The sequence below is a fragment of the Rattus rattus genome, chromosome 17, assembly GCF_011064425.1.
Source record: "Rattus rattus isolate New Zealand chromosome 17, Rrattus_CSIRO_v1, whole genome shotgun sequence".
In the NCBI taxonomy this organism is placed as follows: domain Eukaryota; kingdom Metazoa; phylum Chordata; class Mammalia; order Rodentia; family Muridae; genus Rattus; species Rattus rattus.
The window spans coordinates 5,571,278-5,715,456 of NC_046170.1; the positions used below are offsets into that span (position 1 = coordinate 5,571,278).

At 37.9% G+C, this 144,179-nt stretch overlaps 1 pseudogene; it reads right to left on the reverse strand.

The window, feature by feature from the left end:
- Positions 1 to 10,464: 10,464 nt before the first annotated feature.
- Positions 10,465 to 86,110, reverse strand: LOC116886593 (annotated as a pseudogene).
- Between the last annotated feature and the right edge of the window lie 58,069 nt (positions 86,111 to 144,179).

Consider the following 144,179-nt stretch of genomic DNA (forward strand, 5'->3'; position numbering starts at 1 on the left):
ATCAGTAATAGCATATTTAAATGAACAGTATCATTAAGTCTGAATTGTTAGAACCAGAGCACTGCAGCTTAATAGATTGTACCTTCTTCAACAAGGGTTTCCACATTGATCACAGTGTGTGGATGTGTGCAGGTGTGTGTGTGCGCATGCTCCAATGTGTGATGTGTGCATGTGTGTTAACCATAGGATACTCTCAGAAGTTCCAACACTTCTCTCCTCATGATTCTTCAGTAGAATTTTTGTATTATTGTCTTTATGCTCTGCTTATATTTAATACAAAAGCAAGTTCATAAAAGCAGTCAGCATATGCTCCTGTAGCAAGAGTGCACATCATAAAATTTTATACATTAACATATTTCAATTAAATCCCACGTAAAATTTCCAGTTCAATCTGGTTTTATATTTCTGAAACATGTTATGGGACAAGTAATGCTTTCAACCAGCAACAGGCTTGCTTTCAGTGTAAGATCATCAGTCGTAATATCAGACCCTTGGAGAATGTAATGAATACTTTAATGTTTCTGAAAAAAAGGTGCTGTATGTTTTTATTGACTGCGTTCAATCTGTCTTTCCAGGTTGTTCTTATTCATGCAAAAACAAGGAAAAGGAGGAGGAGGAAAGGGGAGAGGAACAGGAGGAGGAAGAGTAGGGAGACGTTCAAGAAAAGTCTTTAATAAAGTCAATCAGTCCAGAAAATCCTTTTGACCTGTCTATCCAGATCATTCTGTGTTCTTAAAAATAATTTGATCATGGCTCCAGGCCAGTTCACACAAAGCCCAGGGACCTGTCTTAAGCGCCTTGGCACAGATGCTGACAAAAATGCCAAACTGTGCCTGATGCTTGCCTCTGGCCTGCAAGTGTCAATTGCTTTAATTTCATGACACTTGATCTCATTTAATGCTCTCAGTACTGCTCCGAGGAAGCTACATATTTCATGCATGCAGCTGTAGCTTATCAGGGCAAAAGCAGTGAAAGTAGGGGAATCTGGATCCAGGCCTCTAACGACACAGTTTTCTCTGCTTTGTGTCATGATGAGAATGGCCTTTAGGCAGAGGCCAGGCACCATTCTGGTTCTCTTTACTTGCTGCAGAGAATTTTAGATAACCCGATTTTGTGTCACCGCTCATCCAAAGAAGACGGGCAACTTATTAAGTGCTTCATACAGAAGGCACTCTGGTGCCCTGAATGTCGTGAACACTTTTCTGAATTACTGGTTGACTTTTAAAGATACATTAAGGTAATCAGCAGAAGACCTCCTGCCTGCTAGTAAAAGCTTTTTAAAAACAAAGTGTGTTTCCTCGAACTTTGAGTTAAAAACTGTAAAATGATAATAATCTGAGGCAAGCTGCAGCTCGGCTCTGTAGAAGTTGATACCAAAGTAGAGGAAAAGAGTCTTGGATCTCCTGCTCTGTCTTCTCAGGTCTTATCCCTGTTCTCCTTCCTCCAGATCCCATTTAATAACCCAAGTGCATATAGTCCCCCTCTGCTCTGTACTCAGCCCTGGAGATCTTCCTATTTGAGGGAGTTCCCTTTCTTTATTATGAACTTTTCATATGAAACATTCTACATTGATATTCACATCTTTACAAACCAAGTTTCTCTAGTTCTTCTATTTACAACACAGAGTCAAAACGTTCAAACCACTGCTCATTCCACACTTGCATTTAGAAGTATAGTGTAAGTTGGCCAAGCTCATATGGGAAATTCTGCAAGAAGCAATACTTGGGACTATAGGTATTGATCATTGGTACAGCCCGTGCCTATCCACTGGGAGGCCGATAAAACAAACAAGTGGAAAAGGCCTGAGCTACAAAGACAAGACTTGTATTGACTAGTTTAATTCTCAATTATACCTTCCCTGCTCCTGGTTCTTGTTTTGTTTGTTTTTCAGATGTCTTTACTTTGAAATCAAAAGAATATTCTAAATAACTGAATGATTACAGTCTTTTTCATGAAGAAGCAGGAAAGCCCCTTCCCTTTACAGCACAAATTACTTTTGCAGTATCTGCCACACATCTCTGAAACTTTGAGATTAAGCAATGGGTATTAGACAGAGTTAATGTGGACTAGGACTTGACACATACTTCAACAATTCATAATACACAGCCATACTGCATGTGCACGCATGCGCATGCACACACATACACACTCACAGACGAGAGAGAGAGAGAGAGAGAGAGAGAGAGAGAGAGAGAGAGAGAGAGAGAGAGAGAAGGAAGGTAGGAAGGTGAGGAGGAGGTAGAGGACGGTTGGAAGCCTGGCCAGCGTCCCATGAGGTGGAGCAAGGACCAGGCAATAAATCATTCCAAATCAAAAATCTTGATCCCATTTTCCCTATAAACATCCAAAGATTGGTGCTATTAAATTGCTTTACTAAAATGAATTAACTAACTGATGAGAGATCTGAATATCTTATAAATATTCCTTGTGAATACTAGGGAAACTATTCAATTTTCCTAAATGTATGTCCAATAAGTGCAAATATTGTATACCATCTGCATTAAATGTATCATTTGTGTTCAGACTCACAAATAAGTGTATTTCCTGGGTAATGGTTAAATTCTGAGGGTATGTTCATGGCAGTTAATGTGAGTGTCTGATGTATTGAATTTGGGATGTGAGAAGAGATGAAGCACAGATAATTTGAATGTTCTTATCTGGACAAATAGGATGCTTATTATCAGTGAGGGAACAATGGCTATAGGGGAAGCAGATTGAAATAAAATTTAACAGTCCTTTATAGGATATATTGATTTTACAATTTTTCATTGGATGGTCACGTGATAATTATCAGTAAGAAATTGAGAATGTGAATCTAGAAGTTAGAGGATAGATATTTCCTGATGAGGAAAAGAGCGGAGAGTATTAGGTATATTTGAAATTTCAAAGCATGAAATAATTTAAGTTCATTCAAAGAGTTAGATCAGATAAAGAAGACCAACATTTGATCATTGAGCATTTCAACATTACAAAATTAAGAGCAAACGAACAATTATCAAAGACAGAGCCGGGAACAACCTGAAAGGACACTTGGTTGACTTGTGCTGAACCTGGCAAGGTGGTGCACTCCCTTGACCTCAGAACTCTGGAGGGTGAAATATAAGGGTCCTGTTGTCAACAAAGGGTCACCAAGCAACCAACTAGCCAATCAACCAGCCAAATTAAAGAGCAGCATTTGGTGTTGTGGGAGTCCCAACAATGAAAGCTCACCAATGGGAGAGTACCAGTTATGAATATTGCTGCTGAGAGTGGAGAGGCATTAAAAATAGAAAACTTGAGTTTCTATAGGATTCAGTAAGCAAGGTCCTCATTAGTTATCAGTGTTGGAAGAATACAGAGAATCACAGAGGAGGGAATGGGGAGAGAATAAAAGATAAAAGTCCTATAGCTACTTAAGCATAAAGTAATAAGCACTTATTTTAGAAGATGTCAAATGTTTACCATTACTTTGCTTAAGATGCATAATTAGCTTAACTTTGAGTAAACTGTAACGCATCTTGAAGAAAAGCATGGGTGAAGGAGAATATATATTACATCCTATATTTTAAATATTGCTTATGCTATAAATATGTGCTTGTATATAAATATATTTATATAATTATATATTCAAAGTATTCTAAATATAATATTTTAAATGTTTTAACTGACATTCAATATTTATCTGGAAAATATTTTAATGCAAGTAGACAAAGTAAATTTAAAAAAATTAATTATCAGCCTAACACTGAATATTATTGCCAGTTTCTATAAACTGAATAAAATAGGATTATATATGATGTATGACATGAATGCTGTAGGCTGCAATCATGTTCTTTTGGAAAACAAGTGATAGTTGTTATTCATAAAGTTCTATAGCATGAATCAGTTTGCAGTACTCTGACAAGTTTCAAACCAAATCAAGTAAAAAGTTGGTTATGCCTTTAACTACATAGCTTGCTATCCCTGGGGTACTCAGTGAGATTACCTACATGGAAAGGTCATAGATTGGAAAGTGTTCTTTCTAAAGCTTGTCCAGGTAACAAAGATAAAGTTTACCAGGTTTCTTGATCTTTCTGATGACACCACGATCATAATTCAGGAAGTATCTGCTTTGAGTAGTAAGAAAGACTATATAATGGACAAATGATCCTATTGAAAATGTAAACATGGAGGCTCATCCTATCATGCCTGCAGATCTGCTTTTAACTAAGTCAGAGACAAAAGAGGTGGGGGTTTTGACTGACATTTGCTTATCGATGGTGCCATGGAGAGGCACCATGTGCATCACAGACTATGGTTCAAGAGGAATCTGAATAGGTGAAGTTTTCAAGTCAAGAGTTATATCATTGTAATTGCTACAAAGTCCCAGCCACAAAACACTCACATTTTAATTTTAATCTAAATTATTTTCCTTCAAGTATAGTAAGCAATGATGATAATGTAAAAATACAGGAGAGAATTAATTCAGACGTAAGCAAAGCAAAGTGTTTACTTGTCTCTTCTGAAAAGAAGATAACTAATTATAACAATTAAATAGTTATAATGAATGCTAAAGTGGCCTCTTGGGAATGAAGGAATCTGAAACTCGGACCAACAAAGCAATGTTCTTCCCCCTTTCTACATCGTTTCTATTTGTATTTGTTTCTTGGAACTGGCATTAGCCTCCTTTTTTAGGAAAAGGAATAGATAGTTGTTTACCTGTAGTCAGACTCTTCAGAGAGAGACTGGCCCAGGATTACACAGCTGCTCCCTCCCTGAGAATCTCAGTCACATTTTACTAAAATTCCTGCTCTCCTGAATTGTTTATATGCATCCAGGAAAAAAATGGAAAATGCTGATCCGAGTCCTACAGGGTTGGTTTTACTTTTCTCTTTTGAAAGATTATAATTTAATTGCAACATTTCCTCCTTCCTTTTTCTCCTTCCAAAACTTTCCACATGTCCCTTCTCGCTCTCCTTCAAATCCTACTGTTTTTTCCACTGATTGCTATTGCACACATATATGTATTGTAAGTCCCTAAATATAACCTGTTGGGTCCCCATAATGTTATTTTTAATGCATGTTTTCAGTAGTGACCATTTAACATTGGAGAAACTATTGCATCTTCTTCCCTGGGGAGGACCACCTCTCCTGTTTGTAGCCTTCCTTACTTGTCTGTAAATTTTGTGTAGGGTTGAGACCTCGTGAGATTTTTCCCCATTTAGTTTGGCCTGGTTATAGTCTTCATCCTCACTCAACTTACATTTGAGTGGTCATGTTGATGAGACTCCATGGGCATAGCTTCTGATGTTGCTAGGGGACATCAGTCCTTGAAAAAACATAGTTATTAAAGGAAAATAATCTATCATCACTAATTTTAAAGGCAGCATAGTTCCTAATAACAATCTATAAATATTTGTCCTTATACCCACAAGGTATTTTAAGTGAGTCCACAATAGTGGTAGCTTCTGGGTGTTGAAGTTTGCAACACATTTTCTCTAAAGAGGATTATGTCTACCACTTTCTTTGGTGTAGAAAATTGCTTTTATTTTTTAAATAAAAGGTAAAATGGCATGTATACTAAAGAACTAATATAAAAGTAAACTGATGATGAACTGTTAGCAAATGTTTTATTATATATTGTTATATTTATGTTTAGTATTATGGTTTGATTTCTATAGTATTGTTTCTCCTCTAAGGACTTGATCAGGACTCCTGATTATGCCATCTTGTTGATGGGTGGCTCTTTGGGTGAAAGAACAATGATGGTGTAATATAGTAGGTATTGATTATCACCTAAAACTCCCATGTGCTATCCTTTAATTGATTCGTGTCTTAAAATTAATTGTTTTTATAGATAATAATAAAATATAAATAATATGATTTGATATAAAATTTACACATTAAATCTACAAAGATTATGACTGACTTGGATCTGCTTTGTAGACATCTTGTTCTTTTTCCAAGTTCTTTTCACTTTTGATACATTTTTCTACAATGAAAAAAAATCTGTGTCTAAGAGCAAATATGATTGTAGCTTAATTTGTATTAAGTTATGGTAAAAAAAAAGACAGAAAAACATTGGTTTTTTACCATAATGAAAGCACAAGAACTGCAGCTCAAGAAAGGGCAAAAGTCGGGGGAGAAATTATATAATGCTCTGTATAAATGATAAACCTTAATATTAAAATAAAAGATATTTTAGGCCATCCATTATTTAAAATAATGCTATGAGGAGCTTCGTGTCTGTGTTGGGTTCACGGTATAGAGCCTCATGGTCATAAGTGCGTACTCAGCAGAAACGTGCAAGTAAACAGTGCTATCAACTGTGCCAGGCGTGTAGGAGAAACTGAGTTAAAGAGTACAGGATGTTTTGGAAAGCTTCCAATGCCACCGTGGGCGTCATTTCTCAAAATAGTTTCTACAGAGTTAAAACAGTATCATAGTTATGTATTTCATTCACATAAATTTCAATAAAAAGCCCATTTGCTATATGGTGACAGAAAGTGACCTCTGAAGGAGAGTGAGACAGAAAAAGGGCCAGAGAAAATTCTAGAAGAGGTGCTTAAGATTACTGTGTGTACATTTTTCAACCCCTACAGTACCACCTGTAATATTATAGCTGTGAATATATATATATACATACATACATATACATATAGACATATAGACATATATACACATATACATACATAGTATATATGTGTATACTTTCCATTGACATGGAATTACAAAGCAATTACACATAAACTTAGAGAGCAATAATACAAATGTTTTGCAGAAGAAATCACAAGACATCCATTTACAGAAATAAAATATTTGTAACTTTTTTGTCTCCAAGCAAGAGACAATGGTAACTTTCAGCTACTTCCCATTACGGTAGAGTAGTTTTCTCCTCTAGTGGAAAGCCAGATGCTGAAATAGTCTCAGAGCACATAACAATACAGACACAGAACAGGGCACATAGCAATACAGACACAGAACAGGGCACATAGCAATACAGACACAGAACAGGGCACATAGCAATACAGACACAGAACAGGGCACATAGCAATACAGACACAGAACAGGGCACATAACAATACAGACACAGAACAGGGCACATAACAATACAGACACAGAACAGGGCACATAACAATACAGACACAGAACAGGGCACATAACAATAGACACAGAACAGGGCACATAACAATACAGACACAGAACAGGGCACATAACAATACAGACACAGAACAGGGCACATAACAATACAGACACAGAACAGGGCACATAACAATAGACACAGAACAGGGCACATAACAATAGACACAGAACAGGGCACATCACAATACAGACACAGAACAGGGCACATAACAATACAGACACAGAACAGGGCACATAACAATACAGACACAGAACAGGCAGAGTCTCCTTTGCATGAGTCTGAATACCCCTGTCAGCAGAGGGAGCCTCTTTCTATGGAGTGATTCATGAACCTAGGCTCCTTTCCCTGTGTGTCTGTCCCCACTGCAGATATAACATACATTTTGCACATAGAGAATGGCTTAAAACAGCAAATAAGATAGACATTATCTTTTAAAATGCCTAGAGTGGAGATGGGACACATTCATTCTTACAAATGACAAATACCCTTACAAAGGACAATGTGTTCAAGGTAACCATTAGCCTTTTATTATTTTATAATTTATTCAAATATGTCTCTTTTCTTCACGTTTATGTTATTCCTTTACATTGTAATTCTTTAATTTCATTTTATGACTTTTCACCGAGAATCATACTTTGATCTGTGGAACATAAGTACCTTTATGCTTGTGTGTGTCAGTGTGTGTTAGAGTGTGGAGGCACACATGTGCGTGAATGTAGGAGGATCAGTAGACAAAATACAGTGTCACCCTCAGGAATGGTGTCCACCTCCTTTCAAGCAGATCTCTCATTGGGGTGGAGCCTACCAATGGAGTGAGGCTGTCTGCTCAATGGACCACAGGGATTCTCCTGTCTCGGCTTTCCCAGCATGGGGATTACAGATGTCTGCCATACACTTGGTATGTTTATGTGTGTTTTAACAACTTTATTTATGCCAGCCTTTTCTCCTGAACATAATTACCAACTGTTAATTTATCTGAGCCTAGGATTCTCAGAAACATGCAAAGGAAGTCAACTTCCCTCTTTGATGAGCCTCCATTTTTTTTCTCCTAGATTCTGATTGGGAATCAATAATTGCCTTGCCAAACAAGGCAGAAAATTCTATAAAGGAAAATAAAATAGTTTAACGTACTTATCTGTGGGCCTATCTGATTTTCATTAATCTTTTGAATTTAACATTGATGTTAAATGAGGTCAAATAGGCCTTTGGCTTAAATATTGAACAAGCTTAGCTTTATGCTTCAAAGTGTTACCTTTAGGGTAGAGGACAACTTGTATCAAAAAAAAATTCCAATAACAAAGAAAAAGTTTTTCCTTTTTTTTCCATGAAAGTATCAACTCTTATGAGATAAAACCCCTACAGCGAAAATTAACAATGCTTCATGCTTGATCAAAATTTACTCCAGTGTAAATTATCTTCTAGAAGCCGTGGATATTTTCTTGAGATTCCTCTTGCATTTTTCCTTTTATTGGAAATGGGTTTTATTCCCCCCCTCACATAGTGTGCTGTGATTATGGTTTCCCTCCCTCAAACCTCCCCGGTTTTCCTTACCTCCTCTCCCATTTGGATACACTTTCTTCCTGTCTCTTATTAGAAAACAGGCTTCGAAGGGCTACTAATATAATCAACAGAATCAATGTGATATGATATGATATGGTATGATGAGAATTGTCAAAAACTAACTCATCGGAACTGGACAAACAGAAAGGACGAAAGGAGACCATGAAAAGGCACAAGAACCAGAGGTCTACATGTCTCCACATTCAGGAACCCCCATGCCAATATTAAAATGGAAGCCATAGAGTATACTAAAAAAAAAGAGCGCTGCAGAGCCTTATCAGCCATGTGCTCTCGGCCTCAGTCTCTGAGTTCATGTGCACGGATCTTGTTGATTGAGGTCCTTGTTTTCTTGATGTTCTCCATTACCTCTTGATCTAACACTCTCTCCTCCTCCTCCTGTTCCTGAGGAAAGTGGTTCTTGAGGAAAATGGTTTAATGGAGATTTTCCTCTTCTTCTTGTTCTAAGGCCTCTTACTTTTTGCCCAGTGCCTGGCTATGGGTCTCTGAGTTGTTCCCATTTGCGATAGAAGGGAGGTTTTCTGATGACGGATGAGCAAGGCGCTGAGCTAAGAGTACAGTAGAATGTCATTAGAAATTGTTTTATCGCTTCATTTAATTTTACTTTTTTAGATCATTTAGATCACCTTCATGTATGTACATATTTTAGAAAGTTTATATTGTATTAGGGTTCAAACTACCCCCCAAATGGCCCTTAACTTTAGGTGCCTTTGCTCTTATTTCCTCTCTCAACTATCTCTCCCATCCAACTCCTACTCCAGTCCCACCCCTATTCAAATATAACTATTTGCTCTGTTTCCCTCATATTCTCTACCTAATCTCTGTGGTTGTACTGATTGTACCTTGGTCATCATTGAACTAATAGCTAATATCCACATATAAATGAGAACACACCACACTGGTCTTTCTGGGTCTGGGATACTTCACTCAGGATGCTTTTTGCTTCTTTGTTTGTTTGTTATACTTTTTTCTGATCTGGTCCATTTACCTGTGAATTTCATGAATTTGTTCATTTTTTTCTTTCAAAGAATTAATTTAAAATTAATGTATCCAATAGAATAAACTTCCCATTAATTTATGGGTGCCTTATAATACTCTAAGAATTACACAGGTATACAGTGATCCTAACTACTGAAAACTGTAACAGAAACACTGAATACAATTTCTACCTCTGTAAAGAGTGGAAGAGAAAATTTTCTTTTTCCATTTCATTTATTTTTGTTCCACCTTTTAAGAAGGACTGAAGCATCCACACTTTGGTTGTCCTTCTTCTTGAGCTTCATGTGGTCTGTGGATTTTACCTTGGGTAATTTGAGCTTTTGGGCTTATATCCACTTATCAGTGAGTACATACCATGTGTGTTTTTTTGTGATTGGGTTACGTCACTCAGAATTTGGGTTTTTTTGATGATTGAGTAGTACTCCATTGTATAAATGTATGACATTTTCTTTTTCTTTTTTTTGGGAAGTTTAATGCAAATAGCCAAACTTTTATTTAGTTATAGTATACAGTTATATTAGAATATAAACACATAATATGACATGTTATCATGGGTAGTCTTTTACATAATAAATGCATGGCTAATATTTTGTATAACAAAAGAAAAACTGAGCCTATACATTACCAGAACAAGGACAGGGAAACAATACACAGCATATAAATTATAACGGCAGTTACAATGGGACCCTCTGCCCTCCAACTCAAGTTTCCAATGTAAAGTGAGCACCATGCTAATACACTGGGCCCTTTGACAAGCAAAGATGTAGCGCTGCCTTGATCTCTTCTCAGTTCTTAACTGGAGTCGAGCCACCTATCATTGTTTTCTTCAGGTGATGGTAATTGGGCAAGATCTTCATCAAGAAATCCAGCTGTAGTGTCTAGGGCTGTGGCTGCTCCGTCTGAGCTGTAGACCACCACGTTCTCAGGGATGGCTCTAGAGGTGTTCAGGCTGCAGAAAGCACCAATGATGCAGCCACCGGTCAGGACGACATTCCTGCCTACATATGCTTTTGACTCAATGACATTATTGTGTCCCATTTTCATGGCTTGGGAATGACAGCCGACTTCAAACACCTTGGTGCCAATGATCATGGGTTAGGGTTCTGGATCTTCAGTGTCTGGGATGATGTTATCGGGAGGGACATTAATGATGAGGGCCTGCTCCTCTATTAGGTTTCCTTCATCAATAATTATTGGCCCGGCCTCTGCAATAATTTGTGCTTTAGGGTAGATCAACACCATCCTAGGACCTATGGTTACATTTCCTCTGATTTCACTTTCTACACACTACTGCTCCAGGAGTGATCTTCACACTCTTGAGTCTTCTCCGCCATTGTCAGGCCCGAGTCTCAGGAAGAGCCGAGATCGACCTTGCATATTTACTCTGTTGTCCAAGGATATCTAGGTTGTTTCCAATTTTGGTTATTATAAATAGATTAGCAATGACCATGACTGAGCAAGTGTCCATGTGGTAGCATGGAATCTTCTTTGACATGTGGCCAGGAATGGTGAAGCTGGATCTTGGAGGAGGTTGCTTCCCATCTTTCTGAGGATCTGTCATACTAATCTCCACAGTGGCTGTATAAGTTTACACCCACCAGCAATGGATGACAGTCCTTCTTTCTCACCCCTGCCAGCATGAGCTGTCACTTTTTCTGTTGATCTTAGCCATTCTGACAAGTGTGAGATGAATTCTCAAAGTAGTTTTGATTTGCATTTCCCTCATGATTAAGAGTGTTGAAACTACTTTTTTAAGTGTTTCTCTGGGCCATTTGACTCTCCTCTTTTGAGAATTCTCTATTTATATATGTATCCATTTTGTAATTAGGGTATATGTTTCCATGATACCTAGTGTTTTAAGTTCTTTATGTATTTTGGATGTTAGCTCTCTATTGGAGGAATAGTTGGTAAAAACCTTTTCCCATTCTGTAGGCTGCTGCTTTGTCGAATGTGCACAAGCTCTGTAGTATCATGAGGTCTCTGATTGTTGATCTTATGACCTGTGCTAAGGTGTTCTGTTCAGAGTTTTCCTGTGCCAGTAAGTTCCAGGCTATTCCCCAATTTGTCTTTTACCAACTTCAGTTTACCTGGTTTTATGTTGAGGTCTCTGGAGTTGAGTTTTCTGCAGAAGATAAATATGGATTCATGTTGATTTTTCCACATACAACCACCCAGGTTTTTTTCAGCCCCATTTGTTGATGATCCGATCCTATTCTAGTGCATATATCAGCTTCTTTATCAGAAATCATGTGTCCATAGGTGTGATTAACATATCAGGTTTAGTGCCAATAACTTTCAGTTACTATACTAATAGTGCAAGTTGAAATTCTAAATGGTGTTATCTCCAGCAGTTCTGTTTTTATTCAGACCTGTTTATTAATCCTGGGTTTTCTGTTTATCTCTATGAAGCTAAAAAATTATTCTATCAAGTTCTGTGAAGAAATGTGTGTGGATGTCGATGGAGATTTTATTGAATCTGTAGCCTGCTTTTCATAGGATGGCCATTTTTATTGTATTAATCTTGCCAATCCATGAACATGGGTGTTCTTGCCACGTTCTGATATCTTTTTCAATTTCTTTCTTGAAAGTCTTGACGTTTTATCGTAAAACACTTTCGTTTGCTTGGTTAGAGTTAACCTCAAGGTATGTAAATCATTGGAGGCTATTGTGCAGTGTTTAGTTTCTCTGATTTCTCTCTTGGCCCGTGTGTGATTTGTATATAGGAGGGCTACTGTGTTTTGAGTTTATATTGTATTCAGTTACTTTGCTGAAAGTTATCTATAGAAATTTCCTGGTAAATTTTTTTAGAGTCAATTATGTATACTATAATATTATCTACATGTACTGAAACTTTGACATCTTCCTTTTCTATTTCATTTGTTTTATTGTTCTATCTAAGACTTCCAGCACCATATTGAATAGGTATGCAGAGTGTGGACAACCTTTTCTTTGTTCCAAATTTTAGTAGAATTACATTGTATCTGTCTATTTAAGTTGATGTTGGCTATGGACTTCTTATAAACTGCCTTTATTATCTTCATACTAGGGTGTTGAATTTTTTCAAAGGCCGTTTCTGCTTCTAATAAGATGATCATAATTTTTTCAATTTGTTTTAAATGGAAGATTGAATTTATCGATTGACTTGTAGTGATCCTTCCTGCATTTTTGGAATGAAGCCTACTTGATCAGGGAGGAAAATCTTCCTGATGTGGTCTAAGATTTAATTTGAAAATATTTTATTTAGAAATTTTGCAACTATGTTCAAAAAGAAATTGGGTCTGTTATTCTCTTTGTTGGGTCCTTATGTAGTTTGGTAACTATGGCCCCATAAAATTAATTGGGCAATGTTTCTGCTGTTTAAACTTTCTGGAATTATTTGAAAAGTATTGCTGTAAATTCTTCTTTGAAAGTCTGATATAATTCTGCTCTACAACCATCTGGCCTGGGCTTTTTGTGGTTGAGAAAACTTTAAAGGCTGCCTTTTTTTTACCAGTGGTATAGGCATGTTTAAATCATTTATCTGATCTTCATTGACTTTGGGAAGAAGTACCTATCGATACAATTATTTCTTTTAGATTTTCCAATTTTGTGGAGTGCAGATCTTAAAAGTAAGTCCTAATTATTCTGTGGATTTTCTTAGTATCTGTTATTATGTCCACCCCTTTAATCTATAATTTTGTTAATTTAGATATTCTCTCAGTCTAATTTTTTCTTAAAAATGAACTCTTTGTTTTATTGCTTTGTGCAGCTTATCTTCTTTTTGTTTATTGATTTGAATCCCAAGTTCGATTATTTCTTGCTGTCTGCTCCTTTTTAGTGTGATTTCCTAAGAACTGGAAATTGTTCTACAGCTCTTTGGTAGATGGTAGAATTATTGGTGTGAGATTTCCCCAGGGTTTTTGTTTTTGGTTTTGGTTTTATTTAATGTAAGCTATGGACTTGCCTCTTAGAACCATTTTCATTGTGTCCCATAAGTTTAGTTATGTTGTGTATTGATTTTCATTCAAATTTATAAAGTCTTCAATTTCTTTCTTAATTTCTGTCTTGACCAATTTGTCATCCTAGTAGTGGATTATTCAGTTTCCATGAGTTTGTAAGCTTTATATTCTTTTTGTTGATATTGATCCAGTTTTAATCTGTGGTAGTCAGATATAGTTAATGGTTTATTTCAATTTTATTGTATCTGTTGGTAAGTTTCTTGTGTCCCAGTATATGATTAGTTTTGAAGAAAGTTTCTGAAAAGAAGGTATATCTTTTTGTGTTTGGAGTAAATGATATGTAAATATCTATTAGGTCCATTTGGTTTATAGCATCTGTTAGCTCCAGTTTGGCTACCTTGTATTTGTCTCGTTACCCTGTTTTTGTTGAGAATTGAGTATTTAAGTCTCCCACTATCAGTATTACTTTTATACAAGTTTGCTCTTGGTATACAGAATTGTCATATTCTCTTGGTGGATTTTTTTCTTTGATGAGTGTCCTCTCCTAGTTCTTTTGACTAGTTTTGGCCTTAAGTATATTTTGTCAAATATTGAATTTTCTGTACCAGATTGCTTCTTAAGTTCATTTGCTACGGATAACTTATTCCATCCTTTTACCCATATGTGATATCGATCCATGAAGTTAAAGAATATTTCTTGGATGGTATGCAGGTTTACATCAAATAAACACTCAGGAGAATTACATATAAAGTAATACATGACTAAAACCCTTAAGGTAGATTAATTTACCATCACACACTGCACTGTTTGATTTGTCAATGACAATCTCGTTTTTCATTTGTCCATTCCTTCACACTATGAAACAGTCATTTTAGGAGAACATGTAAGTTTGAGATGTCTGACTGGAACATGTGGCACAGTGAACTTCAGAGTTGGGAAGGAGCTAGGCAGACAGTGGCATTCTTTTTTATGTCACTAAGTGGACTGTTCGGAGATAGTTTCTACATGCATCTGAAGCTGCTCTGCTATGGTCATCTCATCAATGCCCCACTTAGTGTGTTCGTTCATGTCTTCTCAGACGAGATGATGTCTGCCTTCCTCCTGACACTCAGAAGAAACCACCTAAGTTTCATTTCACCTGAAGCTTTGCCTCAGGCTCCGTTTTCTGGGGAAAAAAATAACTGGGCTAAGTAGCTGGTCCTTGACTTTTTGAAAGATTTGAAATAATACTTTTCTTCTTCTAATGCATGTTACAGAATGCTTTAATGAATAGATCAGAGGGACTTAATTTTCTATTGAGTCAGAAGGAAATAGAATATGTTAAACTACAATTGAAGTTCAATTACTGATCTTCAACAGTGATCACCACCCAGGAAGATGAATTCAAAGGATAATAAGCTGATATCACTCCCTAGTGTTGGCAAAGGCATGTGTGACTATATTGCCTGTGACTCTGAAACATGACCTTTTTATGAATTCTCTCAATATATTTAGTACATTCATGAAGTATATATCATCTTTCGGGTCAAGGAGACATGGTCTCAAATATGAGACTTTCCAGTCTCTCTTAGTCTTAGGGGTCACTAACCTTTTCCAGTTCTTGATTACATCTACATTTTAATGAAGAGGACATCACTTTCTAACTGTATTGTTTTAGAGATTAAGTTAGACTCTGTCCAGAAAGACATTTTAACTAATTTCTAGATTTGTGGTAAGAAGGGACCCACTTTGTCTACATAGTGAGTCTGTTGTAAAATCATTTTTTTTCCAGAATCTGAGGCCATCCTTCTGTACTTGCATGTCTTATAATGCTGGTGGATGCCTAGTAGTGACTTTTTTCTGAGATAGTACATCATGACCAGAGCAATTTATGAAAGAAAGAATTTATTTGAGATTTACCAATCTAGAGAGTCAAAGTCCATGATAATCATGACAGAATATGACAACAGGCAAGAGGAAATGGCTCTGGAGGAGTAGCTAAGAGAATACATTTTAATCCACAAGTGTAGGGCATAGAGAGAGAACTATAATAGAGTGTGCCTTAGTCAGTGTTCTATTGTTGTGAAGAGACACCATAACTATGACAGTTCTTATAGAGGATCATAAGGGATTCGCTTACAGAGTCAGAGGTTTAACACACTTTTATCATTGCAGGACGCAGGACAGCACACCGGAAGACATAGTCCCGGAGAAGTGACTGAGAATTCTATATCTAAATCCGTAGGGAACAGGAAGAGAGTGATACTGAGCCTGGCTCAAGTGTTTGAAACTCTAAAGCTCCCTTCTCCAGCTGCCAGGGACACCTTTCCTTCCACGAGACCATACCTGCTCCAACAAAGGCACAATCTTAATCCTTGTGAACCGTCACAGCTCTCTAATGACCAAGAATTCAAATATATGAACCTATGAGGGGCATTCCTATTCAAACAAATACATGTCACTTCCTGGTCTGCCTAGACTTATAACCATGTCATAATGCAAGTTGGAATTTTAGCTGGGTGGGGTTTGCTCTGAGACCACCACTCCCCATATTCCATTCATTCCTGGCTGTTCTTTAAACTCTTTATCTCCTTGAACACTGGATTTAACACCTCCATACTTCCTGGTAATGCTTTTCTCCTCAAACTGTACGGTTTGTGTTTTTCCTTAGCTTACGTTTTGGTTTTTATATAGATTTGCAAAAGAGTGACCACTAGTAACCACATGGCAGAGTCTGCCTTGAAATCGTTTCTGCCAATGCCATTAAACTCTTCATTTTAGCCTCAGGTATGTTATTTAGATAAGGACAAAAAAAGCAGCCAAATTCTTTGCCAAAGGATCGCATGCATGGTCTCCAGGCTGCATACCTATGTTGTTCTCCTCTGAAATCTAGTGAGCTAGAGTCCCACATTCAAAGCTTTCTTAGCACCATTGCTTTCCATGCTCCTACTAAGTCAGCCCATGAGCCCTTTCTAAGTTGTGCACTCACTTACCTAATGCAAAAGATCTCAAGTAGTAACACTCCCTAATGACCACGCATTCAAATATATGATACTATGTTGTCCATTCCTATGCAAACCACCACAGATAGCATGGGGGTTTGAACTTCAAAGTCAGCCTCCACATCTCAGCCAATAATGTTACACCTCCTACAAAAAGTCCACCCTTCCTAATCTTTCTAAAACAATTCCGCCAACTGGGAACCAAGTCTTCAAATATATGAGCTTACAAGGTAGGGAGCATTCTGCTTTGAACCACCACACGTGAAAAGCCTACTCAAAACCATAGGTTCGTGCCGTAGTCCTTTTGGTACTGTCCACTCTCACCCTGGCAAGCACCCCATGACAATTTATAGCAAAGTCTGTCAGTCTTCTACATTGCCCTTTGTGTATCTTCTTTAAATTCATTCAACAAAAATAATAATGGTCTGGGAAGCCCAGGAAAATCTAGGATGAGTTCTTGGCCATATGAAGCATACAAAAGAGAAATGCATACCACTGTTAGTCAAAGTATCTCATCAATTTCTTTTCTCAATACATTTCACTTTAAAACTTTAAAGCTTGTCCTAGAGAGTTTTTGTTTGTTTGTTGGGTACATTTCATTGTCTTAAATTCTTCCTTCCTTCCTTCCTTCCTTCCTTCCTTCCTTCCTTCCTTCCTTCCTTCCTTCCTTCCTTTCTTTTTTTTTTCTCTTTCTTTCTAAAAGTAAGCAGTTAGCAACTAAAGACTGGCAAATAAACCAGTTCCTATTCCATTGCCTGTGATGATGCTAAAACATACAACATTTTACCTTTGACCATTTCCTAAGAACCTGTTTCTATTCTGGACACCTGTTCCATTTCTGCTATTCATAGTTGAGAATTGCATTTATTCTCTGGGGCTTTAGGGGAAATGGGAAATGATCAAATTCAACCTTTCACCTTCTTTATACTGGTTTACATAGGCCTTCTCAAAGCAGATTTTAAAACAGATTTCTCCAATTGTTCTAGTCTATATCACTAGTATTTTTCATAGAGCTCTGGGCATGAAATGTCAGCTGGTAATAAAGTTTTACTTTGCCTGGCTTCATCCTTCTGTATGCATCTCCCTAGAATTAAAAGAAGGAGAACTGGCCAAATGCCATCTCAATTTCATCTCACTTTATTATTTCCCAAAGAGCAAACTAGATAACATTTTAACTCCCAGTAAGGAAACTAATTTATGCAGATCTAAAACTGAATGCAAATGATTCAAGGCCACCAAATGAGAAAAGGTTTTAAAGGCAAATTTGAAATCCAGGTTTGAACATTATTTTTTCTTCTTTCATTTTTCTGTGTCAGATCTGGAATGCTTTCAGCCAGTGAACCCTTTCCCAATTCTTTATGGTCTTTTGTTGTCTTTCACTTGGTTTCATTCCATTGGTCAGGTTCAAGGTCACTGCTAGAGTTATTCTAGAGCACCTAAACTAATATGCTTATGTGTGGTCATTACTACCACCTTTCCATTTTTGATTGACTTCATTTCCTACTACCTTGTTTATGAGTTATTTTTCCTTGTGTTTTTGGCATGAATAAAATATTTTCATTGGGGCTGGACCTTACGTGTCCAAGGCTACTGCTTTAGAAACTTATTTTGGCAGGTAAAAACTTTTGGAAAAAAATTTTTTTGATGTTAAAGCCTGCTTTAAAGTTTTGTGGTATGTATTTGGAACACATTTCATTCTCTGGATAATTAATCCCTACTTCTAAGGTGTGATTTTTCTGAAGTCTTTACCAAATGATCTGGCTGATCACTGATGTTTGCATTCCCTGGCTAGTTATTTGAACACACTCGACTGCTGTGAGCTTTGAACACTGTGTTGTTGATGATGAGGAGGATAATGTTGTCAAACTACTCTATGGACTTTGATGCTAAGCTCCATGGAGTTTTATCTTGCACACAAACACTCCATAAAACTTTAAATAACAATCTATTGTCAATTTCTAAGTCTATATTTCTACACAACCCCTCCTTTCCAAACTGCTTTCTACTCATAGCTACTTAAGTCTCCCCAAATTCTGATGTACATCCACCATTTGTTTTTTCCTTTTCTGAGACTACAGAGATACAACATTCTGGGAAGAAATTAGAGTATTTATAAGATTCAAATAGCTTTTCTTTCTGCTTTTCGTAAATTATAGCACATATTACTGTATTAGCTGGTTTTGTTTAATTATGACCAAAATACCTGAGCATTTTAAAGATATATTTTAGCTTGTAGCTTTAGCCCATTATGGTTGGGAAGGTATATTGGGGCAGTTCACAATGGAAGAGCATGCTACAGAGCCTGTTCGTAATACTGTAGACCAGGAAACAGAGATGTGGAAATAAGTAGGCATAACGGCCTCAAGAACTCATCGGCGGTGATCTACTTCCACTCTCTAGGATTGGCTTCCACTCTCCTAGGATTGGTTTCCAGAACACCTGAGAATAGCTCCACAAACTGGCATCAGAATATTCAAAACATGAGCTTTTAGGGGACATTTCAAATTAACAGTTAGTCACTGTTCCCAAGCAAGAAAACAGCTTAAGTCTCCTGGAAGGACATTCTTTGAGGTCTCTAGCTGAAATACTTTCCACAGACACCTTTAGGGCTTAATTCCTCAATTTACTGAGACTACTAGGGTAAATGAGGTTATCAGAGACACATGATGACCTCTTCTCATGTCCTTGATTTTTTGCTCCTTTATCCTAATAATTTTTCCCTTTAGTACATTTTGCTACCTGATAATAAGTTATGCCTGTACACATTTACTTTTTTATTATTATTACTAGAGGATGGCGTATGTCAGAGGAAACAAGACTCCTCATGCACATAAGAAGTCACACAAGAATTATCTCTTAAAGGAATAAAAATTTTGAATGTACCTGTCATTATTTTTCTGTCAAGATTCTTTGTGGCTTACAGAATAAGACAGGAACAGAATAGGAATTCTTCTAGTCCAAATAACTTAAAACTGAAAACTTTGTACCCTCAATTTATTTTCTTATTGAATATTATATATGATTTTTTTTTATAAATGTAACAATGAAAGGAAGCCTTTTGGCTTTCTTCCTTTGCTGTTTGTTGGGTTTCTTGCTAAGTTCCCCTGGGAAGACTACTTAGAAAAGCTGTATATATGTGTACCGATGTATTTGTCAGAGTAGGTTAGAGTAATGGAATATCAACAAGCAACCCTCTGATCACAGTGGTTTAATATATGAGACTGATTTCTTCCCGAGGTTATGCATTTAGCATAGATCAGTAGGTGGGGGAGGTGCGCTTTCCCCCACATTCCACTCTGGGACTTGATCTTATTCTATCTGTCAGGGACTCAGTATGAAGCAGATGGCTTATTTAAATTACTGTAATTCAAGGAATGCTTCCCAAACTGCCTGTTCACTAGGGCATCAGCAGAGGGTAGGGAACCACAAATGATACTGAAACACTGGCTGAGATGTTGTCATCCTTCACCTGCTTCTCCTGGAGGAGGATGTTTTGAGGCTGAAGGTGGGAAAGGATGCTGAGAAATGAAGAATAGACTTCGCAGTACGTCTGCCTTAAAATGGTATACGTCCACTGAGCTCACAGTTTATTGGCTAGCGCTTGTCCTGTGGGCTGGGAATACATATTTCTAAGAACTCCTACAGTCTTATCCTATGCAAATGTAATGTATACTGGCATATCTAGTATTCAAGTAGCAGAGTGAACTCCCTTTCAGGACTGCTAGACTTATCACAGAAATGATGCTTTTGTTCAAATATGTTATCAACTTTGTGAACTTTTATCAGTTTTAAAAGTTAGGTGCCTTTAGCTGTCAAGTTATTATAATTTCTAATTTTGATCAGTATAATTTTTAAACTTTTGATTGGTGTCATAACTTATCCTGGCAGATAGGATTTGGGGAAATATTAATAATTAAACGTTCTAAATGAAAGATTTCATGAACCAACTTTCTTTATATGTGATCAAAGTGACAACTTGTTGACAGATGACTGTTACATGCCCTCCAATCTAGTGGAATGATTTTTTTTTTTAAGGACAGAGCATATCAAATCATTCAATGTCAAATTATAAGAGCTCACTATTTGATTTTTAATTCATTAGCATATTACCCTGGAAAACTATGAGCCACATATTCTTTTGTTTAAAGAAATGAAGATAATAAAAAATGTTTTAGTCAGAATCAGTTAACTTTCACAAACAACCCTAAAAGTTGTCCTTGTTTTGGCTTTTCTCCATTTGTTTCCTTTTCTGTTCACTCACAAAGTGCTAGGGGTTTCATCTTGTTCTTAGCACAGACTTCACAGGGTGACTGATAGGCTCAGCTTGTCATCACTCGGAATCAGAGACTCATGTCACACATTTATGTAATAGGCTGTTGGAAAGCAGGAACATTGAATATGGGATTACACACCAACTTTTATTGTTTCCACTTAAGAATAGTGTGCCTTACTTGTACTCAAATTCATCTTGCAACTTTCCAAGTATTGATATGTTTGACATCCTTGGAGCTTTTGAAACATGTCCCATGACATTTATATGGGCTTTCATTTTCCTGTGCACTATTGATGGAATCCATCCTTCACTCTACTACCTTCCATCTCTAGTTCCTTACCCTTCCAGAAAGACCAGAGGAAAGAACTCAAGATGTCTACATTATAATCACATGATTGGTTTTTCCTGTGGCCAGGGTCCACTCTCAAGCTATTTAGATTCTTACTTACCATACTGGGCAGTCATTAGCATAGATTACATATCAGAGAGTTGGTTTTGAATGACTAAAAGACAACGATTACCATTTAGGAGATCTCAAGGATGTTAGGAGTTCAGTGTCATAAACCAGCAACAACCACAAAACCACATTTCACCATTGCATCATACAAACTATTTTCATTTCTCTTCTCTTCTCCTTATGACAAGATGGTACTTGATTCATTTTTCAAATGACGGCATCCACTCTCGTGACTAACTGTTGACACCTCATCAAAAGTGTCTTTCAAACTAGTGAAGAATAAGAGCAATATTGATACCTTCATTTATTCTTTTCTCTTTTATTGATGCCTCTTTTTTTCTCAATATAGATTCATAGTCATAGCCTCTCTGAATTTTTCTCTAAGTGTTTGCTTTAGCACTGTGTGAAGGCAGGCTTGTTGGCATTGAATTTCCTCGGTGTTGTTTGAGAATGAATTTTCCCATCACTTTTGCAGTATAATTTGGCTGTATTAAGTCCAGGATAATAACTTTTATTTCAGCAGTAAATGTTTTATTCAATCATTCTTCAGTCTGCAGATGCTTATACTAGCTTGTTGGTTGTAATTCTTAACCCTCCTACTTTGTAGGTAGGATATTTTCCCTTTCCTGATGCTGTAAGATTTTTCTCTTAAGTTTTTGACTTCTGCAGACTGAATATATGTCTAGCTTGATTATATGTACCTATTCCCTCCTGTGAAAGACACATAAACACACACACACGCACACACATGCACGCATGCACACACACACGCACACCATAAGGATACCAAAGATGGGAAAACAATCATCATTAAAGTAAGAATTAACTACACAAATGTTGTCAGTATCGCACAAAGAATAAATTAAATAAGTGATAATGAGATGTTGAATATTCTAATGGAGAAAGAAAGAAAACTAACAAACAAATATAGTTGTCTCAGCTGGAAATTCCAAGAGAGGATACTGCAAATGGTTGAGAGGAAAGCATTGCAGAGAGAGAAGGATTTATGGACTCATCGTATTATCTGATGTAGTGAAGGGAAGAATTAGAGAGTGAGAAAAATAACAGCATGGTAAAAACTCTGAAAATTTAAAACTTATGGGACAACTTTAGGTATGATATAAATACACCAATAAGAATGAGGAAGGAGAGAAATAATGGAACATAAGACCTAATCTGTAATAGTATAATTTTGTAAAATATATGACAATTCATGGCAAACACTATACCAGTGATACAAGAAACATAGAGAACACCAAGCATGTGTGCATTATGTGTGTGTGTGTGTGTGTACATGTGTGTATGTGTAGGTGAGTGTAGAGACAAATGTGTGTGGCACTGGATAATAGGAAATGAGATCAAATAAATGCCCTTTGTGAGAGTCTTAATTTTTATGTGGTTGTTGTTTGAACATTTGCATTGCCCTGATGCTTACAGAACTCATGATTTCTAGTACCATTTTGCCTTCTATGCTAACTCTAAACTTCCTAACCTTTTCTGAGAGACTTCTGTGACTTTAAGATATATGTTTTATTAATTTTTTAAGAATTTCAGGTAATGCATTTTGATCATGTTAACCACTTGTTCCTCAATTTCTCTCAGAACCTTCGGTCTACTCTTACACAACTTTGGTTGTGAGGATTTGTTTTAAGCATGAAGTCTAATTTATGTTGGACAACTATTCTGAGGTGTGGGTCCTGTCCTGAACTGTTGTGAACTTACAAGGGGTCAAACCATTAAAAAAAAGATTGACTCTTCCTCTCCCAGCAGCTATGTAACGTCAATAATTTCCCAATAACACTAATAACTATTTGTCTACTGCATGTTCCATTCTGGATTTTTTCTGGCTTGAGCTTGTGCAGGTCTTACCCATGCTATCACATTGTTATGAGTTCATACATGCAACTGCCCTGATAAGTCTACACAACATTGTTCCCTTGTAGTCGTGCAACATCTCTCAATCTTAAAAAAAATCTTTCTGTCCTCTCCTCTTCGGAGATCTCTGAACCTTGAAAGGGGCAGGAATTGCAGTGTAGATGTCCCACGTGGGACTGAGCATTCCACAGGCTCTCCCATTGAACGGTTGTAGATGTCAGTGTTAAGTATTTCAACAGAAAAAAAGACGATTCCTTGGTGGCAGTTATGAGATGCAGTCATCTACAACAGTAAGACATAAAGACTGGTAGTTGGTTAACGGACTGATTTTGTTCAGCTCCTAGGACTGATGACATGTGTAAGCATGGGTTCTACTCCCTAATATCAGTAGCAGGTCTGTGTTTTGTCTTACGGGGTGGACCTTACCTCTAATCAGAAGGTAACTGATTTCTCCAATGGCATTCATGCAACTATTACACCAGTGGGCCTTGTCAGGCCAGATGTAATTTAGCTTGCAGAATTTACAGATGAGTGAGACAGGTAATTACATTGATCCTGCAGTAGTATGCATAAGACTATACAGCTATCATTAGAGATGAAGCTTTCTGGTGATTACCAGCTTGAGTTTTTTATATTCTGTGACTCATAGTATCTTTGAAAGTACTAAACCACTGCCCGAAGATTACACATGGACAGACCCATGGTTCCAGCTGCATATGGATGTAGAGGATGACTTGTTGGGCACCAATGGGAGGAGAAGCCCTTGATCCTGCCAAGGCTGGACAACCCCCCGCCCAGTGTAAGGGAATGTCAGGGCAGGGGGTGGATGGGGAGGGGAACACCCTTATAGAAGAAGGGGGGAGGAGAAGGGATAGGGAGCTTATGGATGGGAAACCGGGAAAGGTTATAACATTTGAAATGTAAATAAAAATATCCAATCAAAAATTTAAGAAAAGAAAGTAATGTTTTATCATCAAGCTCTGAGAGAGGAGTGTTAACCGAGAGTATTGTCAGTTGTCTATAATGTTTGGGTGTCAGTAGAGCCTCATTGGCCGATAACTCAAAAGGAAAGAACCTATTCCTGACACTGGAACTTTTATTTGCTAGCATGTGTTGTCTAGTTAGGGCATTTCCTGCCCTCCCCCCGTCATAGGTCTTTGTATATATTTTACAAAGTCTCTACAATGGTAATTTTATATATGAATTGTTTAAAAGATCTTTAAATGTTATTTATGTCTTCCTGAATTTGCTACTCCCATCTCATATCCTGTTTGGCCATTTCTGCTCCAAGTGTCTTACAATTTGGGCTAAAATCCGCAATACTGAAGCATTGATGACATGACAATCAGCTACCATGGAAGGAAACGAGGCTATGTAATAGTGAGTCTCAAACCGTGGGTCATGATCCCCTTTGGGGTTCAATGACCCTTTTACAGTAGTCTCCTCAGACCATCAGAGAACTTTTCATTACGATTCATAAAAGTAGCAAAATTAGAGTTATGAAGTAGCAGTAAAATAATTTTATGGTGGGTGTCATGTCAACATGAGGAACAAATTAGAATCACAACATTAGGAGTGTTGAGAACTAATAATCTTTCAAATAAACCTCATTGGTTCTTTGTCATGTGTCTGGGAATAAGTCTATCTCACATTGGTGTGATTTAGAAATGAGATATTCTTCACTCATTGAAGACTTGGTGCCCAGTCCAATCATTGGGAGGTAATCAGTGATTTGGCTATTCAGTGAATAATTCTAAATATAGTAATAATTTAATGGCATTATTGAAGGGTGATGGAAACTTCTGGGTGTGGAACCTAGTTGGAGACTTTTCTCCCCATATTTTCTTTATTCTAATACATCCACAGAAAAGTATAATAGCATGTAACATAAACAGCCAGATACTTCTAAAAATGAGTTTGGGTATCCTAATAATTTACTTTTGCTCTGTTTGTCCTATTAGTCAAGGTGAACAAAACAGATATCACAGCAGTTTGCTTTTTAATTAGTTAAAAGAATGGCAATTTTCCAACAAAGATCAGCATTGATATATCCAGCCTTAAATATATTTTTCTCTTTTCTTTTATTAGATATTTTCTTTTTTACATTTCAAATGTTATTTCCTTTCCTGGTATTCCCCCCAAAAGCTCCATATCTTATACTCCCTCCCCCTGCTTCTGTGAGGCTACTCCCAGACCCACCCACCCACCACCCCCCCCCCCCCCCCCCCCCCCCCCCCCCCCCCCCCCCCCCCCCCCCCCCCCCCCCCCCCCCCCCCCCCCCCCCCCCCCCCCCCCCCCCCCCCCCCCCCCCCCCCCCCCCCCCCCCCCCCCCCCCCCCCCCCCCCCCCCCCCCCCCCCCCCCCCCCCCCCCCCCCCCCCCCCCCCCCCCCCCCCCCCCCCCCCCCCCCCCCCCCCCCCCCCCCCCCCCCCCCCCCCCCCCCCCCCCCCCCCCCCCCCCCCCCCCCCCCCCCCCCCCCCCCCCCCCCCCCCCCCCCCCCCCCCCCCCCCCCCCCCCCCCCCCCCCCCCCCCCCCCCCCCCCCCCCCCCCCCCCCCCCCCCCCCCCCCCCCCCCCCCCCCCCCCCCCCCCCCCCCCCCCCCCCCCCCCCCCCCCCCCCCCCCCCCCCCCCCCCCCCCCCCCCCCCCCCCCCCCCCCCCCCCCCCCCCCCCCCCCCCCCCCCCCCCCCCCCCCCCCCCCCCCCCCCCCCCCCCCCCCCCCCCCCCCCCCCCCCCCCCCCCCCCTGCCTCCCTGCCATGGCATTCCCCTACACTGGGGCATCTAGCCTTCACAGAACCAAGGGCATCTCCTCTCATACATGCCCGAAAAGGTCATCCTCTGATACATATGCTGCTGGTGCCATGGGTCACTCCATGTGTACTCTTTGTCCCTGGAAGGTCTGCGGGGACAGGGGGAAGGGGTGTATGTATGGGGATGCCAGTTGTTGGTTGGTTGATGTTGTTTTTCCTATGGGGTTACAAACCCGTTCAGTTCCTTCACTCCTTTCTCTAATTCCTCCCATTTACTGAGGCGCAAGAAGTAGAAAGACCAAACTGTGAATGCTTCAGTCCTTAGACAGGGGAACAAAATACTCACAGGAAAAAATATGGAGGCAAAGTATGGAAATAGACTGAAGGAAAGGCTATCCTGAGATTGCCCCAGCTGGGGATCCATCCCATATACAAACACCAAACCCAGACACTATTGCAGATGCCAAATAGTGCATGCTGACAGGAGCCTGATATAGCTGTCTCCTGAGAGGCTCTGCCAGAGCTTGACAAATACAGGGCGAATGCTGCCCTTGGTTTTGCTTTATTTTTTTTTAATTTTCATTTATTGGATACTTTTTATTTACGTTTCAAATGTTATTTCCTTTTCCAGTTTCCAGTCCATAAGCTCCCTATCTCATCCCCCTCCCCTTCTTCCATAAGAGTATTCCCCCTCCCATCCACCCCGTCTTCCTGCCTCCCAACCCTGACATTTCCCTACACTGGGGGTTCCAGCACTGTCAGGACCAAAGGCTTCTCCAATTGATGCCCAACAAGGCCATCCTCTACTATGTATGCAGCTGGAGCCATGGGTCAGTCCATGTGTACTCTTTGGGTAGTGGTTTAGTCCCTGGGAACTCTGGTTGATTGGTATTGTTGTTCTTACGGTGTTGCACGTTGCAAGCCTTTTCAGTTCCCTCAATCCTTTCTCTAACTCCTCCAATGGGGACCCAATTCTCAGTTCAGTGGTTTGCTGCTAGCATTCGCTTCTGTATTTGTCACTCTCTGTCTGAGCCTCTCAGGAGACAGCTATATCAGGCTCCTGTCAGCATGCACTTCTTGGCTTCATCAATTTTGTCTAGGTTTGGTAGCTGTGTGTGTGTGTGTGTGTGTGTGTGTGTGTGTGTGTGTGTGTGTGTGTGTGTGTGTGTGTGTGTGGCTGGATCCCCAGGTGGGGCGGACTCTGAATGGCCATTCCTTCAGTCTCTGCTCTAAACTTTGTCTCCATATCTCCTCCTATGAATATTTTTGTTCTCCCTTTTAAGAAGGACTAAAGCATACACACTTTGATCTTCTTGAGCTTCACATGGTCTGTGGATTGATTGTATCTTGAGTAATTTGAGCTTTTGGGTTAATATCCACTTATCAGTGAGTGCATACCATGTGTGGTTTTTTTGTTTTTTGTTTTTGTTTTTGTTTTCGTGTGTGTGTGTGCGTGCATGTGTGTGTGTGTGTGTGTGTGTGTGTGTGTGAGAGAGAGAGAGAGAGGGAGAGAGAGAGAGAGAGAGAGAGGGTTATCTGGTTATCTCACTCAGGATGATTTTTCTAGTTTCATCCATTTGCCTATGAATTTCATGAAGTCATTGTTTTTGATAGCTGAGTAGTACCCCATTGTGTAGATGTACCACATTTTCTGTATCCATTCCTTTATTGAAGGGCATCTGGGTTCTTTCCAGCTTCTGGCTATTATGAATAAGGCTGCTATGAACATAGTGAAGCATGTGTCTTTGTTGTATGTTGGAGCATCTTTTGGGTACATGCCCAGGAGAGGTATAGCTGAGTCCTCAGGTAGTACAATGTCCAATTTTCTGAGGAACCTCCAGACTGATTTCCAGAGTGGTTGTACCAGTTTGCAATCCCACCAACAAGAGAGGAGTGTTCCTCTTTCTCTACATCCTTGCAAGCATCTGTTGTCACCTGAGTTTTTGATCTTAGCCATTTTGACTGGTGTGAGGTGGAATCTCAGGGTGTTTTTCATTTGCATTTCCCTGATGACTAAGGAAGTTGAACATTTCTATAGGTGCTTTTAGGTCATTTGATATTCCTCAACTGAGAATTCTTTGTTTAGCTCTGAACCCCATTTTAATAGGATTATTTGGCTCTCTGGAGTCTAACTTCTTGTGTTCTATATATATATATATATATATATATATATATATATATATATATATTGAATATTAGCTCTCCAGTGGATGTAGGATTGGTAAAGATCTTTTCCCAATCTGTTGGTTGCTGTTTTGTCCTAATGACAATGTCCTTTGCCTTACAGAAGTTTTGCAGTTTTATGAGGTCCCATTTATTGATTATTGATCTTAGAGCATAAGCCATTGGTGCTTTGTTCAGGAAATTTCCCCCAGGGCCCATGTGTTCGAGGCTCTTCCCCACTTTTTCTTCTATGAGTTTGAGTATTTCTGGTTTGATATGGAGGTCTTGGATCCACTTGGACTTAAGCTCTGTAGAGGGCGATAAGAATGGATAGATTTTCATTCTCCTACATGCAAGCCTCCAGTTGAACCAGCACTATTTGGTGAAAATGCTATCTTTTTGTACAGTGGATGGTTTTAGCTCCTTTATCAAATATCAAGCGATCATAGGTGTGTCATTTCTGCATCTTCAATTCTATTCTATTGATCTACCTGCCTGTCTCTGTACGAATATCATTCAGTTTTTATCACTATTGTTCTGTAATACAGCTTGAGGTCAGGGATGCTGATTTCCACCAGAAGTTCTTTTATCATTGAGGATAATCTTTTGAGATGATATGTTAGTAGTAGTGGAATATTTGAAACAGTGTTGCCATATAGACATGACATCATTACTACTTCATGAACTCAGAGTAGCTCTGCTTATTTGCACAGAACCATACAAAAACAACCTCATCAAAATACCTAATTAGATGGGGGAAGAGTGCTCTAGGTCCTACCCCTTACTGAGAATCTATGAGAGTTGGTAAGTGCTAGGAGAGTGGAGAATCATTCTGGTCTGGAGGATGTGTCCATTTTCCAGTAGCTAACCTCACACTAATGTATATATTGGCAACACCAATTGCGCTCAGTGGCTTAGTAAAAATAAATGATGCTGTAAAGGACAAGATGAAATGGTGCAGGGAGCAGGACATGGGAATTGGGGGACATAGATTATCATATTTCATTGTATAAATGTATGGTATTATCAATATAAAGTAAAATTACATCTAAAATATTTATTTATGGCATTTCCTATTAATCTATTAAGTACATTTTAACATTTGATAAACAACATAATGATAATGATCAATCTTACTGTGCACAACAATTTTTAAAGGTTATCCCAAAGTAGAACCTTAAAACATGTAGTGAGTAAATTATCAGCAAAAGATTACTTAAAGTATTCAGAACTCACTATACAATCTCAAATTCTCCAGTTCATCTCAAAATATTGATTAGTTGCATTGTTGATAACAAAACGTACTTTTAAAATCAAATTCCAGCTATGTGATTTCTTTGTCTGGAAACACCAAAATTGTCTGTTATTTTGATTTGATGCTATTTGACTCACATGCTTAATCAGAAAATCCCATGTTGCCTCCCAGAACTTAAGAGTTTTCCAGATTTACAGTCTCTATGCTGACACAGAAATTACAGACAGTTTTTACCACTTGCCTTATAAAAATTTGTTAAAGGCTCATCGAACTTGACTTGCATTTATCTCAATTGATCGATTGCACTCACACCCGCAATTTTCACATTTGTTACAATACACACTGAAAAGAAAAATAGCTGAGAGTATAAATTAGCTCATATTTGCTCTAACTGAAAACATGAAAGGGAGTACATTAAAGCTAATCATCCTTCTATTACCTTGTCATTGCTGCATTTTTACTGATATACGATGTGAAATGAAAAACAGAAGCAGCTTTGGGAGCACGGTGCTGATGGAGTGGAGGAGCGATTGGCACGTTTCTCCTGGTTGCTCCTCTGTCATTTGGACTGTGCAAATTGAGTACTCAAGCATGCACTTTAGGCTTTTGAAAAGGAATGGGAAAACTTGGGCTTTGTAAACTCCTGAAAAATAGAATGCATAAAGAGTTCATATGTTGAAGATTACCTTATTTTATGAAGACCACCTTCATTATCCTATAGGCACTGGCACGTTAGCTATTTAAATTTTTTACATAATCATCTCTAAACTAAACATGAAAAGTCAACCTCTAGGAAAAGTTATTGATAGAATCTTAACTAAAAAATGTTTGTTATAGTATCATCTTCATGAAAATATAGTATTCTGGTTATTTTTCTGTCAACTTGATACAAGTTTAAGTCAGTTATCTGAAAGAAGGTGATCTCAATTGAGCAATTAGCTCCATATGACTGGGCCACAGCTGAGCCTGCAGGACATTTTCTTAATTAGTTATTGGCTTGTAAAGGGCCCACGCCATTGTGGGTGCTGCCACCTATGGGCTGGTAGTCTAGGATGCTATGAGAAAGCAGGATGAGCATGGCAGGAGGATCAAGCCAGTAAATAGCATTCAGTACTTGACTTCAGGTTCCTGCCCTGTCTGAGTTCAGTTAATGCCCTGACTTCCATTAATGGACAGTGAGTCCAGATTATTAAACTAAATGAACCAGTTTCCAACCCAAGTTGCTTTTGGTCATGATGTTTCATCAGAGTAGTAATAACCCTAACTAAGACACGTCATAGTTTGAGTTTCACAAGAATTTGTGTAGAGTTGGAGATGGTAAAAAGGTCAAGCTGAATTTGCCACTTCACCTGGATTAAACATCTTTTGCATTTTGTTTTTAATTAGTTGTTAGTCATCTTTTGAATGCATGTATAACAATACATTTTTATGACAATTTGAAGTAGTAACTTCTGGCCACCCCAAATAAGTCGCCATCTATTGAACTGGGTCATTGTTTTTGTTAAATCTACAAGCTATTCATTATTCATTATACCTTCCAATAATTTGTATAAACTTGGAAGAAATGCCTACACTTGTGTCTATTGTCTCTCTATATTTTTACCCTGAGTGGATGGTGACTCTTGTATAAATAATCATTGTAAATCAATTCACTCCAAGGAAGATTTAATAACAGTGATGTATTGCACTTCAGATACAGAGCTCTTTTGTGGGTATTGGAGGAACCCCAAGCTTCTAGCACCAATTTATTTGTTTGCATCTCTGAAATCCTGGGATCCTCACTGCAACTAATGCTTCCCTTTCTTAGCTTCTTACAAAAACTACGCAAGAATTCTCTGCTTATATTTTAACCCAGCCACGTGGTGAATGATCTGCATGAAATCTCAGTCTCGCTTTTTTAAAAACAACTATGCCATGTTGTAGACTTTTCCAACTCTGTTTAGTTCTGCTGTGAGTGCAAGATGCAGTCTCTCATCCTTAGCTGTTACCTGCTGTGACAGCTTCTCTCTACACTTTCACAGGTAGATTGTTTTGAGGAGCAAGAAACTTCTCTAGATTGGCCTTACAGCTTTTAAATGAATTGCAATCCACACTGGACGAACCAATAGATGGGAGTTTTTTTCTTAATACCTGCTTTCTTTTGTTCCAGTGAAACAGAATAGATCTCACTTCATCGGTGCTCATATCCTTAGAAATCACTGCTGTTTTATCAGCTTTAAACTGAATTCTCTCTCCCCAATTATGAAATTTTGCCTGCCAAACAAATTATTCCATCACCTTCAAATTTAACTCCAGTAGTACATTCTAGGCAAGTCAGATTATTGGTCAAAATACTACATGAATGGCCCTTTTCCTGGTTCCTGAGAAAAATCTTATTTCTCTCTGAAACCTTATAACCCAGGACCCCACTGGCTGTATTTCTCCTGGTGATCTTGTGTTCCAAAAACCTACCAGGATGGACCATTAAGTTCTGCTTCTAGCAGTCAAGGGTTTGTCTAACACAGAGTTCAAATACCTCCATTTCTGATAACAAAAGAGTTGGAGTGAGAGCTCCATAGTTAGGTTTATGGTAGCCAGGACCCCACTTACTCAGTACCAATTTCTGTCCTAGTTTCATTTATGCTGTGATAAAATGCCCAGGAAAAGTGACTTAAGGGAGAAAGGTTTCATTTTAGCTCACAAATCTACGTTATAGTCCATTGTTACAGTGCAGTCAAGGTAATGAAAACCTAACCTCTAGTTATATCACATCTACAGTAAAGAACTGGGGGAAATAAATACATACACGCTTACTGCTCAGTTCTCTTTCCCTGTTCTTCAATTAAAGACCCAATCCCAGGTAACGATATTACCTGCCTTTAGGTTGGGTCTTCCCACATCAATTAACATAATCAAGGCATTCTTCCACAGACACACCTATAGGCGAACTTGATCTAGAAAATCTCTCACCAAGACTCTTTTCTCAGGTGATTCCAAATTTTACCAAGTAATAAACCAAAACTAACCATCTATGGCTATAATTAAAAAGGCATATAACCAAGAGCTCACATAAGGGAGGTTGTGGTCAAAATGTCAAATTGGAATTGGAATACATTTTGAATGCACAGTATACAAAATTTTTGCATGTCTGCCACAGGAAATGATATTTAACTTTAACCAGGAGTAGAAAAGCTAGTAATATATTTCATGTAAATATTTAAAATATATGTGGAAAAAGACAACCATACAATTATATTCTTACAAGCCTGTCTTCTATATGATATCATTATGACATAAATTTGCAGGCTCTGGTGTGGCGTTCAGGATTTCAAGCAATAATCTAAATCTTTTGCATATGCAAAGAGGGTAAAAATTTAAAATTTGCTTTCCAAAATGCAGTTTAGCATTCTTTTGCCACACCTGACATCATTTACAAGGCATGAGTTTTTCATATATGTGAACATTCATAGTATGCCTATGTAGCCATAGAATTATCAATGTGTTCCTATTAAGAAATTCCACATAGAATTTAGAAATGATTTACATTAAAAGTTCTTTTAGTTCCTCTCTTGGCTTTCTTGTTCTTTGTTTCAGCATACCGTGCTATAATTTCTGCCTCCCTTTGGGTCTCTAAACCTTTCATATATTATTAACCTTGGTATTCTAGCCATTTGTTGTGAAACATTATTATTTAAAAAGATATCTTTACTTCACAAAAAATCCCGATTTATTTCGGTTATAAATTCAATCAGGGATAAGAGAACGATGTTTCTATTCCATACTGTAGTTTCAGGCATTTTATTGTGGTGTCATGGTAGCAAGTGATCTAAAGGACCTGCTGTGGCTTGACTTACATGACAGGTGCCTTGGCAAAGTCGGACTAGCTATCAGCTACTCTGCTAACTTTCCTATCGATGTGTCATGGGAATACATATCAAAGAATTTGTATTTATGTTGTAAAACTATAAGCCTTCGGTAATGTGGTCATTTATAATGCATATATCAAATTTTAATCTCTCTCAATACACAATGCAATTTTGCTTTCTTTATTAAGAGTAGCAAATATCAGGATGAAGCAAGATGTTACTATTTATCTTAAGATTGTGAGAATCAGACCTTTTGCTTCTGTATTTTATACTTATTAGTATACATTGCCTCGGTTTCAGATAGGGAGAGAAAGCCCACATATACAAAGGAAGCCATTGTGTTCTTTCACTGTCTGGAACTACTGTGACTGGGAGTATAAAAACCAGTTTAGTCCCTAAGCCTTCTCAGAAGCAGGTTAGGGTTCTGTCAAAGCTTCTGTGTTCACTTTTTCTTTTTAAAGAAGGAGGAGGAAGAAGCACAGAGTTGCCCCTTCATTGCTTCTGGTGACTCGATCTAGAAGTGTACATTCTCTGTGTTTAGCCTTGAGGCATGAGAATTATGTATAATAGTGCCATAGAGATTTCCGTTGACTGGGTAAAGCAGAATGATGAAAGGGACAAGAGGTGACAAGGCCTATGCCTGAAATCCATAGTATCAATATATTTAGTCTGTAGCACTTTTAATATTTTCAAGTTTGGGGGTAAAAAGTGTATTCAAATATGAGGATGAGTTACAACTGCTTGTTTGAGGAGAAAGTTAAATAGCATGATCCTCATATATCCTACTATTAAAAAAGATAACTGTGTATATCTGACCAAACTGTTGGCTAGAGGAAAAGTACAGCATATGCATTTAAAATGAGATGAGACAGTTCGTGGCATCCCAGGGCTAGCCTGATACTGTGATTTGAATGTGGTGCCATCTCAGGCCGCCCTAGGATACCTTGCACACATCCTGGAATTATTCTTGCATTGGTTAACGTAGAGGGTTGCATAGAATGTGCACATATCTAAAGGCATAAACAATCAAAATAAAAACCAGACAACTCCCTCATGACATCTAAAAGCTTCCTTAATGACATCTAAAAGCGCTCTCTCTCTCTCTCTCTCTCTCTCTCTCTCTCTCTCTCTCTCCCTCTCTTTCTCATATATATGAGAAAAAACATATATATATATATATATATATATATATATATATATATATATATATATATATATATATATACATGTTTTTTTAATCAGGCCCAGAGAAGGGGATGGTCTTTCTTTAGAGTGGGTCTTCCCATCTCAACTTAATCAAGATTATCCTCTTACATAGGTCTAGAGGCTTATCTTCCAGGTAATTTTAAAGCCTATCCAGCCGATATTCCTCACCAACTTCCTCCCACTTTCAACTTTACACGTACACATACAAATTTTAAGCCATATCCTTCTAGCTTTTGTCACATGAACTGTTGGCCATGCTATAATGCAAACCATCATCAGCCCAACTTTAGAAGTCCTCATGGTCTTCTGCAATTTAAATGCTTTAAGAAATTCCATCAACATCTTACTTTTCCTATGAAATCCTACAAAATAAAATGAAGAAACTACAAATAAACCCAAAGAAAGACAAATCCTCATTTTCAAACGGATACCAAGAGTCTCTCCTGATTGTCTATCAGCCATAGCTGAATCGGCCTTAAAAGACAGGACTCCTGATAATTACTTTAGTTTACGTTTTAGCACATTGTGCCAGACATACCCTCATATTACCAACCTGTCCTTCGTATTCATTTTCAATTATATTTTTAAATATTTTATTATAATACAAAATATGTTTCATTGTTTTGAACGCTGCAATTCAGTTTCAACTGACATATTTGATAGTACTTAAAAAGTGTTCCCCAAGATGTCGCTTTGGATATTTGAATATTTATTTTGATACCAGACCTCTTTTTTCTTCATTAAAAATTATGAAGTCTGCAAGTAAATAGTGAATGAATCTAGAAACAATCACCCTAAATGAGGTAATCCGAACCACAAAAGACAAATATGTCTTGCTTTCCCTTCTAGGCGGGTGCTCACTTTTAAACTTTAAAGATGTGTGTTCCAGCCAGAATAACCACAGAAGTCAGGTAGTGGGTTAAGGACTAAGGAGGAGGGGATCTCCCAAGGGGAGGGAAATAGAGAACAGTGCTAAGAAAAGGTGAGGGAGAAACTAAGTTAGGAGACAAAGAGGATTAAATGGGAAGGATGAATGTGAAGGCGGAGGTAAGGACAGAACATAGGGGGCAGTGATGGGAGGGAAGGCTTAGGAGGAACATCCTACAAATAAAAGCTTCAGTGTCAGGAATGGGTTGCATTTTGTTGAATCGTTAGCTAAAGTGGTCCCATAAACCTCCCAAAAAATATGCTACTAGTTGCCCTCTACAACCTGACAGGAAGATTGCTGAAGCTACCACTTATGTATGTCATTGAACACGGGAGAATCAGTCTGGTTCCAAGTTAGACGTTTCACTCCTATTGACCACCACTCATGGTGCTGGATGGTAATTTGTGTGATATTGGAGGAGAAACTCACAATAGAAACCTGCCTGCAAGATAATCTGGTATAATAGTGGCACAAATGTTATGGGAGTAAACAACCACTATTTTTATAAATTGGATGTAAGTGCCCCTCCATCAGATAACATCCAAATTAAACATTACAAAAGTGACCAGGAACCTGGGACTAGATAGGTCATGAACCCTATGGGAAAACTTATAGCTATTTTTCCGAAAGATAAAAATAAAAAATCAACATAAATGCTTTTTTAAGGAAATATAGCTGTATTCATGGGATTTCAATATTGTCATTTCTATGACTCATCACCAGGTTTTCTGTTTGTAAATGCTTGTCTTTCCATATCTGTCTAAAACATGAATGTCATGGATCCCTCATTGCCTAAAAGCAAGCTAACAGTTTGTCTCATTGCTAGCATTGTCTTACTGTTAAATGGTTATAATAAAGACCTGGCAGTTAATAGCTGGGGCAGGATGTAAGGGGGCACAATTTCTGGGTAGGTAGAGAGACAGGAAAAACACTAGCAGAGGTGAGCGATCCAAAGCAGACACAAAAGGCAACAGAAGGGAGGCCAGAACAGAACAGGGAGGTAAAGAGAAGGCCACATGGTGGGGTCAAAAGCCAGAAATTCAGAGTAAATTAGAAGCTAGCCGAGAGACTTCCCCAGCAACAGGCCTAAAGTTTAAACTATATAAAACTCTCCACCATTTTACTAGTGAACAGCTAGTGGTATCTGAGAAACCCCTCAGTACAGCCCTCACTAGAGAAACTTCTTCTTGCAGTAGAAAGTAATGAACAAAAGATCTACAACTGGACACTGTGCAGAGAGTGAGACTTTCTAACTCAGATATAAATAGGACATCTTTATCAAAACCCTCCACTCAAGGTCAGAAATCTATGTAGAAGAGGAGGCAGAGAGATTGTAAGAGCAGATGTTGTAGACTACTCCCAGGAAACAAGGCTGATATGTATATATAATATATATGTGTGTGTGTGTATGTATATATATATATATATGATGTACATATATATCATAGATATATACATAGATAGATACATATACATTCATACATACATACATACATACATACATACATACATACATACATACATACATACATAGAAATCATGATGGACATCATGCACAAGACCTGCACAAGTTCAAACCAGAAAATATTTCAGCACTGACCAGAGGAAAATCAGCCTCCTTCATTAAAGAGTCATGAGTATATCAACCACACTTCCATTCAGGACCCATGGCCAGCAATCGTTGGTCAACAAGAAATAGTCTCTCTGTTTTCTTGTTTGCATTTGTTTTGTCCTGATTTTGGGGGAGGAAAGGGGTAAAATGAAGATGAAGTCGTTGGGTAGGGAGGTAGGGAAGATCTGGAAGGAGTTGGAAGGGAAAAATGTTGAAATGTATTGTATGTTAAAATGTTTATTAAAAACCTATCCATTAAATATATAAATTTATATTTTGGTTTGGGGGTGCCCAACTTTCAGATTCATCTACTTTCCTCAATGCAAATCCACACATCTCTCTCATCTTGGCATTAGTTATGTTCTCGAAATATTTAACTAACATGTAAAGGGGTTTTAACAGGAGTCAGCTTATCTCTGAAGTTCCCAAAATGTGGAATTAAAATATCCTGTTACAAAACTAGGAAGTCCTTTCGATGAGAAAGCAGCCTCTTGGCTGTAAAGAAAGCCTGTACCGGATCAGTTCAGTCAAGGATATAGACGATGCCTGATTATTTTTGAAGCAGGCAGAAGTTTTAAGGCTCATGTGAATCATCTAATTTAGTCCCATTACATTACAGTGACCTCTTGTTTTTAATGGTGTGTGTGTGTGTGTGTTTGTGTGTATGTATGTTTGTGTTTGTGTGTGTGTGTGTGTGTGTGTGTGTGTGTGTGTGTGTGTGTGTGTGTGTGAGAGAGAGAGAGAGAGAGAGAGAGAGAGAGAGAGAGAGAGAGAGAGAGAGAGAGAGAGATATTCAGGTCACAATGTCAAAATTTCCCATTTGATTTTGTGAGTAAGGTCTTTGTCAGATGCTCTGCTATAGAATTCCAACTGTGAACCACCATGTAAGTGCTGTAGAACCGACAAAGGTCCTCTGGAAGAGCAGCTCATTTTCTTAAGCCCTGAGCCGTCTTCACAGGTTCCTGGAATGATTTGACACATCAGGTGAGTTTCTTGACCTCTTTCTCCTTTATTTCTGTATTTGCATCTTTCTCTGAAATCCTGATAAAATCCCTCTCTCCTAACTGATAGCTATAAATGAGTTACAGGATGATTCATTATTTACCACAATGGGCCCCCAGGCCAGTGGTTTGTGTGAAATGCAATAAAATTCCCATCTAGGAAATGAATTGCAATCCTTCATCTCCTAACCCTTAGTTGAAAAATAAGAGTGAGTTGCTCTAGGCCTCATTCTCTCTGCAGCTCTGCTCCTAGTAAAATGAAAGAAAAAAATCAGAGGATTCCATCCAAACTTCTCTCTAAGAAGATCCTGATCAAAATGACAAGCGTGGTCTCCTTCTACAAACACAGGGTTTTGACTAATACCATTCAGCACCACCAGGCGAAGTCAAATGTAAATATGCCCTGTTTCCTCCCTTAGGCTCATTTCATTCTTGGGAAGCATCTGCTTAGCTTTTAATCTCCTGGACTAACAGGTCATTACTCATTTGTTTATGGACCAAATGATTCACATCAGGGTAAACACCTCCTATAATATAGTTCTCGCAATTGAGTGGCTCTTCAACAGAGTGATAATGAATAGGATGTGTGACTTCTGCTAATCTGGTTTATTGTTTGCGAGTCATGCCAATGGTTTCCTTTATTAAGTTTTCTGGCAGGAGTGCAGAATTCACAGCCTTCCAGTGCCATAAAAACTTTCATTTTTAAGGATCTTGGTAGACATATTTTTAACATAACCCCTGAAGCTACAGCATTTTCCCTTTCCACTGGCAGTTCCTGAAGTCTTTAGAGTTCTAATATGCTTTGGGACGCTACAGGCGAAATGATGGCATTTGGATATTTTCCTACTGGAACCAAAGGTGACATACTCTGGCCAAGCCTATCAGTTTTAAGCAAAGCTCCATAATTAAAACAATTACTTTTAGTATTTCAGGATATTCAGTCTCTAAAAAGTATAATAGCCAATTTTTACTGAAAGATATTTGGATATCTGCTCATATCCTTGCATTTTTTCATGACTTTTATCCTTTTGAGAATACACTACTATGAGCTGATGTTTTTAAAATAGATTGATCAGAAAGGGCAATGGGAGAAAATAATTGTGTGTGTGTGTGTGTGTGTGTGTGTGTATAATAATATAAATAAAATAAATTGAGTATTTCTTATAGAAAAACTCATAAAGTGGGTACTATATTAAAGAACTAAGTTGTTAATAAACTGATTGCGTATTGATAACTCCAATGAGTGACACTATCAATATTAACTGTACTCCAGGACAGGATTCCTGCTCAGGAGTGGTTGGCAAACCCTGAACCTTGGTGTTTTTTTTTCTTTTGAGAGCTTTAATGTTGTTTTGTTTTAATCATTTTTGTCTTTTATAATTTTTGTTTGTCTGTTTTGATTTTTATATTTGTTTTATTTTGACACACACATACACGCACACAGACGGGGAGGGGAGAGAACATGTGAGGTTGGGTGGATAAGAAGGTACAGGTACAGAGAAGCTAGGAAAAGTAGGGGGTAGAAAAAATATGATTAAAATATATTGTATGGAATTGATTTTTAAAGCTAATAAAAAAAGTTCAATGGTTCAATACAACAAATGGTTACTGCCCAGTCTTTCAAAGTTTGATGTGGAGGAGGAGCTCTTCTCCAAGGGCCTTCGCTTCTGTCTTTCATCTTCACTGCTTCAAAGCTCCTAGCATCCAACTAGTGTTATACTGCAACTCAGCACAGAAGAGTATTGTCATTGAATAGAGTCTATGGCCACAAGAAAGAGGAAAGTGTAAATTTTATCAGAATTTCATTTTACTCTTTATTATACTTAGGTGAATAGTCTCAAAAAGAAAACATATGTTAAAAATCAAGCTTTTTATATACTTAAGAAGCCATACAGTAATGACGATGCGTCTTCCATATCTTCATGTTTTCTTTGATTTTTTTTAACCGATGGAAAACACATAAACGAAACATTTTCTTTAACATACTATTTATTTTTTCCAATTGTTAATGCAAAATTCTAACAAACCATGACCAGGAGACTTCAGGAAGCACTAAGGTGTGCTTAAAACAGGAAGTGTCAATAAAATATGGTCCTCGTCTCAATGGATGTGTCATTACCCAGCTAGTTTTAAAAACACTAATCCTACTCTCAGATACAAGATACGATTGCTTTGTGTGAATGAAGCATGTTTCATAGAACAATAAAACATTTTGGCTTCATATGCAGAATATTTCTAATAAATAAAGTCATGCAAATGTTTGCCAAGTGCCTCTACATGATAGATAGGTTGAATAACTGGTAAATGAAATCAGACACGAACACCTTCTTGAGTTTATTGTCTAGATGCAATTCAAGGCTGCAAACAGGATTAAAGGTTTGGGATAGAGGGTCTACTGCATATATATACATGAAGCAACCATCAGTTTTGAGCACTTTAGAAACAGCACCCATTTGGGTACTTAATAATTGCTTGAGTCCTGTTTCCAGGACTGTTACAAAAAGCTTTTTTTTTTTGGTATAGTTGTTGGCAATCTGACTGAATGACACAACAGGACTCTTGACATGCAAATAGATGACCGAAGACGTTTCAATACAAAGCAGCATTTGATATCTATCCATTAAGTAAATATAACTTAGAACTAGACTTAAATCATTCCCGACCAACCTAAGGTTGTTCAACTTTCTGGGTATTGACTAGAGCCAGTAATTGGAAGTGCTTTCTGTTGAAAATCTGTATGAGCCTGGAGGATTCTAAGAAAAAACAACCTGAGAGGTTTGTTTCCAAGAATGTGAGGATGAAGGCCTATGGTTTCCCGGTTTTAATCCATCCCTGCCTAGGAGAAGGCAGCTCTACAGAGCTTTAACAGATGTTAGACTCACTTTGCTTTGTGTATGAAGCACTTCACACCTCTGCTCCCTTTAGAAGAGAAGCTGATTAGATCCTATTCTGTAAATCTCCAAAGCCCAGAGAGTAATATTAGTAGATTCCAAGTCTTTGGTGCAAGCACAAAAACAAAATGAAGACGAAGCTGGGCCCTGGAGGAGTTTGGCAAGTTAATGAATGATGGCCTCCTTCCATCTTCTGGTATTCAATTGAGCCACAGCAGATGGGCAGAGGCTCCGTGGGAAACATGAATTATGCACGTCAGACTGTTGTTACATTTCTCACAATCACATTTTCATCACTTCACCTGTTGTATATCATGGGCTGATTAGTTATGCACCTCATCTCATATTGGCAGTCCTGGTGCAGAGATAATCTTTAATTGGTTTTTCCCTCCCATATGCGAGTCTGCTAAAGATTTCTTTTTTTTTTTTTTTTTGCCTTTCCTTCATCAGACGTAGTTTGTGCTTTGAATTACTTTGGAGAGGATGACACTGTGTGTTGTAGTATTAATATCAGTTGATAAATTGAGATTAAAAATTGGCGAGTGCATATTTTAAATGGTAGGTGAACAGCACCTTTATAGGTACCCAGGAGGTGGGATATTTATAATGCAGTGTTTAAACAGAAACAAAGCTCGTAGAAGTTACTATATCAGAGTTGGATCAGACATCTGATTCATTAAAGTACATAAAAGGAACATTCACTAGCTTTTTATTTGACATATACACAATTAAAACCATTTTACACTCTAAAACTCTGCCTGTAACTTTAAGATCAGATAAACACTTAATCATCAAGAGAAAGAGGATTGTGCTGTTGGGAGAGCTTAATTTGGGGTTAATGCTTATATACTGTGAAGATATAGGCGAGCCACTTCACCTTCTAAACTTCAATTTCTCAATAATGCCTCTACCTTTAAAGGGCTGATGAGAAGATAAAGTGAAACAGTGTAGGCAAAATCCCTTATAATGCTTGGGAGACAAAATCAAACGAGGATCTGTTAAATAAAAGTGTGTTGCATCGGAACAGATGGAGTGGAAGAGAACTGGCTGAAGCTGAGCCCTTTAAAGAATTTTATTATTGTTTTAGGGAAAACAAATGCTACTATAGCAGACCATAGTTTCCTGTAAAAGTCAGGTCATGTTGGAAGAAATTTTATAGAAGGAAAGGAGACAGTTTCATGTCCCCATCTATTTAATGCCTCCCCTACCACACACTGGAGCCTGGTTATTTAGTTGAGCAAACTCGAAAACATTTTCATCATGTAGTTCTCTCAGACAGACAATAACAATGTTGTAACACTAAATGTAAGGAAAACAAAAAATCATTAAGAAACCCCAGAAAATAAAACTATGTCAATTTTTTTGAATGACTGAATTAAAAAGAAGAGGAAACAAAGAAAGAAGAAACAAAGAAATAAAGAAAGAGAAGCCTTCCACTCAAACAAATTTCTGATACAACTCAGAGATTAGTGACAGTAAAAGACTTTCTACCAGCATTGACAAAATAGACCTACAATAGAGGGAATGCCCACACCTCAATGGTGAGAGCTACAGTGTGAAGGGGGTCAAAACAATTCCAGTGATATAAAAGGAGCTAGGGAGATGGCTCAGGGGTTAATTCATGCTGTTCTTGCAGAGGATTTTATTTCCATTCCCAGGGACCACATCTAGAAACTCACAACCACCAATAGCTCCTAGGGGATCCAATATCCTTGTCTAGACTCTGTGAACACCTGCACTCATATACATATACATATGTACCTATCCAATTTTAAAATAATCTTTTAAATTATACTGAGAGAGAGAGAGAGAGAGAGAGAGAGAGAGAGAGAGAGAGAGAGATCAAGGTAATGGAACAAAAGAAAACATGAATTTCCTATTCCTTACATTGCTTATAATTTCCCTTTGCTTGAAGCCAGCCAGAAGTTGGCTACCTAAGGGCTTATGGAGAATAGCTCTCCTGTCATTCAAAGTATAAATCAAAGCATGAATGATAGCTTTGTGATGGGCTAGGCCAGGCAAATTGACTCACAGAAGGAGATGTTGTGAATTATCGTAACTTTTATTTTTTGGCAAGATATCCTGAATCTCCTCGAAGTTCACCCCATGGACACTTTTGTATTATTAGTTTGGCAAATTATTTTAGAAAGCATAGATCTTTTTCTTTTTTTTTACCTTATTATCATTCTTAAGTAATTCTTGAACAAAATAGATTATTTTCTCATACATTGTAACCTGATTATAGTTTTTACTCCTTCTACTTCTTCCAGTCCCCTCTCCTCTTCCTTCTGGAGCCACTCTTTTTTTTTTCTCACATTAGAAAAAAATATAAAAATAAATCAAATAAACAAACAGGTTTCTAAGAAGTAAGAATCAAGTAGGACAAAATAAAATAGAATAAGGACAACCAGCTAATGTTATATGGAATTTGGAGATGGCAACCCATCAGAAGGAAGAGTCCCAAGAGCGAGCCCAAGAGCCAGAGACCCACTTGCTCTCACACTCAGAAGTACCATACAATTACCAAGCTAGGAGCAGAAGCAGGTGCAGAAACCCAGAGCTAAAAGGAAGAGAGAGTCCAAATTCGAGATCTTCATTGGGTCTATAATTCTTGGAGCTCAGGGAACCCCACAGAAGAGGGGAAGGAAGAACAGTAGAAGCCAGAGGGGTTAAGGACATCAGGAGAAAACAGCACACAGAGATAAACTAAGCAGGTTTATCACAGGTTTAACAGGTGCTCACAGAGACCCAAGTGGTATTCACAGAGCCTGAATGGGTCTGTGCTTGGTCCTCTGTGTAAACCTTATGGTTGTTAGCTTGGTGTTTTGCGGGACTCCTAACGTTGGGAGAACTGTCTCTGACTCTACTGTCTGCTCTTGAGATCCTTTTTCTCCTACTGGGTTGCCTCACTCAGCCTTGATATGAGGCTTGTGCCAAGTCTTATTGTATCTTGTTATGCATGCCATGTTCAGTCGACACCTCTGGAAGGCCTTCTGTTTTTTGGAAAGAAAAAATGAAGAGGACAGGGGAATTGGCCGGAGGGGGAAATGGGAGAAGTGGAGGGAGGGGAACAACAATCTGGTTTTTATTGAAAAATAAACAGAATAATACTAAGCGAATAGCTAGAATGTATGCACAGAAGGCCTGACACAGGTCCATGTAGGCCCTGTGCTTACTTGCTTTAATCTCTACAAGCTTAGTGTGCCTTATTTGATTGATTCAGAAGCTCTTATTCTCCTGCTGTCCCCCATGATCCTCTTGCTCTTAAAATCTTCCTGCCTTCTCTTCCTTGGGATTCCTTGCAGTCACAGAGCAGGAATTTGATGTAGACCTCCAACTTCCACTCTTCCTCCACATAATATCTAATCGTGAGTCTCTGCATCTGGTCCCACTGGCTTTTGGAGGAAGCTTTTATCATGATAACTGGAGAAAGCACTGATCTATGAGTATAGCAGAATATCATTTATTACACCAGTAGAATTCTATTTACTTTTAATTCTTTTACATTAGTACTATAAATCAGTGAATAATAATAGGTTTGAATACACTTTCTAGGCAGCCAATAATAATATGTTGGGATTAAATTTGAGATATTATTATTGTTGTTGTTGTTGTTGTTGTTATTTTAAATCTATATGGGTACACTGTGTCTTCAGACACACCAGAAGAGGGCATCAGATCCCATTACAGATGGTTGTGAACCACCATGTGATTGCTGGGAAATGGACTCAGGACCTCTGGAAAAGCAGTCAGTGCTCTTAACCACTGAGCTATCTCTCTAGCCTTGAGATTTGATTAATTATTTTAAAATTCTCTTTATTCATACCTTATCTCCCATGTAGGTATGAATAAAGATAATATTGTGCTTAGGAATGCACAATATTATCTTAAGCTCCCTGATGACTACTGCAAAGAAAAGTCTACAATAATTTATCTTAGCACTTTCTATAGCATTTGATGAGAGATTACTAAATTTAAAGAGTATCATTTAATCATGTTTGGTCCTCCCATTCTAGGATACATATTTTAGACTGAAGTACAGACTATCCTTAGCAATGTTTCTAACGACTTACAGGAAGAAAACAAACAGACAGACAAACAAACAAACAAACAAACAAGAAACAAAACAAAACTCCTCACCTTTGCACCAGATAATTCTGCTCCAATTTTTATGTCATTTGAAAATGTTAGAAAATATGTTTTACATTCCATTACTTGTTTAGTCTTTATTGAGCAAGTAAATAGAGAGATACAATATTTAAGTATTTTCATGACTCCTATGTAGCATAGGACCTACCTTCCAAATCTAGGTAACATTCTGTCCTACCTCGCTGTTAGTTAGTATTTCCTTCAACATTCTTACCATTCTCATGTAGTTAGGTATAGTTGTCTGAATCATGAGTAGCATAACTCATCTGGAAGCAAACTTCCATTCAGGTGTTCTACAGGATGGAAAAAACACGCCATCTTTTCCAGACTGGGTGGTCCTTGGCAAGACCAGCAGAGTCCTTCAGAAGGGCAAGGGTAGAGTAGACACAAATATACAATTTTCTCAAAGTTTGGCTTTGTCTTTGATTGATCATTTGTCCCAGGACTCTTAGCTCAATTTTCTATCTATGATTTGTCTTACATTTTTAATTTCTCCCAACAACTTACAGGCTCTGCCTAAATATAGTTGAGCTATTATCCTACCCTATAGGCAAAAGTTATGGCTCCTCTCTAAGACTACCATCCAAACTGTAGGAGAAAGTCACAAATTTCAGATTCTGAAAACAGAAGCCAATACAAAAGTTCCGAAATGGGTAGGTATAATGAGTGTAAGGCAGTTTGGGGTGATTAATATATTATCTAGAAACAAAAATATGTATGAGCTGTTATGCCTGACTGAAAATTTTATGCTGTTTACCTGGGATATTTGGAATGAAGAATGACTAATTGTTGTTCTACAACACAGGTGTTGCATAAACTAACAGATTACCCTAAGTGAAGGTTTGTGTGGTCATAGTTTCTCATTCGTGTGCACAGGCTTCTCATCTTATATAAGCTAACCAAAGATTAAAACCTTAGAAGAACTTGTGTCTACATCTATTTTCTTGTCATCATATCAGGAGTATCATATGTGAGAACTATTCACCTGATGTTTACATGGTATTGGTTATTATAACCAACAATGACTTAAAGTGTTCAGGTAGATATACTTTGTTTATATAAACGTTGTGCAATAATCCTTGAATTCTGACGTTGTTTGTGGCCCTGGAACTAATATTCTACATTTTCTGAGGGATAACTGCATCCACATGTATGAAGGTTTATACATAACAGGGCTTGGGGAAAAATTAAATACTTCTAGGTAGTTAACGGGAAAAAAGTAGTTTGCACTGAATAGGAAAAGTTTTCTTTTTTTAATTTTATTTTTCTGGATATTTTATGTATTTACATTTTAAATGTTATTCTCTTTCTCCCCCCTCTCCCTTACTCCCCTCCCCTGCTTCTATGAAGATGCTCCTACTCCCACCAACGCCAACCTCAATGCCATGGCATTACCCTACATTGGAGAAGAGAGCCTTCACAGGACCAAGGGCTTTCCTTCCTCTTGATGCTGGACAATGCCATCCTCTGCTGCATATGTGGCTGGAGTCATGGATCCCTCCATGTGTACTCATTGGTTGGTGGTTTAGTCCCTGGGAACTCTCGGGGGTGGGGGGTCTGGTTGGTTAATGTTGTTTTTCTTCCTATTTTGCAAACCCCTTCAGCTCCTTCAGGAAAAGTTTTCAAGTTGCTTAATTATGATTGTTTTAATGTCACTCAGCTGGTATACAAAGCTGTAATTCCATCTACTTCAGAGGCAGGAGGATTACATTTCTAAGGCCTGTTAGAAAGGTAATGTAAGGCCGGAGTGGACAAGGAAGGCTTGGCATGTAGCTCAGTGGTAAAGTGTTTGTCTCACTTATGCAAATCTGACTCCTAGAATTGCAAAAACCAAATAACAAAATGACTTCAGCAATAGAAGTCTGTCTCCTTAGTTACATTTCCTATTTGTGTGTTAGAATATCCTGACAGAAGCATCTTTGGGAGGACGGTATTTGGGCTCACAGTTTGAGATGTAGTCCATTGTATGGAGGAATCAAGGTTATAGGAGCTCGAAGCCACAGGACATTCATAGCATCTATAGTTAGCGTAAGAATTATGACTGTATCTGCTCTGTTTCCTGTCTTCTTTTTATTCCGTGCAGGAATGAATCTTCTTGTCTCAATGAATGTAATCAAGATAATCCCTCCCAGGTGTGCCCAGATGTTTTTCTCATAGGTGATTCTAGATACGACCAAGTTGGAAGTATTAGCCATTGTGTTCTAGTCACATTGCCTGTGGTAACAACATACCTGAGAAAACAAGTAATCCTATTCAAAGGGGATGATTTGTCTTGACTTTTGATATTTTAATGGACACGGAGCTGGCACTGTTACAGCTGAGAGGTGGCACAATATAGTGGAGATGGGGGAGCATGGTGGACAGAAGCTGCAAACAGTATGACAGCCAAGAGCAAAGTGAGAAGGGTTAAGACAGGAACTATCATGGGGTTGGGGATTTAGCTCAGTGGTAGAGCGCTTGCCTAGGAAGCGCAAGGCCCTGGGTTCGATCCCCAGCTCCGAAAAAAAAAAAAAAAAAAAAAAAAAAAAAAAAAAGACAGGAACTATCTTTCCAGAATATGCTTCATGGTTTCTTTCTTTTTCCCTAATTTGAGATGAACCCCCGCTATGACAATTAGAAAGTATCATTATGCTTCTCCATGTCACTCATAAGTATGGTGGACAGAGGCTGCAAACAGTATGACAGCCAAGAGCAAAGTGAGAAGGGTTAAGACAGGAACTATCTTTCCAGAATATGCTTCATGGTTTCTTTCTTCTTCCCTAATTTGAGATGAACCCCCGCTATGACAATTAGAAAGTATCATTATGCTTCTCCATGTCACTCATAAGTATGAAATATTAATATTCATCGGTTTTCTATGGCCTCTCCTTCCATCACCTATGTCACCTCTTAGGTCATAGTCCCTAACTTCAAATACTTACCAATGACTTCCCAACTGGCTATCTGTGGGTAGCCAACAGACTTCCTGATTTTAGCTCTGAAAGCCCTGCCATCAGGAAATTTCTTAATCCCAGACAAACGAAGACTGGTCAATCTAATCTAGAGCACGATATTCTGGTCATAACATCCTAACCTCATTAGAAGGGAAACATAGTTTGCTCATTAGTATTTCAATACTCACCCATCTTTATTCTTAATTAAATTTATGGGTTTAGAGCCTTGATAGCTTTATAATTGCATGCCATTCTCTGCCAAATAAAGGCAGAATCTGTTAGTTCCTACAGGACTTCTTTGTTATTGTTCTTCCTTATTGCCTCAGTGTACTTGGAATACTGATTGGATATTAAAGGTCTTTGCGTTTCTTTTCATCTTCACGAGGGCAAACTTCATCCTAAGAACAGGTTTCCAGAGTTTTCTTAATGTATAGATGTGCTACTCAGAAGTCAGTTATATTAATACTGTGGTATTACAGCCTTGCAAATGAATCTCTTTCTTGACTTTTCAATTCATCTGGCATCTCCAGTTTTGTTTGGATAAAGGGAATATCTGTGTGAGGGAAAAATAACATCTGTCCCCTACATGCTAAGCTCTAAGCACAGCTTGCACTGCATTGTGATGCTCTGTATTTTCATACATAGAAGTTTTCAGAAGTGTAATGAACCAATTGTGTGTTTAGTGTATGCCTCCTGATTTATACTCAATTCCATGAAGCAGACATAGGTCTACATCATTGGAAAGTATATTCTAAGTCCTTATGCAGAGCATGGATGAATTGGGTGCATAGTACATGTTGACTAGATGAATAATTGATGGAGAATTGGCAGACGGGTACACGAATGGATGAATACATTTGTATGGAAACCTGACCAAGTATCATTTGCAGGTTGGTCTTCATGTGGGTCCCAAACAAATGGAGCAGGGTAAAATCTCAAGAGCTGTTGCCTGTATGTGGTATATAGATATGGTCTTCTAGCTTGGTTACCTTGTCTGGCCTCAGTAGGAGAGGATGTGACTAGCCTCACAGAGACTGGATGCATCAGGGTCGGGGTATACCCAGGAGTGCTCCTACTCACTCAGGGGAAAAGGGGAGAGGGAAAGGAGGAAGGATTGTGGGAGGAGATAACCAGAAGGGGGGCTGTGAGTGGGATGTAAAGTGAATAAGTAAAAGCAAACAAGGAAACACACAAACAAACAGTGGCAGCTACTGTTAAAAAAACAATCTGAGGCCTGGAACTGAAGCTGATGTCATGGCAGATACAACCCAGGACAACCTATGTAGGGGCAGCATCATCCAAAATGGGCTGGGCACTCGTACATCATTCATTAATTAGGAAAATGACTCACAGATTTGGCTACAGGCCTATCTGATGGAGACATTTTCCCAGTTCAGGTTCTCTCTTGCCAAATCTCAGGTGTTTCAAGCTGAAGATATCGATATAGGTGTGTGTGTGTGTGTGTGTGTGTGTGTGTGTGTGTGTGTGTGTGTGTGTGTGTACAGATAGATTGATACATAGATAGATAGGTAGATACATACATACATACATACATACATACATACAGAGAGATAAATAGAGTGATAGAAAGACAGATATAGACATAGGCATAGATAGATATGTGTGTACTTACATACCTATGCATTCTTTTCAGAGCATACAATGCCAGAGAGCTATAGCCAACCAGACTTTTTAATAAAAGCTGAATTCTTCTGTGGTTCTTTATGGAGTCGAATTCTGGATCAAATTCGGGTCAGCTTAACCTGTGTTAATGAGACCAATCATGCTTTAGTTTCTCTAAGTGTCTCTCACAAGATTTCTATTCTTTGGCTTCTTCTACACTAAATACAATAGAACTGTGATCCTCAATTCTTTGGGGAGAAAATTGAGGCTGGGGTCTATCTCCTGTAAATTTATGGCACCTGGTGGTAAAATACTAGCAATATACAGAAATTCTCATGGTGAACGTTTAGACATCTCTGCCTTGAGGATCACACACAAGAGAGCTTTGCATCCAATTCCAGAATTACCCAATCCACCCATACTTCACACAGAATTCAGAATTTTTCTCATATGCTCTATTAACCGGAATTCTATTGGTAAGTGGAATGTAATCCACAGTAAGATAGAAACTGTAGACAACAGAATATCACTGGGTCTACGACATGCACGGTTCTACACACAATATGCTTTGGGTACAGAGAGGAAGAAAGAATGGTGTTGAAATGGGATTTCCCTTAACTAAGGTAATTTTCACGGAGGAAGAAATTACTTTATTGGAAAGATGCCACTAGCTTCTATTCAATATTCATTTAAAAGAAACATTTTCTATAGCTCCATTTCTATCTATGTTCAACAAGAAAACAAACCAAAGAAACAGAACTCACTGTATTTGCTTTCAGGCAGCCTAACTAAATGACCAGGAAGTGGGAAAGCACTTTTACTTTTTCATGGTTAGGTTACTACAAAATGGAACAATTAACAAATATATTTTTACAATATTCACATTCATTTCTTCTAACCATTTGCAGAGATGCCAAACATAAAATGCAAACATTTCAAAGTGCAGGATATTTAAAAAGTAATTGGATCTTATTCTCAGAGTTAATTTAATTGATAATTCCAGACAGGTGGCTTATGGCTCAATAAGAACTATGATGAGTTTCTTTTTTAGAAACTATTTCTAATTTTCTTCTAGAGAAGTTGTGTGAGCTGATTGCTTGAACTTCACTTAGGTCCGGAAAAGTATGAGAAAATGTTCTTGCTGGCTACTTGACAGGGTAAATAAAATAAGGATCTATTGGGGAAAGCGAATATATTGCTCCCCGAAGGTGCGACTGTTTCTTCGAGCTGAAAATTACACATTTATGAGAAAAGCCAAGTGCTTCCCAGTGGGGAGTTGGGTGTCTCAAATCAGCTAAAGTTAAATTAAATACATATATTGAATAGATAAGTAAATCCCACAATTGGAACCTGAGGAAATATCACTCTCCCCTGTCAAAATATTCTATGTAGTTTCAAATAATTGGAATTAAGCATTACTTTGTAGAATTAATTCAATGTAAAAAAATAAACCGATTTAAAAGACAATAGTAATATTTTCATGTAAATAGGTTTTTTCACTCTTTCAATTCTAAAGTTTCTACAGTTTTCTAACAGACTGGTTTAAGTATACATTAGGGATTTTCTCCTTGTCATCATATTTATCAGTCAATGGCTGATAGACTACAGATATCCTTTTACTAACCCTTTGTGCTAGGAGTACATGATAGATTTAGTTCATTTATTATATCAAGACATTTATAAAAGAAGTGATGGGTAAATGCTCATATGTATCATAAATGCAGAAAATACAAAACTACAATTACTTACTGTTCTTCCTTTCTGAGTTATGGTCTATATTGCCCTTGTTCTCCTCAGCCTTGTTGTACAGACCTTGAAGTCTGGATCACAGAACATTTGCTTTTGTAGAGCTCTGGGTGGGAATCAGAGCTTTTGCAAACTTGGCGAGCATTGCCAAGTGTGATTCTGCTGCCCCTCAACCCTACCAAAATTGTCTACAAGGAAACAACTCATTCTGATTCCATCAACAATAACATGACTTTAGATTCCTTCTTTAAGGCTTGTTTGCCTTGAAGTTGTTAACTCTCTACTTCAAATGTTCCTTTCTTGCTTATTTTTCTCATACGTCTGTACATTTACTCAAAGTGCCTTTAAGACTCTAGATTTCATATTTTATTCATAGTTGTTATTTGTAGGGTGATCTCAGTGTTCTGCTGTGTCTGTGATTGGCTAAATGCTAGTATGCTATGCCAAGAACAGTGTCATTTTTGAAGAAGGGTGACTTTCATCTGTATCAAGTACCAGTATGCTGGCCAGGACCTGTGTCTCTTGGTCTACTTCTGTCTAGAGGTTTTGTCTTACATAAACCTCACAACATTGCTCCAAAGCCACCAATTATCCTTGAACTCTGCATTTTTCCCACCTCTCATTCTCCTATGTTTTTTATCACTAGCAAAGGATTTTATTTTAGAAATTGGAATTTCCTCCATACTTCTGATTATCAGGGCTTCACAGTTTCTAGAGTCTTTCCAAAGGTACCTCACAGCTGTTTTTACCGTAAGGGCACTTCTGTTAAGAAAATGAGGAATAGCCATCTCTGCACACTACCATATTTGGAGTGAGCCCTTATTTCCTGTCCAGGACTCCTTACAACTGCCTGTTTTGTTCTCTTTTCACCAGGTTAACTCTTCAAACCAACTTTCCTTGTATTGGAAGTGTCTTCTTAAAGACCACTCATCTTTTCATATCTCTACTTATAATTAGGGTAAGATGGATCATGGTTTGTCAAAGATGCCCAATGTCCTATTTCCCTTAAGCTAATGAATCAGGTCCCCTACAAATCTGAAGAGACTCATTGGTGACCATGATTAAGTCGAGGATCTTGACTGGGGAGATAAACTTGTGCTGTCATGCAGGTGCAATGTGATCACATAGAAACTTGTAAAGATGGGGCATCTAGCCCCAGGAAGGATCCCACAAACCAGAAGTGGGTATGAGAAATGGGCTATGAATTAATAAAAAGGTGGCCCTTTGAAGCTGAAAAATTAATCTTTCCATTGCTGTTCATAATTTCTGGATAAATTACAAATTTCTTAATCCGCCCAGAGGTCCCTCTGAGATGTTTTCCCAGTAAATTTCAGTTTGCAAGCCACTCACCACACAGCTTTATTTCCAGCTATAAAGTAACTTTGAAGTTTTAGAATTTCAAGCTGGTGGGCCACTGCCAACAGCTTGCTTTCGTTCATAAGAATTAGAGAGAATGGTCTCAGCCATTTCTTTTTTCTCTCCTTTATTTCCACTATAGCCTATTTGTCACTTCCTTCAGGACTCTTCCTGATAACTTAATCTGCTGTGGAAAATGCACAAAAGGAATTGAATAAGGAATTCAATAAGCATAACACATATTAGCCGGACTATTTGTCACAGTCTTACGTAGAGCTGTTATCGCCATCCCTCTCTGTGGCATGGGATTGTAGTGCTTAGTTTTTGTAAGTCACACTTAAATGCTCTTTGTCCCTAGGTATTTTCATATTTTGAAAAGATTATTTTGAAGGATTTAGAAAGAAGTAATTTAGAAACAATCACTTGAGAAAAGTATCCCTCAATTGTTTAGAAGGATAATTATTTCTGTAACCAAAGATAAATTTCTAGCTCTTGATGGCCACTGATATATAGGACCCAGACATGGTTCAGCCAATGCTCAATTCTCACTAGTTACAGTATCCAGGGAAACAACCTCTGCTGAGAAGAAGGCTGTGCTCTATGTGCAGTGCGGGATGCATTCTAATGCTTTCTTCGAGGCTATGTCATAGAACCCTGAACTAGGACAATAGTAAAATGAAACAAAATTTAAAATAAAAACCCTGAGGAATAGGAAATTCCATCTACAATTAAGAGTACATCTCAATGATAAGTCTGGTCCCCATTAAAGGAACATTTGAATATTTAATAGGACCTAATTAAAATTAATAGACAAAAATACTGTGACGAAATTTAGGAAGTGCATTTTTCTCTTCTTTTACGGGAGTAAAATGCCCAATTCTTAAAATAGACTGTTTTAATGACTTCATTTGTTTTTATTACCAGCTTCTTTTGTCAAAGAAAATGATGAATTTTCATTGTGTAAACAATTGTGCTATTTTAAAGAGCCCGATGCAGTAAAGGTTGTGCTGTGAGCTTCATTGACTCATTTCCCAGCCTCTAACATCACGCAGATGTTACTTACATGCTATTCCATTTACTATTGACCAAGATACAAAGCTCAGCATGGCCAATGGAATAGCTATGAGGAAATCAGATTTGCTACTTAGATTTCATCAGAAGCTGGTTTACCGACTAATAGTTTTCTATCTTTTGACTGTACAGCATTTAATAGGGTATCTATATGATCATTGAAAAGTAGGTTGGTATATTGGCAGTGAGAAAGGGTGAATGGGAAGAAATGAGGCGTGCAAGTTGCTTCAATAAATAGCACATCAGAGTTTTCTTCTTTCAAAAATAATGATGGCTCATGAGATAGCTCAGCTGGCATGTGAGAACTCACCACACAAGCATGAACTCTTAACTTTGGTCCTCACAAGATACACTTTTTTTTTTAAATAAAATGAGCATAATGGCCCACTCTTGTAAGTCTCCTTCTGAGGAGACAGAGGCAGATAGATCCCTGGGGCTTGCTTGGTACCATGCCAGTCTAACCACTGAGCCACAGATTCTAGTGAGAGACTCAGACAAACAAAATAGTGTCAGAGTAACACCTGAGGATGAGTGCTGGCACACCTACACACACACACACACACACACACACACACACACGCACACGCACACGCACACGCACATGCACACAAATTCACCTTTGTGAATATAAACTCACATGCATGTACATACACATGAATTAACAAAAGAAAACTGGAAGAATTTGCCGGGGGCTTAAACATCAGTACACATCGCTTTTACTTTGGCCATCATTGTATCACTTCAGATGACATCTTCATAAATCTGTATTTCAATTCTGATGAACTATGACGTCCTCATTTTCTTGACTAATGTATGGAAACTCCATTAAACAATTTGTCAGTTGACAACAGTTTTAAATGAAGTGAGGTCTACTTTTTTATTAAACAAAAAGTGTCAGAAAGTAACATGGTGATGAACATACAGAAATTTGTTGCTGACGGTGACCTCTGGGCACGTTTATGAGCAGAATTGCCTTTTATGTCACACACCTTCTGTGGCTGGGTTTTTCCCATAGGTATGCTTCACTACCTACGCTCCCTCACAGTTCACAAATTCCATTGCCTCCCACATTTGCCCTCCTTCATGCTATAGTACATTGTCCTGTGGTTCATTCACAGATACTGTGTTAGCAACCACTTGTTCTTAGTCTTTTGGTATCAAATTTATTTTCTTTTTGTGCTTAGTCTGAGTAATAATTTAACAAGGTTTAGAAGGTCATGTGGGCTTTTTGCTGTGTCTGTTGGAAAAAATGTTAATTCATTTCATTCTTTCTTCCAAGGAGAGTAAAGGAATTGAATCTGCTTCGGACTTCAAAACATTGTTTTTGTAATTGTGGACCTTACTTTATTTATATTTGCAGTCCACAGTAATCTGTTTCAAGGGGGACATATTCTCCATCACACGTTGAAAGTAATGTGTTTTATGTTGTCATTATAGAATTTTATCTTTACTACACTGAATTTAATTGTTTCCTTTGAAACTTTTATATATGAATACTGTTTTTTTTTTTTACAGGATTTTGTCCTTCTGATCCCATTCTACTCTTTGTTTGTTCTTTGCCTCTCAAATTACTGACCTCCTTTTTAATTATTATTCTCTACACACACACACACACACACACACACAAACACACACACACACACACACACACACCTATTCTGTCAATAGTATGTGTTGCCTGTTAAGATTCATCATGTATCATTGGATTATTTATCAGAGGGCTCAACCCTAGAGAAAGTCTATTCTCAATTCTCTCAACAGCCATTAGTTGCCTGTAGATCTTCATCTAGGCGTGAGGCCTTCTGAGATTTCCCACATCTGCACTGGTATGTCAACTGGTGTTGCCATTATGTAGTTTAATTGAGTTTGTTTTCCTGGAAATATCTTTTTACGTATCTATGCCCATCTTACAAACTTCCTTGAGAACGAATAGCCTTAAACCACAAATATTTAACAAAATTGTGTAGTTTCGAATTTCCTGATTTACACCAGACTCTAGGTGGCATTCCTGTTCCTTGTAGCATAGTCAGGTTGCTCCTTGAGCACTCAGCTAGTGATGTCATTGTGGGATTCCAGCAGGCTAGTATCTTAACACAGACAGTTTGAAGGCTAGCTGCAGCTAGATCATTGTGTTCCCACATAATCCAAAGTCCATCTATGTAGTAATCTGTACAGGGTGTCATTGTGGCTTCTTGATGTAGCCTAATTCTCCAAGGCAGAAAAAAGCAGTGGACAACCACCTTGATGGATAGAGCTACACCTGGGTCCTCTGGACTCTTGGTCAATTAATGGAAGGTTAATTAGTGATCTGTATTCAACAGAAGGAGAAATGGACACAATCCCCAAATGGGAGTAGTAACAAAGTATTTCAAGCAATCTTAAACACCACCACAATTCTTTAAAAATAATTATCCTTTCTTTCTCTCCTGGATTTCTCTTATTTTTAAAGGTTTTGCATCTGACTTTTATTATGTATGATTTATTTTCAGGTATCCTCTCTTTAGTCTGGTTTAATAATGTCTAATACATACATGGCTTGGTGATTTCTAAAAATTTAATCATGTATGTTGACAAAACTATAATCAGCTTTCCTATGATATGGTATGGTATAAAGACATTCATTTCTTTTTCTTCCCCTTCCTCTTGTTCTCCTTTTGTCTGTCCTTCTTCCTCTTCTACGTTATTTGTTTGGGAAGGGATTGTATGGAGGTCAGAGGACAGATTGTAGGAGTTTGTTCTTCAATAGTTAGGTGGTAGGGATCAAACTGAGGTTGTCAGGCTAGCAGCAAGTACCTTTACCCACTAAGGCATCCCAATTGCCCAAAGTCACTAATTTTGTTTTTCAGATTTGTCTGTTTTCTTTTAATATGATTTTTTTATGCCTTAAGTCCTAGTTTAAGGCTCAGTTTATATCATACTTCAAGTCAATAACATATAAATTTTTATCTCTTTCTTGGTATACACACTCTTCCGTATACACACACACACACACACACACACACACACACACACACACATATGCTCACAAGACATACCACCACCATCAACAGAAATAACAACAAATAAACAAAAACAAAACAACAACAAAACCTGAAGCAACAAATTAACTCAAATACTCCAGCACTGGCTTTCAGTCACTTCCATGTGTTTACCAACGCTAGCTAGTTTCCTCAGTTTTGGTGAGTTTCGCTACTCATTGTTTTTCCTCATGATTATCGTTTTCAATGTATTCTCTAATTCTTTAAATATATTACATACCCAGCACAGTTCTTCTATCTCTTCTTCTAGTCTCCCACACCTCCACTCTTCTACTTCTCTTTTTCCCTCAAAGAAAAGAACAGCTACATATTTTAAATTGATTTAAACATACAACATACTAAAGATCTCTTAGAGCATCATTTTGTTCCAGCAAAAAAAAAAAAAATCTAGACTCAATCTTTAAATGAAAAAGAAAGAAAGAAAAAAAGGTACAAGTAGACATTTTAAGATTATAGAAATATTTCTGTCTATATTATAAGCAGAATGCAGAAAAATGTGAAAAAATCTTGTGAATTTAAGAAGTTAAATTCTAGCTTGGTGTAGACAACTTAAAAATGGATCCCCATTCAAATTATATCTATTTGATAATGTTTCTTAAAATTAAATAATGAGGGTTTTGAAGCAAGTTATCCCTCTGGAAACCCTTTCTCTTGATAATATACGAATGAATATATTTTTAGAAAAATATTTTGCCACATTAGTTGCTTTCTGCATTAATATTACAGTCAGAAAAAAAATAGAAAACAATAAAATTAGTTCCTACTCTTTAAAGTTCCATACTTCAATATGACAAAAAGATGTTTCTCATTTATTCTTCTTCACATGCATAATCTTCAGGTGACAGCCCGAACTTTTCTTCTGAACATCTGCAACTAAATAAATGATCATGAGTTAGTCATTTAGCACAATATACACCACTCTGTGGGTAATCACACTCATTTACAAAACTTAACAATGTTTTTCCATCCAATGGTTTTCTTAAAACAAGTGAAAACCAAGGGAGGATGAAATGCAGCACTTTGGAGAAGCTGGGGAGGGGCTGATGCTGCCTGAAGGACCTTGGTTTTCTGCCTTTAAAGAATTAGAAATAGCAAGACAAAACATGTTAATATTCTTTTCCTTTTGAAATGTAAATACGCTTAACCCACAGAACCAACGCTAATTTATTTATTTTTCAAAGGAAAGGAAACAAGCAAATAAGCAAACGAAATCTTCTGTTCCTTGTTCAGCCCAGATACTTTAAAGCTAAGCCTTAGAGAGGGCAATGGGACGGCCCTTGCATGCTCAGTGTTTGAGCTTAATCCTGGTAACTGAAAGAGCAGAGGCCTTCTGTTGTCTTTGTGGTGGCAAATCTGAAATATTACCCAAATGCTTTTCCTTTTTCTTGGCATGAAATGATATCTTGTCCATATTTAGAAGGTTAAGTGTTATGTTTTAATATATGTATATAAAATGCCATGATCAGTTCAGGTAATTAGCATAAATCTTGCCATCCTCTTTGCTAGCTATGAGTCTTTTTTTTCTTTTTCATTGCAATTAAATTCTTTTCTCACACAATATGTCCTGATTACAGTTCTTCCTGTACTCCTCCCAGTGCCTCCACACCTCCCTACCGTCTCTCATTAGAAAAGAGCAGGCTTCTAAGAGATAACAACCAAGCATGATAAAATAAAATATAATAAAATGGAAGAAAAACCATTATATCAAGTTGGGCACAGCTACCCAATAGGACGAAAAGAGTTCCAAGAGCAGGTACAAGAGATAGAGACATACTAATTCTCATTGTCGGTTTTTAGTAAAAAAATACTAAAATGTTGTAATTTATACAGAGGACCTGGTGCAGGCCATGTAGGTCCTGTGTCTGCTTTCTCTGTCTCTGGGAGCTTAGAAGAGCTTTGCTTGGTTGAATAGGAAGGTCTTTTTCTCCTGGCTCTTAGAATCTCTGGGGAATTCCTTGAATTCTAAGAGGAGGGACTTGATGGAAACTTAGACTCTTTCTAGGCTTAAGATCAGGTTGTGGGTCTTGGCATCTTCCCCATCTGCTACTGTAAGAAGCCTCTCAGATGATGAGTAGAAAAGGCAGTGATCTAAGAGTACAGCATATTATCATGACTGTCCCTTTGGTCAGTAGTGTTCAGTTTTGCCCTAGGTCTCCTGCCAACAACTCAATTGAACACAACCCAGCCCTAACACTAGAGGACTTGTGCGCAAGAAACTTGGCGAATTGAGAGTCCATCTCTCCCATTACCAGGAATCCTCATTAGGATTACATCATAGATGGCAGGAACTTTCTCCCACACTAGGTTTCCATGCCACCCCCACGGCCCTCCAATTCCTACTTCTCTGCCTGTACTCTCTCCATCTACCTCAGCCTCTCCCAGCTGCTCATCACTTCCTGCTGCCATCGATACCCATCCCCGGCTTGCCAGTTTTTGTGACATGAAGCTACGTCTCTCATATCCCTGTTTTCTCTTGTACGTTTTGTCATGAAGGGGAGTAAGATTCTGTCAAAGACCTTTTCTGCATGTGGTAAAGATGACCATGTGATGATTTTTGGCGATATTTCAGTTTGTTTATGTAATGGATTAATTACATTGATTGCTTTTCACATATTACACCATCTCTGCACCTCTGCGATTAGGCCTACTTGATTATGGTGGACGACCTTATTGATATAATCTTGGATCCAATTTGCAAGAATTTTATGGGAAATTTTTCATCTATGCTGATAAGGAAAATTGGTCTGTAATTATATTTCTTTGTTGAATCTTTATGTGAAATGAGTACCAGGATAATTATGGCCTCATGAAAGGATTAGGCAATGTTTCTTCTATTTCTTTTACTTCTTAATAACTTGAGAAGTATTGGCATAAACTCTGTTTTGGAAGTCTTTTAGAACATGTCTGTTTAAATTCTTGTATCTATTTGATTTAAGTTTGGTAAGTAGTGCCTATCAAGAACATTATATATGGCTGCTCTTCCGGGTCCTGAGTTCAATTCCTAGCAACCACGTGGTGGCTCACAAACATCTATAATGAGATGTGGTGCCCTCTTCTAACCTGCGGGCTTACATGCAGGCAGAACGCTGCATAATAAATAAATCTTTAAAAAATTATCCAGTTGCTTTAGATTTTCGTAGCTTAGGGAACATAAACTTCTAAAGCATGTCCTTATGATTCTTTGGATTTCCTTGGTGTCTGTTGTTATGTTCCCCTTTTCATTTCTGCTTCTGTTAATTTCTTTTTTTAAAAAATTTGATATTTTATTTATTTACATTTCAAACGTTAGCCCCTTTCCCAGTTTCCCCTCTGCAAACTCCCTATCCCACCCTCCTTCCCCTGCTTCTATAAAGTTCCTCCTCCATCCACCTACCCACTCATGCCTCACAGCCCTAGCATTCCTCTACACTGGGGCATCAAACCTTCACAGGGTCAAGGACCACCCCTCCCTTTGATGCCAGATAAGGCCCCTTTACCAAATTTAGTCCTTCCCCTAACTCTTTCATTGGGGTCCCTGTGATCTTCCGATGGTTGGCTTCTTGGAATATCTGCATATTATTGGTCGGATCTGCAGAGCCTCTCAGGAGACAGTTGTATTAGGTTCCTGTCAACAAACACGTCTTAGTATCAAAAATAGTGTCTTGTTTAAGGTGTCTGCATGGATGATCTGCAAGGGGCAGTCTCTCAGTGGCCTTTTTCTTCACTCTCTGTTCACCTTTTGTCCCTGTATTTCTTTCAGACAGGAGCAATTCTGGGTTAAAATTTTGGAGATGGGTGGGTAGCCCCATCCTTCAGCTGGGGGACCATGCCTTACCTCTGGATATGGTCTCAACACATTCTCCCTCTCTTTTATGGAGTATTTCAGCTAATGTCACCCCCATAGGGTGGTGGGAGACTCTTGCTTTCCTAGCATCTGGTACTTCTTGATTGCTGCCCCCAGTTCCCTATCCCCCGTTGCAACATACCTTTGTTCTATTTCCTGACTCTCTGTACATCTCCATCTCCTCTTACAGCTGATTCTGCCCCTATTTTCCCCCCCCCTCCTTTATTCCTCCCAAGTCCCTTCTACCCTCTACTTCCCTTGATTATTTTGTTCTCCCTTCTAAGTAGGACTGAAGCATCCACTCATTGGTCTTTCTTCCCCTTGAGCTTCGTGTGGCCTGTGAGTTGTATTGTGGGTTTTCCAAGCTCTTTGCCTAATACCACTTATCAGTGCATACATACCATGTATGTTCTTTTGTGACTGAGTTACCTCACTCAGGATGATATTTTCTAGACCCATCCATTTGCCTGCGAATTTCATGAAGTAATTTCTATACTCTATCTCTGACTTTTTATAAGTTTGAATGGGTTTGTCTATCTTGTTGATTTTGTCATAGAACGAACTTTGTTTTGTTGATCAATTACATTCTTTTATTTGTTTCTATTTTATTTGTCTCTTCCCTCAGTTATTTATTTCTTGCTACCCACTTCTCTTGTGTGTGTGTACTTCTTTTTGTTCTAGACTCTAGAATCTAGAGCTTTCAGATGTGCTGTTAGTTTACTGGTTTTGGATCTCTCTAATTTTTTATGTAAGTATTTAGTGCTATGATCTTTTCTGTTTGCTCCATGTTGATTATGTCCCATAAATTTGGGCATTCTGTGTATTAATTTTTATTGAATTCTAGAAAGTTTTGTCTTGAGCCATTATTCATCCAGCAGGAAGTTTTTCAGTTTCTGTGAGGTTTAAAGATTTCTTTTGTTTCTGTTGTTATTGATAGCTCTTTAATCTATAGTAGTCTGACCAGATGCAGAAAGTTATTTCAAATTTGTTCTATTTGTTGAGACTTGCTTTGTGTCTTAGTATGTAGTCAGTTTTAGAGAAACTTTCATGAGGTGCAAAGAAGGTACATTCTTTCATGTTTGGGTAAAATCATATGTAATTATCTCTGTTTATTTATTTTGATGACTTGTCCACTGGTAAGAATGTAGTATTGAAGTCTCCCATTATCAGTTTATAAGGGCATTCAATACATGCACTGTATTTTTGGGTTTTTTTGTTTGTTTATTTGTTTTTGTATTTTTGTTTGTATTGTTGTTTTGTTTTTGTATTTTTTTACAGAGGCATAGAAGATTAGAATTGAAATGTCACCTTGATGAATTTTCTTTTGATAAATATGCATTATCCTTCCCTACTTTGATTCATTTAGTTTTGAAGTCCATTTTTGTTGCTATTAAAATGAAAGAAATACCCAATTTAATAAAGATGGAGAAAAAAGAATTAGCATATCCTAAATATGTGTATAAAGAAATATGAAGAAACATGCCAGTATTAATTCAACATTGTACTACTATTACAATAAACTTTTTGTTTTTTCTTTTTCCAAAAAAAAAAAAAAAAATGACTATGCCAGCATCCTTGTTAGGTGATTTCCTTTTCATATCTTTTCCAACCCTTTATGCTGAGGTAATGTCTGTTCTTGATACTGAGGTATGTTTCATGGATGCAAAAAAAATGATGGACCCTGCTTTTTCTCAATTCTCCTGCTTCTGCTTCTCCTCCTTCTCCTCACTCTCCTTCTTCTATTGTTTCTTTTTCCCCCTGAGGTGGAGGTACTGTATGTGTGTACATGAGCTTCTTTTCAATTTATTTTGCCTTTTTCTAGATAATTTATTTCCTTGGTGGTTTTTTAGGTTTGAGTTTTCATTCTAGCATTTTCGGTAGGGTTGTTTTTGTAGATAAATTTTGTTTAATTTAAATTTATGATGGGATATATTATTTTCGTTATCTATGGAGATTGAAATTTTTTTCAGGTATAGTAGCCCGGGCTGGCATCTTCGGTGTTTAGAGTCTGCAGCACATCTGTCCAGGCCTGTCTGGGTTTTAGCATCTTCATTGAGAAGTCCAGTAGATTACTACTAGGTCTAGCTTTATGAGTTGCTTGATCAGTTTCCCTCATAGCCTTTAACATTCCTTTCTTGTTCTATATATTGGTATTCTGATTATTATGCAGTGAGGGGATTTCCTTTTCTGTTCTAGTCTTTTGATACTCTGTATGCTTCTTATAACTTCATATGCATCATTTTCTTATGTTAGCAAAATTTTCTATGGTTTTATTGAAAATATTTTCTGGCCCCTTGAGATCAGATTTCTTCTCCTTTCTCCCTTCTTATAATTTTTAGGTCTGGTCTTTTCATAATATCCCAGATTTCCTGGATATTTTGTTTCAGGAGAATTTTTTTTTAGATTTAAGATTTAACATATTTTTGGACTGATGTATACATTTCATCTATTGTATCTTTAATGCCTGTAGTTCCTGTTTGAATTCCTACAGTTTTCATTTCCAAAATTCCCTCAGTTTATATTTTCTTTATTGATTCTATTTCTGTTTTGTGTCTCTTTAAAAGATTTATCGATTTTTCTCTACTTTTCTGTTTGTACTTTCCTGGATTTCTTTAAGAGATTTATTAATTTCCTCCTTAAAAACTTCTATCATCTTCATAGAATTTGTTGCAGATATATTGCCCTGGCTGTTATTGTGTTTTTATGTTGGGAGCTAGGTATCTGCGTTTGTCGTGACTATAGTTTTGGGTACTGATTTGACCAAGCCAGCTCAGTCAACAGGGTCTCAAGTGAGGGATGAGGATTGAAGAAGAAAGACAAACAAAACTACAACATGACTCCAGCTTGTACTGAGGCTGAAGCAGCTTTATTTTTCTCCAGCCTGATTTTATACCATTCTAGGCACATGCAAAAAGCATGGTCAGCTCTTAGATCAAAGACAAAATAATTAAGTAAAGTAGAACGCAAAGAGATCACATAAGGTAGTCATTCAGCAAAGTAGTAAACAAAGCCCCATGGTCACTGTTTCTAATATTCTCTTTTTTTAATTGGACATTTATTTACATATCAAATGTTATCCCCTTTCCAAGTTTCTCGTTCATAAACCTCCTATCCCATTCCCCATCCCCCTTCCTCTATGAGGGTGTTCCCCCACCCAACCAATTCTTATCTGAGCCTACTTCCTTGTCGGAGCCCAGAGACAAATGCCAAATTCCTAAACAGTGGCATCAAAACCTCTCAACACTGATTTATGGATTTGTCTTTGTCAGGTGGGTGTTTTAGTCCCTGAATTTTTGTTTCTGTAGTAAGAACAATTTAAGCAATTATGACTAGCTTACAAATAAATGAGATTTAGACTATGGTTATTTTATTAGGCTTTGACAATTACTGGAAGTTAATCTACTCTTCTAATTGCAGACCTGGCTATCTTCCTAGTGATGCACCCCAAATATCTGCTGTTTTTCCTGGCGATGTGCTCATGCTTCCTCTTCCCTCCTCCTTCTCCTTCTTCTTTTCTCACAGACTCTCTTCCTCCAAACAAGTCTCTTCTATCCCACCTAACTCTAATCCCTCCAGTAAGTGGGTGTAGTGGATTTTATTTAACCAAAACTTTTAAATCAAGGAATGAGGTTTGCACAACAAAAGCTTGTAAACTCACTGGGTAGCCTCAGGTATAGAATTTAGCACTGCAATACATAGCAAGTGACCAGACTGCAACAGTTTCTTTCCTGGGCTTTTGGAGAGTAGATTGGCTGTTTGTTGCCAGTTTGACTGACTTGTTCAGCTGATGTGTTCTCAGAGGATACCTGATGGTGTTTGAGCTGAAATACTTGAATGCATTGAGGGAAGGAAGTCTGGAGAAGAAAGCCTTTGTGAGCCGTTGGTGATATGGTCAGAGAGGTAAGGGAGACTGGAGATCATTTCCTGCTAGAGAGCTGGAGAGCTGGGACCTCCAGAGCAGTAGGAAAGTTGCATGTCTGATATCAGCCTACTTATTTCCCCAGTAGGAGTTGGAGGGGCCTGCTGTGTTTGGAGCACAAGACAATGAATTCAACAAATGGGGAGCGGAAAGTTAGAAGGGAAGGATCTGTGGGATCCATGAAAAATGGGAACAAGAGGTCAGGGAACACTACCTAGAATTTTCTGTTGCAGAGCTGGGCATGAGACTGTGGAAGTGGAACTAGGGGAACAGCAAGAGAAGAGGTCTGTTGGCAGCCTGTCTAGCTCTGGCAGGCATGGCTTGTGGGTTAGCACAAAGTGCCTGCTGGAGTTGGGGGCTGAGAAAAAGCAATGAAACATAGTAGAGGACTTAGGAAGGGATGCTAAGTGGGAGTCACAGGATATGGGAGGGATGGTAAATGGATGGAAAGGAAGGCTACCAAGGGTGTTCTGCTTCAGAGCTAATGGTGGCACTCAGGATTGGATCTGGAGGGGCATGAAGTAGGAAGAAAGTCTTCAGGTGTCCTGCCTGGGTTTCTGGCAGATGTGGGTGACTTGTGGATTAGCTTGGAGATGTGTCCTGGAGTTGGGGACTCTTTTTCTTATCTGTGTGTAATATTTCAGTCGCTTTGCCTTCTGATGCTGTATAAGAGACGTCCTGGTTAAAGGCAGCATGCAACGCCTTGAAACAAGCCAGAGTAATGATGGTGCCAGAATTCAATTTGGTGAACCAATTAGTTATTTTATTTCCAAACAGGAGATAGGTGAAGGGTTACATACAGGAGCAGGGATGACCCCATAACAACAGCATCACTACCTACCCTAATCCCCACACCAATATGGGTGACATTGACCAAAGCATAAGCCCTGGAGCTAAAGAGCCCTTGCATGCAGCTAAAGTGGTCCGATGATGTCCATATCTTTACACCTCAGAATCTCCTCTTTCGGTAGTTGTCTACCATTCTCAAAGCTGGAAAGGTCATTTGAGACTTGCATCTTTCTGCATTCCCAGACACATGGCATTAATTTGCCTCGAGAGTCCCACAAACCTTCTCCTTTCTTCCTATAGCAAGTGTGTCAATTGAGAGGAAACCATGAAATAGCAGCTATGCTCCTGTGGGGTGGTGGGCTGGGAAAGGCACCCTGATTCCTGGTCTACATAGGCTGAAACCCCAGGTACCCTAAGGGATGGCAGGAGCATTCCCAGTCTCCCAGGAGATCAGGACCTTCTCACATAGCTACAGCCCCCACAGCACCCTATAGAGAGGTTTGAGACAGATCAGTCATGTGGGGCAATGCCCCAAGCCTTCCTCCACAGGTAAGGACATGACTAGACATCACATATGCTCAAGACAGATCAGTCATGCAGAAGCAGGACCACGCCCTCAAATATGGAGATGAGGCATTCCCAAGCTCTCTGGCCAAACCAAAAGGAAGTACCTGCTGTCAGACCCTGACCCATTCCCAAACTGCATTTTAGAATCCTGTTCAGAAGGATTAAAGGTGTGCAGGAACTGACGTAAGAGTTGTAACACCACCGATTGGGGAAGAGATCTGCTCTTCTGAAATCACCACCAGAAGCTCCCCTGCACCCCTCACCGGGTAGTCAGTCCCCTACTGGCTCAGCCTGGCCCTATGGGAGGCAGAGCAGCACCAGCAGAAGAGGTGGGATCAGTTCCCCATCCCTGCCAGAGTTCTCTCCCCTCACTGGAACCTACACACATAGTGGACCAGAGCTCTCCATGGAAAGCCTCCAGCGCGAAGCCCCACATCCTCCCTGGCTTGTCCTGGATTAAGTACAGTGTGGGAAAGAGAGATAAAATAAGAACCTTCATTTGTAAGGTTTTTATTTGTTAACTATTTATTTATTAAGAGAACATTTTACAATGTTCTATTTTATTGTGATGAAATACTTAATGTCAGGAGTAGATTCTGACCATACATCCAAATGTCCCATAGAGTGTCATTGTCTATAGGAACAATACAGGTCTCTGCAGCTCATCCTGCTTAATTTTGAGGTGATTGCTTGGTGACCTTGTATTTGATTCTCTCACTAGTCCTACCATACATCATTCCACCCTGATGCTATGACTTTAAATGGAAATACGGCTTAAATTGTTTTCTTCTGAACAACACTTCAACTGTGTAAGTCACCAGATACCATTAATCATCTTCATCTGAGTAGCTTACCGGTTTTGAATTTCTTCTATGCAGTCACTAATTTATATGTTGTAGTTACTCAAGTTCCTACTACATGTTCTGTTGGTGTCTATGATTACTCATTCAATGGGTCTTGTTGTTTGCTCTTTCCCATTAAACAGAATAAAAATTAATTTGTAACATTATTGTAAATTCAGTCCTAGCAATAGATATATGCTATACAATTCAATTACATTTCTAGAAGAAAGTATATAACAAAAACATTGTAATGAGTGAATGTATCAATGAATCAGAAACTGAACTACAAATTTATTACATTCAGTGGGGAAAAAAATCTTAATTGTAAGTGAGGGAATTGGTTGTTTGTTTTGTTTTGTGTTTGGGCTGAGTGTTTAGTAGGCAACCACTCTGCTAATGAACTATGTTCCCATCCCATCCCAGCTTTCTGTCTAACATAATGGCTTAGAGAGAAGGTCTTAATCAAGTTTCCCAGGTCAATTTAAACAGATTCTACAGCTGAGGATGGCCTCGAATTTGTGAGCATCCTGCCACCATCTCCTTAGTAGCTATGATTACAAGGTCACACCACAAGAACCTTATTTGACAACCCATGATATATATTTTATGTATGCACATATTAATGATAAAAGGAACCAAATCTCAGGTCTGTTTGGGGAGACTCTTACAAGACCATGATCATCTAGTATTTGGTTACTATTATTTTATAATTAGGATATTTTGTGCTGTTTTCCTATAATCCATGAACTGCAATAGACCTTTGGAAAATGTGATTAAAATAATCATTTCATTCATTCTTTTATTTAGAAAAATATGGCTACTATAGAAAAGAGCTCCCCATTTTTCCTTGTGTGACTATTTATTGGTAGTTTATCAAGAAAACTGAAAAGTGAAATAGCAGCCGCTGATATATCATAATGAGCAGGCCAACAAGACGATAATCATTAATATATTGACTGCTAATTATGTTATTTTGGGGGAAAGGCATATGGAAACATCAAGTTTCCTGTCATAAAAACTCCCCAAGACAGAGAAAATGTTATCATAAAAGTCTACAAGTAAAAATGAAATCTGTGTATTACTATATCACATTCCTTTTAATTATGTAAACAATAGCATTTTTAAAATGTGTTTAAAATATCTACATTTTTCACCAACAAGTCCCCAGTGCTTGGGAGGCAGAGGCAGGATTATGAGTTCAAGATCAGGCTGAGTAACATAATGAAAGCATGCTTCAGATATTTACACGTCATAGAAATTTTAAAGGGCATAAGCAAGTTTCATGCACTTTGACCAAATTTTGATGAATTTCAATGTTTTACACTATCATGAAAACCTGTTTCCTACTTTGTAATTTCAGAAATACTATGTGAATGTCTATAAAATATAGTCATTTGATAATTGTGATCTTTACCCATCATAACTCATTTGCAGCCTATAATATTCTGTGTGTTGATAGTTTTCTCCTTATTGCTAAGTTATTTCACATGATATGACTTTGCTGCAGTTTGTCCAATGATTGTCTCTCTAAGAAACAGATAGATTTTCAGTTTGAATCCCTTAAAGGAAAAAAAATGTAAATGCATTTCTCATTTCTCTCAATAAAATCAAAAATACAGTTTTAGGTCATATGATAGGAAATATTTTTATTGTTAAAAAACTATGTTACTTTTTATTTCAATCAGAAATATGTGAAGAATCTTGCTCCTCTGTAGCTTTTTACATTCGGTATCAACTCTATTTTTATATTAATTCCTCTACTGGATAGGCTGTATCTCATAAAGGGTTTATTTAGCCTTTCCCTATTGGCTCATAATATTAAATACTTTTCTGGTTTTTTTTTCAAGCATATACTGTCTTTGAACAAATGAAGAGTCTCAGGTATCTACTCTACAGGTAAAGACATGGGGATGGAGAGATAGATTCACAGTTAAGAACCTTTTCCCTGCTTTCACAGATTTCAGCACCAATCTTGAGAAACTAACAGCCAAGGGATTCTTCAGCACCAGGAAATCTCAGGCCGACTTTTGATCCCCACAAGCTCTCATATTCATGCAGTATAAAATCAAAAGGGAACACACAAGCACATGAATGAAAATAAATAAGTGGCAAGGAGGGGGGCTCAAGGGGATATAAATAGATTTCCTTGGAAGGGGATATAGAATTAATTTTGAGCATGGGTATCCTAGTTAGGCTTTCCATTGCTTTGAAGAGACTCCATGACCAAGGTAACTCTTATAAGAACAACATTTAATTGGGGCTGTCTTAGAGGTTCAGAAGTACAATCCATTGTCATCATGGTGGGAAGCATGGCAGCATTCAGTCAGCTATGGTGTTGTAGAAGGAATTAAGAGATCTGCTTCTTGACCTGAGTGCAGCCAGGACCTCAAATCCCACCCCCCACAGTGACACACTTCCTCCAACAAGTACCTAGCAGTACTACTCGTTATGGGCCAAACATAATCAAACCACCACAGTGGGCTAGGGGTGGGTGGTGATTGGATCAGGTAATGGAGATAATGCTAGCGAAGACTCCTAGCAATGGGAAATTTGGAGCCTGAGCTGGCCATTGTATGTAGTTTCTAGTGGAAGGGCTGTGGCATTGACCAAGCCAAAAAACCTTCAACCTACAATTTTCTGCCTGCTAGATGTGCTAGGGTAATGGTAGCACTGAAGTTATGGGGCTGGTCTACCAATGACTGGACCAACTTGAGGTCCCAGACATGAAATGGAACCCTTACCTTACACCACCTTGATGGCCTGGTACCAGAGGCAGGATAGCTCAGAGACCTAAGAGAGAACCCTACATAACTAGCAAAATAAAATAAAAGTCAATGAAGTGATTCTTAATGATATTCTGGTATACTCATAGATTGGTTTATAGACCAATTGTCATCATACAGTCTTCATCCAGCAACTGATGGATGAAGATGCCAAGACCCATAGTGCCAGCGGCCAGCCCAGGCATTAGTCTTCATTTTCCTGTTGGTTCTTCTTGAGGCAGCGAAGGGGGAAGAGCATCGGCGGAGGGTAAGACTTTGTCTTATGAGATATGGGGTTTAAGACTTTGTCTTACGAGATATTTAGGGTTGCTGTATAATAATGTTTACTTAGTTAAGTCTAAGTTACTATGTTACTGTAGCTGATTTACTTATCTATGTCTGAATCACTATGCTCTGCTACTGTAACTGACCAGCCTTCTGTGTTCCTGTGAGGCCAGAAACTGTAGTCTCTGGCATTTAGCACCTCATTCTAAAAGAGCAGGAGATAAAGTAAAGGATTAATTGCTAAAGCCTTTTCCCTTTTGTCCCTATGCCTCTTGCTTGTCAGGTTGGGGGAAGTTTGGAGCAATAAACTTCTATTTGAACCAAGAGAAGTGAATAGTGCTTGCAGAAGGAAAAACTTTTACATAGCCAAATATGCATAAACGTATATAATTTCATACAAATTGCATTTATACATTTCCACTCAATCAGTTGGGCCCACCTTACATACATTCTCACAATTACATTCTTACCCATACACATGCATACATTCTCACAATCACATACTTACATATCAATACTTACATCGATACTTACATATGCATATGGAGCAAAAGACCAAGCACCAGTGCAAAAAGAACTCACTCATTCTGAATGAAAGATGAGCTCCAATCTTTATTGCATAGAGAAAAGAAATAGCTTTTACCCTTTTAATGCTAAAAGAATTAAGCCCAAGTTTGTAAGAGAAAAGCTTGTTCCTTTTAATAAGACTAAGCCTGCCTTGCTATTAAGAAATGACCTATTCTCTCCCATGGTAAGGAAAAACCTGCCTGCTCCTTCTGCTCTTTCCAGCATCTTCTATTTTCCTCTGTGTTCTGCACACTGTTCTCTTAGTATTTTAAGTTACCTATAGTCTCTAAGTTATTCCACTCTTCATTTCTTCTCAGCCCAGATCTTTTAAGCTCAGTTCTCCTTAGCTCAATTCAGCTCGGTTCTCCTTCACTCAGTCCTGACTCTTCAACTCAGTCCGCTCCAGCCCAGTCTTTCTGTGTATCTTTGTCCTCAGCACTTAAACATCTTTCAGAATACATAATCACATGTTACAAAGTTCATCACAAGTTCATATGAAAGGTCAAATCATAAACTGAAAGTTTACAACAGAGAATGTTTACATGCATATGTATCAGGAGTAATTATCCGGCTAACCATCCATCATCTGTCACAGCTCCATAGGTTCAGTGAAGGTTTAAAACCATAACTAAGTTATTAGTGAAGTTTTGTATAGATAGATAATATTTTATCCTCTATCCTAGCACCTAAAATAAACCATTAGTTCCCACTTTATGACCTTTGGTAAATTGTTTTATAACCTCTTGGAGTGTGCTCTGAGTAGGAGAAAGTCTAGTTACTGTCTAAGAGCAATTAACTGGTGACACTTGGGAGACTGGCAGAGTTCTCACTGCAGTTTTGACTATCAGAAAGAGACTTAATAACAGTCCCACTATAAAAGAGCTTAGTAATCATTATATAATTTTAGAACTTCTTATAGGATCATCATTAAGACTAAAGAAGTCATTTATTTGTCTATATAGCATCACTATGAGACATTCCATCTTCATAGATCTGCAGAGATCTGCTCCAAAGGGGTGATTGTTATATATGTCTAATAATAACAATAGGAAAAGCATTTTAACAGCAGGAATCTTTCCTAAAATGAATCCCTTACAGCCTTGTTTAATAAGGGAGAACCAGTTGCAGATTATAAAATAATCTGAGGATGGCCATCTCAGGATGATCACCTGCTAGTTATTAGCTTGTCCCGTTATGGCTCCTGACATAGCCAAATATTAGGTGGACCTTATCGAACCCCGTGGAAGAGGGGGAGGAAAACTTGTAGGATGCATAGGGTTTGAGGATGCCATGAAAACATGGCCCACAAAATCAACTAAACATAGCTCATGGGAGCTCACAGAGACCTGACCAGCAATCATGCTGCTTGCCTGGGTCTGAGCTAGTCATCTGCATATATGTTCTTGTGGGAGTCCTGACAATGGGCGTGATTGTGTCTTTGACTCTTTTACCTACTCTTGAGACCCTTTTCTTCATATTGGATTGCCTCATCCAGCCTTGATATAAGGGTTTGTTCCTAGGCTTATTGTAATCTGTTAGACCGTTTTCAGTTGATATAATTGGGAGAACCTGCTTTTTTTTTCCTGAAGGGTAATGGAGAAGGTGTGGATCTGGTAGACAAGGGAGGGTCAGTGGGAGGTGTAGAGAGAGGGGAAACTGCCGTTGGTACACAATGAGTGATAGAAGTATAAACAAACAAATACAAATAGAATAAGTAGAACCCAGAATTGGTAAAGACAGAGTTGAAAGCTTCAATCTGAGAATAACATCCTGCTGTGTCCTATCTACTACATGTTGCTGATCTTTCCTCACACCCGTATAAAGTCAGTTGTCTTCCCTGCAATGGCTGACGTGTTGAAGGAAGCAATCACATTCCATCTTTACAATGGGTTTTAAAAATCACTTCTTGAATACTTCAAAGTTAAAATTATTAAAGGATGTAAATTGCTAGAAAGCAAGAAATTCGCACTTTATGGACACATTAAACTCTCCTTTTATCAATAAACCAGAGTGGTGTTCATTCCCAGGCTCATTTCACAACTAAGATGGGAACAGAAAGTAGCAATGCATTTCTAAGGAAATAGGGGAAATGTGCTTCTGTTTTAACGCATTAACAAAAGCATCTATTTAAGTTAAAAGAAAGTAGAATGTGGCAGAGGTAAGAGAGACTGAGGAAAGGACATGGGGCCACTTTCTCTCTGCCTCCATCTCTTGCCTGTATAGTCTAGCCACAATGGAATCAACAGTGGGGTAGGTGCTCATGTTAATTGTAGACTCACAGACACTTTCCAGTTGAAATTAATTAATTGCCTTTCTCATGTTGGGAGAAGCCTACTGTGATATTTGAGACACAGGGTCATGATTCTCTATACGAACTTTGTATTTGATTACATTAGCTCTGACAGACTTCTCACTAAGGACTTTATACACTTCAGTCAAGAGCAATATTATCCATAGCTGCTTGAGATTAGTCTTTGATGCCCAGGCTTTTCTGTTTTTCAAGGACTGTAATTCTTATTCACTCAATATGGGTATTTATCATTCCACCTGTATTTCAACTATTGCCTGGTGTTTGGTATATTTTATTTGAAGATTGGCAAAGCTTTTATCATCACATGTGATTAAAACAATCTGCACAAGGATTGGCCCCTTACCTTAAATCTGGAAGAGTCTCAAATCTATCATGATTAAATAAAAACACTATCACAAAAGACTGTGTTAGCAAACAGTACCAGCTTACATCAGGAATAATTTATCTATTTGTTCATTTGGTTAAAGAGATATTTACAGACCAAGAAAATAATTTTGTGGAATTCTAAAATGGGTATTTTACAAAGAGGAGAGGTTGAAATGGCTGAGCAGCAAAGCCCCAGGATGCTGTGGTCAAATGGTGTGCTATATATTGCAATACAGAAACAAGTCCAGAAGTCAATATCTTCTGCTCAGGAGGGGAGCATTTTTAGGTCACTCGAACTTTTAAGTCATTTTTGTTCCAGTCAGAGTCTGCAGCAGCCACTTCAACTTCAGAGGGTCCTCAAAGCAGTGTGAGCTCAAGCTCGGGTAGAAGGAAAATTGCATCAGGCAGCCTGCAAAACAGACACTGGGAGGTTAGCTCAGCACCAGGACGTTACGTGTGGTAATGTTTGTAGTGGGCTGAGTCAGAGGAAAAAAAGGACAGCCAAAAAACTTTCTATTTAAAATTTCTCAATGTAGGAAGGTCATAGACAATAAAATTGAAATATCTTTATATTAAATATGCCACTGGATAGTTTAAGAAAAAATGAAGACTTGAGTTAGAGAATGTAAGGTAAAACAGATAGGAATCAGAGGACTATCCTAAGCAGCACAGATCAAAATCAATGTCCTTATTTTATTTTATTTTATTTTATTTTATTTTATTTTTACTTTTAGTTAGGTTGAGGCCATGATTGGACAGTAAGAAAAAAAAGGCGGGGGCAAAGTTTTTGTAAGGCTGGAGAGAAGGGGAAGGGAAAGGACAATCAAGATGGAGAAGAGAAGGACAACCCAGATCTGGGTGGTCTTGATTTGTATATTTTTTAAGGGATGGATTTCTGTAGACAAATTTATCTTATCCAGGTGGGCAGTTTATATCCTTATCAATTGGTTGTGAATTTATCGTGTGGATGTATGTAGGTTGAGAATTTAACATATAAATCTCATTGGCGAGTTACGGTTTATCAAGTCATGATTTCACTGGGAAGTTGGGAGTTTATACTTTTAACTACCAAGGAGCGGTTGTTGGGAGTGTGTAGCAGGGATCTTCCATAGGGCGGCCCATGCTGGACTTCTAGAGCCCCGACTTTACTGGGTAGCTGGAACCATATAGTAGAGCTGCTGGGAGAGATACTAATCAGAGATAAAGTATGGTTAGTTCCATTTGGCCTCACGGGTGCTGGCGCTAATGCAGGATAAAAAGGTTTAGGTTTTTTAATACTTACTACAACATATCCTAAGATTTAATCTTAAAATAGGCAAAGTAATTTCACTTAAGGAACATGGACATTTAAATTTGAAGAATATAAAAAGGAGACTTAATTAAGCAAATTTAAGGAGTTAAGTTTTTTTTCCGAAGGATGGAATGGCTAATTAACTAGATTAATACAGGGGCTATTTATCATAGTTCAGATATTATGCAAAGTGACCATGCAGGCCCATCCAGAATAGACTCTATCTTGGTTGTGTTACAAGTTCTAGGTTTTGCTTAACTCTGAATTACACTTGGTAAGGAGTTTGTGAGTGTTTGTCAGTCTTGTAAGAGAGGCTCATTCAAACTAACTGATCTCAAGAACACAGCTTTTTGTAAGCAATAATGCTTGTTGTATGAAAATTGTTTTTCAGTAGTAAATGCTATATATGTACATTATACATGGTACATATTTCCCCATTATCAGAACACCTAGGAAGAATAATAATAGCATGGCTTTGTGCTATAATTAAAATCATAGTATTGTAGTCCTAGATACAATCTGAACACATTTAAATTTGTCAAACACTGGGCAACATTTACTGATAATTTTTGTTTAGAAGGAAGGATCCATTTGGCTTTGGGCAGTGGTTTGAATACTGTGACCCTTTAATACAGTTCCTCATGTTGTGGTGACCCCAACCATAAAATTACTTTGATGCTACATCATAAGTATAATTTTGCTAGTGTTATGAATTATAATTTGAATATATGATATGCAAGATATCTGATATGGGACACCTGGGAAAGGGTTGACCAACCTACAAGAGGTCTGTGTCCCACAGGTTGAGGACCACTAGCTTAGGGTAACCTCTTCATTCCTTTTACAAATACAAAGCAAATACAAGCTAAATGATAGCAAAATGTATCTACTCATTTGGGAAACAGAGTATTATTATTTAATCCTGACTTTCCTGGAGCTCACTGTGCTACCAGGCTGCATTTCAACCTGTAGTGATTCTCTAGTCTCTGCCCCTGAGTGCTGGAATTCCAATTACACAGTAACACATAGCTCAGACCAGCAAAATTTAAAACTGTTTCTATACCTTTTCTTACTTCACTCATTTCATCATAGACAATAGAACTATAGATTATGTACGTATTCGTCTTACCAATTCTATTCCACTAGAAAACTCTAAGACAGATTTTGTGCTCTAGATAGTTCTAGAGCAACAGGAGTCTAAGGATGATTTTTTTAAGTATTTGGAATAGGCTTTCAAATTTGACAACACCTACAGTTACTGCAGCCTCTCTAGTTACAGAAACTTCACCTAGAACCTTAGAGAGTAGTGAAATCCCACATATGAACTATATTACAAATTTAAGGAGACAAATTCATTTTTTACCCTGATTCCCCAATTGTGAGAGGAAATGGATTTTGTGGTTATACGTATGAAACTTTTGACAAGTTGTGAAAAAAGAAAGCCACAAGGAAGATACTGGTGCTGCTTGGCTGCTTGGCATCTCTGGATAAATTGATATAGGAAAAACAGAAGCTCATGATCAAATTAACCAACTTTCCAAGCACCTAAGAATGCGGTGAAAGGCAGAAATGAACTCAGTGGCAAATTGTCTTGTTCCAGATGCACATTTACAGTCTCAACATTTTTAAGTGTTCTCTGGAAGAGAATATTCTTCCCAGCAACTTCACAGCTCAAGTGACAGAAGAACAAACCAAAGCCCTCATTATAAGGTTGACCAGATTACAGCAAAAGCTTAAGTCCCAGTCTTGGTGGGCATCAACAGTTAACGTAAGAAACTTAAGCAGTAAAGAGTGGGATTCTGAACCTTGGGATGGAGATAGAGGTGAGGACCCTACTGAAGGTAAGATCCTGGAACCCTCAGATTAACAAGGGTTTATCTCTCATGAGTAAATAGTTTCTCTACCTTCAGCAAAAGATGCCCTCTCAGCCTAACTCCATGAAATACTTCATTTTCCATCTCTGACTGAGGCAATTAATCCTTTATTATTTACTAAACTGGAAGTGACTTTCTCTGAAGAAAATTCCAGCAAAGATTATTCAGATGTCCCTCAAGGCTCATTAATAGTGGCCTCTACAAGGGAAATCAAGGGAAAACAAACAAAAAAAACCACAAACAAACAAACAAACAAAAAATAGGATTGCACTCCTGAAGGGACTGCAGACATTTGTGCCATCACCAGGGACTTGAATGAAGCAGGGGTGGTGGTCCCCACCACATCTCTTTTATCACTTCTGTCTAGTCAGTGAAAAAATCAGATGGAAAATGGTAAATGGCAGTTGACTATCTAAAACTTTGTCAAAAAATTATTCTAATTACAACTCCTTCACCACATATGGTACTGTCCTTACTTAAATAGATTAAGACATCCGGTACATGGTATCTGGCTATTGATCTAGCAAATGCCTTATCTAGGTAGCTATTGTTAATAAGTACCACAAGAAACAGTTTGCTTTCAGTTGGCAAGGTCAGCAGTATACCTTTACAGTTTTCCTTAAACATATATTAACTCTCTGTGCCGTTACATAGTTCAAAGGGATCTTGACAATTTTCTTTGACAAAGTATCACTTTGTTTCACTATATTGCTGACATTATGTTGGTTGGACCCCGTGAGCAAGAGGTAGCAGCTGCTTGGACTCATTGGTATCACATATGTGCATCGGAGGATGGGAAATAAACCCAACCAAAATTCAACAGCCTTCTAACTTAGTGTGATTCTTAGGGTCCAGTGGGACATGGAAAGATAGTCTTTCTGAGGTGAAGAATACGTCATTGCGCTTTGCCCTTCTGAACACTAAGAAAGAAATTCAAAGCTAAGTGGGCTTCCTCAGATCCTAAAGACAGCACATTTCTTACTTGGGTTTGTTACTCTGGCCCATATACCAGGTGACTCAGAAGGTTGCTAACTTTGATTCTGGCCTGAAACAGAAGGCTCTTCAACACATACAGACTGATGTACAGCCTTTATACCACTTGGGACATATGTTCCAGAAGATGGCATGGCACTGAGAGTGTCAGTAGGGACAGCAAAACCGTTTGGGGCATGGCATGCTCTTCTAGATAAATCTGAGACTTTTAGGATTTTGGAGCTGAGTTCTTCCATAATCTTCAGAAAACTACTCTTCCTTTGATGGACAATGCTTGCCCTGTTACTGAGTCTTTTCCTTAGAGTAAATGGAACTTTTGACAATGGACCTACAAGTTGTCATGTGACTTGTGCTGTCCATAATAAACGAGCATTATCTGACCCACCAAGTCATAAAGTAGGACATGAATAGCAGTGACACATTATCAAGTCCTGGAAGCACATACAAGTTTCATGGAGAAGTTTCCCAAGTGCCTAGGATTGCTACTCCCATTTTAATGCTGTCTGCTGCTATGCATGAAGCTCTAGAAATGTGCCCCATGATTATCTGACTGAGGAAGGTTGACTATTGGCACTGCACATTATGCAGGCACCAATCAGAAGTAGACAGCCGTGGGGTTTCAAACTCTTTCTGGAACAACCCTGAAATACACAGGTAAAGGGGAATCTTCATAATGGGCTGGATTTAGACTGTGATATGTCAAACAATTGGGTGAAAGGAGAAATGAGTAAAGGTGTAATTTTTAACTGATTCATGGGTCGTAGATATGGATTGGATGGATTTTCATGGACTTTGAAGGAACATGATTGGAAAACTGGGGAGAAAGAAATCTGGGAAAGAAATATGTAGACAGATCACTCCAATTGGTTGAAGTATGTGAACATACTTATGTCCCATGGATATGCTTACCAAACAGTTACATCAGCAGAAAAGATGTTCAATAATTAAGAGATCATGGCCTATTCTGTGGACAGTAAACATCTTTCCCCAGCTATTCATATAACTCACCAGTGAGCCAATGAACAAAATTGGTATGGTGGTAGATATGGAGATTATATATGGGCTAAATAAAATGAGCATCCACTCACCAAGGCTGATGTGGCTTTAGTAGCTGCTGAGTACCAGATCTGCAAATGGCAGAGACTAATTCAGATATGGCAGTTTTTCAGGGAGAACAGATGGTGACCTAGTGACAAGTTGACTATATTGGACCACTTTCTCTGTGGAAAGGACAATGCTTTATCCTTACTGGACAAGATACTCTTTCTAGTTTTGGACTTGTCTTTCCTACATATGATGCTTTTGCCAAAACCACCATCTTGAACTTACAGAATATCTTATCCACCACCATGATATTCCACTGAGTATTGCTTCTGACGAAGCAACTCATTTCCTAGTCAGAAAAGTCAGACACCGGGCCTAGGACTGTGGAATCCAATGGTGTTACAACATTCCCCCACCATCCTGAATAGGCTGGCCTCATAAAAAGATGGAATGGCTTTTTGACACACTTATAGCACTACTTAGATAGCAGCATCCTGGAGGACTGGGGCAGTGTTCTCTAGAAGGCAGATTATACTTTCAATTGGCATCCAATATATGATAGAATTTCTCAGATAGCCAGGACTATGGGTCCAGGAATGAAGGTTGGGAAAGGAATTCATTCACTCATTTTCACCCTACTGACCTTCTAGGAAATTTTTGATTTCTATCCCAATGACTTTATTTTCTACCGTCTAGAAGTTTTGGTTCCAGAATAGGGAACACTCCATTCAGGGGACACATAAAACATTCCACTGAATGGGATGCTCAGAAATCACCCTGGCCACTTTGGGGTTCTGATGCCCTGAAGTCATCAGTCTATGAAAGCAGTAAGAGTGTTAGGAGGAGTAATTGGTTCATATTACCAAGGGAAAATTAGATTGCTTCTTCACCATGTAGGTAAGAAAGATTATGGAGTAGGGAAAATCTTTTAGGTCATCTCTTGGTGCTACCAGGTGCTAAGAAACTACAGCAGACCGTTCAGGAATGAAGTCATGGGTTACTCCTCGAGGAAAAGAGAGAAAACCCACTAAGGTACTTTCTGAGGGTAGAGGAAACACAGAATGGGTAGAAAAGGTGGGTAATAATAAATACTAGCAAAGGCTACCTAACTAGTAGCAGAAATAAAGAGTGATTTCATATTTTGTTAAGAATGTATTTATACAGATAATTATTTCTTTCCTTGATTTCTTTACTATTCAATGTATCATCAATTAAAAGAATATTTGTGGTTATTTTATTGAAGTTTGAGATAATAAAAGAATGTCCCTCAAGGGATATTACCATCTATTCTAAGATTTATAGCATATTTGAAGTTGTATATCGTAGACATAGTTATGGCCTGGTTAAAAATATAATGTATTTGTGATTGTATGTGAGATAGTTATACTGTATTAGGCATAAAGTGACCTCATTATTCTTTTTACTTGGAAATTGAGCTTCATATAAGGGATAAAGGTTTCCAAAAGCAGGTAACAGTATCAGAGACAGCCCCAGTTACATGTCCCACAAGAAGACCAAGCTACACAACTACTGGATTCCTGAGCCATCTGTATGTAGACAGCCACTGTTGGACTCTAAAGAACCCTAATACACGATCTAAAGAAATATTTGTCACATTTACTGATATTGTGTAGGCTTGAATATGGTGGGAAAATGTTACAGATCAACACTTCCTAACATTTGTTAGATTTGATCCTCCAAACAAATAACAAAATGATTAAGAGTTTAGAAAAAGAGAATAAGCAAAATCTTGAGACGCGATATAACATGAAATATCAATAACTCACACATATATTGATCTGACTAAAGCAAGGGCTTCTGGTGACTAGAAGGATTGACTTAGGGAGGAAGGGGTCATCCACCAGGGATCTTTTAGATTGGGAAATTTTAATTCATCTTGTAAATGATATATTTTTAATCATTTTTACTTTGTCCTTTTTATTAGTTTAATGTTTTCTAATTAAAATTTAACATAATTTCTTACCCTCCAGTCTTCACAATCACCTCCTGCTCACCCTCAAATTCATGATCTCTTTTCCTTTAATTATGATTATTTTCTTCAATTATTATTAAATACGTATATCGAATAAATTTATAAATACACCCTGCTGAGTTAGTTTAGTGCTACTTATATGTATATGTTTTTATAGCTGGTCACTTGGTATTGGCTGGTTTTGTGTGTCAACTTGACACAAGCTGGAGTTATCACAGAGAAAGGAGTCTCCCTTGAGGAAAAGCCTCCATGAGATCCAGCTGTAAGGCATCTTCTCAACTAGTGATCTTCTCAACTAGCCCATTGTGGGTGGTGCCATCCTTGGGCTGGTACTCCTGGGTTCTATAAGAGGGACAGCAGAGCAAGCCAAGGGAGGCAATGTGGTCAACAACAGCACCCCTCTACAGCCTCTGCATCAGCTCCTGCCTCCAAGTTCCTGCCCTGTGTGAGTTCCAGTCCTGACTTCCTTTGGTGATGAACAGCAATGTGGAAGTGTAAGCTGAATAAACCCTTTTTTCTCCAACTTGCTTCTTGGCCATGATGTTTTGTACAGGAATACAAACCCTGACCAATACACTTGGTAATTAGGAGGCCTGTAGTTCTCCATATAGGAATGGTCCTCCATGAGATATTTTTTCATTCCACATTGGGAAGTCAGCTGATGTTGTAATTGTTCAGGTCTTCTTTACACAGCTATAATGTGATGATTTCACAGGTGTGGCTTTCCTGTCATAGTGAGAAAGCACAATTTTGAATCAGAATTCCTAATCATTTGGATCTTACTATCTTTCTGCCATCCTCTATGTTTTCTGAGTGTTAGGTATAAGATTTATGTTGTAAATATCTACTAAGGGCCGAGCACTGCAAGGCCAGTTGTTCTTGCATTAGAACAAATTGTGGCTTTCTGGAGTTGTCTTTGTTAGCTGCAAAGAGAAGCTTCTTTCTCTTTGAGAGGTGCTCTTACCTGTGGGTATAATGACAGATAATAAAATGAAGCTGAAAATAACACTAGTTTGAGAAAGTAATGGTCAGTGTTTCTCTATGATCTCTTAGCTGGTTTTCCACCATCAGGTACAGCTTTCACAAATGCTATTATTGCCTTCTTAGGGCTGTCTTGGCATGGTGGTTATTGTTATGGTTTATAGGCATCTCAGCAGAAGAGTATCGTTTGTCGCTTCCTTCCTTTGGAGCTTTTTATCACCTTCTGATACTATGAAATCTAGTCTTCACGGTGGAGGCTTTCAGATCAAATCCAGCTTGAATCCTCTGAATTCTATGTGTAGCGTCTATATCTGTAGAGACTTTTTCAGTGTCTGAGAGGAGATCAAAGGAAGTAACAATGGTTCTTATTGTATGTGTGTTTTCTTTTAGACCCCTGTGACCAACAATTCAATTCAACAGTTTTCTAGTGCCTGATAACTGGGATTTTAGATAGTCTATACCTCTGAACGGAACACTATCGACTCAAGTGATATAACTTTATTTTAATATGTATATGACAGAGTTGGCCTTTCCCAGGGAAGAATATACAATTGGTCACCCAGTGTCAAATGGTCAGATATAAAACCATACCTAGAGGTAACAGTATACAGATTGCACAGGTTATATTTAGCAATATATATATGTATATCCATTTTTTTCCAGATTCTCTCTCAATTTTTATTTCAGTTTAATAACAGTTCAGAGAAGACCTTGGAACCAAACAAGAAATCTCAAGGTCAAGGTCTATGACCCCCAATCTGTCAGCATCCAACAGAGCTCCGTTTAATATGGAGATTGTTTAGGGATGAACAATGAAGTCCCTACCACACTTCATATAAGAGCAAAGCATTTTTTTTGTCTGTCTTTCTTTTTTTTATTATTATTAACTTGAGTATTTCTTATATACATTTCGAGTGTTATTCCCTTTCCTGGTTTCCGGGCAAACATCCCCCTCCCCCCTCCCCTTCCTTATGGGTGTTCCCCTCCCAACCCTCCCCCCATTGCTGCCCTCTCCCCAACAGTCTAGTTCACTGGGGGTTCAGTATATCCATTTATATGAATGAAATAATAAGTGATGAAAAAAGAAGCCATGAATTTGAAGGAAAGTGAGGAGAGATATATGGAAAGGTTTGGAGAAAGGGAAAGGAAAAATGTAATTACATTGCAAAAAAAAGTCAAGAAATTATGCAGACACATACATGCATATATCTGATATATATACATCTATATACTATATATACATTTATATACTTTTAGAAAAATATAAAATAATGTGACTACCTGTGTCATTTTCAAATATTCATTTTGCTATTTTTCCTTCTTCACAATAAAGAAAAACGTAACAGATCTCAAATATCCCCATTCCTGGCTTTGACCATGATTGAGGCAATGGATGGGAACAGGAAGCTAAGTTTATGGGTTGATGTGATAAAATAGCTGAATTTTAGAGATATGTATAGATCAGTATACTACTGAGCTATTGAAAGAGTTGTGGTAAATTAGTGAATTCTAACATGTGGGAATCATCTAAGGTATTGGGCTACATTTATGTTGCTTGCAGCTAACAAAAGAGAAGTGATATGAATATAGACAGTGGAATTTGAATGTGAACACTTTCCTACATGCTGACTACTTTATAGGGTGTTTGTAAGTACCTTGATAATGCATTTTAAATTGATGTGGTTACATAGTTTTAATGGAATAGGTATAATTTTGACATGAAATTTAACATTGATAAGTACCAAAATTACTTGTGTAGTCTGCTTATTAAATACACTCCATAATGAGACTCCAATGGCAGTTTTGCATAAATAAAAATATGACATAGCATCTACAGGAAACACTGAAAACCAAGATCATATTAAAACAGAAAGTTGCTGAACTTAAACTTTTCTAGCATCAAAAATTTTTACTTGATAAAAATTAGAGTAACCAAAATTGCTGTGGAGACAGAATTGAGCAACAAGGGGATTGTAGAAATAAGCTCTAAGAAAATTATGAAATAATATACACTAAGTGGTAAAAGATAGGCTCTTCAATGGATGATGTTGAGGTGGCTAGAACACCTTCTAGGAACACAAGGTAAAATTGGGCCCTCATCTTACCATTTATAGTGGTTTGAATGAGAATGACCCTAACATGCTCATTGACTTAAATGTTTGGTCATCAGGGAGTGGCATTATTTGACAGGATTAGGAGCTGTGACCCGAGGCCCAGGGTCTCTCTCTCTCTCTCTTGCTGCTGCCTGTGGTTCCAGATGTACAATCATTAGCTACTTCTTCAGTACAGTGTCTGCCTTCATGCTTCCATGATCTTCACCATGATGATAAAGGACTAAAGACCAGATACTGTAAGCGAGATCCAGGTAAATGTTTTCTTTTTTATGAGTTACTGTGATTATGGTATCTTTACACAGCAATTGAACAGTGACTACGACATCATCTTAAACAAACCCAGAGTCAAAATGTGTATGTGTATGCACGAGAGAGAGACAGAGAGAGAGAGAGAGAGAGAGACAGAGAGAGACAGAGAGACAGAGAGACAGAGACAGAGAAAAAGAGACAGAGAGATTGAACAGTATTTCACATCCACAAGGAAGCAAGAAAAATTATTACATGTTTTAACTGATATTTGTGAAATCAGATTTTATGTTCTCACTCAGATAAACTTGAGTTATTAAATGTTTCTTTCTAAATGCAAATGACCATTTAAGAATACTATTGAAGATTTGAGACGACTTGCAGGGACTACATAGTTCGGCTCTATTTCTTGGGGAAAGTGGGCACTCATTATTCTTTGCTATCTGGAGAACACTGAACAGGGGCAGAGATCTCATGAGAAATCTTTACCAACTAATGGAGAGATTTAGTGAAAACTTCACCAGGAATATTTAAATCTGTGCCCGATTGAATTCATTTTACTATATCAGGATTTCCCCAGAGTTGTATGTCAAAATGTCCTTTAAGTTATGGGGATGAACTTCAAATGTTAACTGTTGAAAATAGTATTCTGTTGAAATAAGAGTTAAATTACTTTGAGGGAGCTTCTAAAAGTACTTTAATAAGAGAAAGAGAGAGAGAGAGAGAGAGAGAGAGAGAGAGAGAGAGATTGATTTTCATGCTCCCAAAGCATGGATATAACAGACACAAAAGAATTCTAGGGTAAACTTAGTCACTTCTATCATCCTCTCTAAACTTATTAGGTATCTTTTGTTTTAAATTTGTGTATTATGCATAATAATAATGTTATGTATTGAACTTGGTAATTGTTATTATAATCTATGTTTATTTAAACATGATATATTTAGTATGTTTATAATGATATAATTTGTTACTTGTCTAGTAGTTACCAAAGATAAATATGAATATAAATTATACTATTATATAAGTTTTAATAGAAGAAAAACAAGGGACAAAAAACTATATGTAAATAGTATTTATGTATCATACATACCTATTACATCTGTAGAGTAATTACACAAATAATATTCTAGTACTGTTATTTTTCATTATAATTACTTTAATGATACTATATGATTAAAATTAAATAATGCTTATAATGAATCATGGCTACTCTGCCCACATTATGCATTAATCGAGAAGCAAATTGTTAAATCCTTTTCTCTATGCTTATCATCCACATACCCTGAGGAATGATTGCATACACAAAGACCACACTCACTTGTCTGCAATCCAGCCACACTTATGAGTTTTCAGCAATCTGGCCACAGTAAAGATTCTGAACTGGTTTGTAATAGTACTAAAAGCTGTCAGTAAAACATTTTCTTATTTTCTTTATATATAGTCAAGAAAACATTCATTGACCAATAAAACCAGCAGGACAATAATCGCAGAGAGATTTACAGCGTAGTAAGAGCCATGTGTATTTGCATAACATTTTAGTCATTTATAAGGCTTTTCAAAATCCAGTTAGAGGTTTGAATCTTGCAATGACCCCATACAACTATCCTCACCTGGATGCATAAATGTCCAAAATGAAGACACAATGTAAAGTTTAGTTTAGCATTGATCTTGTCTTGCTCTGGTGGTTTCCTTCTTGTACGGTTGACTATTACCAGGTCACGATGACAGAAAAATTAGAGAATTATAAATATTTAAAACAATCAAAAAAAGTGCAAGACTCTTCACAAAGATAAATTGTTTATGCCCACCCTTAAATGAACATAATACACGGCTTTCCTCCCAATCTAAGCAAAGTTAGCATACAGAGAAGCATTCTTGGCTATCTATTTTCTAGTTCGCTCACTGTATGACTATCCAGGTGTTCATCTAATCTGATAACCTCCAGTGACATGCTCTTCATTGGTAACACTCAGCTCAAGTGCCTACCTGTTTAATGCTTGTACCACTGCGAGAATTTCTGGCATCACGAACTGCAATCATCACACCTCTCTATACTTCCCATCCTGAAATAGGAGGTTGTTGGCATTGTATGTGTACTAAAGCGAGGCTCTCAAAGGTTGTTCACGTTTCCTCCTGCTTGTGACATCCTTATGAGATATGTAAGCAGACTGAACAGTCAGGGAAGAAGGTCAAAGGTCAAAGAGAGCAGATCCTAAATCAGCTGACCATTGCGCTGGAGGTACTAGGTGTACCGAAATCCTCTGTTCTTAAACAAAAGCAAAGGGGAAAAACGTGGTCTTTTTCCTGGAAATTAGTTAAAGGTTTCTAGCATTTAGAGGGAGAAGTGATTCAAGAAAAATGACTACATTGGCAAGAAGAGTAGCTTCGTGACACTAACTTACCTCATTTCTATTACCTCCCTTCTGCTTGGTGGTAGCCTCAATAACCAATACCACACGATCACAGGAAAATAGACAATCTGACAGCCATGAGTGGAGACACATTTAGAAGCAGCTTCCCTTCTACGTCCACCTGCAGAGAATTGTCATTGTTGCACTGGTCTGCTACGTCCATGGTAACTCCACTCATAGTGGGACCCTTAATTGCCCTCAGTCTCTAAGGCAAATAAATAGCCTTTACTAGTGGAAAGGTTTGCTGAAACTGGAGAGAGTTATTTAATATCACTGATGTTAAATGGATGTCACTGTGAAGAAAGGATAAACTGCTCATTAACCCTAAAACTGAAGACACATGTGAAATTAAAGAAGACTAAAAATCGGTAAACTCCTGGAATCAAGGGGCCTACATGTTTGCATTGTGCCTGCCCATGGGAGACTTCGGAAGCCCTTGACTTCCCACTCATGGTGCTGTTGGAGACCGCATCATAAGCAAGAAGAGGGACCACCACTTGATGAAAATCACTGAGTTCAACCTAGTTGAGTCATCCTCCGGGTTTAAAATTTTTTTAATGATGTGTTCTTATGTTAGCAATAGGTTCATTCATTTTAAATAATAATATTGAACCGTGTGATTGACATGTTTTAACTCTATAGTTAATATTTTTATTTTTTGAAATAAAAACATAATTCTATTATTTTCTTTATTTCCTTTCTCTTCCAGCCCTTCCCATTTTTCTCCCTTTGTTCCCTCTCAAATTCATATCCTAGATTTCTTTATATGTTACACACTTAATTATTTTGTATATATATTTACACATACAACACACACATATTTAATATATTTAAATATTTAAGGATATATATATCCCTAAATATTTAAATACAACTTACTTAATCAATATAAGGTTACTTGAATGTATATCATCTCAGTGCTGACAATTTTGGATTGAATAATTCGTTTGGGACCTTGCTCCTTGTCCCTGTTTCTCTGGCTCTCGGCATTCCTTAGATGCCTGAAGTTCTTTAGTTAAGGTTGAGAGCCAATGCATACATTGTTTCTTTTAAGAAACTTATGTTGTTCCTAGATTAGACTGTTTTCTGGTTCTCTTTAACTACATTGGGCCTTTTGGTTGGCTTATTCATTTAGTTAAATTTGTGAACGTTATTAGAGAGAAATGTGCCATGATGTATATGTGGTAGTGAGAAACAATTTGGAGAGATATTTCTTTCTATCCACCATGAGTTTGGGTGAGCATCAAGCTCAGGTAATCAACCTTGCATGGCAAACACATTACTTGCTGAATATAACACCAGCCTTCTATCCTTCAGTAATTCTGGCTATCTTAATCACTATTCTATCACTGTGTTGAAACACCATGACTAAGGCAACTGACAGAGAAAGCATTTAATTGGTGACTTGCTTACAGTTTCGGAGGGCTAGTCTGATGACCATCACTGTAGAAAGCGTTTGTCATCAGGCAGGCATGATACTAGGGCAGTAGCTGAGAGCTAACATTTGATACATAATTACAAGCCAAGAGAGGGGGATGTGGGAGCCTTTGAAACCTCAAAGCCCACTCACAGTGACACACCTCCTCCTGCAAGGCTATGTTTACTCCAAAAAACTACATCTCCTATTTTTTCCCAAACATGACCTGAGTGAACCTTTCTCATTCAAAGCACCACATTGATCAAATACTTACTGCTTTTTTAAGATTTGATGGTTGTCAACCAAATAAGCCAATTAAAAGTAGGGTAAAGAGCTAAACAGAGAATTCTCAGCAGGGGAATCTCTAATGGCCAAGAAGCACTTAAAGGAATGTTCAAGTTCCTTAGCCATCAGGGAAATGCAAATAATCAAAATGAATCTGAAACTCTATCTTACATCTGTCAGGATGGCTAAGATCAAAAACTCAAGTGACAGCACATGCTGGCAAGGATGTGGAACAAGGGCAACACTACTTCATTGCTGGTGGGTGTGAAAAATTTTACATCCACTTTGGAAATAGATTTTTCTGGTTTCTCAAAGAACTTGAAATATAGTTCTACCTCAAGACCCAACTATAGCACTCATGGAAATATACTGAAAAGATGGCCCACTATACCACAGCGACACTACCTCAACTATGTTCATAATAGCTCTATTTTTAATAGCAATAAACTGGAAACAACTTAAATATCCCGCAAACACAGAATGTATAAAAAAAACTGTGGTACATTTACACAATGGAATACTACTCAGCTATTAAAAAAACAAAGGCATCATGAAATTTGCAGGCATATGGAAGGAAGTAGAAAAGATCATCCTGAGTGAGACCCAGAAAGGCATACATGGCATGTACTCACTTATAAGGGAATATTAGTCATAAAGTACAGTATAACCATGCTATCATCCACAGACCTAAAGAAGCTAAAGAACAAGGAGAGCCCAAGAGAGGATGCTTGAATCTCACTGAAAAGGAAAAATAAACTAGACTTCTGAGGTGGATGAAATTGCCTCTCAACTTCTGTTGTATAAGTTTCAAATGCTGCACGTAAATACTTATGTTTTATATTGAAAACATCTAAGGCCAACTATTAGAAGTAACTTAGTAGTACTTTGACATGTAAGTCTTCTTTGTTTGAAAAAAAATCAATATAGTTGGATTATGCCTTGTTAAACCTCTAAGGCATATTATTTTGAAATACCACATCTCTTTTGCCTCTGCACATATATGATGTGCACCTACTTTGTGATTGTTTGAAAGAGAAATACTCCCCTTAAGCTGAAGTATTTAAACACTTGTGCCCTTCTCTATAGTGCTGTTTGAAGATATTATGAAACCTTCAGAAAGTTCTCCCTTTCTGTAAGAAATACATCAATGGAGTAGACTGTGAAAGTGTATAGCCTTAGGCTTCTTGCTGTTCACACTTTGCCTCCAATGTATGGTTGACATGTAATATCTTAGCTACCTTCTTAACTTGTGATCACTATTTGTGATTATGAACATTTATCCTTCTGGAATCTTGACCCAAAACAAACTTTCCTTTTAAAATTGCTTCTGATCACTATTTTACCACAGAAATAGATAAGCGAAGTAGAACATACCTGAAAAAACAGAAACCAGACCTTGTTTCTATAGTTATATTTCAATAGTGATGTTTCAGTCACACTTGGTTTTTCTTAAAAGGTTGTGACTAATTGATGCAAGAAAACACACAAACTGTAATTTTAACTATACAAGTACTTCTAAATTAAATACAAATCTTTAGTGTTTTGAATGAACATCATATAATTTGGATTAGAGTATCTAAACATCCCTTCAAAAGTCATGTTTAATAACAAAATTCTTTACGGTTTTTATGAAGTATAGGCTTAGATTTTTCTAAACCTATTTTACTTAGGGTTCTTGAATGCTTCAACCAACCTACTAGAGGTTGGGAAGAAAGTTTACAGGACAAGGAGTTTGTGGACTTATTTAGAATTAGTTCTTTGGGGCAGTCCCACTCTTCAATGTCAGTCAAACATGAATAATAGCAGTAGCTTGATGCAGCAGAAACTAAAAGACCCCCCAAAATCACCAAAAGTCAGCAGAAGTATTCAGAATCTACAAGAAGTTCTTTAGCATATTTCACCCTGCAAAGTGAGGACCAGGGATGACCAGCAAAGGCCAGCAAAGTGTTCTACAGTGTAGCAATGCAACAGCATCATTTCATGGTCTGTGGGGTTCAACTTTTACTCTTTCTAAATATCATACATCCTCTCACATGTATTCTTCAGCAAAAACATCCTCTGACATATCTGTTTCAGCAAAAAATTCTCTCACAAAACATTATGTGATAAAACTGAGTTTCCAGAGAAATCAGAAATTTCTACATCAATAAACTTATATTTTGAAATCCAAATTTATTATGTTTTGAAACTTCCTTTGTGTATTGTACATTCATGTGTATACAAATACATGTTTATATATGTATTCATGAATATAGAAGCCAGAGGACAAGCATAGGGTCTCTCACAAGTCTAGAGTTCATGAAGCCACTACTGTAATAGACATTAGGCTGTGTACAAAGAGCCAAACTAAGATATAAAACAAACCAACTTTTCAGAAAGTATATTATCTAGAGAGAAAAAGATGAGTGTATCACAGTAAACACTGTCTTAAATGCTCTAAAATTTTTGCTCAACGTGAGATGAATGGATGAATGGGTGAATGGATAGATGGGTGGCTGGATGGCTAATGGCTGAGTGGACAGATGGATAGATGGATGGATGGGTGGATGGATAGATGAATGAGTGCAGTCCAACTTGGAGAATATCAGAGACGACTATTCCGGCTAGGCTGGAAATGATCCATAATTTATTATTTGTGGTTTGGAGAAGAAGGAAGAATAATATTAAAAAGTACAGTTGAGAGCTACTTGGAATGAGCAACACAGGATTCTGAGACCCTGGTGTTCACATTTGTTTGAGAGAACTATATTTTGAGAAGGAGCAAGAGATGAACCTAGAAAGCTGGAAATATAAGTTGAGACAAGATAATGGGAAAACCTTGTAGCTCATGCGAAACAGCCTGATTCCTGTTGAAAAGAACAAAGCCTTGAATTAAGGTACTGGAACAAAACAGAAATGTCTAACTGAAAGTAAATCACACAAGGGTGACATAGGTATAGCTGTCTTTTAGAGCGCCCACTTGACGTCCTATAGGCAATGTTCCTACAACTGAGTCGGACAGATAAAGAGAATAGCCAGCAGGCAGGTTTTCATGCATTACTTATAAGATACAAAAGATAATAGAGCCTATTCTAATACTCCATTTTCAAGGTGTCATCTGAAATTCCATATATAAATGTCATGATATTTGGTGGGTCAACCATATGGTTGATATTTTGCTTAGAGTCCACTTTTCCTATTAAATTAAGCAGCCTCCCTGTTCCTTAGTAGATAAATTGCCCAAAGGAAAAAGAATGGTCTTATATTTCAGGAAATCACAAGTCAAAAATCAGAATCCTTTATCAAACTTGGTTTAATTTGCAACACAAAATACGAGCAAACCTTATGAAAATGAGCCTCTGCTTCATAACAGTTTCCTTCTGTTTTGGGGTTGATTTTTTTCTCCCCACAGACAGATTGATACAAAGACTGGGGGCCTCAATGCATAGAAGAGTGTGTTGGAGAGAAATGCAGTGAAAAGCAATGTTCTTTATGCGAAAATTCCCTTTCACTTTGCTTTGAAAGAGCACAATTATTGGGCCCTAAAAAGTCAGTAAAGTGCTTAAAAGAAATAAAGGATTGTTTTGTTTTTAGCATTTTAAACATTATAACACTCTATATTTTTATAAAACAAAATATTGGAGAAATGAGTTATTAAGTAATGATCAGCTAATTTTGTTCACTTTAGTTTTTTTTAACTGACCTTTCTGGTATAGAAATGTACAACATTGTAAACGTCAATAATATCTGGCTTGGCAAGATACGATTAGTACAATACAGGCATGAAGTTTTTAAGAATAATCAGCTGCCCTCTAGTCAAACTTTAATGGCTTCTCTCACAGGATGAAATGCATGTTTAGTACTACAAATCTAGTCAATATCAAATGGTTCAGAACACCCATGTCCTAGAGTTCTTAATCTGCTATCATTATTTTGCTAAGTGGACATAGAGTATCAAACTGCCTTTAAAGTTTTATCTCTATAAACATAGATTAGTGAAATTCTTCAATATCATCATATAAGTATATGTGTAGTGGAGAACAGTCCATGCAGAAATTTACAACTAGTCTGTGCACAAAGAAGTTCCTTAATTGCTCAGCACAAATAGACATCTATATCACAAACCCTACCCCCAAGGCTCTGGGGATGGTGTGGAAGAAGAGGTAGAAAGACTATAAGAGCAAGAGGATAGGGAGACTAAAGTAAAAAGAAAATGTTTTGTGCATGTGTTGGGCCACCTGCCAAAATGTACTCACCATGACTGGGTTGCTAGCATAAGACAAAGCCATTCAACTTTACAAAACAGGAATAGGGGTAGTGCTGTAGAGTCTTCATGACTAGGCAAGGAGCTTTTGGTAGTTGATGACTTCTGAGCAAGGTGCATCAGTTTTTCTTGAAGATATAAAATGGCCCTTAATAGGCCAACCGTTTTTCAGTTAACAGCCCACATCCAAGATAATTTAGCAGCATCACTTGAATTTTATTAGATGGAGATGAGAGAGAGAGAGAGAGAGAGAGAGAGAGAGAGAGAGAGAGAGAACTGAGATGCTACAGCTTGAGTAAGCAGGCAGAAGGTAAATGATATCAAACTTCTTTGGCTCTATTTTGCTGTTAGCTGACCACTTATGTTGGAGAGGGCCATCTCTTGGGTCTACTAGATCAAGTGTCAATTGCAGCTCTAACCATGGTAACCTAACCAACAAACACACAATGATATTCCAAGGCCAGTCATATACACAGTTAACCACTGTAGAAACTGAATTTGCATTTTACCACTAAAGTTCTTAAGTATCAAACAACTCTGAATACTGTAATGAAAAGGGCGATCGATATTAATGGGATTACAAATGTTCTACACAGTAATTAGAGATCACATGTATTTTTTTTAGCTTTTTTTTTAGTTTGGCAAGTAATTTTAAGTTCCTCTCAATGAGTTGATCTTTTCAAAGTCTTTACTATTGAGATTAAGAAACATGACTGTAAATCTCAAAAGATTCTTCCAAGAACCTCTCCTACTGTATGATGACCATCAGTTGAGATTCTACACTATGCTAAAAGTTGCTAAGTATTTTGTGAACACACAGGAAGACTAACATGAGGAACACTATGCAAAACACTCTTTTAATCTTTCCAATGAAATTGTACAAGGTCCCATGACTAGTAGACAAACTAAGGCATGAATTCAGATCACTTTGTCAGGTTGCTGAGAATCTTTGCTGTGGGGACCAAGTTCTACTCTTACTTGATCAGTTCAATAAAATAGAGATACATTGTCACCACTTTGATTTGTAATGAAGATAATGCTTTTTTCCTATCAGAAGAGAATAATGTGACTATGTTACATGAATGGAATTGAGGAGAGAAAATCCAGTACAGCAGCTGTTTTTTTCTGGTTCTTCTGTTGATTTACAGTGAAATTGAGGAAAGATATGACTTAAAAACATTCTAGAGAGGGCAAAAGTTTCTATAACCTTACTTTAAAAATTTTTATTGGTTATTTCATTTATTTATATTTCAAATGCTATCCCCCTTCCCAGTTTCCCCTCCACAAAGGCCCTATCCCCTCCCTTTCACCCCTACCTCTATGAGGGTGCTCTCCCACCCACCCACCCACCCACTCCTGCCTCAGCTCCCTAGCCCAGGGAGTTCCCTAGCCCAGGGCCCTACCCTGGGTCATCAAGCTTCCACAGGACCAAGGGTTTCCCCTCCCATTGATACCAGATAAGACCATCCTTTGCTACATATGCAGCTGGAACCTCCCTTTTAAGTAGGATTGAGTGTGACAGCTTAATTCCAAACGAAAACTTGCTCAAAGTGTCAAGTATTCTCGTTAAAACAGATCTACGCTAAGCCACATAGTTTTTAGGAGATAAAGATATAGATGTATAAAGATAACGATGAATTTTTTGAAGTTTCATATGATCCCAAAACACATGCACATTTTCATAAATAATTAAAATTAAATTACTAAATTTTATCTCCTTAATGAAGGTTACCTTCTTGAAAACAATGCAAAAATTCTTTTCCCCACCCTGCCCTTTTGTTTCAGGGACAAGCTCATCAAAGCAGATGGTTGATCTTAATTAATTCTTATCACAGAGACAACTTCATCGTAAAGTATTTTTCACAGATGAACAGTATTATATAGGCCCCTTTGTTTACTGAATTACAGAGAGAATGACTTTTCATGAGGGAAGCAGTTACTGTAATTTTATCTTTTATATCTTCAACTTCTTTGGCACTTAAAAGCAATTATAACATTTAGGCTACTGAGTCTTCACTGAAGCAAGAGACATGTTTGTTTAAAATGCTTATGTTTTCAAAAAATAATGTCTTTTTTCAGAATTTTTATGTGCTGTGGAGTTTAGTTCTAAAATAAATATTCCAAGGCCACATTTGCCAGTAGGCTGTCCATCTGCATGCTAAGAACTTCTCCCAATCTCTGCTGCTTTTGTTTCATTTTTCTTCTCTTACTTCCATCCTTCCCAGCTAGGATAAGGACTTAAATAACCAGATTTTCTTTTTGACTATAAGCATACTTTTTTAGATAAAATCTTGATGATGCAATTATATTTAAGTCATCAAAGGTCATAGAATCATAATCTACGTTTTAGAAAATTTTGAGAAAACAGTAGCATGGCCTTTCATAGCATTACTCTCTCTTTCTCATACATACAACACACACACACACACACACACACACACACATACACAAACACACACAAAAACACACAAACACACACACACAAACACACACATACGAACACACACACACACGCGCGCACATAAATTCCAAACATCAAATTTCTTAGAAGAAATATTTTCATTGACAGTGTCCCAGTAATATAGAAAACTTCAAGTTTGATATTATTATGCATTAACTTCAATATTTTGAATAATGAAGCAAGGCTTAGCAATGCCTCATGGAGGTGAGGTGGAAAACACAGATATAAACATGTTTCCTGACTATATGAGGTGTGGTTGTTTGCATCATACCTGACCATTACCTTTCTTCTCTGAGAAAAAGCACAGATGTGCAGAGTCTCCATTATTCTTGACATCTTAGGAATTCTTTGTATGATTTCAAGTAAAATGAGTGCATGATTCTCTACATAAATATATCATTATTCATTCAAACTTATCAGATCATCTTGCACTGGAATGTATGAGTGTGGTGTGTGTGTGTGTGTGTGTGTGTGTGTGTGTGTGTGTGTGTGTAAGTGTAGGTATTTATGTATGTATGGATGGATGTTTTGAGCCATGTTCTAGTTAAATAAATGTGTTGTTCACCCTTGCTTGTTAGATGTCCAAGGTGGATTCCCTTTGCTTCAATAATATATTGACTGATATCTACACTTCCATTTTTTCTAAATATATTTGTAAGACACTACATATGCCAAGATAATGCTTCCATGTTAAAAACAGCAAAGAGGAAGATTATTTTCCAAACTATAAGCCTAATTTTCTGAACTTCCTTTTTCTGTTATAACACCATGCATACAAACTCTCTCAACTTCTTACCAGTAGCTAAGGAAACATGAGGGGAACTGGGAGGGTGAAAACAAAGGTTAGAGGAAATTGCTAACGTTTTTTTTTTTAAGTTCATTTATTCACTCAGCATATGCTACTGTGAGTGACTTGTGCCAGGTCCTATGTTTGGAAGGGATTTCAAAGGAGAACACCATTAAAGAAATTGAATTGCTTTGTAAGCTGACAGATACTATTACATGCATTTATCATGTATAATGTGATACAGTACAGTACCTATGTGTGGTGGATGACTAACTAACATGGGTATTTATGCCATATAATTTCATTTACCTTATCAGGAGATAATTGAACATTCTGTCTCAGCACAGCTAAATGAGTAGTGTGTGTGTGTGTGTGTGTGTGTGTGTGTGTGTTACATCATTACTTTAAAAGTTTTATCCAATAAGAATGGAATGCAATGCAAAGCATCACACTCTGGAAGTAATTTAGTAAGTTCTTGAGAGAGTAAAACAATTTTCACTCTTGAAAGACTAGGCCAATTGTAAAGTATCATTATATTAAGAATTAAGAGCCTTTGAAATATTTTTAATAATTTATTCAAGTCAACCAATTAAACCTAAGAAAAGAAGAAAGAAACTTCTTATATTGTTTAGTAATAACTCTGATAAAAGGCATGCATAATGACATTTTGATCAAGAAACATGAAGATTTATTTTCAAGCTGTCTCCAAATAAGAAATGCGATTTTTGTTATTTTAACCTCACAAGCAGCATCAAACAGTGTCTTGGGGGGAGGTGCTCTGTGACCATCAACCATGGCCCACTCTGCTTAAATTGGAGTTTCTCCTTGCCTATCAGACTCCCACATGTTCCAGTGAGTGGATGACAGATTGGGTTCTGAATGTCAGTGTAGGAGTCAATCTGTATATGTTGCAAATCTATTACAATGGGTAAAATAAAAAAAAAATTCCAGTTTTTCTCTTGAGCAACAAACTGTGAGACATTATTTTTCCTTTTCATATAAATTATCAGGCTTTGTCATATCGCTCCCAGTAGTAATTAGTAGTCATAAAAACTCCCACATCTGAATCAAGTGAATCACTGGAGACAGCAAAAGACAAAGCCGTTCTGTTCTATAAGATGATGCCGTCTCACTCTTGGACTGTGTGAGCATTTGATGGATAGAGCATGCTATGTTGTTTTTTTCTCTTAATATGGGACAAGTATAATCACAGAAAAATGCAGGACTCTTCAGATTGACCAGGGTGAGCTGTGATTCTACAAAAATAAAAAGCGTGTGGTGAGAAGAAGAGAGAAAAAGAGAAAGTAAATTGGAACAGAGAGTTATCAGCCTGATGAAAAGAAAATCTGATGTTGGAAGGACTTAGGGGGAGAAAGGTGAAAAATACCCTTGCAAACACTGTCCTTGGAGTCTGAGCTTTGATTTAAGAACACGCTTGTCAAGAGCTAGCACCTTTAATCATCTAAAGCAACAGCCAAATGCAATTGTCCTGGTACTTTTATGAAGCAGCTCACCTTCAAGGCATGCACATGATTGTGTTTCTATTCTGCAAGATGGCTGTACAACAGCAAGTAATGCTCACATCCGGATCCTCTGGGGATAACAATGTCCCATTTTTCTTACAGTTTTGTCCTTTTACCATTCAAAACAATAGCCATTGAAAAGTCAACTTTGTAAAATTCCACTTAAAATGATTTGAATTTGTGAGTAGTAGTCTAGGGCTGGCTAGCTAGCTCAGTGGGTAAAGCCATTTACTATCAAGCCTAATAACCTGAAATTGATCCCTGGAATATGGCTGATAGAAGGTAATCACTTTTCTCAAGTTGTCCTCTTATCACCACACAAGTGCCATGGCATATACATTTCCCCCAAATAAACCCCCAAATTAATATATTTCTACAAATAATAACAGTCTAACAGCACATTATTGAATATAAGCTATTCATAAGCTACCTTTTATTTAACAAACAACTTCTGTGTTTCTTAAGTCAATAATATTACAAAAAAGAACTATATAAAATTGACTATGACTATTTGCACCAAACAATTGAAGAAAACTGCAGTTCAGAAAATTTCTGTGTGATGCTAGGAAAAATATACAGAACAAAGATTAGACATTGCATTTGTTGATTCCAAACATTACATTTGGTATTACTGTGCTATTTCACTTAAATTCAGTAATATTTTGAATGTTAGATACACTTAAAAATAAGTGACAAATTAGCTAGCCAGATGATGACTGCCATTCTCAAGTAGACATATGTACTACCCTATTTTCTTATTGTGATCAAAAATATGACAGAAGAAGAAATTTAAGAGATTAAAGGCTTATTGGAGACTATGGTTTCAACGAACACAGTGCATTACAGTCTTCAAGGCATGAGGGATAGATTTAAGACTCATGTGCCAAAGTTATAGAATATCCCCAAACTTCAACACCAGCTTAGTACTCAAAACATGAGCGTCGGAGAAGGGGTAGGTATGGTGGTTTGAATAGGAATGCCCCCATAGGCTCATATGTTTGAATGCTTGGTCATTATAGAGTCACTATTAGGCGGTGCGGCCTTCTTGGAGTGGGTGTGGTCTTGTTGAATGAAGTGTGTCGCTGGGGTTGATGTTTGAGGTTTCAGAAGCTCAGTGGTTAGCTCCCTCTTCCTGATGCCTGAGGATCAGGATATGGATCTTTCAGGTCACTCTCCTGCACTACATCTGCCTTTACTATCTGCCATGATAATGAACTAATCCTCTGAACCTGTAAGCTACCCTCAATTAAATATTTTCCTTTATAAGAATTGGCATGGTGTCTCATCACAGCAATAAAATACAACTTAGAGAGTGAACATTGCACATTTAAATAATAAGAGCTTATTCCAAGCAGACTTGCACTCCTTATCACAAGGATGAAGAACCAAGCTAAGCAATTAATGATGTATTTCATTTTGCCACAAAATAAAATGTTCTTTTTATGAAAATGTTCTTGTATGAATTCCAATTTCTTATCCTTCATAGCAAGAATAGTAGGATAATATTATCTTTGAAAGGAGATGAAACCTGTCTTGTAGGGGAGCCCATAAAGCTCAGGAAGCAAACAACTCAAAAGTTTCAGGAAGTCCCTGACACTGACTAGATACACTAGGAACCTTCTTTCCCAAGCATTCATAAGCAGGAGAGTTGAGAGTCACTTTCAGACAAGCTGAGCTACTTGGAAGAGGGTCAGATACTGGAGCTACCTAGAAGAGACAGAATTCCCACACGTGGAGCTGCTTTCAAGGTATGTAATGAGCTCCAGGTTCTCAGCTTTTGTGAATTGTTACCCATCCCGAGGTAATTCACTTGTTTTTTGGATATTTGTGTTTTATTTAAAGCCCTATTAAAACCTCTTGTTCACCAGGTCGGACTCTGGTCATATAATCACTGTGTTGTATCATAGATACTACATCTTCAGTCAAGATACTTTGTACACATCTGCCCTCAAGTAGTGTCACACAAAACTCAATACCGTGGATGACCTCTCCTCTCTCTCTCTCTCTCTCTCTCTCTCTCTCTCTCTCTCTCTCTCTCTCTCTAAAAGTTTGTCTTTTGCGATCTTAGACAACTTGACAGGTAATTACTGTTTTCCTCTTTTTTTTTTTCATTTTTAATTGGATATTTTCTATATCTACATTTCAAATATTATCCCCTTCCTGGTTTTCCCCCGTTAACCCCCACCCCATCCTCCTGCCTCCATGATGGTGCTCCTCACCCACCCATCCACCTACCACTCACTTCCTCCCGCCTCGCTGCCCTGGCATTTCTCTACACTGGGACATCGAGCCTTCACAGGACCAAGGGCCTCTCCTCCCGCTGATGCCCAATGAGGCCGTCCTCTGCTACAGATGCTGCTGGAGCTATAGTTGCTCCATGTGTATACTTTGGTTGGTGTTTTAGTCCCTGGGAGTTCAGAGGTGTCTGATTGGTTTGTATTATTGTTCTTCCTATTGGGTTGCAAACCCCCTCAGCCTTCTAAGTCCTTTCTCTAATTCCTCCATTGGGGACCCCATTCTCAGTTCAGTGGTTGGCTGTAAGCATCTACCTCTGTATTTGTCAAGCTCTGGCAGAGCCCCTCAGGAGACAGCTATATCAGGCTCCTGTCAGCAAGGACCTCTTGGCATCCCCGATAGTGTCTGGGTTTGGTGACTGCATGTGGGATGGATCTTCATGTGTGGCAGTCTCTGGATGGCCTTTCCTTTAGTCTCTGCACCATGCTTTGTCTCTGTATTTCCTCCTGTGAAATTTTGTTTCCCCTTGTAAGAAGGACTGAAGCATCCACACTTTGGTCTTCCTTCTTCTTGAGCTTCATGCGATCTGTGAATTGTATCTTTCATATTCACAGCTTTTGGGCTAATAACCACTCATCAGCGAGTGCACATCATGTGTAACAAAGTCACAGTTTGAGAAACTGTAAGCTGCTTTGACAAATGTGTAAGGTTTTGCTGGCAGGCATAAAATGTTACACTCTTCACTCATTTCTATAGTAAGAAGTACATAATTAGGTGATCAGTTATTGTTTCAGATGAGAATGTTGATGTAATCTGTGGATCTATACTCTCAATATGCTCAAAGCAGCCTTGATGTACACCATTCTTAGTAAAGCTCTGGTTAAAACTCCATCTAGCTCTGAGGATCACAGTAATAGAGCTAGTAGAAATTTTTTCAGCATGATGGGATGGCTGAGTTCAATTTCCTTTTGGGTAATGATGGGGAGTATAGAAGAAAGTGTAGTTCGATTTCCTTTTGGGTAACAATGGGGAGCATAGGAAGTGTAGTTCGATTTCCTTTTGGGTAACAATGGGGAGCATAGGAGGAAGTGTTTGAAGCCGCTACTTTCCTAGAGTTAAAAAAAGCAGCACAGAGAAGCTGTATTAATCATCTATCTGTTACCAAAACAAATATCAGATGTAAACAATTCATAAAGAACAAAGGTTTATTTTGGCTCCTAGTTTTGGGGATTCTAGTTCACTTAAAATTGAGCCATCTGCTTTGGTCTACGGAAAAGAAGCACGTTTTAGTGAACTGCGATAGAGCTTGCCCACTTCCCTCATTGACCAAACATACTCATATTTTTTCTCATGGCATGGAAGCAAACAAGAAAAGACAATGAATTGGAATCCCACAATTCCATTGAAGGCACCCTCCTAATGACCTAAGACATCCCCCGTTGGGCTTCCATTTTCCAGTAGCACCAGTATCAGGGACATTTCCTTTAAGAAGGAGACTTCTAGGCGAAATTCAACATTAAAAGAGCTTAGGTATTTATTAAAGAAAACAACTTAAAAACATCTAGGAATTTTTTTATTTAATTACACACAAAGAAACAAATAAAACGGCCACATATTTCTCATCAGAAGAAAAATAAAACTTGAAAGAAATAAAGAGAAGCATTTTGTAAAGTGCCTAAACTATTTTTATTTTGTATTCAAAAACATGTTTTCCAAAAAACAGAGGTAAAATCATAATGAATTTTTCAAAGTGATAAAAGAAAGAATTAATGGTTAAATTTTAATTGTAATAAATGCTAAAGAAAACCTTTAAAGAGATAAGGATAGACTGAAGTACATTTGTGAATGAAAAGTGTGAGAATTCATGATGGTGGGCTTCCTTATGTAGGTTCTTTACGTAAATGATTATCAGACTGCATAAAAAAGGATGAATCACAATATACTATGGAGTCCCTGATGGAGAAAGAAGGAAGCATGGCCAGAAGGGAACACAATGGCGTGAGTGGGACACGGGAGGTGCAATGTTTTAGGGACAGTTTACAGTAAATAAAGTTGTCTAATATTTGAGTATATACTGTGGCAAATTCACAATTATGTTATGAACATACATATAGTCTTCTAAGAAATAAAAGCAATGAACAGTAGTTTCTACATGACTGATAAATATAAATTTATCTAGGTATTCATATTGTAAATGCATCCATGTATTAAACCTAAAAGAGAGGAATTACAAAATATGTAGACTGGGTGGTAAAAGTTAAAGCAGATACAAAAGGCAACTATAATTAAATATTACAGGTAAAAGTATAAATTAGAAGAGTTTGGGACACACAGCAAGATCCATCAGTGAGCTTTCTATAGGAAGCCATTCAATAAAAAGATGTGGGTTGCTCAGATTTGGAAAACAGCAAACTATCCAAACGTAAGTCAGGAGAATAATGGAGTGGCTCTTTGAATACATGAAGAAAACACCAGAGAAAAATTTTTGGAGATAAAAGGTTACCCTTCATAATGATAAAAGGGCAAATTCATCACAGAGTCATAAAACTAAGTGTGCATGCACATAGTAATCAAGTCTGACCGTGTGCACTGTGCATGCTGATAGAAGAGAAGGGAGAAACAGAAAACTCTACATTTATCCTGAGACATTCAATATCAAAATCAGTGTAAGTTTATACGGGCAAGCACCAGAGATGAGGAAGGTGTAGACACCATTACCTAATGTGAAATAACTGACAGTTGTAGCTTTGATCATTTTTGAGTAAGTCACAGAAAAACCACCTTTTTCAAATGGAACACAGGAAAGCCACATCTCTTTCAAATGCCTTCCCACGTATAGCAAAATGAAATATGTCCTGGGTCATAAAGTAAGCCCCAGCAAAATTAAAAGGATCAAAATTATGCAGACCATATTCTTTTACCAAAACATAATTACAATATAAGTCACAAGCAGGGAGATAGCGAGAAAAAGCTTTGTGTATTCTGAAATTAAACAATGGTCTTCTGAGTAACCCATAGGTCAAAGATAAAAATCAGCAGGGAAATTAAAGATATTTTGAAAGTGAGTAAATTGAGAATTAATCATGTCATACTTTATAGGATATAGCTAAACAGAGCTCAGATGGTAATATGGAGGTTCGAAGGCTTGCCTTAATGTTTGTATATAAATAAACTATATAATTAAATAAACAAGAATACTATGAGAAGACAGACTCCTGCAATTAAATATACTATATAACATAGGGTTTCTGCCAAAAAGTAAGCAAGAAAGAATAGAAGATATAAATTAGACCACATATAAAAGAATCTAGACTCACATCTGCAAAATATAGATATGAGGAAAAGAATTAAAAAATTAAATTCACTGATAGTTTTTTCAAAGTAGAAAGATAATTAAAGTAGCCAATGAAAATAAGTTTGATCTGAAAGTAAAGCCACAAAAGTAATAAAGTTTTATATACACTGATTAACTAGAAAAAAAGCCTGAAAAGTACTAAGATTATCAGTAGAAGAGAAGACACAACTAACACACAAGTATTAAAGGAATATTTAGTGTCTCACTCACAGTACTCAGAGGTAGTTAAACAACCTATGGGGAATAAAACCCTTGACAGTTGTGATTTAACAACTCCGATACATGGTTATAAATTTAGCTTAGTCTCTATTATATATCTATTATGTTGTATTTTCCATTTATCTTTGCTATTTTAAGGTACTTGATTTATAAATAAAACTCTTTTGGTATAGACAACTACACTGGTCTCCATTCATTAGTATTTTATTAAATTAATCATTCCATTCCTTTACATCTCAAATGATATCCCACTTCCCCATTACCCCTCCACGAACCCTCCCATCCCACATCCAACCTCGGCCTTCCACGCTGCCTGTATGAGAGTGCCCCTGCACATACCCACAATCTCCCACCACACTGCTCCAGCATCCCCCTACACTTGGAAATCAAACCTCCCCTGAACCAAGGGCCTCCCGTTGCTGTCAGTCAGGACCATCCTCTGCTACATAAGTATCTGGAGCCATGGATCCCTTCAAGTACACTCCTTGGTTGGTGGTCTAGACTCTGGGAGAACTGGTGGTCAGGTCAGCCTATGTGGTTCTTCCAATGGGATTGCAATTCCCCTATTCTCCTCTAGTCCTTTGGCCAGCTCCACCATGACGTTCCCTGAGCTCAGTATGATGGTTGGATACAAGCACCCACATCTGCATTGGTCAGTTGCTGGCCGGACCTCCTCAGGAACCACCACACTAGGTTCCTGTCAGCAAGCGCCTCTTGACCACAGCAACCATGTTTGGCTTGATATTAGCAGACATGATGGATCCTCAAGTGGGGAGGTACCTGGTTGGCGCTTCCTTCAGTATCTGTTTCAATTTTCGTCCCTGTTCTTCCGTTGGGCAGGAACATCAACAACTTTGAGATGGGCGGGTGGCCTCACCCCTCCACCAGGGGACTTGCCTATCTAAGGGAGGCGGCCTCAACAAATTCTAGCTCTCCATTCTCTGCTCATTTAGGTTAAAGTCAGTCCCAGTGGGTCCTGGGAGCCTCTCGTTTCCCTGGTGTCTGGGACCATCCAATGACTATCCCTGGTTCCTCATCCCCTCTGCTACATATTTTTGGTTCGATTTCCTGACCCTCTGTACCTCTCTCACATCTCCTCCAGTTCCTGATATTGCCACTTTATTTCCTCTCCCTAATCTCTCCCTCCCCAATACTCCTATCTCTCTACCTCTCATAATCGTCCTGTTCCCCACTCAATGCAGGATTGAAGCACCCACACCCTGTATTTTTTTATGCTCCATATGGTCTGTGAGTTGTATCATGGACATTGTGAGCTTTTGAGCTAATAGCCACTTATTGAGTACATACAATTTGTGTTCATTTGTGTATGGTTACCTTACTCAGGATAATATTTTCTAGTTCCATCCATTTGCCTGCAAATTTCATTAAGTCATTGTTTTGAATTGCTGCATAGTACTCCATTGTGTATATGTACCACATTTTCTGTATTCCTCCTTCTGTTGAGGAACAACTGGGTTGTTTCCAGCTTCTGACTATTATAAATAAGTGAATCATAGTAGAGCTTGTGTCCTTGTTATATGTTTGAGCATCTTTTGGGTACCCATGAGTGGTACAGCTGAGTCCTCAGGTAGAACTATTTCCATTTTCTATTTTCTCAGGAGCGGCCAGAGTGATTTCCAAAGTGGTTTTTAACAGCTTGCAATCTCACCAGCAATGGAGGACTGTTTGCCTTTTTACACATCCTCTCCAATATCTGCTGTCACCTGAGTTTTTGACCTTAGCCGTTCTTACTGGTGTGAGGTGAAATCTCAGGATCATGTTGATTTGCATTCCCCTGATGACTAAGGATGTTGAATATTTCTTTAAATGCTACTTAGCCATTCAAGAGTCCTCAGTTGAGAATTCTCTATTTAGCTCTGTACTCCACTGTTTAACAAGTTTCTTTGTCTCTCTGGAGTCTAACTTCTTGAGTTCTTTGTATATTTTTGATATCAGCCCTCTATCAGATGTAGGATTGGTAAAGATCTTTTCCAAATCTGTTAGTTGCCATTTTGTCCTAATGACAGTGTCTTTTGCTTTACAGAAGCTTTTCAATTTTGTGAGGTCCCATTTGGCCATTGTTGCTCAGGAAGTTTTCCCTTGTGCCCAAGTATTCAAGGTTCTTCCCCACTTTCTCTTCTGTTGGATTCAGTGTATCTGGTTTTATGTGGAAGTCCTTGATCCACTTGGACTTGACCTCCAGTTGAACCAGCACAGTTGGTTGAAAATTGGATAGTGTTCCTTCTGTTTCTCTTTTATGGAAGAGTGTTGGTATTAGATCTTCTTTGAAGGACTTATAGAATTCTACACTAAAACCATCTGGATCTGGGCTCTTTTGGTTGGGAGACTTCTAATGTCTGCTACTTCCTTGGGGGTTATGGGGGCTGTTAAGATGGTTTATCTGGTTTAACTTTGGTACCTGGTATCGGTCTAGGAAATCAACCATTTCATCCAGACTTTCCAGTTTTGTTGAGTATAGATTTTTGTAGTAGGATTGGATTATTTTTTGAATTTCCTCACTTTTTGCTATTAGGTCACTGTTTCCATTCTTGATTTTGTTAATTTGAATATTGTTTCTGTGCCCTCTGGTTGGTCTGGCTGAAGAGTTGATTTTCTCCAAAAACCACCTCCTAGTTTTGTGATTCTTTGTATAGCTCTTTCTTTGTTTCTACTTGGTTGATTTCAGCCCTGAGTTTGATTATCGCCTGCCATCTACTCCTCTTGGATGCATTTGCTTCTTTCTGTTTTAGAGCTTTCAGATGAACTGTTAAGCTGGAAGCATATGTTCTGTAGATATCATTTAAATCCATTTGGTTCATAACTTCTTTTAGTTTCACTGTGTCTCTGTTTAGTTTCTGTTTCTATAATCTGTCCATTGGTAAGAGTGGCTGTTGCGATCTCCTACTATTATTGTTTGAGGTTTAATGCCTCAAGCATTTACTTTACAAATATGGGTGCACTTGCATTTGGGGAATAGATGTTTAGAATTGAGAGTTCACCTTGGTGGATTTTTCCTTTGATAGGTATGTAGTCTCCTTCTTCATTTTTGATAACTTTTGGTTGAAAGTCTATTTTATTGGATATTAGAATGGCTACTCCAGCTTTTTTCTTGGGACCATTTGCTTGGAAAATTTCTTCCCATCCTTTTACTTTGAGGTAATGTCTGTCTTTGACACTTAGGTGTGTATCCTGTATGCAACAAAATGCTGGATCCTATTTACTTATCCAATCATTAGCCTATGTTTTTTTTTTAATTGGGGAATTGAGTCCATTGATGATGAGAGATAATAGGGACCATTGATTGTTGCTTCCTGTTATTTTTGTTGTTAGAGGTGGAATTATGTTTGTGTGTTTCTCTTATTTTTGTACTTCTTTAAGGGAGTCATTTATGTCCGTCTTAACGTCCTCTATCATGTTCATGAAATCAGCATTTAGATCTGACTCTTTTATAGGTGTGTTGGGTATCCAGGGCTTGCTGTGGTGGGAGAACTGGGTTCTGATATTTGCCAAGTCAAATTGGTTTCTGTTGCTTATGTGCTTGCCTCTTGCCATCTAGTTATCTCTGGTGTTACCTGGATCCCCTGTCTCTGACAGGAGCTTGTCCTTCCTGTGATCCTGTGATCCTGTGATCCTGAATGTATCAGAATACCTGGGGAGTCGAGTTGCAATTCACATGTGGGCTGTGTGGATTTTGGTCCAGTGCCGGGTCACTGCTCCTGGCACAGGTGCAAACCAGAAGGCATGTGGGTCTCTATCTGGGCATGGAATCTGAGTCCCCAGGTCCCAAGGTTCCCAGTATTCTGGGTATTGGGGTGGGGTTTAGAATCTCACCTGTGAAGCTGAATGTGTCCTGGGATTCCTGGGAAGTCAAGCTGCAACTGCAGTGTGGTCTGTGTGGGATCGGGTCCACTGCAGGGGCTGTGCTCCCGGCACAGGTGGGAATCAGAAAGAACATGGCAGGAGTATTTTTTTTAAACTGCTACCTATAGTCATGATCTTTTGGGGTGGAAATCAAAACTTGTTGGTTGAGTATGAGTTCGGTGTGAATAGGACCCTTGGTATTGTCCCCAACAAGACACACATACAAATGAAAGAAGAATATTGTTATTCTTTTCATACACAACAAACAAGGAGAAAATGCTTCCTTGCTTATTTATGATGCCATTATAACAAAGGCACCAGCAGCAAAGTCATTACAAAATCAATAAGCAAATAAGCCATTCCAGTTCATAAGCACAGAGGGAAATTTTAACAGAATGAGCACATTAAATTTCTAATTATATAAGATGGACATTTTGCTAGCAGCAATGAAGGTTTATTTTAGAAATGCAACTCCAGTCAGGCCTGGGCACAGAGATCTGTAACTGCAACTGAGTGGGAAGCTGAGGCAGGAGAGTCACAAATGCAAGGCAGTCTAGGCTACAGAGCAATATCCAGACTGCCTGTGTTACTTAAGGAGACTCAAGCTCACAGTTTAAGAGAGCTAAAGGAAAACAGCTGGGACAATGGTTTAGTAATAAAGCTTCTGCCTAGTATATGTGGGCATATATGAGGGCCTTAGGTTCAGTCCCTACTGCAGAGAAGGGGCAGGGAAGAGGTGAAAGTTAACCATAACATTTAGAAACAACTAAGAAGCACATAATTTTCTGAACAGATTCGGTAAACGCATTTCAATATTTCTACCTGCGTTCAAAACCCTCAGTAAGCTAGGGATGGAATGATAGAATTCTCAACCTAATAAAGTAATGAGACTTTTTATAGTTCTTATGAATCACGTCATACTTAATGTAAAACTATTTGCTTTTGATCTAAGATCAAGAACCAGAGGAAGATATTGTCATTTAATATTCCCATTTATCATTATTGGAGGGTCTAGCCAGTGTCAAAGGCAAGTTAGGGAAATAAAGGCCATAGAGATAGATGTGGAAGATGTCTCTGCACTTGAAAGTGCGTACTTCTTTTACAGAGAACCTAAATTTGGTTCCTAACATGACATACTCACAACATGTGTAACTACAGCTCATTCATGTGTTCATGCACATACTGACACAAACGCATACATAATTGAATATGATTGATGATGATGATTGATGATGATGATGATGATGATGATGATGATGACAACGACGACAACGATGATACCCATGGAAAGAAGGAAGTTATTTTTGGTGTCAAAAAACTTGCTTATTTACAGACACACACATGCACATACACAAACACACACACACACACACACACACACATACACACATTCTAAATAACCTTAAATAAGTGACTAAAAATAATACTTTAATCTTCATAGTCAGAGTACAAGTTCAAACTCGAAAAACGCCAAAGTTTTTAACAGCTAACTACTACTATGGTTAGCCATTAAAAACAAATAGAGCAGTATATGTTCCCCAGTGCTGTCAAAAGTAGTTGTTAATCTAATATATATGAAAGACAAGCATTGTATATGAATACTTTTTAAAGTATGCTCAAGAAATGAAAACTATAAGGTTGGAGAAGTATTTCAGCCATAATGTGCTTGTCTTAAAAATATGAGGATCTTAATTTGGTTCCCTAACTCCATTTAACAGTCCTGGTTTGGTACATACATTTGTAATTCCAGCGCTGGGCAGCAAAAATATAAAAATATTTGAGTCTGTGGCATGTATTAGTCAGGATCCTGTAGAGAAATAGAACTGATAGAATGAGCCTACCTTTATGTTTTATATATATATATATATATATATATATATATATATATAAATATATATTCATATTTATGTTATTATATGTATGTGAGTATTTTCAATAATTGTTCTAAGAATAATATTTAAAAATTGAATAGAAGCTCTTTCCTTTCCCTGCTGCCTCTGTAGCCACAACTGTGCTCAGGCTACAGGAGAGGCTTGCATCTAGTGTCCTCTGTTGTGGTAAAGAGAAGGTCAGGTTGGAGCCCAATGAGATCAATGAAATCGCCAATGCCAACTTCTGCCAGCAGATCAGGAAACTGATCAAAGATGGGCTAATCATCGAGAAGCTGGTAGTCATTCCCGGTAGTACATTCCCCGGGCTGACTGCGGGAAAAACACTTTGGCCCGGCAGAAGGGCAGGCATATAGACATATGGACATAAGGAAGAGGACGGGTACTGAAAATGACCGGATGCCGGAGAAGGTAACCTGAATGAGAAGAATGAGGATGCTGCGCCGGCTTCCCAGGAGATATGGGGAATGTAAGAATATTGACTCCCATATGTATCACAGCCTGTACCTGAAGGTCAAGGGGAATGTATTCAAAAACAGGAGGATTCTCATGGAGCATATCCACAAACTGAAGGCAGACAAGGCCCGCAAGAAGCTACTGGCTGACCAGGCTGAGTATCAGAGGTCTAAGACCAAGGAAGCATGAAAGTTCCAGGAGGAGTGTGCCTCCAGGCCAAGAAGGAAGAGATCATCATCAAGATTCTGTCCAAGGTGGAAGAGACCAAGAAAGAAAGCTTTCCTCGCGTCTGTACATAGTGGCCTGGCTGTGGTCTCACATGGATCAGTCATTGAAATAAAACAAGACTTTGTCCGTTAAAAAAAAAGTTTGAATAAATAGAAGCATATTCTAGATTGCTACACTGAAAGCTTAATGTTGATAAGACAATTAACAAATTGGATAAGTCAGTAGTAGACTGAATAAAAGTTAAAAATTATATATATATATATGTAATTTTACCTTTTATACATATTAACAACTCTCATTTCCCACATCTTCCTACATGTGTCTGTGTGAGTGTATTCTTATACATGTGTGCAGGTGTCCATGGAGGCCAGAAGATGACATCAGGTCCCCTGTGTTTTGGCAACTGTGGGCTATCTGATATGGTATTGGGATGCAAATGCCAGACCCCCTGACGATAAAGAATCTATGAACCACTGAGACACTGCAGTATTTCTCTCATCTATATTATTAATTATTGGATGGTTATTTGATGGTTAGCTTTAACAATACTTAGTGTATAAACTCAGTGTTAGGAAGGAAACCTACACCTGTAGAAGATTTACATATGGTCCTGACAATGCACGTGGTTCATATGCTGTTAAGATTCTTCTCTACTTTAATTTAAAGGAAACATCCTTCCATGATCAACTGAACCAGTAGGCCTCGGTGAAGTTGCCATAAAAATCATTAGAAATGGTAACAGAATATCATGTCAACTCTATCTGTTGAGATGGATAAATACTGTAGTTATTAAATGAAGTTACCTCTGTGCTTAAGAAGTACACCATAAGGAATTTTGAAAAGAAATGATATTAACTTGCCTTCAATAATTTTAAGGAAAACAAAAAAACATATAGGTACACATGGTAAGAGAGAGAAAGAATGCTAGTTTGCATTCCCTTGACAGGATGGGGAAATGTCACCGAGAAATGTCAACAATATGATTGTCTTAATAAGACTGGTGTAATAAAAATGCCAGTTGACATTCAGGCATAGATGTGGGAATTCTGCAATATCTTATTCCCGGATGAAGAGTGACCAATGTCTGTTGAGATGTTGAGGGTTTGGTATTTGGCTGTGTATTGTAATGCTAAATACTGGCCTCCAAGGCCCAAGTAACCCAAGGGATGAGACAATCTGCAGGTTGACCAAAGTGAAGCTATGTAACCTTGCCCCCTAAATTATCCTGGATTGGTAAATAAAGATGCTGACAGTCTGTAGCTGGGCAGGAGATAGGCGGGGTTTGGGCTTCCAAGGCTTGGAGTCTGAGAAGAGACCACAAGGAGAAGAGGAGGGAGAAGAAGGTAAAGAAAGAAGTCTCTAGGAGCTTAAGAATTTTGAAAACATGGCTATGAGGGCTGGCTAATTAGAGTGAAGAGCAGCCCAGTGGAACAGGGCAAGTCATATTCTTGGGTTTTTGTCAGGGAAGTAGACATAATAACTTAGAGGGTGGATATCTGCCCAGCTTTAGTTCTGATTGCTATAAATTGAAGGCTGTGTGTCTTTTACCTGGGAGTCAAAGGATCTACAGTGGGGTAGAAACCCTGATTTGAGATTAAATAATCTCCACAACACTGAGAAGAGAAGACTCAGTTTCCCCAAGAGACAAAGCTGTGACATGTGTTGTCTCGTGCCAGGTGGTCAGCCCTGGATACATGTACATAGGAAAAATGCTAAATGGGGTCAGCAGTATGTATAAATATACATACATGTATTCAGCAATATATATGTACATATGTACCATACATGTATGCTCGTATGTATCTAATATGTATGTATTGTGAATGTATACATTTTTCATAAGAATAATAATTAAGATATGAATTGGGGAGGGAGAGGGATGACATAAGAGGAGTTCAAAGAAAACAGAGCAGTAAGTGCAATGGTTTATACTGGTTGTGTATGAGGTTTTCATAATTTTTAACAATATAAAAAGAAATCAAAATAGCATAAATACTATATATCTAGCTAGATCTCTATTTAGATGTGCTCTACATACAATGAATCTAAACTTTGACGGCCTGAATATATTCAGGGAATATGGGGCACAGCATTCTGATTTATAAACCCAGTAGTACATGTATCTTCTGAATGCCTGCCTGTCCTCTATCAGTACACTCATAAAATATATTGCCAATACTCGGTGAGTGAAAGTGCTTGTTTCATAAGTGTGAGGATACGTGTTCAAATCCCCAGAGCCCCTATAAAGTGTACATGTGGTACTGAAAGTGTTGGCAAACCCAAGGTTCTTCCAGAGGGCTAGGAGACTGAAGCACAGAACTTCCTGAAGCCTCTGGGCTAACGTAGAGTTAACTAATGCTTAGCGCATCCATCAGAAAACACAGCAAAAAGATCTTTATTCAAAACAATGTAGCCCATGAAGAATGCGTGACATTGTCTTCTGGCTGCCACGTGCATGTCTCGGCCCATGAGCACATACATTCACACACATATATGTATACCCACAAATGCATTAATTTTATACATATAAAATTATACTTCCTATGCTAATTATATAATTACTTTACTAACTCAACATACTCTTAAAATTATACTCTAAAGAGGGGCAAGGTAGCGTTTTCCTTTTTTGCTGCCTGTCTCCGAGATCTTGTGGCAGATGACTGAATTTGTTAAAACCACTGAAGGGGGTATATGGAAATGATCAGTGGTCCTGCTCTGTGACATGAATGATTTAAATGGCCTGCCTGTCACTAGTGAGGTGTGTGGAGTAACTATGCCTCCCCTCTTTTCTTTTATATTAACAAGCATGTTTTTCTCTTTTCTGAATTCATCTAAATTATTAACATTCCCCCTTCTTCATGGTATTTCTTTCAACTCACCAAAAGGGAATAAGAGGAGAAATGTTCTCTCAAAGGTCATTTTCCCTACTCATCCACAATCATGATGGAGTGATGTGCTTGCTGGGGAGAGAAACTTTTATTTGCTTTTGATGGGAAAGAGCTTCTGAATTTGAAACTGAAGATCTAGGACAAGTTTATGAAAAATAGTGAGGAATAAAACAAAGATTCAGTCGAGTATAGGCTGAAAATTATATCCTAAAGGATTTAAAAGTCACATCCTGTAGTCCTAATTATTTTCTATGGAGTTAGACCTAGACTGATAGATCATATTTTTATAAATATGGAAAAACACTATTATACTAATACAAAAAATATTACAAATCAAATATTCAACTTTAGAGAACGGTTGAATAAATAACATTGCACATTATCTTAAGGGATAAATGCATTTGTATTTCAAAGCAATTAAATGCCTGATGTACATTTTAACTGTACAACATAAGCAGGCTTAAATATAACAAATACACACATGCACACACATACACACACACACACACACACACACACACACACACACACACACCAAAAAACAAAACAACCAAGCAAACAAACAAAAAACCAGAGAAAGTTGAAAGGCACTTGCTGCAGGTGCAGGTGGAATTGGAAATCCAACATTTCTTTGTTACTCAGGAGAATACTGAACCAATTAGAAATGTTCCTGGGGCATTCAGATTTTAAAGAGATGCAGATGAGCCAGATGTGGTAGTGTAGACCTTTATTCCCAACAGCAAGGATGCAGGGAGATGCCGTTAGTCCAGCCTTGCCTACAGAGAAGTTCCAAGTCTGCCAGAGCTATATAGTGAGACCCTAGCATAAAAACAAACAAACAAACAAACAACTGAATACATGCAAGTGTCTACTGTGATTGTCTAGGTTCTGCAGAGAAACTGGTCAGGTAGAAAAGACTGCTTTTAAGAATTTGATCCACATGCTTATAGAGAGTACCCAGTCTTGAGATCTGTAGTGAGCAATTTGTGGACCATACAAGGGCAATGATATTGTGTCTGGTTCCAGTCAGGAGTGCTAAGAATTAAAACAACTGATGCGATGTTACACTTTGAAGGCTGCCAGGCTTAAGACTTGGGGAAAATACCAACATTTCATTTGTGTTCAGTTCAGGAAATCCTATATTCCCATATAATTTTTCATTCCAGAGCAAGAGAAACTTACTGCTCATAACACTAGAATAACTTTTGTTTGAAAGAGAGTATTGACTTTATAAATTAAATTTTCATCTGATCAATTTTGGTGTTTCTGTCTTCATCATTAATTAGCAAATTACATTAAAATTGGCACGTGTTCACTTAGTATTGTGTGTAAAATATTTATATTTTCATTACCCCTTGACCTTCTTTGCTAAATTCATTATTCGTATAATTACTTCCCCAAAAATATGTGATAGCCAGTGGATTATAAGCTTAGTAAAAGTAAGGACTATATTTGCCATATTTATTACTATGCCTCTAGGGCTTAGTGTTAGGAATTTATTAGGGACTCAGAAAATAACCTCACAGTTCTCTGAAATAGTAAATTTAAATGAATCAGAGATATTTTTGAACAATCAAATGAGTCTTTGGGGAGAGTCTTCTGGTAGTCAAGGAAACACTGAATGTTCTCATTGACTCAGAACATGAAAAGTGTTTCTATGCAAAATTTATAATCAAAAGTCAATACTTAAAGACTATCTCTCAACATTACCAGAGGAAAACTATGGTACTTTTGAAGAGGATCCAAGAGCTGTGGACCAAACTATGAACACTGCCAAGAACAGAAACACTTTCCATAATGAAGCAGAATATTACTGTGGCTGCTGTACCTAAGCTGCTTCATTTCTTATTCTTTTCCACCTTTAAAAAAAAAATTGCCCTTCAAGTCTTTTGCAAGAAATTAAGGAATTTGAAACACAAAATAGTTAAGTTTAATACACTCATATTTCAAGCAAACTTGAATCTATTGAAAATTATTACCATGCTGGTGAATTTGCAAGAATAGTTAAATACTAAGGGTCCATATTTACTGATTGACTGATGACTGATGGACATTCATATCTCAACCCTGATCTATAAGTTCTCTGGGAATGTGTTATTAAAAGCTCTAACTTGCTTGTGAATAACATTGAATGAGACCTAGTGTGTGACTTCTATGTTCATACACACATGAAGATAGAGGGAAACATGTGGAAGCACAGCGGAGCAGTCATAGATCTCTGTCGTGGGGTAGTCTGTTTCTCCCATGGAGGAGACAGATAAAAACCAAAGAGAAAGACCTTTGCAAATGAACTGTTTAGTCTTGGTGACTATTAAAGGAAATACATTAACATTAGGTTTCCATTGTGATTATAATCAGTTCCTAGAGGGGTTTGCTTCAGTTGGGTGATGTTATTACTTCTAGAAGAAGGTGGCAAGAGATCTACAGAAAAAAAGTGAGAGTCAGATGCATTGTGATTGGTCAAAAGGTGGCATTCGTGGCATTCGCCTTGCCTGAATCTGATTTGACAAGCTCTCCTGCTGCTATCTGGTTGAGACTCAGTTGCTTTGTGACAAAATCAATTCCTCCAAGCTTTCAGTTTAAGAACTGGATGAGCCTAAGGCTATAACTCCAAGGTAGTCCTTACGTGGACTTTTAGCACATCCCCAGGAAATATTTTTAGAAAATATTAAACAAACTACTAATTACTAAATGAGATTATAGTTCCATGTTTTGTAAATGAAAGGTCCAGCAGAAAGCCACCCCTTCCAGGACATGGAGACCATCTGCCATTCTGAATAACAGGTGAGTACTTCAATGATTAGGAAGCTTAGAATGTTCCAGATCCAGAGCCTGATTAAAATGTACCTTGGGCTTTCTTTACACACCTAAAGTGCTAACCCTTGCCCAATTCATTGTCAGACCTAACATCCCGTGATAAAAAAGATTGAATCCTTGTGGAATGCAGTAATGTAACAAAGCCATTGCTTCTACAAACCAAGTCTAAGTGTCTTCAGACAGTCTCTAAGGCCTGTAGCTGAGACGCTTTATACTGCCCTAACTTTATACTTATCTTCCCAAGTATTTGTAAGGTATTTAGATCCATGACTTTCTTCACTCTTTTACTATAGAAACTTCAAGAAACTGATTAGACATTGGAACATGGAATTTATGGGATATAAGTCTCTGTTCTATACCAATGGTCACTCATATTTCACTACAAAATAAATGATTTCTTATCTCCTTTGAGATGAAAATTGTGTTCTGACTAGACAGACTTAAACTAGCAATGATGAGGCTTTGTTTTTTAAATCTATTTTTTTAAATAAAATTTTATGATCTTATACAAAAACACTATATCTACATCATTCTTGCCATTCCATTACCCTCTAACACCTTCAGTGCCCCCTTCCTTCCCAAATTTATGACCTTAATTGTTTTTTTCACATGCATCTGTACATATATACACATATGTATATACATTACATATGTTTAGCTTATCTCTTTTGTGTAGGGCTAACCACTTAAGACTGGACAAGCTATGTAGGAGCTCATCGCCAGAGGAAACCAATTTCTCCACTTTCAGCAGCCGTTGACCATTTATAACTCTCTGTCTTGGGGTACAACTTCGTGGAATTCCTCCCACCCATATTATCATGTCAACCATCATTATCATTATGACAGTCTTGTTCCGGTAACCATATTGTTGACATTTTATGGGTGCATCTTCCCTGTCAGGTCTAGAGGACACAATATAGCAGCAGATATACAGGTCCTGTGGCGTTAAGCATCTTCCCATCCTCACACCACAGTGTGCAGTAAGCCTTAGCTATAGGGATTAGATTGGGGACAGAGAGCATGTGGTCAATTATTTCCTGCATTTTGATGAGTTGTTGATGAAAGGGAAAGCTACAGTTACTTGTGGGTATCAAGATTGAATATAGAATATACTTAGAAATGACATTTGTTTGGGAAAATGGCAGCAGTAGTTTCTCCTGTAATATCTATGACCTTCATACCCATGGATAGTTGCATAGATAGTACCAGGCATGCACTCCTTCCTTTAAAGTAAACCGTAAGTCCAACTAGGCAGCTGTTGGCTAATCCTAAGATAATAGTGCCACTATTATACCATTAGTGATCTCTTGCTGGGCTGGTCCTTGTTGTGATTGGTAAACTCCATAGTTATTTATATAGGACTACAGATTGTTGTTCTGTCCTAGCTGCTTTCATAGCATTTTCCAATATGATGAAAATCAGCCTGTAGGCAAGAGGTTTCTAATTCAATTCTAACTCAGTTCTTCCAAGATCTGTGTCTGCAATGTGTGATATCTTCAGTAAAAGCGTCTTTAACTTCCAAATTATAAAAGGTGACTAAAAGTATTGGAAGTAGCACATACAATTTCGGGTGATTCATATTCTCCCAACCATCAACTCAAGGGTTTCCCATGTCTGCCACAGAGGATTTTGTTACTCAGTACATAGCTTTTGGTAGAGTATACTTTCATCCAATGTGAAATAACTCTATTTAAAAATATATACATTTATTATTTACATATATGTATATATGAAATGCACATTTATATATGATCTCTGTGTGTGTCATTTAAATAAGCTAATAAAAGAACATTTTCCCATTGCTTTTTCAAATATACTTGGTGTGTTTATCTCTCGTTTCTAACCCTTCCACTCTCTTACCCTTCCTTCCCACTGCAGTTAAAGTCCTCTTCCATTTTCTCCCTTATCTCCCTTGTGGAGACTGTTTTAGTATCCTGTTTCTTAGTTTTCCTTCTTTTTCCACACCATGGCCTCTCTCTACTTTCCTGGCTTCTTTGGTAACATTAGATTTTATGTTCTCATCTAAAGATAAAAGAGAGCATGCAGTCTTTGGCTTTCTTGAATTCATCTTATTGTGATTCAATGTAAGGTATTAAAAAAACCCAATATAAGTTATTAAAAAACCCAACATAAGGTATTAGGAAACCCAATTTAAGGTATTAGAAAACCCATTATTCATAGACCTTTGAACTCACATGGAAGTTAAAATATCTAAAGAAGGGGTTTGTTTGTTTGTTTGTTTTTAATGACTTTTCACTGAGATTTCCTTCCTTAGCCCCACTCAGGATACCTATTGGAAGTCTGTTGTACTTTGTGTACATGGAGTAACTTACCAGGAAATTTTCAGCTGCTTATTTTAGCATAACCCGTGAGTACTTCCTGTCTTTTTCTTGCAAACGGAAAACATTTTTGATGAGTTAATTATCGTTTCCAAGTGATGAATATCTTGGTCCAATAAATGATATTGGGTAAATTGAATCACTGTGATTATCATCTAGATTTGTCTAATTAGTAATTAATATGTTTAAAATTCTAATAAGATGGAAATGGTCAAAGAGAGTAGAGATATCCTCATCTACTGCAATGATATTTTTTTATTAACGTGTGAATACATAATCTGCCAAGCCAACAGAAGGGCAGCTTGCTAAAGCACAGATTTTTATTTAAAAATCATGAGGAACTGTGAGTGTCTCACTCCCTGAACACAATGGGCTCACTACTTGCTGAGTGAAAAGGCAAAAAACCCAAGTAGACGATAAGAATGAGGTAAGATAAAGAAAGGATTTAGCTGTGGAGGTCACAGCAGCTTGAAGTTGACTCTACAGTATTGTGACTCCTCTTTTCTCTCCTCCCTCTACTCCTTCTCCTCTTCCTCTTCCTACCCCTCCCTTTCTTTCCCCTTCCCGTTCCTGTTCTTGTTCTCCTCCTTCCTTTTCCTTCTGGCTTCTCTTTTAAAGACTCTTGCATAGCATATCGAAGAGAAAGTCATTATATATGGAGATGCCACATTCCCAACATGCTTAGTCTGAGATCATTCTTTCTGAATTACATGTCCAATCAGGCTGAACAGAAATCCTCCTGGGCAGGGAATTACCATTATAATGGAACAATAAAAAGGAATATTCTCTCTAGGTAAGCTAGAAGAGTGTCCAGATAGTTTTGAGCTGAGTATTTATTTCAACAACAACAACAAAACAATATGTACACACAAATATTAACAGTAGTTTACAGGAGATACCCTTAAAGTTTCATATCACTGCAGAAGGCATTTATTGCTGCATTAATATCATATTTTAAATTCTAAGCCAATCACCTAAATGAGTAGCTCATATTCATATAATTATGTAATCTGTAAGCTTCTCCTCTATTGCTAAATCAATGATATTTATGAAGAAAACCACATTATAGCATATTACAGGGCATCAAATGCAAAATCTACTTAAGGAGTCAAAACTACCCAAACAGAACAGTACTTGTTAATGAAAGGAACTGTTGGAGCTGTCTCTCTAACTCAGCTTACTTCATCTAGGGCTCTTACAAATGTGTCTTCAGACATTTATAAGTAAATGATTAGGACACTGACGTATTAGGATTATGGTCACTTTGGGGCCAGCTTGAGATGCCTACACAAAATAAAATTGGTTTTCTTTTCAAATGACAGAGCAGGTGGACTAGAAAGTTAAGACAAATTTTCCAGAATGCTTTCGTTCAGGCAGGGTCCTCACTCACTTCATTAGCTTGATCAGCAATACCGACAGCCAATGCTTTTTCTCAGATATTCTTTCAAGAAGAAAGGGGAAAATAAGTCTGGGATGGAAGGAGTTGAGGAGTTAATGATGCAGACTTGGTGACTGATTATTTTAGACTAATATCTAAGCTCTGTGCCTTAGCTGTCATTTAGCATTTAGGAGCTTGGATTTCCTCACCGATGGAACATAAAATAGTAGTAATAATAGCCCTAGTTTTGATTTATCATTATGGAGGTTTAACTAAACTATGCACTTAAAGCCCCTCTCTTTTGTCATAAGGAAAATCTTATGAAAGAATTCTCATTGCAAAATACACACATGCACACAAGAAGTTAATAAAAATCTATTCTCCAGAAAAAGGAAAGCGTCCATATTAATTAGTCTTTCAGAAGACCGTAATTAAGTAAGTGTTCATGAGGCAGCTAAATTCTTAATTTTCTTTCAAATCTCAAATGTTGATTTTAGGTATTTATGTAGCTGGCCTCAGTGATGAACTGTGTTGCTGTCAAAATCTCTTCTCAACCAGTATCAGTTTTTTTAATTTCTATATTTTACAGTTGTTGCCCCCTCCAAGTCTGCCCTCCCACAATTCTGCATCCGATCCATCCCTCCTCCCCACTTTCTCCAAGAGGATGCTTCCACCCCCGACTCCAACCAGACATCCTCATTCCCTGGGGCCTCAAGTCTCTAGTCTTCTACTGTATATGTGTTGGGGTGGGGTGCTCAGACCAGTTAATGTATGCTGCCTGGTTGGTGGTTCAGTGTCTGAGAGATCTCAGGGGTCTGGATCAGTTGAGACTGCTGCTGGTCTTGCTATGCTTCTTCTAGCCTTGCCCTAATTCAACCACAGGGAACTGAAGTTCCCGACTTCAGTTGGGTGTAAGTATCTGCATCTTTCTCAGTCAGCTACTTGTTGGGGCTCTCAGGAGACAGCCATGCTAGGCTTCTGTCTGTAAGTACACCATAGCATCAGTAATAGTGTCAGGCCTTGAAGCCTCTCCTTGAGATGGCTCCCAAGTTGGGCCAGTCACTGGACCTCCTTTCCCTCAGTCTCTTCTCCGTTATTGTCCCTGTAGTTCCATTATCAGTTTTTGATGGGACAATAGTCTAGAGCTTAAACTGAGAATCAGTCCATGATGACTGTAGAATGAGCAAATGAGACATCTAGAGCTTAGAGAGCTGGAACACCTGAATGGAAATCCCGTTCTTGGCCAGTCTCATGACCTGTAATCTCATCTGTAATGGAGGTGGCATTGTTCACTGCTAAGGGGAGGTACAACTCTGAAAAAGAAATGAAAACACAATGGGGTTTTCCACAAAGGATTTTGAGAAGCTCCTTGTTTTTGTAGAGTTCTATATGACAGTAGTTTTACTTCTTCTCTAGGTAAATGATGAATATGTGATATAGCTATCCCTTGAAAATGAAGACAGTAAATAAAAAGGCTTTCTGTTCACTTCGAGAACGAAAGAAAAACAACCAATTATACTCATAACTACTGAAATTGTTTCAAATGCTATAATATGATCTTTTCAAAACATTGCTTCACAGTTGTGCAGTTTTCTCAAAAGCTGGAAGGGGAGACACTAGGCGCGCTCTTTAGTCTTTCTACTGAGGTTGTTCTCAGATCACAGAGCAGAACTCAGCCAGCTCAAATACTGATAAAATGTTTCAAGGCCCTTCTTAAGGCCTGTCCTTTTCAGAATTCTCTTCACAGCCTGTTATATTGAACAGGATCAGAGCACAGAACTCTTCAGCATAAAGGAGTAAACCCTAAGATTTCAGAAACATTCAAGATTATCGTTAGGACAGTTCCTAAGCCTCCAAAAGAAATACATAAACTGGAGCACAAGAATAGTCTATATTTGAAGCTCCGGTGAAAAGACAGGCTGATGAAGACATATGACGGGCACATTTTCAGCTCAAATCCAGGAGCTGTTTTGACATTTCCCTTTTTGCTATAATATAATGCGCTTTCTGAATCAGAGTGGAATCCTCTCAGCATGAAGTCATTTATCACAAGACTAAATGTGTGAGCTGGCTTGCCTCATTCTGCTCCTCAGCCTGGAACCTTCGGTGGATGCTGAAATGAATAATTATAATAGAGATTTGTGTCTAAAATTCTGATCATAATCCCTGTATCCAATTCCAGCTTCAGGTTACTGACACATATTCCATGAGTTTCTACTCACAACCAAAGAAGCCCACGTGGTATAGATAGTGGCTTTTTGTTGTATTTTTTAGTAAAGTTTAGGAACAACTGAAAAAAAAAGCTTATGTGTTGGTTAACACTAATAATGTTCATTATGAGTCGCTAAATTTGAGATACCCCACAAAATGCTTTATTTAATTCTCACCAGTGCCCTGCCAATAGCTACATTTATTCTCATTTTAACAGGTGAAAAAACTAAATGACCACGCTTAGAATCCAAACCAAGGCCTATGAGGGATATATGTTAAAAGGAAAAATAAATTTTACAGGTTTTCTGTAGACTGATAAACTGAAAATAAAAATGAAATACAAAGCAGAAACATTTCACATTGAACAAAGAGAATTTCATTCTCATAAAAATTGAATAAATATGTTCCCCTACTCCTTTTGGTGAAAACAGTGGAAAATCCTGTGTGTTATAATAAGACTCTGTTTTAAAGCTAAGGAGATATATAGATTTAAAATTCCATGCATCAAGAGGTACCATGGAATTACATTCCCTAGTTTGTCTTTTAGTACTGTAATTCCTGGGCTTGTAGTTGAAAATGACAGCAATTCAAAGATGCTAAGTATACAGTTTAAAGCAAGAAATTGACAGTAATCTCTCTACAGCTGAAGGACTTCAATGAGATAAATTAATAAAACAGAAATCACTTAAGCATTAACTGTTTTATTTCGCTAGATAAGTGACAAAAGGCTGTACAGCCCCATCTCTATCCTGAGTAGTTCAGACTGTGATGGCTTGTTTGTCTACTTGATAGTCTAGAATCACTTGGAAAAGGAACTTTAATGAGGGATTCTCTAGATTAGGTGGGCCATTGGGCAAATCAATGGGGGTTTGTCTTGACTGAGTTAGTTATAGTGGGAAGACTCCCTCCATGGTGGCGTCATTCACTAGGCAGTGGCTTCAGAACTAGGTAATGGAGAAAGTAAGGTGAGCGTAGCATAAATGTGTTACTGCCGTAGTAATTATTGCTTTCTTCTCTTGACTGTGGATGCCTTATGAACAGTTCACTAAAGTTTCTGCTGCTGAGTCTCCTGCCATCGTGAACTGTAACCCGAGATTGTGAAACCAAGAAGAATGACTTGACCCCCCCCCCCGACGAGATCCAGTGTTGCAATATAAAACAACATAAAAGATGTTAACAGCAAAAGCTACATTTTCATTCCTATTAGAGTTGAGAGTTTCCATTTCCATGAGACCTATTGAAGAGCCTTACATTTTTATCTTCAATTCCTTCTTACCATCCTCACATGGTACACAGGAGAGCTAATAATTATATGGGAAAGTCTACATATCTCAGAAACAACAACATTTCTTGAACTTTGATATAAATGGATAAATATCACAATGTACCACTGTCATTTCCCCAGAAAGTTATTAATGGATTACAAGCGATGATCCACAGCTCTAACTCTCATTCAACCATAATAAGGAGACACCACCCTTGGATATAAGTAGAATCCAAATGGAGATCCAGGATGTTCGCGTGTACCTGGCAGGAATGAAGTGCCATAATTTTCTTTCCATATTACAGTGGAGCCAATGGAAGACAGCTAAAATAGAAATTTAACATCTAGAGTCGTATCATAATACAGAGTCAGAGTTTCCATAATATCTGCTTGCATTTAAAAAACTATGCAACACCTTAAACTAAATTGAAGCAGGAACCAATTAATAGATTTAATCATTGAGATACTAAAGAATCTTTGAATTGTCCAACAAGTACTTGAAAGTACCCGAAACCAGTAAGAATGAGCACACTTGCAACTAATAACAAAGAGAAACTCACTGACAAACATAGACATTTTGAACAAAGAATATATATAAAAAACCAGATTGATAGTTACAACACCGCATATAAAGTGTTCAGTGGATAAACCTTTATATGGAAGAAACAAATGGGAAAGAAATTAATGAGCTTGTCGGAAGAAGAACATAAATAACTCCTGAGCAACAATAGAAAATACACTGTAAACAAACAGTTCATGCATATGATATGTCTCAGTGTAAGGATAAGGCAGGAATTTAATGAATTAGAATATATCCTTGGGGTTGGGATTTAGCTCAGCGGTAGAGCGCTTGTTTAGGAAGCGCAAGGCCCTGTTCAACCCCAGCTCCAAAAAAAAAAAAAAAAAAAAAAAAAAAAAAAAAAAAGAATATATCCTGAGATACTTTGAAGACCTTGTCTCTAAATCAGTAAATACACAATGAGTATAACATGTGTAATATGTAATAATTATAAAGTAATTTAGTATTCCTGTCAGAATTTCAGAAGAAAAGAGGAATTAATTGAAACAATAGTTAAAGAGATAATGGTGGTAAGAAGCTCTAAAACCGTAAAGTAATAGTAAACAGACTCAAAAAGGCACCTAGAAATTATCATCCTGAGGCGTCAACTCTGTAACACATTATCACCAACCTTCTGAAAGGTACATATAGAGCGACAGGTCTTAAGTATAAGAAGAAAGAAATAGCACCAGAGAATAAAAGATTCTATAAATTGTAGTAAGAAAGCAACATCTTATTCCATATAAAACTGTTATTCTGGAATTACACAGGAAAAATATCTGCAAATGCAGGCATTCTCAGATGAGGGAATCTAAGAGAATATGCTACCAGCAGACCCAGTCCAAAAGCTTGAGAAATATATATATATATATATATATATATATATATATATATATATATATATATACATATATATAATATAGTATTTCAAAAAGAAATTTGAAAAATCTGAAAAAAAGAAAAAGAAACGGGAAAAGAAAAAGTGCCCATGAAAAATGTTCAACTTTTTTTTTTTTTTTCAAGTAGTAAGATTTTAATATTGTATTATGGCAGTTTGAGGAAATTTTTGTTTGTCCCCACTTAGGCCAATTAAAACAATTGGATTTATATTATTAAGTACTTTAAACATACTGTAGCTTATAATATATGTGTTAAGATACATACATAAGAAACTTTAAATCGTAACCTGTGCATGACTGGTACAGAACACTTAGCATCAAATACTGCAGTGTGTCCATAATTATATACAGTCCTTTCTAATACTGTCTTAAAGTAAATGAAAATAAGTATATTCAAGTAGGCTTTTTAGGAGTTTATTTGATATGCATCAAATGGTACTTTTGTTTCTACATTTAATCGTGATCTGTGTACAACTGTGCATATATTTTATCAATTATTCACTAAGAAAAAGCTATGACTTTAAAATTCACATAGATTTTTATACAAAACACGATTAGTTTCTGTTGTATAATTAGTTGATAATATAGGAGTCTTTTCAGAATTGAAACTATGTGAATTCTAAATCAATATATAGAAGTTTTGGCTGCAAAATTAGGTCCAAATGAAAGTAGACTCAGGAAGATTGCAGCTCAGAACAGAGTTTGTTTTCTAAAGTACTTTTTGGTTTTGTTTTTTTCGAAATCAACTTTTTAAATACTGCTTACTTCTAAAAATGTCTTCACAGTATGAAAACCCCATTTTTAGTACTATTTGAAATTGCTTTTGAATACCACCATAGGAGAGTTCTGTGTTACGTGATGACTAGTGTCTCAGTATAATACAGAAAATATGTTTTGCTTTCTATACTTATAAAAAGACAGTAATCGTTATTACCCCAAGTTTTATCTACAGTCCGAAAGCCAGCCTGCTTTTATAGAAATGAAAATGCAATATGGTACTGTTATTTCAAAGTAGTTGTGATTTTATTGTGACTTGTGAAAGGATACCTTCCCAGGAAGTGACAACATTGTAGGAAACCCTTCCCCTCTTTTTTTTTTTTATACCTTATGTCGCTTCCTTATTAACTTGAGGTTATTCCCTTTCCCGTTCCTCCCCCCTTCCTTAACCCTCCCCCCCCCCATTGCTGCCCTCTCCCAACAGTCTAGTTCACTAGGGTTCAGTCTTAGCAGGACCCAGGGCTTCCCTTCCACTGGTGCTCTTACTAGGATATTCATTGCAACCCACGAGGTCAGAGTCCAGGGTCAGTCCATGTATAGTCTTTGGGTAGTGGCTTAGTCCCTGAAACTCTGGTTGGTTGGCATTGTTGTACATATGGGGTCTCGAGCCCCTTCAAGCTCTTCCAGTTCTTTCTCTGATTCCTTCAACGGGGGTCCTATTCTCAGTTCAGTGGTTTGCTGCTGGCATTCGCCTCTGTATTTGCTGTATTCTGGCTGTGTCTCTCATGAGCGATCTGCATTCACATTTTGATCATCCGTCTTGAGTTTCATTTGTTCTAGGCATCTAGGGTAATTCAAGCATTTGGGCTAATAGCCACTTATCAATGAGTACATACCATGTATGTCTTTCTGTGATTGGGTTAGCTCACTCAGGATGATAGTTTCCAGTTCCAACCATTTGCTTACGAATTTCATAAAGTCATTGTTTTTGATAGCTGAGTAATATTCCATTGTGTAGATGTACCACATTTTCTGTATCCATTCCTCTGTTGAAGGGCATCTGGGTTCTTTTTTCCAGCTTCTGGCTATTATAAATAAGGCTATATGAACATAGTGGAGCACGTGTCTTTTTTTTTATATGTTGGGGCATCTTTTGGGTATATGCCCAGGAGAGGTATAGCTGGATCCTCAGGCAGTTCAATGTCCAATTTTCTGAGGAACCTCCAGACTGATTTCCAGAATGGTTGTAGCAGTCTGCAACCCCACCAACAATGGAGGAGTGTTCCTTTCTCCACATCCTCGCCAGCATTTGCTGTCACCTGAGTTTTTGATCTTAGCCATTCTCACTGGTGTGAGGTGAAATCTCAGGGTTGTTTTGATTTGCATTTCCCTTATGACTAACGATGTTGAACATTTCTTTAGGTGTTTCTCAGCCATTCGGCATTCCTCAGCTGTGAATTCTTTGTTTAGCTCTGAACCCCATTTTTTAATAGGGTTATTTGCCTCCCTGCTGTCTAACTTCTTCAGTTCTTTGTATATTTTGGATATAAGCCCTCTATCTGTTGTAGGATTGGTAAAGATCTTTTCCCAATCTGTTGGTTGCCGCTTTGTCCTAACCACAGTGTCCTTTGCCTTTACAGAAGCTTTGCAGTTTTATGAGATCCCATTTGTCGATTCTTGATCTTAGAGCATAAGCCATGGGGTGTTTTGTTCAGGAAATTTTTCCAGTGCCCATGTGTTCCAAATGCTTCCTAGTTTTTCTTCTATTAGTTTGAGTGTATCTGGTTTGATGTGGAGGTCCTGATCCACTTGGACTTAAGCTTTGTACAGGGTGATAAGCATGGATCGATCTGCATTCTTTCTACATGTTGACCTCCAGTTGAACCAGCACCATTTGCTGAAAATGCTATCTTTTTTTTCCATTGGATGGTTTTGGCCCTTTGTCAAAAAATCAAGTGCCCATAGGTGTGGGGTTCATTTCTGGGTCTTCAATTCTGTTCCATTGGTCTATCTGTCTGTCTCTGTACCAATACCATGCAGTTTTTATCACTATTGCTCTGTAATACTGCTTGAGATCTGGGATAGTGATTCCCCTGAAGTCCTTTTTTTTATTGTTGAGGATAGTTTTAGCTATCCTGGGTTTTTGTTATTCCAGATGAATTTGCAAATTGTTCTGTCTAACTCTTTGAAGAATTGGATTGGTATTTTGATGGGGATTGCATTGAATCTGTAGATCGCTTTTGGTAGAATGGCCATTTTTACTATATTAATCCTGCCAATCCATGAGCATGGGAGATCTTTCCATCTTCTGAGATCTTCTTCAATTTCTTTCTTCAGAGTCTTGAAGTTCTTATTGTACAGATCTTTCCCTTGCTTGGTTAAAGTCACCCCGAGGTACTTTATATTATTTGGATCTATTATGAAGGGTGTCATTTCCCTAATTTCTTTCTCTGCCTGTTTCTCTTTTGTGTAGAGGAAGGCTACTGATTTATTTGAGTTAATTTTATACCCAGCCACTTTGCTGAAGTTGTTTATCAGCTTTAGTAGTTCTCTGGTGGAATTTTTGGGATCACTTAAATATACTATCATATCATCTGCAAATAGTGATATTTTGACTTCTTCTTTTCCGATCTGTATCCCCTTGACCTCCTTTTGTTGTCTTATTGCTCTGGCTAGAACTTCAAGAACTATATTGAATAAGTAGGGAGAGAGGGCAGCCTTGTCTAGTCCCTGATTTTAGTGGGATTGCTTCAAGTTTCTCCATTTAGTTTAATGTTAGCAACTGGTTTGCTGTATATGGCTTTTACTATGTTTAGGTATGGGCCTTGAATTCCTATTCTTCCAGGACTTTTATCATGAAGGGGTGTTGAATTTTGTCAAATGCTTTCAGCATCTAATGAAATGATCATGTGGTTTTGTTCTTTCAGTTTGTTTATATAATGGATCACGTTGATGGTTTTCCCAGATATTGAACCATCCCTGCATGCCTGGGATGAAGCCTACTTGATCATGGTGGATGATTGTTTTGATGTGCTCTTGGATTCGGTTTGCCAGAATTTTATTGAGTATTTTTGCATCGATATTCATAAGGGAAATTGGTCTGAAGTTCTTCTTTCTTTGTTGGGTCTTTGTGTGGTTTAGGTATAAGAGTAATTGTGGCTTCATAGAAGGAATTCGTAGTGCTCCATCTGTTTCAATTTTGTGGAATAGTTTGATAATATTGGTACGAGGTCTTCTATGAAGGTCTGATAGAATTCTGCACTAAACCCGCCTGACCTGGGCTCTTTTTGGTTGGGAGAGCTTTAATGACTTCTTCTATTTCCTTAGGAGTTATGGGGTTGTTTAACTGGTTTATCTGTTCCTGATTTAACTTCGGTACCTGGTATCTGTCTAGGAAATTGTCCATTTCCTGCAGATTGTCAAGTTTTGTTGAATATAGGCTTTTATAGTAAGATCTGATGATTTTTTGAATTTCCTCTGAATCTGTAGTTATGTCTCCCTTTTCATTTCTGATTTTGTTAATTTGGACACACTCTCTGTGTCCTCTCGTTAGTCTGGCCAAGGGTTTATCTATCTTGTTGATTTTCTCAAAGAACCAACTTTTGGTTCTGTTGATTCTTTCTATGGTCCTTTTTGTTTCTACTTGGTTGATTTCGGCTCTGAGTTTGATTATTTCCTGCCTTCTACTCCTCCTGGGTGTATTTGCTTCTTTTTGTTCTAGAGCTTTTAGGTGTTCTGTCAAGCTGCTGACATATGCTCTTTCCTGTTTCTTTCTGCAGGCACTCAGCGCTATGAGTTTTCCTCTTAGCACAGCTTTCGTCGTGTCCCATAAGTTTGGGTATGTTGTATCTTCATTTTCATTAAATTCTAAAAAGTCTTTAATTTCTTTCTTTATTTCTTCCTTGACCAGGTTATCATTGAGTAGAGCATTGTTCAATTTCCACGTATATGTGGGCATTCTTCCCTTATTGTTATTGAAGACCAGTTTTAGGCCGTGGTGGTCCGATAGCACGCATGGGATTATTTCTATCTTTCTGTACCTGTTGAGGCCCGTTTTTTGACCAATTATATGGTCAATTTTGGAGAAAGTACCATGAGGAGCTGAGAAGAACGTATATCCTTTTGCTTTAGGGTAGAACGCTCTATAAATATCCGTTAAGTCCATTTGGCTCATGACTTCTCTTAGTCTGTCTACGCCTCTGTTTAATTTCTGTTTCCATGATCTGTCCATTGATGAGAGGGGGTGTTGAAATCTCCTACTATTATTGTGTGAGGTGCAATGTGTTTTTGAGCTTTAGTAAGGTTTCTTTTATTTATGTAGGTGCCCTTGTATTTGGGGCATAGATATTTAGGATTGAGAGTTCATCTTGGTGGATTTTTCCTTTGATGAATATGAAGTGTCCTTCCTTATCTTTTTTTGATGACTTTTAGTTGAAAATTGATTTTATCTGATATTAGAATGGCTACTCCAGCTTGCTTCTTCTGACCATTTGCTTGGAGAGTTGTTTTCCAGCCTTTCACTCTGAGGTAGTGAGGTCTTTGTCTCTGAGGTGTGTTTCTGTAGGCAGCAGAATGCAGGGTCCTCGTTGCGTATCCAGTTTGTTAATCTATGTCTTTTTATTGGGGAGTTGAGGCCCTTCATGTTGAGAGATATTAAGGAATAGTGATTATTGCTTACGGTTGTATTCATATTTGGATGTGAGGTTATGTTTGTGTGCTTTTCTTCTCTTTGTTTTGTTGCCAAGGACGATTAGTTTCTTGCTTCTTCTAGGGTATAGCTTGCCTCCTTATGTTGGGCTTTACCATTTATTATCCTTTGTAGTGCTGGATTTGTAGAAAGATATTGTGTAAATTTGGTTTTGTCATGGAATATCTTGGTTTCTCCATCTATGTTGATTGAGAGTTTTGCAGGATACAGTAACCTGGGCTGGCATTTGTGTTCTCTTAGGGTCTGTATGACATCAGTCCAGGATCTTTCTGGCCTTCATAGTTTCTGCTAAAAAAGTCTGGTGTGATTCTGATAGGTCTGCCTTTATATGTTACTTGACCTTTTTCCCTTACTGCTTTTAATATTCTTTTTTCTTTATTTTGTGCGCTTGGTGTTTTGACTATTATGTGACGGGAGGTGTTTTTTTCTGGTCCAATCTATTTGGAGTTCTGTAGGCTTTTGTATGCCTATGGGTATCTCTTTTTTTTAGGTTAGGAAGTTTTCTTCTATGATTTTGTTGAAGATATTTACTGGTCCTTTGAGCTGGGAGTCTTCACTCTCTTCTATACCTATTATCCTTAGGTTTGATCTTCTCATTGAGTCCTGGATTTCTGTATGTTTTGGACCAGTAGCTTTTTCCGCTTTTACATTATCTTTGACAGTTGAGTCAATGATTTCTATGGAATCTTCTGCTCCTGAGATTCTCTTCCCATCTCTTTGTATTCTGTTGGTGAAGCTTGTATCTACAGCCCTTGTCTCTTCTTTTTGGTTTTCTATATCCAGGGTTGTTTCCATGTGTTCTTTCTTGATTGCTTCTATTTCCATTTTTAATTCCTTCAACTGTTTGATTGTGTTTTCCTGAATTCTTTCAGGATTTTTGTGACTTCTATGGGCTTCTACTTGTTTATTTATGTTTTCCTGGAATTCTTTTTTAGGATTTTTGTGACTCTCTCTGTAGGGCTTTACTTTATTTGTTTTTAGAATTTTTATGTTTTCCTGTGTTTTTATGTTTTCTGTGTTTCTAAGGGAGTTCTTCATGTCTTTCTTGAAGTCCTCCAACATCATGATCAAATATGATTTTGAAACTAGATCTTGCTTTTCTGGTGTGTTTGGATATTCCGTGTTTGCTTTGGTGGGAGAATTGGGCTCCGATGATGCCATGTAGTCTTGGTTTCTGTTGCTTGGGTTCCTGCGCTTGCCTCTCGCCATCAGATTATCTCTAGTGTTACTTTGTTCTGCTATTTCTGACAGTGGCTAGACTGTCTTATAAGCCTGTGTTTCAGGAGTGCTGTAGACCTGTTTTCCTGTTTTCTTTCAGCCAGTTATGGGGACAGAGTGTTCTGCTTTCAGGCTGCCAGTTTTTCTTCTCTACAGGTCTTCAGCTGTTCCTGTGAGCCTGTGTCTTGAGTTCACCAGGCAAGTCGTTTGTAGCAGAAAAGTTTGTCTTACCTGTGGTCCCCAGGCTCAGGTTTGCTCTCGGGGTGTTGCCTATGAGCTCTCCACGGCCTCAGCAGCCAGGAAGATCTGCGCTGCCCCTTCCGGGAGGTTCCGTGCACCAGGGTTCCAGATAGCTTTTGTTTTCCTCTGGGGTCAGTACTGTGTGCAGCGTGCAGTCTCTTCTGGTTTCCCAGGCGTGTCCGCCTCTCTGAAGGTTTAGCTCTCCCTCCCACGGGATTTGGGTGCAGAGAACTGTTTATCCAGTCGGTCCCTTCAGGTGCGGTGTCTCAGACGCAGTGGACCTGCTGCTCCTGGGCCCTCCTCTACGGGTACCCAGAGGCCGATACAGTTCCTCCTGGGCCAGGGATGGGGCAGGGTGGGCAGCGCCAGGTCTCCTCCGCCTGCTGCCTCAGGAGTGCCCGCCCACCAGGCGGCGAGAACTCCCTCCAGGGGGCCTGGGAGCAGAGAGCTGCTGAAGGCAGGGATCCTCCGCTGGTCCGGGACTCTGGCCAAACACCGAAGTGTCCGCCCCAGAGGAACTCCGCCTGTGTGACCTGAGATCACCAGGCAAGTCGTTTGTAGCAGAAAAGTTTGTCTTACCTGTGGTCCCCAGGCTCAGTAACAGGTCGGCAAAGAATTTTAAAACAGAACACTAAGTGACTGGGATAGGGATGCTTCCAATGAAGCCCAAAATCAAGCAGAAGCTCTTAGCCATGAGTGACCACATGGAAAGCAAAGAGTTAAGAAAATCCAATTAGAAAAGAGGTTAGCAAATGGATGGAAATCTAAAACAAGACACAGTACAACCTTATGTGATTTCGTAAGTTATTGAATCCAAACGGGTACAATGTAAATCAGTTAACATTAATCCAGTGAAGGGAGGTAGGACTATATCAATATGTGATAAAAATTATCTTTACAAAAAAGAAAATCGCTAGGCTGAGAAGTGATACATATAATTGTTGATAAATTGATCATTTACTATAAAGACTTAGTTCTCTTTGATTTCTATGAACCGAAGAACACAGTAGTAGATTTTGTGAAGTTAAAACTAATCAAATTGAAAAAAGAAATAAAAGTAAATACAATTCTACTTGGAAACCTTAACATTTCTCTGTAAGTAGTTGATGAGTAGAAAAAAATCAATAAGCCTAAAGTTTAATAGCATCATAGCATATGGTCTATATTCACGGAGCGCTCTATTTAATAAGATTGAATATGTATTATCTTCCAGTTTCTACATCAGAAAAACCAATACTGACCATATGGTAAAAGAACAAGCTTGGTAACAGAATATTCTTCAAGAAATTAAAAAATGCTTGCAATCAAATAGAATAAAATTAATAACATCAAATACAATAAACTTGGAAATCACTTACAGAAATGTAACAGAAATCTTCAAACATTTGGAAAACAAACAACAGTCTTTGAATAGTTCATGGTTCAAAGAGGAAGTCTCAGGGCAATACAACACCATCAAACTGAGTGAAAATAGAATACAATAAATCAATATTTATGGGATACAGCTAAAACATTGCTGTTGGGAAATTTTACCGTAATAAATAAATGCAAACAAACGAAGAGGTTTAAATGAATAATCAAAGCTCTGTCAAGAGGAATGTAGGGAAAATTTCGCAAAGTTTGTTCCAGAAAATAGGAGACAAAAACTCTTCTCCATTCATCTCACTAAGTTAATATTACTCTGATTTTCTGATGTGTATACACATAACATACAAAACATATTAGGAAGAGGAAGAAAAAGACTAACCTGAAAACAATAGCAGAAGTGTAGGAGTTTCTCTTGGGTTTCTCCAAAAAACAAAATTGAGAGAGACGGAGACGGAGACAGAGACAGAGACAGAGACAGAGAGACAGACATAGGCAGAGACAGAGACACAGAGAGATAGACACACACACAGAGAACTTACAATAGATAGCAATTCAAATCACTTTGAGCGTCATTTCATGCTATACCATCTGGAAGCTCGATAATTAGGAAAGTCAAAATAGTATAAATCAACCTGAGGCTGCAGTTCAGAAGCCAAAATATCAGCGTCAGAGAATAGAAGAAAAGCAACTTCCTATCATCAAAAGGAAATGAATTCTTTCTTTTGCTCTTTTACTCCTGTTGAAACCTAAAACAAGTTAGATAATGTTCACAAACACTGGAGATGACACTTCGTTTTCCTTAGATCAGTAATTCTATGGCTAATGACTTTGGGAAATATTCTCACAGATACACATAAAATGTTTGTCTCACTGAGTGTCATCACTTAGCCCAAACACATATACCATGAGAGCTATAAATCAACTTATGAGTACATATATTTACTGTGTAAAATATTTCCAAAGATTAATAAACTAAATTTTAAATAAAAGAATTACACAGCACTCATTTTGGCAGAACGTTTTCTACAATCGATACAATATAGAGAAGATTAGCCTGGCCTTGAACAGGGATAACATACAAATTCATGACTTTTTACAGCTAAATAAATGGAACTGCGAAAGATTTTATTAAATGAGGTAACCCAGACCCAGAAAGACAAAGGTCACATGTCCTCCCATCAAAGGCTCCTAGCATCCAATTTTCAAATGGAAGCACATATCTAGGAGTAACTATAGAAAATAAGAAAGTAAAAACAGACAGATGCCAAGGTGGAGAGGCAAGGGAAAGCAACTGAGAAGAGAATAACAGGGCACAAATGATTTGATTGTTTCACATTAAAGTGGGAAAAGGGAGCTCTATTTAGGGAGGGGAGATGGATATAAATAGAAGTGAAGATGGTAAAATAACGCTAAGAATGTCTGAAAAACTGGTAAGGAATTATATTATTAACTACCTAAAAATAAAATCATACTACACACACACACACACACACACACACACAGAGAGAGAGAGAGAGAGAGAGAGAGAGAGAGAGACAGAGAGAGACAGAGAGAGACAGAGAGACAGAGCAACAGAGACAGAGAAACAGAAACATTGAGATACAGAGAGAGAGAGAGACACAGATAAACACATACAGAAACACACATACTTCATCTTGACTGACTATGCTCTCTCTAAAAGCCCAAGACTACCTAACCAAAATACCGGGCATGAGACAATGAGAAACCCTCTTTTGAGTTGTTGGGTATGGTTGTCCAAAAGACCCCCAACACATTACCGTCTGTTCCTGTTACCCTTGGTTTCACTGACCCCACCCTCAGAGGTGGAAGGAATAGAGTCTAAGAGGCCCCTCAGCTAGAACTGACTTGAATGCCTCCTTCTGAGGACTAGGTTCATGGTAGATGGTTTCATGTAAGCTTCCAAAATAGGAGAACAACCAAGAGTGCTACTCATCTATCTAACTCTCATGCCAACATAACCATACAACTCTCATGCCACCATAACCCTACAATTCTCATGCCACCATAACCCTACAACTCTCATACCACCATAATCGTACAACTCTCATGCCACCATAACCGTACAACTCTCATGCCGCCATAACCATCCAACTCTCATGCCACCATAACCATCCAACTCTCATGCCACCATAACCCTACAATTCTCATGCCACCATAACCTGAAAGGTCCAATAACAGCATAAATACATTGACAGTAATGAATAGCTCTCTAATTAAACTTAAGACCCACTCAATGAAAGAAAAGTTAAGTATGGTATTAGAAACTGGTGAAGAACTGACTGGTGAAGTCGAGGATCTTTGTGGAGACAGAACAACTACCGCTTTCCCCTATCAGAACAACCGCTAATATAATCTAAATATCTTGTGCTTATATCTACGGATAAGTGGAGTCCTAATCCCTCACTAGGGAAACTTCTCTTTGCAACATATGGAAACCAAAACAGAAAAATCACAAACTATCCAAAATGTACAATTCTTGTAAAAATTCTTGAAAGCAACAAAATTATTAAATACAGACACAAACAGAAGGAGAACACATAATTTGTGTGATATCAATTTTAACATTTTTAGTCACATAATAACTAAGTCAAAGATATTCATGGTATCATTTTTAATAACATAATTAAACATCTATGAAATAATTTTATGCATGGGTACTGTAAATGTACATATCATGACATATATTTGAATATATATGAATTATGAGTATATAAATGCAAAGGTATTGGTAATAAAACCATGTTGTGTATTAATATTCAAAACCTGATGTTATCTGTTACTATTGTTTCAAAGAGAAAAATATGGAGAACATCAGTGTACATATGACAATGCTTTTAAGAAATTGTGTACATGGTCTCAACTAGGACCCCTAGGCTAACTATTCCAATATATCCAATTAATACACAATTAGTGGTTTTTCAAATAAAGTTCACTTGCTCAGAAGATGATGATTATTGAAAAAATTGTGAACGGATTCACATTCATATCTCCATTATAAGAGGTCAGCCAACTACACTTATGATTTTTAAATACTTTATTGATAATTTTCTCCTAAAATATATGTTGAACATTTTTCCCCTTCCTCAAATTCTTCCAGGTTTTAGCCCACATTTATTGTTCTTTGTCACTCATTCTCTTTCAAAACAAGTAAAAACTATGAAACAAACAAATACAAAAACGACAAAAATGTAAAAATTAAAACTCAAACCAAAAAAGACCAAAAAACAAAAAAAAAAAAAAAAAAAAAAAGCCAAACAAAGCAAAATTAAATAAATGTCTACAACTCTACAAATTGTTTATTTTGTGTTGACCCACATGGAGCCTGAAGTGTTCTTCATAATCCCAGTGAGTCTATATCGAGAAAAATAATTTTCCTTCGCCGGTGTCAACTTAGTTAAGGGTAAAATGCTTTGTCCACCCCCCTTCTCAGTGCAGGACCAGATTGGTTTGAAGCTATGCAGGTCTTCAGTACGCTGCTATCTCTGTGAGTTCAGTCCTGTTGTCAGGAAGACACTGTTCCTTGGAAACATCAATTACCTCAGGCTATAACAATTCCGCTTTCTCTTCTTTGTAGGTTCCTGAGCCTTGTGAGGAAGACTGTGAAAGACACATCTATTTTAGGACTGAGTTATCCAGTGTCTCATGCTCTGCATTACCTGGTTGCGAATCTTTGTGTTAGTTCACATCGACTGTAAAAACTCATTTCTCTGATGTGGATTAAGTAAGTCACTGACCTATGGTATAAGATTACATCATTTGGAACCATTTTATTTATATGCTTCTCTCTCTCTCTCTCTCTCTCTCTCTCGATATTTTATTTAATTGCATTTCAAATGGTATCCCCTTTCCCTGGCTAGAACGTTTCAGTTTTGAAGGAAAGTATTATAAATATCTTAAAATAAATAATTTATAAAGGAACTAAAACATAGTGGATGGGTTCATACTACATGAGACGAAGCCCAATGTATACAAATATAGCGATAAAGAGTTTAAAACTCTTTCAAATAACAGGGATGTCACCTGATGTAAGTAATTTTGAATTTAATAACTTGAGAATGCTTAATAGTTTATTTCAATGAGTCACAAAATCCCAGCATTTCTATTCAGATGGACTAACAGAACAGAATTCTTTATTTTTTCCTTCCATTTTTGTTAAATTGCGTATTTCCTATTTACATTTCAAATGTTATTTCCCGGTTTCCTGTCCATCAGACCCCTAACCTCTCCCCTTCCCCTTCGAAATGGATGTTCCCCTTCCCATAAACCCCCCATTTTCGCCCCCCCCACCAACAATCACCTACAATGGGGGTCCAACCTTGGCAGGAACAAGGGCTTCCCCTTTCACTGGTGCTCTTACTAGGCTATTCATTGCTACCTATGCAGTTGGAGCCCAGAGTCAGTCCATGTATAGTCTTTGGGTAGTGGCTTAGTCCTTGGTTGGCATTGTTGTTCTTATGGGGTCGCAAGTCCCTTCAAGCTCTTTCAGTCCTTTCTCTAATTCCTCCAACTGGGGTCCCGTTCTCAGTTCAGTGGTTTGCTGCTGGCATTTGCCTCTGTATTTGACATATTCTGGCTGTGTCTCTCAGGAGAGATTTATAACCAGTTCCTATCAGCATGCACTTCTTAGCTTCATCCATCTTATCTAGTTTTGGTGGCTATATATATGGGCCACATGTGGGGCAAGCTTTGAATGTCCATTCCTTCAGTCTCTGCTCTAAACTTTGCCTCCCTATCTCCTCCTATGGATATTCTTGTTCCCCTTTTAAAGAAGGAGTGAAGCATTCACATTTTGGTCATCCTTCTTGAGTTTCATGTGTTCTGTGCATCTAGGGTAATTCAAGCATTTGGGCTAATAGCCACTTATCAATGAAAGTGCATACCATGTGTGTTTTTTTCTGTGATTGGGTTACCTCACTCAGGATGATATTTTCCAGTTCCATCCATTTGCCTATGAATTTCATGAAGTCAGTGTTTTTGATAGCTAAGTAGTACTCCATTGTGTAGATGTACCACATTTTCTGTATCCATTCCTCTGTTGAAGGACATCTGGGTTCTTTCCAGTGTCTGGTTATTATAAATAAGGCTGCTATGAACATAGTGGAGCATGTGTCTTTGTTGTATGTTGGAGCATCTTTTGGGTATATGCCCAGGAGAGGTATAGCTAGGTCCTCAGGTAGTGCAATAGCATTAATAGGGTTATTTGTCTCTCTGGAGTCTAACTTCTTGAGTTCTTTTTATATTTTGGATATTAGCCGTCTATCAGTTGGAGGATTGGTAAAGATCTTTTCCCAATCTGGTGGTTGTTGTTTTGTCCTAATGACAGTGTCCTTTGCCTTACAGAAGCTTTGCAGCTTTATGAGATCTCATTTGTCGATTCTTGATCTTAGAGCATAAGCCATCGGTGTTCTGTTCAGGAAATTTTCCCCAGTGCCCATGTGTACGAGACTCTTCCCCCTCACATTTTCTTCTATTTGTTTGAGTGTATCTGGTTTTATGTGGAGATTCTTGATCCACTTGGACTAAGCTTTTTACAGAGCAATAAGAATGGATTGATTTGCATTTTTCTACATTCTGACCTCCAGTTGAAGCAGCACCATTTGTTGAAAAGGTTATCTTTTTTCCATTGGATGGTTTTGGCTCCTTTGTCAAAAATCAAGTGACCATAGGTGTGTGGTCTCATTCCTGGGTCTTCAATTCTATTCCACTGGTCTATTTGCCTGTCTCTGTACCAATACCATACAGTTTTTATCACTATTGCTCTGTAATATTGCTTGATATCAGTAATGGTGATTTCCCCCAGAAGTCCTTTTATTGAAGATAGTTTTAACTATCCTGTTTTGTTTTTGTTATTCCAAAGGAATTTGCAAATTGTTCTTTCTAACTCTATGAAGAATTGAATTGGAATTTTGATGGGGATTGCACTGAATCTGTAGATTGCTTTTGGTAAAATGGCCATTTTTTTTCTATATTAATCCTGCCAATCCATGAGCATGGGAGATCTTTCCATCTTCTGAGATCTTCTTCAATTTCTTTCTTCAGAGGCTTGAAGTTCTTATCATACAGATCTTTCACTTACTTGGTTAAAGTCACATCGAGGTATTTTATATTATTTGGGACTATTGTGAAGGGTGTCATTTCTCTTATTTCTTTCTCAGCCTGTTAATTTTTTTATGTAGAGGAAGACTACTGATTTGTTTGAGTTAATTTTATAACCAGCCCCTTTGCTTAAGTTGTTTATCAGGCTTAGTAGTTCTCTGGTGGAACTTTTGTGTGATTTTATTTCCAATTCCATTTATTTCCCAGAACGTATTGGGTAGTGTTTCTTCTATTTCTATTTTGTGGAATTGTTTGGGTAGTATTGGTATGAGGTCTTCTATGAAGGTCTGATAGAATTTTGCACTAAACCCATCTGGTCCTTTGCTTTTTTGTTTGGGAGAATTTAATGACTGCTTCTATTTCTTTAGGAGTTCTGGGACTGTTTGGTGGTTTATCTGATCCTGGTTTAATTTTGGTGCTTGTGTGGATGTATGTCCCTTTTACCCATAGTCTCTCTAAGGACTTTTATTATGAACAAAAATTGGACTTTGTCAAAAGCCTTTTGCATCTATTGATTCAATTCTGGGGTTTTGTCCTTCGTCTGTGTTAGATTCACTAAATGCTAGATTCCACTTTTTGATTTATACATAACGAACCACCCTGCATCTCTGTGGGTTGAAGGCAATGTGATCATGATAGATAATCATGGTGTATTCTCATATGCAGTTTATGAGTATTTTATTGAAAATTTTGCATTTAAAGTCACAAGAAATTTGTTTATAACTTTGCTTTTGGAGGAGGTTTTTGTGGTTTTTAACTAACAGGGTAATAATGGCTAATAAAACAAATGATGAAAGTTTGTTTCAGTGCCTATTTTACCAAAATAGTTTGAGGAGCATTGGTGTTAATTCTATTTTGAGTGCATGTTAGAATTCTGCATTGACTTTGTTTGGCCCTGAGGATTTTGATTTTGGTTTTTGTTGCTTTCCTTTTCTAGGCAGGGGAGGTTGTTTATTCTGTTTCACTAAGGATTCTAGGTTTCTTAAAATTACTTATTTGATCTTTAATTTAATTTTTGGTCCTTGGTATATATCAAGAAATTTATCCTTTCCTTTAGTTTTCCAGATTTGTAAAATAAGGATTTTGTTGTTGTTGTTGTTTGTTTTATTTTGTTTGTTTTAATCTCTTCTCTTTTTTCTTTTCTTCCTTCCTTCCTTCCTTCCTTCCTTCCTTCCTTCCTTCCTTCCTTCCTTTCCTGTTTCTTAGATTTAATAGATTCTTTGTGAGTGTCATCATCATGCACTCCAGTCCAGCTCATTTCCCTATCACCCAAAATAAAAGACACACACAAGCGAAGATGACGATGACACTTTACAAAGAAGAAGAAGGAGGAGGAGGAGGAGGAGAGAAGAAGAACAACAACAACAACAACATACAAAGCATCTCATCTTAGAGGCAGCAGTATGTCATAGTGTCTTCCATGGTATGTTCTTCTGTCCACACGTGTTCGCTTGTAAATGTTCAGTTGCAATGAACCATCAGTCTGGTTTAAGAACCCAGTTCCTGGGGATACCATCAATATTGGATCCTCACCAGGATTCTCCCAAGTTATTCCAGCATTGCCCTTAAAGTGCTGAAGAAGCATAAAGGTCTGATGATAGATAAAGGGGTGAGCCAATTCAGAGTCCTGAATCTGGCCCCTGGTCTTAGCTTCAGCTAGTCAGCCTGCCAACTCACCCTCATCCCTCAACACGGGATGAGCTCTCTAGGACTGCTCTGGCTAAGCTTCCTAATGCTGCCATTAACTGGAGTCAGAATCAACAGTCCTACTTTCATTCCCTTGGGGACAGCTCACCCACATCCATGCCTCCAGAGTCAGCTCCACTGTTTGTCCCACTCGAGGTTCAGGGCTCACTCTCAAGTGCTGCAGCCTATGAGGAGTTGGGTCAGTTCTCCCACTTTTACAACCTCTGGGCTGGCTCACCCTGGCTGTGCCATCAAGACCACTTCCACTGTCTTGCCCGACGGAGGTGCAAGGCCGTGTTCCTGAGTGCTGGAGCCAGTGAGGAAGCCAGGCTAGCTCTCCCGCTATCCAAGATCAGTTCTCCTGGCTACTGAAGGTGATAAGGGAGTTGGAGAAGGGTATCAACTCCATACCCATACCACTTCATGCTGGACAGGGGGCAGGGACAGCTCTTCCATGCTCTTGCACTTGCTGCCAGCTCACCTGATCAACCTATACCAGGGCCAGTCCTACTATACTGCCCAGGCAAGGTGTAAGGCCTTTTCTCATTCCGTGCTGCAGTAGCTAGGGGCAGGGCCAGCTCATCTGCTCTCATGATCTCAGACTTAGTTCTCCCAACTCCCCAGGTGGTAAGAGATGTGATGGGAAGGGGTGGTATCAACCCTGCATTCATGTCACCTCATAGTAAAATGAGTGACAGGACCAGGTCTCCCCTCATTTTGTTCTAAGGGGCTGGTTCACTGTTCCTGTCAACTATGTCCAGCCCTACTGTGCTTCCTAGATGAAGTACAATGCCTGCTCTCCTTAGTGCTGTAGCTGGTATTGGACAAGATTAGCTCTCCTGGGCTTCTGACCCTGTGAACAGAAGTGATAAGGTGGGGAGGGGTAAGTAGGTAGCTTCACTTCTGTACCCCTTGAAGACAAGTGACATGGTCAGATCTCTTACATTTACACCCTCAAGACATACTCACCTACATCCCTGTTGCCAGAACCAGCTCTACTGAGCTGCCTGGGTGAGGCACAGGACCTACTCCTCCCAGTAGTAACACCTGCAAGATGAGGCCAACTGTCCAGAGTGCTTTACCTAGTGAGTATCAGAACCAGTCATGCACAGCCCTAGTGGCTGCCTCAATCAGGGACATCCAAATGTTCTCTATTGGTAATATAAGCCATGGACATCTACACTGACCCTGGTCACTGCACTGCATAACGATAGACTCCAGATATGGCCCTTAGTGGCATTTCAGGCTGGGACCTCACCATGGTCCCAGGTGGTGGGGCTGGCCACTCAGATCAAATTATTCCTTCCCACCCACAAATCTCCAGTTCCCATATCTCATAATACCCAAGCTGCTGCACTTCTTTCTGGCCACTCTGATGATGGCATGCACATTGTGTAGCTCCTGCTAAGATTGTGCAACATCTTTTATCTGGCGCTTACATGTTATATGATGCTAGTATGTTCTCTTTGGTTAGGGTTGTACTGTTGTGATATATTACCATGACCAATACAAGTCTTTACAAAGCACAACATTTACATGGCTTGCATGTTCAGAGGTTCAATCCATTATCCTCAAGGTGAGAGCACAGCAGTGTCCATGGTGCAGGAAGAGTTGAGAGTTCTATATCTTCATCTGAAGGTTGCTAGAATACTGGCTTCCAGTCAGCTAGAAAGAGGGTCTTAAAGTCCACACCCATGTTGACACATTTCTTCCAACAAGGCAACACCTACTCCATCAGGCCACACCTTCTAATAGTAACACTTTCTAGGCAGAGCATATACAATCACATGTGTGTCTATAGACCAACTGTGCCGTGCTCTGTCCCATCTGTGGGTGGCATGGTGAGTCCAAGATCTCTGTCTTCTTCCTCTGTGTTGCATTGCCTAGATTTGATTTGATTTTTATGTGATCTATGCATAAGACAGCTTTGGCCACCAAGTCAGATATCAAAGTAGGAGGAAGAAATAACTGCCATTTTCTCTGTCCCTAAATGATAGACATAACAACATGACCAACAAGGTTTGCCTGTTGCCCATTGCTAGGAGAGCAGAATAAAAATTTTTACTGTACTGTCCTTTTTCACTATCTGAATTTTCTCAATATTTTTATGTCCCATTTCCATCTTTAATCATTTATACCCTTTTCCCATGGTTTAGTTAATTTTGCTTAGAATTTGTCCATCTTGTGGATTTTCTCAAAGAACCAACTCTTTCTGTTGCTTTTGGCATTTCTATTTTATTGATTTCATTGAGATTTATTTTTTAACATCCTTTTTTTGTGTTTATTTTTCCTCCTTTTGTTTCAGATATGTGTTGGTAAAAAAATCTGAGATTTCTCCAGATTTTTGCTTTATTGTGTTAATGTAAGTACTTAGTGATATGAACTTAAGTCTTTAAAATTGTCTTCATCGTGGTCTATAGTTTCTAGAATATTATATTTTATTTAAACATATAAAAAAATTCATTTCTGTCTTGACCCATTTTTCTTTCCCTAATGAGTTTTCACTTTCTTTGAATTTGTGTACATTTGATGTTTCTGTTGTTCTTGATATCCAATATTGGTCCATTGTGGATGCATTGGATGTATGGTGTTATTTCAATTTTTAAATATTTGTTCAAGCTTTTTTTTTGTCATGTATGTGGTTAATCTTGGTGAAAGTTTCTTGAACTTGAAAAAATAATATTCTTTAGTATAGAATGAAATATTTTATAGATATTCGTTAGTCCACTTGATTCATAACATTATTTAATGCATTCTGTTTTATTTTTTGTCTGAATGACCTAGATATTTGTGAAAGTAGACTATGTAGGTCACCCACTGTGAATGAGTAAGGGTCGATATTGGACTTAAGCTACAGTAGAATTTCTTTTATGAACTTTGGTGCCCTTGTGTTTGTTGCATGAATTTTTAGAATTGAGTATCCTTTCGGTGGATTTTTCTTTTCTGTTAATGAGAATATAGTGTGTCCCATTCTTTCTTTTATAATTAGTTTTGGTTTGAAATCTATCTTGGCGGCTATTTAAATAGCTATAACTGCTTTCTTCTTTGGTTCACTTGCTAAGCATGTCCCTTTCATTCTGTTACCCTGAAGATATGTCTATGTTTGATGGTAAAAGATGCAATTCTTGTGGATCAGAAGACAAAGACTGTTTTTCAGTCCAATCTGCTGGTCTCTGTCTCTTTTACTAGATAGTTGGGAACATTAGTATTGATAATTATAAGTGAACAATGTTTATTGATCCTTGTTATTTTGTTCTTATTGTCTAGGTTTTACCTACCTCTTTGATTTACTAGGCTTGGATTATTTACTCCTTATGTTTTCTTGGTTATAGTTAAGTCAGTTTAGATTAAAATTTTCCTTCTAGCGATTTCTGGAGGTGGGTTGGCTACATGTTGCCTAAAATCGCTTTTTTCATCAAAGAATCATTTTCTTTCTCCGTTGATTATGATTGATAGTTTTCTGGGTATAGTGGTTTGACTGGTACCTATGGTGTCTTAGAGTTTATAGAACATCTATTCAGGCACTTCTGGCAGTTAGAGTTTCTGTTGAGAAGTCAGGTGTTATTCTAATGGACCGCCTTTATATGTATCCTGGTCTTTTCAATTTGCAGCTTTTACCAGTCTCTTTTGTTTTGTATATTTAGTGTTTTGATTATTATATGTTGGCTTAGGGATTTTTTTTTCTGGTTTCTGTCTGGGTTCTACATGGTTCTAGTACCTAGTACTTTGCTAGGTACTGCCTTACTTTTAAATGAAAAAATTTTCTTCGATGATTTTGTTAGAAATATTTTCAGTCCCCCTTTGTGGTTTTCTTTTCCTTTCTGCCCCTATTATTTGTAGGTGTAGGTGTGATCTTTGTATAGTGTCTCAGATTTCTTGGATGTTTTTGAGTCTGAATTTTTTTCTATTTAACATTTTGTTTTTGACTGAGCTATTCATTTTTTACCTTGTCTTCAAGTCCTGAAACTCTCTTGCATCTCACATCTCATAATATGTTGTGAAGGTTTTCTCTCTGAGGTTTTTGGTTTAACATCCTAAGTTTAATCTAAGTTTTGTTCATTTTATTTCAGTTTGAAAATTTCCTTAGTGATTCTTTGTACTTTCATATCCTGAAAATGTTTTCTTTTTTTTAATTCAACTAGGGTTTTTTATTTGCATTTTTTTTCATGTGCTCTTCATTAAGGCATTTATTTGTATCCTGTTTTAAGGTCTTTAACATAACATAATTGCTATTTTGAAGTCCTTGTTCCTTGTGCTAAATTACATTTTTATTCTTTGTATTAGTTACTGGATTCTGAAGGAGTGACATTTTTATTTCACTGCTTATGCTTGTGTTCTGGAATCTAGGCATTTGAATGTTTGTAGTGCTTCTTGGTGATGATATCTGATCTTGCCCTTATTGTGTTGGTAGTCTATTTTGTTGTTGTTGTTGTTGATGATGATGATAATGACGATGACGATTTAATTATAACAACAGTGATGACAGCGTCGGCTGTGGGTGGTGGTGGTAGGATGATGGTAATCACGGTGGATACTGGTGGTACAGTACTTCAGAGGTACTTGCAGAGAGTGCCTCTCTGTGAGTTTATGGGTAAGACATTGAATGAAGATGGGCTAGAATGAAAGACTAAGAACAGTGTAAAGAATTGGGGGAACCATGGTTCCTACCAAGAGGCACGTTCCATTCCCAGAGAAGGAAGGTAGGGTGAGGACGGGTTCCTTCAAACAGGACTAACTTTTAGAGACAGGAAAGAGAGAGATAGTGAATTGAATACCTGTGTCCCAAACCTAGTTTGTCCACTAGGGGGCCCCCCAAGAAGTAGCTTTGGAAGCTGGGGCAACTGATTCAAAGGGAATGGATATG